Source organism: Galleria mellonella, unplaced genomic scaffold (assembly GCF_026898425.1).
Source record: "Galleria mellonella isolate WM207_F2 unplaced genomic scaffold, CSIRO_AGI_GalMel_v1 utg182, whole genome shotgun sequence".
Lineage (NCBI taxonomy): Eukaryota > Metazoa > Arthropoda > Insecta > Lepidoptera > Pyralidae > Galleria > Galleria mellonella.
In genome coordinates this window covers 1,468,849-1,613,027 of record NW_026442023.1, presented here as the reverse complement: position 1 = coordinate 1,613,027, position 144,179 = coordinate 1,468,849, and the positions used below count along the sequence as shown (strand labels likewise).

The window sequence follows — 144,179 nt, the reverse complement described above, 5'->3', positions numbered from 1 at the left end:
GGGACCAGAACGAAAATTAGCCTATGTTCTTCTCCATTCCATTAATAAATTATTTACCGGTTAACAACTTTTCACTCATGACTTTGTCTGCGTGACTACTTTGAATGACCAGAATAAAAAGTTTATAATGCCTTTCTCCATCTGAAATACTACATATATACCAAAAATCATTACAGGGGGAAAGGGATTGTTAGCAATGCGGACTATTAGTACCATTGCTAGTAATTTACCCTGCCAGGTCGACCACCGCGTGGTCCCCCTTGGAAACGATTACGATCTTTTTAATCCGTTTAGGTTCCATAAGATAACAAATGATTAAACAATCTTACTTTTATTTATAACATTACCAGCTTTTATTCGCGGCTTCTTCCACAGTGACTGGTATAATATCGATTGGCCGAAATAAATAATTACCTATGTCTCCCAATCCCATATAGTGTATACATGTGTATCAAATTTCATAACGATTGCAGTGCTAAGTTGTAACAAAGAAATAAACTCACTTTTACGTTTATAATAAGACTTTGCACAAAAGTCGATTGCCTGGGTACCTCTGTCCCATTCGTGTTTCTACCGTGAAGCAGTTGTGTTTGCATGGCTGTGTTTCGGTTTAAAGGGTGGGATATGGCGTGAATTTACTGGGTACGGAGGAATAACATCTGAGTCCTCAGGAATGGCAACGCATGGGGGGTATCATGGGCGAAACAGTATACTCTGTTATGTCCATGGTACTGCTTATGTCTATAGGCGACGGTTACCACTTTCCAACAGGTGGGCCGTCAGCTTGTTTGCCATTCTAAGTTGTATAAAAAAAAATTATATTAATAAGATTGTTTTCCACAAAAATAATTGCAGTTAAAACCAGGTATTTTAATTTCATAACTAAACTACTGAACCAATTTTAATAATGTACTTAAATTTTAGTACATGTATACATGTACTCCTGTTCCGGAGACTCTTCGCCTTCTACTTGCCATCTCGACTTATAAGTCGAGATGTAAAAATGCTCTTTAATACTTGGTTCTTTCTACCGACCCCACAAAGGACTTGGCGTTAATATAGGTAGTTGAATTAAGCGTAACTTTTGTAGGAGAATGTGACGTTGTCACTTATTTACCTCGAGTAGAATGCTTATTCGCTCGTCAGCTTCGCCTGGCAACACAGTTTTTTGTTGCGAACAAAAGACGGCGGAAGGGTTGGTGAAATCTCTACAAAGGTTGGTAGGAGCGGGCCGGCGCCGTCGCTGCAGGTACAATAAATTCTTATAATTAATTGCCCCAGCGATCTATGCATCCGAGATGGTATTGGATTTTCAAATCGTTGCTAGTCTTGCTTGTTGATGTCGGGAAGAAATTAATATTTTTTTATGACCCTTTAAATGGTATATTTGTTACTCCAAAAGTTCGTAAATTGTTAAATCTTAGGATTTACTATTATGCATTGATAAATATAAGGATTTTATAAAAAAGAAAATATTTTTCGGGGCTTTCACCAAACTAAACCTACCTTTCTGAAGAGAAGGGTAGATTTAGTTTGGTAAAACTGGAGTTTAGTTTGGTGAACTTGGGATCGGTAGTCTTAGTTTGTAACTACCACTTGCTATATATACCTCGGTTCGACCTCTACGTCGTTCCCCCTGGAAACTATCGCTATATATTCTTAATGAAATAGAGTCCCATTACTAATAATATATCCTATCAGATCGACATCCACGCGGTTACCCCAGGAAACAATTGTGGTTAATTTTTGTGGAATTCGTCACGATGAGCTAACTGACTTGCTTTCATTCTCACCTATTACATATCTCTCACTGATGCCTGGTCACCGTATACCAATAATGTAATCGGAGTAAACATCCTATTAACATCCATAAAAAATATTAATATACCAGTTGGATAATGAAAACTCGAAATAAACATTTCAAGTTTTCTTTCTTCTGTGTGATTTTTTTATTTCTCTTTGTGCTTTGTTCCTCTACTCGCTTTATGACAACATGAATTGAAGAGAGACAAACTTAATTGAAGAGAAATATTTACATGTTGTATTTTTATTAAAGCCTCTTTAAAAAAAAGGAATTTAAGATTTAAGTCACGAAATCCTACTCATAAATTATTTGTTCTTCAAATTCACAAAACCATAACTTTATACTATAAGCCACTTATTAGGATGTGTCGGGATTATAATGATCTTATGCTCAACCACAAATTCATTGATTTATTCAACATGAAGCTGTCATCATTAAGGGGGTGCGTGAGCCGTTTGGTATGAACTTGTAGTTTTACTAGTATTTAGTGATGTAGTTCATGTTTAGGATGGCTGGGCTGGTTTTCTTGTGTGGTGATAGTTTTATGGTATAAATTTCATTTAATGTAAATTATATATAATGTTATATAAAATACAGCTGTTTTCCACCTGTCGAAATTAAAATGTTATGTCTAAATATTAATCTTGCTGTGTACACATGTTTTTTAATTGTAACCTAGTATAGAAACCATAATAACTTATATATAAACCTAACATGGTTATAATTTGTTATGTATGCCTCATTAAAATAAATAAATAAAAAAATACTGTTTAAAATACTTAACTTCAAATAATAAAAACGTAAACAACGCCATACCGTGGCCGGTAGATGCATTTAGTGAGTAAAGTGGGCCAAATTGTGCTACGTGATGGGACGCACAGACACACTGGCTTGCGTAATTTATCTATAACACCGTTTCACTTACTAGTCCAGTACATCATGTTATATTCTTAATAAATATGCCGGAAATTCTCTCCGCATACGTGCAAATCGGTTGATACTTATAAACCGGTAATGGAGACTTTGAATGTTTTTCACTGTACATATCGGCAAATAATTTGAAGTTTTACTTAATTGTTGCCTGCAAATCAATACAAGAAATTGTGCATTCGACAATAACTATAGTCTGTTTAGATAGAATTTAATGGAAGTGTAAACAAATGAATAATTGATTCGTACAAAAGTCACAGTCTCTTAATATCCAATAGTTTTTTTTTTTTTTTGTTTAAGAGTTTCCTCTTTTCGGTGCAATTAGTTGATGCATCTTCTGCCAGCCAGCTCTATCCCAGGCCATATTCTTGACCTCCCTATATGACATGACACCTAGTGTTTTTTTATCTGTCCCATGTAGTTATTCCTCGGTCTTGCCCTTCCTATTTGTCTTTCTACTTACTATATTCTTTAAAAAACTGTCGTGTCATATAAGATGGCCCAGCATTTTGCCTCTATTGTTTTTTATTAATGTTATTTTCTCCTTTACACTTTTCAAGACTTTCTCATCCGTTACTTTTTCTGTCCAGCTTATCCTTTTCATTCTTCTCAATATTCAAATTTCGAATAAATAGTACAAATGAAAATTTAATTAATCGATTGAATGTTTCGATTAGTAATTTCATTCATATTTTAAGGATAATTTGGGCAAATCTTTATTGCTTTTCATTTTATTTTATTACAATGCATTCATGTACATAATATAGAGTTGTTACAATGTCCTTATGAAGAGTAAGTACATGAATCCTGTTTAGCTACAGCAAAATTTAATCGATAGGTAGCTAATATACATGCATTAATGTCAATTTAGATTATATTCAATTACTTTGACAAATAATTGCTTGTTTATATACAGAGTTGTGATGCAATAAGTTCGATTTATATTGAATAAATTAATAAAAATTAAGAATATCATATTAATCATGTAAAAATGAATTGAAATCAGTATGATTATTTAGGTATATAATATTTCTATTGATATGATTAATTACCTAATAATTTGAAAGCCATATGTGATTTACCATAATTGTGTTCTATTTAAATACACACATTTTTGTGTGTGTTTTCAATACTAAAATTGATATCAATAGTTATATTATTAATGAATTAAATATGATATTCGAAATTTTCATTCCTCTCATCGTGCAGATGTTCATGGGCAAAGATAGCCACTTTAAATCAGGTGGACCATCTACTCGTTTGCTTCTCTAACAATAAAATAAAATAAGAATATTTTACATGCCTAATTGTGAAGAAATCTGTAGACTTATATTTATTATATATAGATGTTAACAATAGATTGATACTTACTTGGTAAGTAAATAGATACTTATCACGTTTCTTGCATATAAATATTCATTCAATAGAAACTCGTTTCTCCTACTTATTACAAGTACATACGAATCGTCTCCATTCTAATTTCGTGCATATTAGTTATTGTTAAAAACATTAAATGATATAATATAATTAAAATGTTTTGAAATATCTTCAACAATCCACGTTGTTTTAGAGCCCTCCAGAATTTTACGACTTCGTTGTCTATTGAAATATAAGAGTACAACAGTTCACCGCAATGGTATAATTAAAGTCGGTCAATGTCTTGTCCCACTGTTGGGGAAAGAAGGATTTTTTAATTTATCTACAGATACAAATCTGTTTTAAGATAAGTTTTTATAACACAATCCGCCATCTTGTGTTAGCGGCCATTTTAAAAGGTGCTATTTATTTTATCGTTACTTAAGTTTTTTCATTAGATACTCATTTTAACAAGGTTGATAAAAATAGTGTATATTTTAATCGGTGTATACCAGTGGGGCACCGGTGAAGGGTGATAGGTGAGAATAACGTATAGTTATGTGGTATCAATGCCATCACCCTCAGTAATGGAAGCCAATAAGCACTTGCTATATAGATATACATCTAATTTTACTAAAAGCAGATAATTTAATTATATCATATACTCACAATCTGAAGCGTGCAGGATTTTTCTTAATGGATGATAATGGAATGGTAACTTCGCCTGCACTAACGGTATACGCTGGAGGTGCACCAGTGAGGGATGATAGGTGAGAATTAAAAAGCAGGTCTGTTAGCCTATTGTGATGAATACATCTGGAATTCAGTATGATAGTTTCCAGGGCAAACCACGTGGAGGTCGACCTGATAGGGTATATTGCTAGCAATGGGACTGGTAGTCCGCATTACTAACATACCCTTCTTCCCGAGAGAAAGAATGTGATATTAATTCTTACTAATATTATAAATATGAAAGTTTTTAATGACTTAACCAGTCACAATGGCTGGGGGGAGGGATTGTTAATAATGGAGAATAAAGGCCCCAATATACCCAACCAGGTCGATCTCCACATGCACTCCCATGAAAACCATCGTGTTGAATTCCTGGTGCATTCATCATGATAGGCTGATTTTTTTTCTCACCTTTTAATCGCTCATTGGTACCTCGCCAGTATATACCGATTACGTAGGGATTACTATTACATAATCACTCATTTAAAAAAAAACAATCACATTGAAATCCTTATTTTTATCATAAATGTGAAAGAGAGTTTGTTTCTTCTTTGTTACCTCTTTTTGTTTTAACTACACTCCATGAAATTTTGTATATACGTACTATATGGGACGGAGAAAGACATGCTTTTTATTCCGGACAGTAAACATATCCCGGTCATGCGGACGAAGTCGTTGGCAAAAGTTAGTAATTCAATAATTGTAAATCAACTAACATATCAAACCCCAGTCTCGGTTCAATGCTTTTGAAACTTATAGTAGAGTTTCTTGGAGGAAGTAATACGAAGTTTTTGTATGAAGTCTTACTGGATAGATTCTTAATAAATAGGGTTATTGTACGTTTACCTATTAAGCTATTTCCGTTACACTATCGAGTTATATTTAAATTGAGATAAAAGAAACGATATAATAATGTTTTATTAACATATTTTTTAATTACATTTAATCTTTAATTATTTCTATCCAAAGGTTGTCTGAAAGAGATTGCTTAGAAATAAGACTCCCTTTTGTACTACATTATACTTACTGTACGGGCACGGGATGGGCAGCAGCGTCCCTCTTTAAACATCTCTAAAAGTCTAATTGCGGTTGCCAACCCGCCTGCCAAGCATAGCAACTACTGACAACTACATTTCTTATAGTTAGTCGCCCGGTGACTTATTTGTTATTCTTTATTAATCCTCTGTCTACATAGTAACAGAGTATGTTTAATGGGTCATAATGGAATGGTAACCCCACCCACGCTATCGGTATACACTGGCGGGGCACCAGTGAAGGATGATGATGTGAGGATGAAGCAGGTCAGTTAGCCCATCATGACGAATTCAACAAGAATTGTTCACAATGGTTACCAAGGGGAACCACGTGGAGATAGTAACAGAGTACATATCATCAATAAATCATGTCTTCTTTTCAAGCTCCAATTACTGTAAGAGACAAATAAAAAAACACCGACGAAAGAGAAGGATAAGCTAATTATTACAATATAGTAAATTAGCAATCCGCCCAGACTTTGCACGAGTAGATAGATAGAAAGATAAATTTGTAGGTATTTTATATTAGCTTGATATTATATATATATATATATATATATATATATATATATATATATATATATATATATATATATATATATATATATATATAATATAATATTTGTAGAGATTTCCAAATTTTTTAAATAATATAACAGCCTATTTTATTAGCTAATAATGTAGCTTTCTATGGGTGAAAGAATTTTTAAAATCAGTTGAATAGTTTTTGAGTTTATTAATTACAAACAAACGTACAAAAATTCAAAACTTTCCTTTGTGTAATATTAGTATAGATCAATCCACTATACTGTCTACTACGGACCTGATAGTCAAATATCAAGAGTAAAGAAACCCAACCCAAAAAAAAAAAGGATAATATTCGAAAATCGCGACAAATCTTTTTCTTTTATGTGCTTCACACACAAAAACACATCCACAATTGATATTCGAACATTTTCTTACGAGAATTGGGCTACTCGTTCAGTTCTCAGTTTTCGTATGGAAATATACCCAAATATAGATTAAAGATTTTTACGATACAAAAGTAAGTCCCTGGCGAAAGGACGTCAAAGAGAGTCAAAAATTGCCAGCAAAAATAACTCTATTCGATACGCGGTATAATAAGTTCCGACGAGTTCCGCGTAATGCGTAGGCAGTAAAGGTACCTGCATAACAGTTTACTCTGAATTAATTTTATCGACCTTATTTATATTTCTGGACATTGAGGCCACTTTGAGGGCAGCCAATCCTCAACACTAATAAATAGTACTAGATAAAACTAGCTCTTTTTCGCGACTTTGCGCGCAATTATGATAAAAAAAATCCAATGTTGATGTCATTACAAAAACACTCATACTCTTTTAATGTGTTTACAAGAATAATTAGTGTATTTACTCGATCAAAGAATATTGGGATTGATATTAAGTTAATTACCTGCCAGCCCAAAACGTCCTTTTGTCGGTCGCCTCCAACTAAGTTCATTGATTCTACTCCTGCCCCCCTCGCTCCCATAACGGACCAATGTCAAGACCCCCGTAATACCCCACAGTGGTAGCACGTCGCCTTGTATCATATACAGCGGCAAGGAGGCGAGGGAGTTCAACAACTCTGGTCGTCCAATAACAACATGTGTTTGTGGCATTGGCCTTTCCATTCTGCTATTGGAATAACAACTTTGAATACACGCAATAAAACGCACTTTCACAAACATTCATACTCACCTCAGTTGAGGGAATCGCTGTGAAATTGATTATAGAAATGTATCCAACTTTTTACGAATAAGTACACACAATTATGAATAAAGGCAACTACAAATATATTTTTTTATAGATATTTAATTTACGAAACAGAAATTCGAAACATAATTACTGTTTATTGTTACAAGCTGTTAGATTTTTTAATACTTAAATAATGAAGAAACATGCGATAAAAATACCTTACGATACTTAAACGAAACTAATATAATAAAGAGGAAAGACGTGAATTTTTCTTGATAAACTCAAAAAATTCTTAACCGATTTAAAAAGATCTTTCACCTGCAGAAAGCATCATTATTGGACGTATTTTCCTTCAACTTGCTAAGAGTTTTGTCGGATTACCACTCAGTGTTTATGTTCAAATATTTATTTATTGTTTCTAAGGGAAGCTTACAGCTATAATAATTAAATATATATGACAACAATAAGCTAATTAAAAACTACCATATAGTTACTAGCATAATTATAGTTAACCAAAATTGAATTAGTTACAGTCTAGATAACCAATAAATGAGCAAACACAAGGTAAACATAATTAAAATCAATGAATAATTTGCGATTGTTTTTCTTATATAACTGCTGCTATTATTAAATACGTCCATTTCATTATCCCTACTATATACATTTAGAATTTGTTTTTAATACCACTGAGGTGGCAAACGAGCATACGGCCCGCCTGATGGTAAGCGGTCACCGTAGCCTATGAACGCCTGCAATACCAGAGATATTACGCGCGCCTTGCCGACCCTGAAGAAACCTCTTTACCCTCCTTTTGAAGAACCCCATGCTGTAGTCTCTTGGGAAAACCTCGGCAGGGAGCTCATTCCATAACCTGAGTGTTCGTGGGAGAAAACATCTCTGAAACCGCGTTGTACGCGACCATTTAGACTGTAAGGTATGAGGGTGAACTCCTTGTCGATGGCGAGCCGTACGATGATAGAAAGTGGCCGTAGGCCGTATATATATTATTTCAATTATTGTTATGCAGTTATATGATATTATAGTCTTATTGTTAATCATAGTTATAAAGTACATATATATTATTGTACTGATGCTTTCCTAGGTGAGCGTATTAGGAGAGTTGAAAAACTTCACTCATTTTTTCAAATAAATAAGTAATTATTAAATAAATTATCACTTAGAAGCATAGGCCGTATTTTATTAAAAAAAAATCCAAAGGCGGGGCATGTTGTTACTGGCCAAATAAAACAATAACCAACTAATGATAATACAAATTTTATTGAATATTATCAATAAATACAACACTGTCAGGCTGCAAATCGGCAACAAATTCATAAAATAAAAGATAAAATTATATATATATTATATTATATTACGTATTATAATAATTTGCAAGTATATGTGTGTGTGTGTGTGAAGAAATTATTTGATTGGGAGCTTTCACACTTTGGGTGGTTTACTTATTAGTTACAGGGGGTGGCCTCGTTTTTTGATCCTTGACGGTTCTTGAACCCCAATGTCAATGTTTCCTCCTTAGATGTGAGGTGAAGTAATAATAATTGTATGATGACAAATAAAACAGGCTTTTGCTTAAACAAAATAAGCAGTAACTAAAATTAATTCACGTTTGATACTCGTACCCAATCAAAAACATTCATACAAAATTATAGACGTATTTATATTAAATTTATTATTTGTAATCGAATCAAAATACAATGCAGTCGGGTCAGTAAGTTGTTGTATATTTTGAATTTAATTCTTCGAGAAAAAAAAAACATTTCAAAGTCAACAGTTTTAATTTTTTACTAATTCTATATTAAGTTTGATTATTATTCTTGCAGTCAATGGAATTAACTCCCGTACTAATTATTGTACCTGTATTAGACCTATATTCATCAGACCTAGATCATCATATATTCAGAAGAGGATTTTAACAGCTGATACGATGATGATGATGACTATTATTATTTATTAATTTTGTAACGAATGAAGTAGCTGTGTTTTTATGAACTAAAATCTTACATTACTTTATTTCAAAATCCAGGGTTATTAACTGCGTTTTTTTTTATTTTGCCCAAACATTAAGTATTTTTTTCTCAAAATTGATAAAATTTTTAGGAGTTTAATCCGATAATACTTGTAAACTTGTATTGTTTTTTTAGTTCTTTTTGCTATATATCACAATGAGAACGTAAAAAAAAACAACCTTCCTGTCATTTCTCCTTTTAGCTTACCTTATCCTCTTCTTCTTTTATTGTATTCTCTGTTTTTACTACTTTGATGCACATATTTTATTATATTTATATACTTCTATAGATACTGCAAATACCCAAATTTCTTCAAATGGCAGACTTAAATATGTTTTCCTCAAAACTTCATACAAAATATCGCGAAAATAAAAAAAACCCCAAAATTGCAAAATGCATAGCCAATCTGGTGACACGTTTGAATCTTTATCTGTTATTTTGGATATTCTACTTGCCAGCTTCTACTCGAGGTTCGCATCATTTGACTCCCTTATTTTCCACTTCCTTGGGTTGATTTAAAAATTAAGCTAGTAATATTGAAACACAAGTCTATAATCGAAAAATTTTACATTCGTATAAAAGAGTACAGAATTTAAAATAGTTTAATTTAAGTTCTATGACATGATACTCGTAAATTGTCATAAAAAAACTTAGTGCAGAGCATTGTCCCGTTTATTGCCGGATGTACGAGTATGTTATATTACTATCAAGGCAAAGGAATACATAATTTTTATAACAGGTAATAATGAGTAACACGCACAATTACATTATGTACTTCCTTACCTCATATCTGCTGTAAGGCCTAGCATAGATGATATAATAGTTACTAGATATTACAAGAGATGAATCACTTGTAAAATTTGTAAACCTCTATATCTTGGCGGCTGGTAACTAAAGCAATTTATTAAATGTTTCAGTTATATATGATTTTGTTTTGAAATTTTTAAATCTATCGCTAAATTTTAAAAAGGAGAATTTTGCCATTAGTTGCTACGCTTGGCAGATAGACTAATACCGTAGTTAGGCTTTGATCATGTTCTAAGAGAGACACTGCTGTCCATCTCTCGACCATTAAGTTCCCTTAGTCGTCTCTTACGACACCCGCGGAAATGGAAGGATAGGTATCTACAATGAAGCTATTCTTAAAGAGACATATATGATCGAACTAATAAATAGAGTATGGATTGTTACTAGAGGGAGTCTCTCAATCGCTAGCAATGTATATTGTCGGATCGATCTTGACGCAATTCTCCATGGTAACAATCGTGCTTGATTCCTATCGTATTCGCTACAAGGGCTAACTAACCTGACTTCATTTTCTTTCTTTCATTTTCTATTGGTATTCCGCCATTATATACCGTTAGCATAGGTGGACATACCATTCCATCTTCATCTATTAAAAAAAAAACACCAAAATAAACATAAAAAATCTGTTTGTTCCCCCTCGTTTACGTAAAAACTATACATGTAATTCCTTTCTTTACCGTTCCACCAACACTTTCAATAAAGAATTTTTTTAATTAGATCCGTTTTATGAATCTGTTCATATTTTTAAAAGTAAATTAACTCAAAAACTTGTATGTTAGAATTAAATCAGTGCTTCTTCTTTTTTTTTTCGTCATCTTTGATACTTATATATATATTATACCTTGGATTTTGTTGCTAAATTTCATGCGTGTTTCCATGGGACTTGATAAATAATTATCTCTATGTTTTAAAAATACTGTTATTGGCACTGTTAGGTCTGTTGTTCTAAAACTGTAATGTATATTGTTGTTAATTATTTTATAAATGACTGTTTGTTGTCATAAATAAATAAATAAAAAAATAAGATTAATTTTTGTTTAATAAATGCCCGTGTGCTCCCGGCATAGAATATGCCACCCCTTCCTTCCCCGTAGATGTCGTAAGAGCCGATTAAGGGAGGGCGAGGAATGGGCAGCAGCGTCCCTTCTAAAACATCTCTAAAGCTTGACTGCGGCTGCTAATCCGCCTGCCAAGCGTGGCAACTACTGGCAAAACTCCCTAAGGCGGCTACCCTAAGGGAGGCTCGTGTTCAGCAGTGAACATTTAAAGGCTTATGATGACGATGAGGACGAATGGCGCTACTGAGCTTATTTTGAGCATATTTTTTGAGCTTATCTTTTTAATCGTATACTTACTTCGTTAAATCTTTTGCCACAAACAGTACTGTAGGTAGATTTTTTCAACAAAGAAAGACCATGATATAAAACAGTAAAACCGATAAAGCCGATTACGAGAGCTCAGAACAAAGCGTAATATCGCTATATCATATAGATATATATGTAGTTAATATTTGTCGTTCACTATGTGTAATATATTTTCTTTTCTACCGATTTCTAAAAGAAGGTTTGCAATTCGATTGTATTTTTTATGTTTGTATAACTCCATCAATTGTAAACCGATTTAGAAAAAACTCTTTTTTTATCTTGCAGATTGGTTCTATGGAAATTTTATCAAAATCGGTTCAGTAATTTAGTTTCTAGATCAAAATTACTGATTTTGTCTCAATTTAAGTGTTTTTTTTTTGCAGAACAGTTTTTATTAAAAGACAATGCTTGTATTATATGGCATAATTATAATATACAATATTATTGTAATTTAAAATGATTTTTAATTTATAACATACAATAAGATTCTTATTAAACCACTAGATATTACACTTTGGAACTTAATAATAAATAGTAGATTTAGTTTCATAAAAAAAACGACGACCTCAATTGTAGCAAAACTGGTTATTTTGATTCGAAAACCAATCTATTAAACAGTTAATTTTTTAAATTGGCTTGTAATTGACGGAGTTATCAGGTAAGTAAACATAAAAAATAATACAATCGAATTTAAACCTCCTTATTTTGAAGCCGGATGAAAAGTACGTGAACGTAAATTTAAAAAGCAAAATGTTAAATTGGTAGTTAATAAAATTCTTAATAATAGATATACATATGTGCAAATTGGAATAATACCTAGAAAGTCTCTTTTTTTCGAAAAATGATACTAAAATTAGTTCAGTGTATTTGAAAATTTAAAAAATTTAAAATTTTGTTAACTATTGGAGTTAAATGTAAACTCAATACCCATAAAATACATATCATCCTAAACGTAGAAATTAAGAAATAATTTATTTTATAGAAGGTAGCTGATTTAATATTCTTATAAGTACCTATTTACCTATTAGCAATAATAACCAATCAGTCATTGTTAAACAGTGAAGCAATTTTGTTGAAATAACTTCTTCCATTCTTTGATGTGGAAACGGAATTCATTTAGGTGTGAGTTGTCTCGACTTGTGTGTGTGCGTAATATAGTTTTTACCATGTTACCTTTTTGAATAACTTCAGATTATTGTATAGTATCCAATGCAGAATTAGAGCTTTCTCTAAATCGCTCCCTTCATTGAGAACAAGCGATGGTGTTGGAATAAAACGTCCGGTCGTTTGATATAACAAGTTGTGACGACGCGGTAACCAGCTGTGCGGTCGCGTTGATAGTCGTGTTCTGTTTTATTTTGCTTCCATCATGAGCTTGTCGTGCGCCAGTTTTTATACGTCACGTCCATTGTTTGAACCAATATTCGATAATAACCCGCTAAATTTCAAAGTGTTCTCACTCCTGTAGAATTCATAAAAATTAGGGGTGTTCTAAATTTGTACTGTTTGCCTAATGTCACGAACTTACGACTACATAATATGCCGTTCCATTCGGCGAGCAGGTAGCGCCCTAAACATATCACTATTGGTAATAAAAATTGTTGATTTGAGTTGTTGATGCCTTTGGTACAATAGAATAGAATAGAATAGAAATCATTTATTCAAATAAACTTACATTGAAGCACTTTTGAAAAGTCATTACATTTTTTTTTAATTTACCGCTCGTTCGGAAAGCTGTCTCATCACAAGAAGAACGAGCAAGAAACTTGCGTGATGCTCTTTTAAATAATTTTATTATTATTTTACATTTTTAAGTTTAATTGTGTGAATACAAACCACCAATTAGCACTAATTCAATTAAATACTCAAAAAGAAAAAAAAAATTGAATACATAACCAACTGGTTAAACAATTAATAAGAGGAAATCAGTCATAGTGATTAGAGCAGACCAGTCCCTACAAGCAGCACCCGTTCACGAGTATGACGGATGAGCCAGCCATCACTGCGCTCGACCATATTTTAGGGAGCCCAATGACCCGGCCCACCACGCCGCCACAAGTCTGGACATTTTAGTGAGCATGACTACTCAAAACACTAGACCACGTCAAAGCTACTCACAATTGCCATCTGATAGTTATAGTATTCACATTTTACATAAGAATGCATGCGGTAATTAATACAAAAAACCGCTACGCTTTCATATTTCTAAAATTAATCAATTAAATCAAGAAAGCAATGAGAAAATAAAATTATAACGTTGTATGCTAATAAACTAATTATTTACTTGATATGTTGTCATCTATGAATTCGTCTATCCTGTAATAGGCTTTCTTACATAAAAATTGTTTAATATAAGATTTGAATTGCCTCTCTGTCAGATTTAATGCAGATTCCGGCAGTTTATTATAAAATCTTATGCAATTACCATAGAATGAATTACTGATTTTGTGCAGACGGCATTTAGGTAAAATAAGCTTATTTATATTGCGTAAGTTTCTACTTGTACAGTCTTTGAGTTTTTTAAAACTCGCTAAGTTCTTCCGTGTATACATAATATTTTCATAAATGTATTGTGAAGTAACTGTGAGGATATTTGAGTCTTTAAAGCACTGACGTAATGACTCTCTTGAACCCATACCATAAATAGAACGTATGGCTCTCTTTTGTAAAACAAATATAGTATTTATATCGGCTGCTTTACCCCACAGCAGTATGCCATAAGACATTATGCTATGAAAATAACTAAAATATACAAGTTTAGCCGTCGCCACGTCAGTTAATTGCCTAATTCTTCTAATTGCATATGCAGCAGAACTGAGTCTACTGGCCAATTTTGAAATATGGGGCCCCCATTGTAATTTCGAGTCCACTGTTATACCTAAAAAAACTGTATCATTAACAAAATTTACTATTTCGTCATTAAGCAATAACTGTGTATTTATTAGTCTTACATTAGGAAGTGTAAATTTTATACACTTTGTTTTGCTGGAATTTAATAATAGGTTATTACATGTAAACCAATTTAATATTGCAGACATAGCACAATTTACATCGTCTAATTGATTACTTTGACGTCCAATTTTAAACACTAACGAAGTATCATCCGCAAACAGCACTATATCTGCAATTTTCTCTACCATAAAGGGAAGGTCATTTATGTAGATTAAAAAGAGAAAGGGGCCTAAGATTGACCCTTGTGGAACGCCCATCTTAATATTAGCTCCCTTAGATTTTACACCGTCAATATCTACAGTTTGAACCCTATCCTCTAAATAAGTTCTCATTAATTTTAGATCATTATCTCTTATACCATAATGTTCGAGCTTGTACAAAAGCGTTTTATGATCCACACAATCAAATGCCTTTGATAGGTCACAAAAAACTCCGAGTGCATCCTGTGACCTCTCCCAAGATTCGAAAATATGTGTCATTAGCGCAACACCTGCGTCAGTGGTAGACTTGCCGGCGGTGAAACCATATTGCTGACTGTGAAGCAGTCCGTTAACCCTGAAGTGATGTAACATTTGATTTAACATTATCTTTTCAAACACCTTACTTAGAACTGGCAAAATAGATATAGGTCTATAGTTCCCTGGCTCAAATTTATCTCCTGATTTAAATAGTGGGATTAATTTGCTAAATTTCATTAAATGTGGAAAAACGCCATTATCAATACATTTATTAAAAATAGTGGCTAGATATGGAGCAACAATATCTATGAAAGAACTAACTACTTTTACAGACATGCCCCAAAGGTCTTCCGTATTTTTTAAATTTAGCTGTTTGAATATTTTTATGATATGAAAGGGGCTAACATGTGAAAATTTAAATCTTAAAGAACAACAACCGATATTAGTCTCTAGTAATTTTTTTGCTCGAGATTGAGATGAGTCCAGAGAAGATGTAATATCAATCGGAATATTAGCAAAAAAATCTTCAAAAATATTAACTACATCTTTTGTTGTTGTTATTAATTTATTATCATAATTTAATGTAAATTGATTACAGGCTATTTTAGATCTTCCAGTTTCTTTATTTATAATGCTCCAGATGGTTTTAATTTTGTCAGAAGACTGCTTAATTTGTTTATTAAAATAATTAGACTTAGCCATAATACAAACTTTTTTAAAAATTTTAGAATAATTTTTTACATAAGTGGTGAATTTGTCATCAAATCGATATTTTTTTTGATCGTATAAATCAAACAAAATATTTCTACTTTTAAGTATTCCTACTGTTGCCCATTCCGTGAATTTAGATTTAACATGAACTTCTTTTTTCTTGAAAAATTGTTCATATTCTCCGGATAAAATATTAATTAGCTTGGTGTAAAGATAATCAGGATTATTACTAGATTGTAACAGCAAATCCAATTTATTTTTAATCGCGCTTTTGTATTTATTAATATTGTAAACTTTTATTTGTCTTTTTGATTTTTTATTATTGTTGACTTTATTGATTTGACTGCTAAACTTAACAACTTGACCACAGTGATCTGAAGGAAGTTTATTTATTATGAATTTTTCTGTATACTCGCAGTTACAAAAAACATTGTCAAGACAAGTAGCAGACGTGGCAGTTACACGAGTGGGTTCATGAAAGACATGACATAAATCAAATGACTGAAATAAACTAATAATTTTTGTACATGTGGGTGTGTTACAAAGAATATCAACGTTAAAATCTCCACATACAATAATTTTTTTAATACTATTAAATACTTTTTTTAAAATATCCTCCATCACCCCTTCAAAAACATTGTAATCACTATTAGGAGGCCTGTACACACATATAAGGATATAATTTTCTAGTTCTATACAAGATAATTCTATACAACACTCAATAGAAAGTCTAACAATGTCAGCACGTTCCTTTACTTTAATATTATTTCTTGCAATTATCATAGACCCGCCTCTGTTAACTGACTTTCTATTGAAGCAGCTGACAACGTTATAATTATTTAAATTGAACATCATATTGCTTTCTTTAAGCCAATGTTCTGTGAAACAGACAATATCAATATTATACTTTTCTATCTATTGACAAGCACACTTTTTTGATTCGTTTCGTCAGAGATTAACGCTTTTGGGCAGGTAGATTGAATACTCTACTTACCTTTTGGGTAGGTAGAATACACCCATTATCTACCCAAAAGTAAAAAAAAAAAATCATAAAGCATAACTAAAAACAAAAACAATACAATTCTGTCTTAACTAAGAGCGAGCTTGAGTTTAGTTTAGTTTTATGTTTTTTAAGAAAACATTTTGTCTTTCATATTTACATGTTTAAAAGAATTCATCATTATCATCACCATATCAGCCTTTAACTGTCCACTGCTGAACATTAGCCTCCTCCTTCGAGGGATTTGCCAGTAATTGCCATGCTTGGCAGGCGGATTTGCGGCCGCAGTTAGGCTTTGGAGATGTTTTAAAAGGGACGCTGCTGGCCATCTTTCGCCCTCCCTCAATCGCCTCTTATGTCATCCACAGGAAAGGAAGGGGTGGCCTATTCTATACCGGGACTACACGAAGATCACAAATTTAAAAGAATTAATTATTACTTATTAGCTTTTACTAGAGTCTTTGTCCTCGTGACCAAGATATATTCCCGGATCGGAGATAACAAGCTGTATTTTTCTCCATGTCGTAAAGTACGAATACCTATACCAAATTTCATTATGATTAAACCGTTAAAACTCTAGCAGTAGATAGCTAGCAGGTAACAAAAAGAGCAAACAAACTCAATTTCACATTTATAATACTAGTAAGTATTACCTACTGTCGTTACCATCCGTTGTATACAGGCGGAATTACGGTAGTCACTTTTTGGACCATGCATAACTGACCTTATCTGGTGCCCACGCTAGAATCCAAATAAATCTTTCAGCTACGCACGTAAAGATGTTATAACAAATGCCTAAAGAAAAAAATCACTTAATAATTGATCTGGACAATTCCAAATTTAAGTAAATAAATTCAGTAACAAGGTAGTAAATAAATTAGACAGAAACTTACTGCCTTATTCATAAAAATTAAGACCTTCTATTACTATTTCAACTATTATATTGTTTTGTCACTCTCTTTCAAATTAGGAATTTAGTGTAAAAGAAAGCGATAAAACAGTTCAATAACTAAAATAGGTTTATAAGAGGTTTAACGTTATTATGAATAAGGGTTTATTTTTTTTTTTTTAAAAAGAGGTTTTCAAGTGTTTGTCGCTATTATTTATGCAACGACCTTCTAGTCTGCTCAAATATTTACAATGTTTAGTCTTTATACAAATATTTTGCCAAACACAAACCAACTTTTTAACCATGTGTATGTAAATAGGGTTACCAAGGGGGAAGGGATTGTTAGCAATGGAGACTAAGGGCCCCCTAGCAAGCAATATACCCAACCATGTCAACCATGGTCACCTCCAGTAATCATCGTGCTGATTTCTTAGTGTATTTATCACGATGGGCTAACTGATCTGACTTTTCATCCTCACCTATCATCCTTCAGTGATGCCCCGCTAACGTATACCGTTAACGCAGGCTGGGCTACCATTCAATTATCACCCGTTAAACAAAAATAAGGTTTTTTTTATTTATACAACTTAGAGTGGTAAACAAGCTGACGGCCCACCTGATGGAAAGTGGTAACCGTGGTAACCTATAGACATGAGCAGTATCATGGACATAACAGAGTATACTGTTTCGCCCATGATACCCCCCATGCGTTGCTATTCCTGAGGACTCAGGTGTTATTCCTCTGTGCCCAGTAAATTCACGCCACCACGTTACCATAATGTGTATTTATTATTTAGTATAGGTATGGGAGAAATTATATTGTAAGGTTACATTGAAAAATAAAAACAATATGTATTTCTTACAATACATATACTTATATATGTATTTGTTAGAATACATTCGAAAAAACAAGATGAACAGTGCATATGATATAGAGAAAAGATAGTGCATATTTCATGCGCCTGTTTTTATGGGGCATATTATTATTTATTGATAGTGTATTACATATTGAAGGGAGTCGTTCTAACAATCATAAATCATCATAAATTAAGTTTTTTTTTTTTTATAAAAAAGAAATAAATAATAAACTACTAAATTGATTTTAACAAAATTTCTATGAGACTTATTTGAAAGTAGGTATCCTTTCAGATAAAATAAGAATATTCTAAATTTGGTAAATAAATGACGGAGTTATGAATAACACACATACAACCTAATTGAGAATTCTCCTTTTTTGAATTCGGTTAATCTAAGTCAACGATATGAGTTAATTTACTCGTAAAAGATATCACGCACACTTGATTTCACTTTCCCAATAATACTTAATAAAGACAGCTATAATTTTATCATTATTTCCAATACGAATGGAAAATGCCTATATAAAACACCTACAGTCTATTCAAAAGATAAAAATACTTTGATATATAAATACTTACATTGTATAAACATCTTATGTATTGTGTATTCAGTTTGCAAACCCACGCGGCGTAATAATTCCATAATATTGAACGATAAAAGCAGGGAATGTATGAATTGAAACATAAATTGAAGGTATTATGATAAGTTGCAAAGTTATTTGCACATTGAAGCCGAAATAGGTGTATTAAATTTATATTTAACCTTATTAGAGCGATAGAGGGCGGTAGGGTCGCCAGTTGACACGTTTCGTTCGAATATGTTTGGAGAAATATAAATACAATCGTCATTAGGAACGTAGGTCTCCCCCATAAGGGGGGCTTTGCCAATAGTTGCGACGCTTGGCTACCGGTTTGGCAAAGGCAGTTAAGCTTTTGGTGATGTATTAAAAATGCCGCTGCTGTCCATCCCTCGACATTTAAGTTTCCTTGTTCGCCTCTTACGACACCCATGGGATAAGATGGGACTAAATACAATATTAGGTAAAATTTTAAGTTAAACCCAATGACGACAGTTGGTGAAAATTCTTCACTACCGGAATTACAGTAATATTTAAGTATACTAGTTTTTACATGTGACATTGTCCGTGTGACCGGGATATATTGATTGACCAGCGAGAATATCCTTCTACATTCCAAATTCTGCGTGTATTCTAAATTTTATGACGACTGTATAAAATACCATATAAAATAATAATAATTATTAATAATTATACCAATAATAATTATACATTCTTTGAGCGTGTATTACAAATATGTTTTGTATGAAAATAACCCTCATGCTCAATCATCTTAAGCAATTGAGGTGCTAAGAGACAAAAAAGTCAATTATTAGTAAAGAATATTATAGTTACCATGTGGTCCCTGCATAGAATAGGCCATCCCTACTTTTCGTGGGTGTCGTGAGAGGTGACTAAGGGAACTTAATAATCAAGGGTTGGGCGTCCTTCTTAGAACACCACCAAAGCCCAACTGCGGTTACCAATCAGTTTACCAACCGTGGCAGCTACTAGCAAAACTCCCCCTTTTGGGGGAGGCTTGTGTTCAGCAGTGGACAGTAAACGGCTGATATGATGATATAATTATATTGTATACGTATATAATAAGGTTGTATAATATTGTATGACGTAGCTTATGTCACTTCTGTACAACTTCTGTACATCTAATTAATTTACATAATTAAAATAGATTTTTTTTTTATTTATGACCCTCGCTTACAATCTTCGTGCAAAGATTTTTCGATATTAAAATAGTAGATACGTACTTAGTCATTTTAAATGATTCAAACATATGTTTTTTATTTTTTGATTGTCGTGTAAATGTTTTATGAAAAATGATGAAATATGATGAATGAATTTTGAACAGTTAATGTACAAGCATTACTTCTTAGGAAAATACCTCATAAGTTTTTTTATACAATATTTTGCTATTAGTATTAACGTGAAATATTAATGTTTATAGCAAAAAAATTCACGTTATTTCATATGATATCATAGTTTATTCGTAGGTTGTAAAAAAATGAGCCATCAAATACAAGAATGTAAAACATAAAGGTACATGAATTACTTACTACAAATCTCGTAAGTCGTCAAGTCAATGCATGTGGCACATTTAAAAAATGTCCCCCGCCCTTATATTTAACAATAAACAGATTACTATATAGAACGAGGAGAGAATCTCAAAGGGAAGGGCGCGAAGGGTCTGAGTTAATATAAATATTCAACAGAGGTTAACAGCGTCGAGCGAGGTGAACCACCCTTGATAAAAAGTTAAAATAGTCTTACACAGACAGGCAGTTCGAAGCATTTCCGTAGCTCCAGTTAGTCAAATAATATAATTTTTTTTTCAAATTCTATTCACGGTATTGACCACAAAATACTGGCTAGAAAGGAGTGACAAAAAAAAATTTGTTTAAGACTAATTTAATATTTAGATTATAAAGTGTACGTTGTACTAAGTCTATGATTAAGAAATTAAGTGCTTTATTTTAATACTAGCTGTATTTCGCTATTCACCTACCTGTCTATGTACCAAGTTTTATTCAAATCTATTCAATACCTTTTGCGTGAAAGAAAAACATACATCCATCTACATAAATATCCTCAGAAACCTTTACAAATATAATAGTAATACCAGTATGGCTTAAATAAAGCTACATATCTACTTATATATATATATATATATATATATATATATATATATATATATATATATATATATATATATATATATATATATATATATATATATATATATATATATATATATATATATATATATATATATATATATAATTCTTATTAAATTACCCGTAAAAAAAAACTTATAATTGATCTGAGCATTTTCAAAGTTAAGTAGGTAAATCAAGTAATTAGACAGTAATAAAATAAGATATAATATTATGACTACTGAAGAATGTACATTAAAAATATTGTTGTATCTGAAATACTGTGTACAACTTTATTATCATCTTAAAGGAAGTCCTGTTTTGCAATTTTATTTATTTACAACATATACAAATGTTGATAGTGGGGAGAAGAAATTGACATTAATGGCGTCTAACAACCCCATTGCTAACAATATACTCAACCAGGTCGACCTCAACGCAGTCACCTGGAAACTATCCTAGAATTTTTTTGTTGAATTTTTTACGATGAGCTAACTGGCCTGTTTCATCTTCACCTGCCATCTCTCACTGGTGCCTGTCAGCATATACTGATAATGCAGGAAAGGTTACCATTCCATTTCATCAATAACAAAAAAAAAATGTTAATAGCAGTTTTACATATCTTTTTTTTACTACTTAGAATAGCAAACAAGCTGACGGCCCACCTGATGAAAAGTGGTGACCGTCGCCTATAGACATGAGCAGTACCATGGACATAACAGAGTATACTGTTTCGCCCATGACAGCCCCCATGCGTTGCTATTCCTGAGGACTCAGGTGTTATTCCTCTGTGCCCAGTAAATTCACGCCATATCCCACCCTTCAAACCGAAACATGCAAACATAACTGCTTCACGGTAGAAACACGAATGGGACAGAGGTATCCAAGTAATCGACTTTTGTACAAAGTCTCCCTCTGGACATCGCCATACATCAATAAGCTTTGGTTTCATATATTAAAAAAATTTTAGTATCTTCTGCATATTGACAACGACTGATCTGCAACGTATAAACGCTCTTATAATTCTATAAAACTCCCGTTGCCATTCCTGAGGACTCAGGTGTTATTCCTCTGTACCCAGTAAATTCACGCCATATCGACACGACGACAACACGACAGAGGTACCCAAGCATACGACTTTTGTACAAAGTCTCCCTCTGGTAGATAACTACTGTAGGTATTACATATCTAATGTATGTACATATATAACTATATTGACAGTATAATATAATAATATATTAAATTTATTTAAATAGTTTGTAAATTTAACTTTGTTTAGGTTATAAATACGTTTGTAGCTTGAGAATTGGCACTACGCTTATATTAACGAAATTAGAAAATGAATCTATAGAATCGCATATAAATATGAATATAATAAAATAATTGAATATTCATAGTGCAGTACTTTTTATAATATGCTTATATCCAAAATATGAATATTGATCAGGTGACATAAAAAGGCCTAGCTACTCGTATTTTATAGTATATTTTTTTTTTAATTGAATGAACTGGTTGTCATATGGTTTAGACGCGGGTCTAACTCCGATTAGAGATACTAAAACTGTAGTTAACAATGAAATTTGGTAAGAAATTTTATTTTACAATGTTATAAGCTAGCAAAAAGAGCTTTATGTAGGGAGGTTGATATTCTTTGTATAAAAGAAGTAAAATATGGAATAAAATAGTATATTTTCCTTTCGGCAAGTCAAGTTCTAGACTTTGAAATTAGTCTTTAAGTTGCTCAATTATAAAGGAAAAAAAGGAAAGGTAGGTATAAAGGAAAAACCTAATTATATTTTTTTGAGACTACCTTTATAAACTGAGTGTAGTGAGATACGTACAAATTAAAATATACGAAAGTTTTTAAAAGATTTACCAGACGTTATAAACATTTCTCATTCATGTTACTTTGATTTATCCATTTATTTATTTAAGAATAAATTGATTACTTCACTTCTTGTTTTCCAAAATATGTAGTGAGATAATAATAATAATAATACATCGTAATTTTGCAAACTTAAAAATTTTATACTTAATTAAGAAAATCTAATTTGTCATTAAAATATTATTATCTGGCTGCTGAGCAAACAGAGAATTGAGCAAACAAATAGCCTGATAAGAGGGAGCAAACTGAGCAGTAAAGTTACTTAATAATTAATATTATAGACTTGTACCTAATTTTTTTTTATTAAATATAAATATAATTATGGAATACTTGACTAGCGGCTTTTCCTGCGAGAATCAGTATATGAAGTATCCTATGCATTAAATAGTTTTTATCCTAAAACAACCTATCTGTGTACCAAATTTAATTTAAGTCCATTCAGTCGTTTAAACTTGTTTGAGTAGCCAATATCCAAACATAATGGAGACTGAGAATCCCATTGCTAGCAATATACCCAACCAGGTCGACCTCCTCGCGGTTCCCCCTGGAAACTATCATGGTTAATTCCTGATGAATTCATCATGATGGGCTAACTGGCCTGTTTTCATTCTCATCTATCACCCTTCACTGGTGCTCCGCCAGCATATCCCGTTAGCGCAGGCGGGGTTACCATTCCATTTTCACCCAACAAAAAAAAAACATCTTTACAAACTTTCATTTTTATAAAATTACTAGGATATTATGTTATTTATTATTATTTATTTATTTTGTTTCAATAAATTAATATTATAATTTTATTTATTACAATTTTAGGTGTGATTGTTTATTTCAAAGGTGTAGGGTGACGTATTAACGTCACATGTAATATGTTCAGACTACTAATTTGATCAAAATTAATATCTTTTTAGAGAAAATGTAAAAAATAATAAAGCTATTAGGTAGTAAATTAATTAATTTACAATCGACTTTTCAATAACTTTCAATGTTATTAGTTATGTTTATTGGCAGTTTAGTATTGTGTTTGAAAGAATACGATTGTCAAATTTGCGAGACAAAAATAAAAGAAAAAGCTAAATAAAAAAAAAAAAAAACTACTCAATATTCAAACTCAAAATTACCGACGCGGTGAGGTCGTTTCTGAGGCGCTATTTTTCTGTATTGATTGCTAAAATTAAAGTTACAATTCGAAATCACAACGAAATAAACATTTCGTTTATTGTAAAAACCAAAATGAACTAATTCTAAAATTCTAACAGATTAAGTCAAAATTATTATAATTTCAGTTTATGATAGGCCATAAAACGATAATTTAATGAAATTATCAAAATAAAATAATTAGATTTAGAGATTGGTATAGAGAAATGACGTCTCACTGTCGGCCCCCTTATAATAATGACTATTAATAACTAATAACTACACTGTTTTACGTAATTAATCACACTGTGATATTATTTGTCACATATTATAATATCGTTCACTATGTGATTAATAAAATTGAAGGCATAAAGTTGTATGGAGTGATACCTTTCACCAATAACAGTTCACAATCATAAAGATAACAAAAACGCATACCTGCTGGGTCCGATGTATTTACAAGTATACGAGAGTAAAGCTATGGCCCACCATAAGAAGGTCTCCGCATCCTTTGAAAATGTGAGTAAACACAGCTCTATTTGAATAATAAAATGGTCATACCTTTTACTGGGCCTTGAATGGATTGATTCACCTCGCTCGTGGGAGTTGGAGGCCATTATTTGTCAGTTTACGAGTAAATTGATGGATAATTTTGTATGTATTTAAAAATATAGTTCCAAACTGCTTTAATTTTTTTTTTCTATTCTTAATATCCTATTAGTCATTATCACATCAGCTTTTAATTGTCCACTGCTGAACATACATCCCCCCCTTGGGGGGTTTTGCCACTAGTTGCCATGCTTGGCAAGTGGATTAGCAACAGTTAAGCTTCAGAGATGTTTTAAGAGGGACGCTGCTATTTATTCCTCGTCCTCTCTTAGTCGTCTCTTATGACACCCACGGGAAAGGAAGGGGTGGCCTATTTTATGCCGGGACCGCACGGCTATGACCACGACCTTGGATATTCTGCATCAATTCAATCGATATTAATATTCTGAAGAACGTTACATTTTTTATTTTTTTATTTTTATGTAACATTACGGAATAAAAAACTACACAGATGTTCTTTATTGTTTCCTCTGAAAGATTACATTAGTAAACTTAATTACAAGAAAAAAATACACCGATAAAACAATGGGCAGCCTTATCGCTGAGAGCGATCTCTTCCAGGGAATCTTTGGATAGAGAAGTAATATAAAAGATATGTATATCGATAAGTTTGAATTTTTTTCGTCTACTTCCCTTAGTAATAAATAAACCCAGCGATACCCAAGGGAACGAACACATGCCTGCTCTATGTACTTGTACAGTTGCAAGACGCCAGTGATGGATGGTAGATTATTTTCTATGGATGAAGATGATATAATGCACCCGTCTATGCTAACGGTGTATAATGGTGGGGCACCAGTGGAGGATCATATGATGAGAATGGAGGCAGGTCAGTTAATCGTGGTAAATTTACTACAAATTAACCACGATGCTTTCTAGTGGGAACTGCGTAGAGGTCGACTTGACAAAGTAAAGTCTTTATCCCGTGATCTTTTTTTTTATACAACTTAGAATGGCAAACGAGCTGACGGCCCACCTGATGGAAAGTGGTAACCGTCGCCTATAGACATAAACAGTACCATGGACATAACAGAGTATACTGTTTTGCCCATGATACCCTCCATGCGTTGCCATTCCTGAGGACTCAGGTGTTATTCCTCTGTACCCAGTAAATTCACGCAATATCCCACCCTTCAAACCGAAACACAGCCATGCAAACACAACTGCTTCACGGTTGAAACACGAATGGGACAGAGGTGCCCGTGATCGTGGTATAAATAAAGATAAATAAAAAAAAAATGTTAAAAATCACAAGTAATCTTTGCCTATATTAAGATATTGTAATTGAACCAAGTCAGTGAATAAATAACATAGGGTACATTACAGTATTAGATTTTTTTAGAATTCATCCATAAATTGAACATTCAAATAATGAATAATTCAAAAGAATGTTATAGGAATTTTAAAAATAGTTATATTATTTATGGTATGATAATTCCCGCACAGAAATATAAATACTATTTTCGTTTCTGGAACATATATTTGCATGTTCTAATATGATTATGTATAACAGGAACTGTATTAACTTCCTACGTTTGTCGTTTCCGACAATTGTTTCGATTTCGTCTAGAAATCTTTTTACGTCTTACGACGATTTCACGTCACACTGAGGAGTGCGAAGATTAGAATCTCTTTCTTAGAAGTCGGTTAAAGGCTATCGGTAATCTAATATTATAAAGAAGAAAACATTTTTTGTATGTAATGGATTAACTCAAATATACTTAACCAATTTTAAAAATTATTTCCTTTATAGAAAGCTATATTATCAGTAGGTATGGGTAGTATGGATACTCTGATATCTATGTATTGGGAGGAAGGGGATTGTTAGTAATGGAGACTGAGAATCCCATTGCTAATAATATACCCAACCAGGTCGACCTTCTCGCGATTCCCTCTGGAAACTATGATGGTTAATTCCTGATGAATTCATCATGATGGGCTAACTGGCCTGTTTTCATTCTCATCTATCACCCTTCACTGGTGCTCCGCCAGCGTATCCCATTAGCGCAGGCGGAGTTACCATACCATTTTCATCCATCAAAAAAAACAAAGATATCTATGTACTGGGTTCCTCTGGACATTGACAGCGGAAAAAAGTTGATCACCCATTTCGATATCGCCCAAATCGATCGAATATCTATTTTTGAAAATGTTAAAAGTCTGTTATCCAATATTATTTTTTGATTAACAGACTTATAATATATTCGTTATTGGATCAGTATATAGATATTGTAACTAAAATATTGCCTATATATTTTATCAGCGAGTAACAGGGGTTGTGTCGCCGTGTGGCCCGGCATAGAATGGACGACCCCTTCCTTTCTAGTAGGTGTCGTAAGAGGCAACTAAGTGAACTTAAATTCGAGCGATGGGCAGCAGCGTCCCTCTTAAAACATCCCAAAGCCTAACTGCGGCTCCCAACCCGCCTGCCAAGTGTGGCAACTAATGTCAAAACTCCCCTTATGGGGAAGGCTTATGTCCAACTGTTGACAATTAACGGCGGAAATGATAAAAAATATTTTTCTTAAAAAAAAGTTGCAGTACATTCATTATTTATACTCGTACGAAGCCAGGGCGGATTGCTAGTCTTAGATACTTGTAAGAAAACTGCTACTGGCATCTTGGATAATGAAAGGAGGTCTTGCATTAAAGCGAAGTGTGTATTAACCAAAATTATTATACTCTCCGTCCACGGTACAGAAATGTAAATGCAGAGTGCAAATACATTATTCTTCGTCATATGGAGATTTCTTTTGAAACAATTTTTATTAATATAATACGTAGCCTTCTCAAGCATAGCAATTTTAAATGTATTCAGAGAAAATGTCCTTTTTGTTTAGAATTTTTGTGTTTGATGTTCTTGGCTCCTTTTTACCGAACATGAAGTATCCAATTATAAAAATTACCTTTTGTCCGCAACTCTGTACCTGTGGATATATATTATATTATATTTTGAGTTGGTAACCACTTATAGATCAAGTATTAGGTTAAATTATAAACCAGTTTTGAAGTTAGACCTTCAGGAATACAATTGTGAAATTTGCATTCAATTTAGTGCATTAGTTTTTGTGAGATGTTGAAACAAACATACAGAGAGAGATAGACAAAAATACTAAAAATAATTGTTTCGACTTCTGTTGCTCTTATTAAGACCCCTAGTAGCGTTTGTTTATTAAATACCTTCTATGTACAGACATTATCTAGTTAAAATTGTATTATATTAGTAAAATAAGATATAATATATACTTGGAACAATGGTCATGGTCTGAGGAAAATGTTGTTTATTCATTTAAAACTCAGACGGAACTAAGTTCTTAGTAAAGGTGTTTTCCTTATTTTGGTATTAACATTAGCGGAAAATAAAACAAACTTTAAAGAAACATTCATCGAGAAACTACGTCCATCGAATAAGAACTTATGAAAAAAAAAACTACGTTTGAAACTTCGATTACAGAATTTCATAAGGAAAGGTATTCAGACTACCGTTGCTTAAAATTATTCTTTCATAGCGCCAAAAAAAAATCTGTAGCTGCAACGCATGGAAAGTTTTCTAACTACGTACATTACTATGAAATCTTTTTTTATGATATTTAAGAATGGTTAAATAGCAGACGGCCCACTTAATGGAAAGCGGTAACAGTCGCCTATCTGAGGGATGGGATAAACTCATCTTCAGTGGAGGCAAACAACAGGTAAAATTCATAATAGTGCTTTAACTGGATACATGTCAATAAGGCATATGTTATACAAGATGAGACTGTCTTCGGGCATACTGCGGAGATTGTGCAATGGGAAATCGGAATCCATGGAACACCTGATATGCAATTGTGATTTCTTGACAAATAAGCATATGAGTCTACTGGGAATGGCTTATCCAGACCCAGGAAACTGTAGATATCTTAAACCGCGGATATTGCAAAGGTAATACATAGATAGCAGATCTATAAAATGATAGTATAACATAGCATAGGGAAAACATATTAGATCCCAATGGATAGACGTGGGGGGAAAGCGATTGTTAGTAATGGAGACTGAGAATCCTATTGCTAGCAATATACCCAACCAGGTCGACCTCCTCGCGGTTCTCCCTGGAAACTATCATGGTTAATTCCTGATGAATTCATCATGATGGACTAACTGGCTTGTTTTCATTCTCATCTATCACCCTCCACTGGTGCTGCGCCAGCGTGTCCCGTTAGCGCAGGCGTGGTTACCATACCATTTTCACCCATCAAAAAAAAATGGATAGACGTGCAACGGTTTTGCTAACTCCGTACGCAAATAAAAAATTAGATAACCGTTGCCTAAAGGCATGAACAGCAACATACACAACAGAGTCATACCATGATGATCATTAAACTTACATACATTTCCATTTCTTGAGGACGACGCTGTTATGCCCCAGTATTTTGCAATTTTACTGCCTTTCAAATCGAGACACAGCCATGCGTACCAGCATGCTATTTGAGTTATTTCGTAGCAAAAACACGAGTAGAACAGAGGTTTCCAAGCAGACGACCTTTGTATAATATCTCTCTCTGTTAACCTATAAGATCGTCATCATCACTTCAGACATAAATTGTCCATTCTATAAATTGCATTAAGAAACGATTCCAAGTCTCTTGCTTATATTACTCACTTTAATACGAGTTTATATTAAGATAAACTTATTCATTCTTTAAAGCGTGCGAATTATTGCCATTATATAAATTCATATGCACGAGTCCTATATTATAGTCAAGGTTAAAGAACAAGATTATCTAAAACGGCTTAAGGTTCCTTTCACAAAGTACTTAGTCGTCTGCTGACCGCAGTCGCTCGATAATTCGTGAGGTGTTTATACGTCTGTAAGATGTCGGAATCCGGACCTTGCTAATACTATTTGAGTTAAACTAGGTATATTGGAAGGGGGGGAATTGTTAGTAATGGGGATTTGTATCTCATTGCTAGTAATATACTTTGTGAAGTCGACCTCCAGGCGGTCCTGGAAACTGAAAAATGGATTGGTAACCCCGCCAGCGTTATCGGTATATGCCGGCGGGCACCAGTGACGAATGATAGGTGAGGATGAAAACAGATCAATTGACTTAATGTAAAGAATTCAGATGGGATCGACACGGGAATAAACTCTATTGATTTCAAAACCTTACATAACCAAAATGGTGTCAAATTGAGAAACTCCTTTGTAAATTCACTGTAAAATAAAGTACCATAAAAATAATCAATTGTATATAGTGGAAAGTGAAAAATCTTACGATCTAAGTACGTCTTTCTACTTTCCACAATATAGTTTGTTTTAACCTAACATATTACTAGTCAATGGATCTGTAAAACTGAGAGACAAAAAACGTTTTCAGTTACACTTTCTATTCAGTGCCAAATTTTAATAAACATAAATATATTAAATACATTATTAACAGCACAAAATATAGATAAATATGCAATAAGATATATATATATATATATATATCTAATATGAAAACTTTTCGATGAAGTTTCGATAGGACCACTTTATAATCGGTATTGTTCAAGGATGAGAACACAAATGGATATAAGATATCGCAATAGTCGTTGAGAATCAGCCTACAGAAATACAGTTCTACAAATTGGAATTTGTCTTAGACATACTAACAAAAGGCATTTTGAATTCCCACGGGAATGGGAGAAAATGGGTTCCGCACGGACAGAGCTGCAGTCTTTCCTTCTTTTGTTAAATTAAATTACGATTTTATTGCAAATCCATTGAAATCGATATTTTGCACTGACATCCGTCATATGACATAAAATTTTACATATATGTATATAATATTATAAAAAAATACTAATAAATAAAAATACAAATTATCTACTAGCTGAATGCCGACTACTTCATACACGTGGATTTTAGAAGTTGGAAATACAATGAATTAAGCAAACTCTAGATATCGTATCGAAATGAAAAATACATAAGATTTTGTTATAAGTTAGATCTAAATTTGATGTGATGCAATAGTTTACACAAAATCCCGAAATAAACATACAGACTGACATATATAATTTGTAAAAAATATTATTCTAGCTTTTATTGGCCATATTAAGACCCTTCATATATTTTTTTTAAATATCTTCCCTCAGATTATATAAATAGAGTGTCTTCAAGCAAAACGGGTCAACTTTTTCATACAATTTTGCGTGATAAATAGTTATAAATTATTCCTTTATAATTTCTGTATTTTTTTTTGTCTTATAAATTCTGCATCTATTTAATGCATAAACACTCATTTTATTTATTAAATAATATGTCAATATATATATATATATATATATATATATATATATATATATACTGTTTATATTTTATAAATATTGCTTTATTTTTCCACTATTCAAATGTACATAGAATTTTACTGTGCATTAAAGTTTTAAATAAATAAAAAAATACTGATAAAAAAAAGAGAGTCAGCTAATTAATTTGGCAATTAGCTGACAAAAAGTTGACCCGTTTTTAAGGCTCGATGCTCTATCTAAATAATTTAAGTATCTCCTATCTCTAGTTAATCTAGTAGACGACCTTGGTGGTACAGCGGTTTAGCATACTGGTTCTACTTCCGATTGTCGCGGATTCGATCCTCGTAGATTACAAAGATTTGTATTCATGAGAATATATGTTTGTTTGAGATTCTTTGTGTTAGTCTGAGTTTTTTATGTATAATATACATATTTATACATATATAAATGCTTATAATATTATTAATGTGAAAGTGAGTTTTTTTATTTTCTTATAGTGCTTTGATGACTTTCCTTATAGTGATTGTTTGGTTAAATCACTGTGAAATTTGGTATACAACTAACACATGACAGATTGGGATCATCATTCATCATCATTTCAGGCATTTTTTTTAATGGGTGATAATGGAATGGTTACCCTGCTTATGCTATCGGTATACGCTGGCGGAGCACCAGTGAGGGATGATAGGTGAGGATGAAAAGGCAGGTCAGTTAGTCCATCGTGACGAATTGCACTAGAATTAACCACGATGGTTTCCAGGGAGAACCGCGTGGAGGTCGACCTATAGGATAGGGTGTATTGCTGGCAATGGGTCACCTAGACTCTATTACTAACAATTCCTTTCCCCCTACCATTTTAGGCGTTAACTGTCCACTGCTGAACATAAGCCTTCCCCATAAGGGAAGTTTTACCAATAATTGCCACGCTTGGAAGACTTGGCGTGAATTAGGGTACAGGCTACTTTTTATCTTGATCAATGCACATATCTCGGTCACGTGAACTATGTCGCAGGTAAAAACTAGTATTAATGTAAATTGTACAGCCCAGTATTATATTAGGAAAACAATAAAAAATGTGAAGCACAAAAAACCGGACATCAATTGTGACAAATTCAGTTATTTATATTTAAGAAGTATTTAAAAACTATAATTACTGTATCAGTTTTGATAAAATTACTATGTGATCAATCTGTAAGTACATACTTTATTTTATTTTTAATTTATTCATTAGTACAAATATGTGTACATGACGGACTTAATGCTAAAAGCATTCTCTCCCAGTCAACAACAGGGAAGTGTCAGAATACTCGAATGCGGTACTACTAATTATTGATATACATACATACTAAAACTACATATATAAACGAATAAATATATACAACAAATATACTTACACATATATGATATATACTATATTATACACGAAATTGAGAATAATATAAAGCACTATATAAATATATATACTATACTTCAGATAAAAAGGAACTTTCTAAATTGTTTTAGAACTGACGCAGTTTTGGGATAACAAACATAAAAAAAAATTGAGAATGGTTCTCAATTCTCTTTATTGTTGAATCTTGAAAAATTGGACATTTACCTGTTTTCTCCTTTTTTTTGGTCCAGCCATTCTTAAATATTGTTTTTAATAACATATTTAACGCTTTGTAAAGCTCTTCTTTTTTGCAGTCGGTTAAATATGATTTGATGCTTTACGATTTGTATTAAATTACAATAAATTAATACCACTGGAAAAAGATGTCTTATCTACAGATTTGGATCTTCTCTGAGGATAATTGGAAAAAATCAGTTGATATATACTTTTTCCCTTATACGAGTGTAATGTAGTAGGGGAGAAAGGTTATGGATGGGTTCTAACAGCCCCATTGCTAGCAATATATCTTAACAGGTCGACCTCCACGCGGATCCTCCTGGAAATTATCGTGGTTAACACTTGCTGCATTGTTCACGATGAGACGACTGATTTGCCTTTATCCTCACCTATCATCTATCACTGGTGCCCCGCCATCGTATACCGATAGCGTAAGTGGAGTTACCATTCCATTTTTACACATTAAAAAATAGTATAATGTAGTAAACAATGAAACACCAAAATAATAATAATGTGACCAGCACGACTCGATCTAACGTTGCCAAGCGCAGTGCGAGCGATTTGAAGCCACAACTTCATTTATTACAGTACAGTGACAATTTTAAAATAATTGTACTTTGTATATTGTATTTTATAAAATTGTATAAAATATATAGTTTAGGTACTTAGATTATATAGATAGTGTCCATACAAATTACCATCTCCATGCCAGGCGTGACAGATATGTATGTATGTCAGCCATTATCTGTCCACTGTTGAACATAGGCCTCCCCTTTGGGGGGGTTTAATTTTTGATGGCCAGCAGTTTTATAGTCTAAATACTTAGATTATTATTTATTATTATTGAGAGAAGGACTTTTGTCAGGCAGAAAAACCTATGGCACTGCGACCTTTCCATGTTCTTTTGTGCTCTAAGTTCGCTGCTAATTCCTATCTATTTAGTTTTTTTTTTATACAACTTAGAATGGCAAACAAGCTGACGGTCCACCTGATGGAAAGTGTTAACCGTCGCCTATAGACATGAGCAGTACCATGTACATAGCAGAGTATACTCTTTCGCCCATGATACCTCCCATGCATGACCATTCCTAAAGACTCAGGTGTTATTCCTCTGTACCCAGTAAATTTACGCCATATCCCACTCTTCAAACCGAAACACAGCCATGCAAACACAACTGCTTCACGGTTGAAACACGCATGGGACAGAGGTACCCAAGCAATCGACTTTTGTACAAAGTCTCCCTCTGGTAGATTATACTATATATAGAGTGTTTCCATACAAATGCATTGCTAAACTAGATATTTTTTTATCTATTATATATGTGCCTAAATAGGGTTACCAATATGTCTAGTTAATATTAAGTAAAAATAAAGTAAAAAAAAGCCTTTATTAACAAACACAGGGTTGTAATGTTACATATTATATTTGTTGCCGTAGCTTACAAATTAGGGTAACCTGTGTCTTGTAAGCCAGTAATAAGTGTCCGGGAGAAATTTATATTACATATATATAAACGATATAAAATTCTTATGATATATATCACAGAATATGATATATAGTGCATAATGATTTGTAATTATGCATATATTTACTGAATACCTTGATTTATATCTGAGTAACTGCACACATAAGATATATTTTCATTTTTAAATAATAAAAATAGTAGTCATTTTATTTAATACATGTATATTAATTTATAAGCAACACGTATAAATATATATATATATATATATATATTTATATATATGTACATACATATATATATATATATTTATATTACATCAAAAGAATATTTCCAATTTCAAATATATATAAAATTTATTCGATCTGGGTTATTTTTAATCCAATTACTTGCAACACTGAAATAAAAAGCGCGATTTATTTTGATTAAAAAAAAAATTGTCAGCCAAATGTTAAATTCGATGACAAAATTTTTACATGTTGTTGATACTCAATGCTCTATTTATATATTTAAAATTTAGATGTTATATTTATATATGTCCTACAGTGTCCAACAAAATACTAAGAATTGGTCCAACTTTTAGAATTCTAGCCTGAGGGAATCGTGTTTTGCACTACAGGGACGCGACACAGAAACTAAATTCAGAAACAGAGGCTTTAATATTAGAATTTGTTATAATTATTATATAATTGTACATTAGAATAAAAACATAATTGTATCCAAAATTACATATAACTATATATCCTTTTTTTTTTATTGGATGAAAATGCAGTGGTGATCCCGCCTGCGCTAATGGGATACGCTGGCGGGGCACCAGTGAAGGGTGATCGATGAGAATGAAAACAGGCCAGTTAGCCCATCATGATGAATTCATCAGGAATTAATCATGATAGTTTCCAGGGGGAACCGCGAGGAGGTCGACCTGGTTGGATATATTGCTAGCAATGGGATTCTTAGTCTCCATTACTAACAATCCCTTTTCCCTCCCAACTATATATCTAGATTAAATAACTTTTCCTTAAAGTAAAAAAAAAATATTATTTTACAAAAATTTATTAACTGTTACTAGACATCGGAGGGGTGGGGGGAGGGTGTTAGTAATGCGGACTACCAGTCCCATTACTAGCAATATACTCTGTCAGGTCGACCTCCACGTGATCCCACTTGGAAAACCATCGTGCTGAATTCCGGGTGTATTCATTACGATGGGCTAAGAGACCTACCTTTTCATCCTCACCTATTATCCCTCACTGGTGTCCCGCCAGCGTATACCGTTAGCGCGGACGGGGTTGTCATTACATTATCATCCATTAAAAACAAAACAAAAAAGACAAAAGACCTACCATTATTGCATTCAACTATATTCGTAGGGAATTCAAAGATTTGGAAGACTACATGTCCTGTACACTGACTGCTTGTTACCAGACATCCCTGTTTGAAACCAAATTGTGTAGGCGTATTTATTTTTAAACAATAATTCCCACCGGGATAGTTAGGATTAATTTATCGACTGTTGTCATTGTGATAAATGTCACGTGGTTTCTCACATTTCGGTGCCCATAAATTTGTTACAATTACTAAATGAAATAGTGACCCTGCCTGTGTTATCGGTATACACTAGTGTGAGAGATGACGACAGATGGGGATAAAATAAACGAATTCCACAAGAATTAACCTATATAGTTTTCATAGGCAGCCGCGTGGAGGTCGACCTTATAGAGTATGTTTCTAGCAATAGAGCTTTTAGATCCCATTATTCACTATTCCCTTTCTACCCACCAATGAATGTAACGAGCATAGGTTTTTCGAATTGTGGGTGAAAATGAAATTGTAACCCCGCCTGTGCTATTGGTATATGCTGGCGGGTCATCAGCGAGAGGTGCAACCAGGTGAGTTAGCTCATTGTGACGGATTCAACAAGAATTAATCACGATAGTTTCCAGGGGTAACCGCGTGGAGGTCGATCTGATAGAAAATATTACTAGCAATGGGAATAACGCCCCCAGTACAAACAATCCCTCTATTCCAGACCTTTTAACTTAGGATAATACTACATTTTTTACTACTAGAATGTTCCGTTTTTAATCTCAATTTCACACGATGGGGAAGATAAAACTTGGGGGCCATAAATAGTATATTCCCTTTACATTGGAATAGTCTTGATATATGAGTCTGAAAATAAGAGAGTACAGAGAGTAATAAGGAGCGCCTTGGATGGGTGCAAGAGGAAAGAAACGCGTTTCGAGCGAATATTGACAGCATAAGGGTGAAAATCTTTTGCTCGCCTAGTAGTTCAATGCTGAGATAAAGAAAATAGGTCAAGTTGTTTTATTTTTAAAATATCTAATAAAGTTAATGATAAATGTAGGTAATTTGTATCGTCATTGGAATAAAACTATTACTACTGCATTATTGCGTTTGCTTTCTAGTATATCGTGGCAGAAAAGAAATTAAAACTATATAAAAAAAAAATTTGCCTATTAAAGTTATAAATGTGAAAGATTGTATAGCTATTTGTATGTTTATTACTTTAATCAATGTAATAGAAAATGTCATATAAAAGGGATACAGATAAACCAAATCTTGAAATTGCTATTTTTTTTATTACGAGGTTTGTCCGGAAAGTACGTATAAAAGTTTTTTAAAAATTTTATTTTACAATTATTCAGGTAAATCAATTTTATCCCCTTCAAAGTACTCCCCCTGTGACATAATGCACTTGTGCCAACGCCGTTTCCACTGTGAGAAGGCTCCTTGAAAGTCCTCTGGTTGTAGGTTTCTCAGCTGCCCCGTCGTAGCTTTTTTTATCTCATTTATGTCCCCCAAATGCCGCCCCCGAAGTACCAATTTGGTTTTTGGGAACAAGAAGAAGTCACACGGGGCCAAATCCGGCGAATAGGGGGGGTGTTCGGTCACCGTAATGGAATTTTTACTCAAAAACTCACGGACAACAAGAGAGGTGTGGGCAGGGGCATTGTCGTGGTGAAGAATCCAACGCCCCTCTCGCGCCAATTCTGGACGAACTCGTGCCACACGAGCTTTGAGGCGTCTGAGCACATCGACGTAGAATTTTCCATCAACTGTCTGGCCTGGAGGGACGAATTCTTGATGGACAATCCCCCGAACATCGAAAAAAACAATCAACATTGTCTTGACATTTGAGCGGGATTTTCTTGATTTTTTTGTTCGTGGTTCCCCGGATGTCTTCCACTCTTTGCTTTCACGGCCATTCTTGCCGAGTTTCGAGAGAAACTTGATTACGACGCGCTGCTCTTCAACGGAAGCGGGCTCCATGCCGACGGGGTTTCGTTAAGAGGTAACTTCACAGATGGCGTGACAAGCCAGTTCGCACCGCACGGCGGTCAGACCAGAACTGAAGCATTGTTAGGGACATAAGGAAGGGGTCCTGCGCTTACCTGGCCTCCCCACTCCTCTTTCTCGCATTCCAGAACACTTTTATACGAACTTTCCGGACAGACCTCGTATACAAAGGCAAACGAGCACGTAGCTCACCTGATGGTAAGTGACCACTCCTGCTCATGATCACCCGCAATCAGAGGCATTGCAGGTGTGTTACCGGCCTTTGAAAAAGGAATGTTCTCTTTTTTTGAAGGTTATGATGTCGTATCGATTCAAAAATACTGTTGATTCCAAAGCGTGGTTGTGCGTGGAAGATATAGGATACATTTTATTCTAATACACAGACAAAGCTGCAGGCTACAACTAGTTATTTTAATATTCGGTAAATTTATAATGGCAAATTTTTATGTTATATAGATAGACTGTCTCCATAGAAATGCTTTCAGAAAAACAAGTAAACCTTTTCATACAATTTTGCGTGATAAATAGTTATGAGTGATTCCTTTATAACTTTATTTTGTTTTTTTTTTATTAATTTATTAAATAATACTTACATTAAGATACATTTTATGCGTAAGTATATGTACTAATAAAAAAAAAAACGAGTCGGCTAATTTGACAATTAGCTGACAAAAAGTTGACCCGTTTTTGAGGCTCGATGCTCTATCTATATAATCTAAGGGCAAAGTAAAGTAAATAAAAAATCAACATAAATATACAGTTACACGAATAACGATGATGTAATACAAGTACAAATAGATATTTATTAAATGTGTTGCCATGTAGTTTCTTGGTATTATATTTAACAACAGATTTGTATGTGTTTTAACATTGAAACGGCCGAGGTTTAAACGTAGGCAAGCTTTTGTCGATTAAGTCAAGGTTTAAATCACTTTCGATACCTTATGTAAGGTCTGTCTTTAACGAAATCAATACATAAATGACATAGTTTATTTGCAAATCATGATTGTTATAATTGCGTAATTATCATAAGATGACGGAAAATTCGATTCAATAGTCTAGGTGTAAATTAGTTAGGTATTTAGGGCATCAAACTCATTGTACAATGACCTCGTCGGGCGGTGTGTTCGCGCCAACCTTGCGCGCGATCGCCATCATGGCGGACGGTCGCGTTCGAAATTTAAACTTCTACGACAGAATATGACTCCACTTAACTGATGAGCGATCCTGGATTATTTTCGTATTTAAACAAATGGGTTTATACACTTATTTCAGCCTAATATTTTGCTTCAAATTTAATGTCAAATATCAATTTTGTTTACCTACATAATTATAACTGATATGGCCTGTTTAACTACACACGAAAGAGAGTGAAAGATATTGTTAGTAATGAGAACTATAACACTTTAATGTTAGTTATATACATACCCTATTGGATCGATATCCACACGGTCACCGAATCATAGTTAATTCCTAATGAATTCCATAGCATCCTGAATTAGTACGCCGCCATTGTATACATAGTCTTACATAGCATAGGCGAGTGTACTATTCCAACTTTAAACGCAAAAAAAACTACACAATAGTCTATCAGAATGTAGTGATTACCCGCTCATTGTAACAGTGTGGACCGTTATGCATAGATAATCTAGACTCGAGTAGTTGTTGATAAAAAAAAACCCACAGAAAAAAATGTTTTTAAATCTGTACCATTTGCATTTACGTACGAAAGAGCCGTAGATAATTTTACATTCCGAGCACAACTTTGTCAGAAAATTACGAGCCAAAGCCGCGAGCGATACATTTTATGTACTTACAATTATATTTTTCTGTATGGGAGTAGTGTCACGCTTTTTCATTCCCAAGATGTCGTGAGAGGCAACCTAAAGAAACAAAGCAAATAAGTGAAACTCGAAATAAAACTCTATGCCAAGACATTTAGCCACTGTGGTAATAATAGGCTAGTATCAAGTTCGAGCCTAGCAGTGGGATTAAAGGACAATTATAGATAATCTATAATGTAAGTACCATACAATTGTACCGATCTCCTGTTCGTTAAGCTCGGATACTCTTAGTGTGAGGAACCAGGCAACGAATATTCGTTGATCCGACTAGAAAGTTCATTTTGCGAATTGGTTCGATAGAAAATCGAACTCAGGACCTCATTACACAGGGGGGAAGGGATTATTAACAATGGAGTTTGACAGCCCCATTGCTAGCAAAATGCCTTATTAGGTCGACCTCCACGTGGTTCCCTCTGGAAACCATCGTGAGCAATTCTTGTTGAATTCGTCACGATGGGCTAACTGACCACTTCATTATCATCCATTAAAAAAACCTCATTGCACAAAACAAAGTGTCTACCAATACTCTTCAGAGGTTGTCAGAAGTACTTTACTAGATCAAGTACAGACATAAAAGATTGAGAATGAGATTCGTTGCTGCAAACAAAAGTTAAAAGCAAACTTCAGAAAGAAATGGGATTCTTAATTTGGCTGTATTTTTTTTATGTTTGTTACCTCATAACTCCGTCAGTTGTAAACCAATTTGGAAAATTCTTTGTTTTTTATTTGAAATACCAGATATGCTTACAGATAGACTGCATAGCAATATTATCCAAATCGGTTTAGTAGTTTAGTTTTTAGATCAAAATTACTGGTTTTCTCACAATTGAAACCAGTTTCCTTTTTATGGCACACAATTTTTAAAAATCTGGAGAAAGGTATTGCGTAAACTATTATGATAAGTTTTTACTCATACAGCAATCAAACCAACAACATAACATTAAATTTACTAGAGAGCGATTTTACACACAATCGTTTGTATCTGGGATTATAATTATTGAGTAATGTGTATTATGATATGATATCAGAATTGGCAACGTGTGAATGATACCTGTAGTGTTGTAACAACACATGATCTTTGAATATTGTTCATCATAAAAAGGGTTGCAGGTTTAAACGCCCTGTTACCCTTGTTGTATAAAAAAAAAACAGTTTTTCTTCTAAAAAAAAAATACCCACGCCTGTACATAAAATATGGCGGAACGTTGACCCCTCCTCCTCCGCAACGTTTCCCCAAGATTACTTGTTTCGTACTAAATTTTTCAAGCACAAATATTTAATTACCGCGCGAACTTCAATTTTCCTCGTTTTTCCCAATACGCTACGACAAGTTGCAAACAACTGACAAATAATTTATGGAAATAAAAGAAAAATAAAATAAAACTTTTTTTTCAAACGTTTCGTTAGTCTGCCAGTATTTTTTTTGCAGTTCCAAACAGTTTGTACGTTATTATTGGTTGTAATTATAATTTTTGAAAGCCCTTTGTATTTATGTAGATATTTACTAGTTTTTTCCAGTGGTTTTATCTACATTAGTTTGATTTTTGATTGAAAAGTAATTTATGCCCGTCTCCTTATACGGCATACGACATGATTGGTTTAGTAAAAGGTTTTACTTTTGTTTCCTTTCATTTATGTACTTGATTGTTGAGGTCAAAAATTCCAGAACGGAAGCGTTTAGACCAAAACTGTATTCAGTGTTCATTTGCAACAATATCTACACCATACACGTCGTTGAACTGCTATGCCACCTGTGCAAAATTGATGCCACTATAGATCTCATAACACCACAGTACACTATTCGATATATAGGCTCTTAGTTGGAATGATTTATCAATTTATGAAGCTATTGTTAAACTTGTATAGATTAGGAATAATCTAGAGAAATCATGCCAGTCATGCAAGTAATACATGGATGTTTTACTTTATTCGAAAACTAGCTTTTTGCCCGCTACTTCGTACGCGTGGTTTCAGAAGTAAAAAGTCATAATTTTAACCAATTACAGATTATGTATCAAGTTAGACCTTCAGGAACGTAACTGTAAAACCGCCTAATTTAGTCCAGTAATTTTTGTGTAATGCCGGAACAAACATACAGATAAACAGATACACAACATTTCTAAAAAAAATTGTTTTGGTATTGGTTGGTCTTATTAATACCCTAATTTTTTTTTAAATATGGACAGAAACTTCATCACGACCTTGTATTTATATAGCTATTTATAAGAAAAAAAAGAAAAATTGAGGCGGGAAAGTGTAGGTACAACTGATTTTTTTAAAAGCGGTATTATTTTTCCAATGAATGGATCTTGATGAGTAAATTGAATGAATTAAATTATCACTCCTATTCAATTCATAAAATGGGTTCAACGTTGAGATACTTATAAATGGAGCTTAATATTACTCAAAAAAAACGGCAGCCATTTTGATTTTTGTTTTAACTAATCACTGCCTGTTACTTTTAATATTGTGAATTATAATTATTATATTTTACTACATTTCTTCATTTTGGTATTATACGGACAAATTGCGTAAATTTACATGTGCTATATCTAAATTCGCTTACACAAAAATAAAATGCTATTTTCAGTGATGCGTTTATATCTCTATCTGGAATATTTAAACTAGTCTATGGTTATTTTTAATGAAATGGATAAAAATGTAATGATAACCCCGCCTGCGCTATGGGTATATGTTGAAGGGACACCAGTGAGTGATAACAAGTGAGAATAAAAGCAGGTCAGTTGTGATGAATTCAACAAGAATTAACTATGATTCTAAAAGGAACCGCGTGGAGGTCGACCTAACCTATAATCTAATATAGTATAATACCGCATTCGTAGCAATATATAGTAGCAATATATCCTATATTGCTAGGAATGCGGAATTTAGATCCCATTACTAATCCTTTAACAACCTGTTCCAGTCGTTTCTCTTTCTCATTTAGTATTACGCTTGCCACAACATTAATATTTGAGTATTTTTTATTTCACATAGTGTTAAAGCGAATTTAAAAGTTTTCTACATCTATTGTAGCTACATGTCATATTGTGTATTGCAGTCACAACTGCTTATTACCATATCTGAGACAACACCTGCCGCGGACGTTGTGTGAACGCTGATCTTATACCAACTTTAATACTGTACTCAATATTTTTTTTTTAAATAGGTCAGTAAAATAAGATTTAAAACTGTCACGTAAACATTTACTGTCTTAATACAAAAAAAAAAAAAAATATTTACTACACTATTTTATCTAAAGAACCTTTAAAATAACTTTGCTTAAGTGATTTTTTTTATCTGTTTGAGATATTTTTTTTCTTAATTTCTCTTAAATTTTTCTTAAATATTTTTTCTATGTACAGACATCGTCTTGTTACAATTTTAATATATTAGTAAGTTAAGATTAGATTATCCTTAATTTCTGAAATGAATAATTTTTTTAACTGATTTATTTTGAAAGCAACAGTTTTTTTTATCAGTACTTCTTAGTTTAAGTTACATAGTTTGCTGTACCTAGTATATAGGATTCAGAAAATGAAGTCCAAAAGTCATAGAAGACATCCTTATGTTTCAAACTTATGTTAAGGGGATTTACCCCTTTAATTATTTAGTTAAAGGGGTAAATCCCCTTAAAATTAACTTATTTAAAATCCAACAGAATAAATTTTTATTCTAATAGCAACATTGCTTTCTGAAAGATTCGTCCATTTGCTATTACTACAAAAATTAATTCATACAGTAGTTTTAAGATACCCTAAGGTATGATGGGGTTGACTTATCCTTATGGGATAAAACTCTCTAAATAAAAAAAGATAAAAAAAAAGATACAGTTATTTCCACTAGAGTAGATTTCCGCATAATTTATTTATGCAATCATTATAACAGAAGCGGTTTAGTCATTTATAATACATTATTACTCTTATTTATTAGTAGATATCATTCCGTTTTTATTTTATTTACTTACATTTCAAACTCAGAGAGTAAGAACGCAACTTTCTTTCCTAGGATTTTTTATTTACAATGACATTTATACCGCGTTCGTGTTTCACTGTTCCTTCTAAAGGTTGATTGGAAGAAAATGCTACTAACATTAAATCCGTCTTTTGTATCATATTTTCTTTTGGTCAAAGTTATTTAAATAAATAAACATTTGAAAAATATGTTTTTATACAAATAGGATTTTTGTTCAATAATAAATAATAAATCGTGTATTAAGATTTCTTCAAAGTCGGCCCTGCGCATGTGATACCTTTAGCATGTCATTGCAGGCGTCCATAGGCTACAGTGACCGTTTACTAAATGACGGGCTGTATGCTTGTTAGCCATCTTCGTGCTATAAAAAAAAATTAATTATGTACTTTTAATTCATTTAATTAATATATAAAGTTTCGCTTGATTATGAACTATCAGATTTGAATTCCTTACTTGTTACTTACTATTAAAGATAAACATTTATATATTCTAAAAGAAAGCATTGAATTATTGTTTGTTATCGAGATCATGAAGTTATTTAGTAAAAAAATACACATTGCAGATGGAAATTGTAGATAATATCACTTATTTGAATAATACGTTAATTTAGTTGACTCAACAATACCATGAAATGTCTGCCTTGTAATTTGTCATGATAAATGACTTTATTAAAGCTGTTAAATGTTTTTTGTAAAACTGTGCACCTTATAAATAAATAAATAAATGAATGAATGAATGAAAGTATGAATGAATGAACGAACGAACGAATAATAGAATATATAAGTGTCATCCATAATAAATGGTACACAATCGTACCAGTCATCTGGGAATCAAGTTAGAACACTTTGAGCTATGAAAAATAGGCAACAAATAATAAAATAATAACGAATTTAATAGCATTAACAGCCTTTGTAATTCTAACAGCACGCGGCTACCCCAATCTCTTCTGGTCTTCGACAGAGGAAGTGTTGTTGTATCTGTTGATAGTACGATATACGAACATACGACTGATACCAAGCTTTTGAAGTGTCTGGAGTATGACCGATGGCTCCATACCCATTTTGTGCAAGGCGATCACTGTAATCCTATTTTCTTTAACACCCCGTTCCATATTGTAATTTGATAATGAACACGAAAATATGTGAAATGGCGCGAAATCGAAAGAAGTTTTTAAAATAATAAACGTATTCCAAATTCAAAATAATTAAAAAGTTGAAAAAAAAAGAAATGTTTTATGGAAAAGTATTTACGGCCAGACTAGTTATACATATACATATATATAATATATATAGAAATTTTTAATCTAATTACTTGCAACACTGAAAAATGGCCAAATTTCAATTTAGATAACTGTTGACATGTTTTTGACACTCGATGCTCTATCTATATAAATTAAAGAACCAAAGGTATTATTATTAACCTGCTCGATGTGTTTCAAACGAAGCTTAATTAAACAAAGTCATTCGCCTTTTGTCGCCCTACTTACTTAATGTAAATTAACGACGTATTAATTATAGCAAAGCTGTAGTAGTGTCAGATAAAGAAGCAGAGGTGATTTGTGGTCAATTCAAAGAGAAAATGCGTGGGTTTGTTCAATGGGTGTTTCATTTTTCTCATTTGTTTACTCAAAGAATGCTTTGGTTAATCCGAGTGATGATTAATAAGAAGTTACTACTGTTGCTAGCGAAGTTAACTCCTACATTTGTGATGATAAAATAAGAATATAATTTGTCACCAATGTTTATTTTAAAAAATATACAATATAGCCGTACTAATGTTATAAATGTGAAAGTGTCTCTTTGTTTATTATTACTTGGCACTTTAATGTTTCAATTAGACACCACAAAATTTGGTGTACATTTACTATTTGACAAGGAGAAGGACATATTTTTTTTATTTATGCAAATTAGAATGGCAAACAAGCTGACGGCCCACCTGATGGAAAGTGGTAACCGTCGCCTATAGACATGAGCAGTACCATAGACATAAGAGACTATACTGAGAACTCAGGTCTTATTCCTCTGTGCCCCGTAAATTCACTGCCATATCCCGTTCATCATACCGAAATACAGCTATGCAAACACAACTGCTTAACGGTAGAAACACAAATGGGACAGAGGTGCCAAAAGAAACGACTTTTGTACAAAGTCTCCCTCTGGTCTGCTAATATTTTTTGGCTTATGTTAGTCTCTATTCGGAGTCGCGGGTAAAAGTTAATACAATAATAAATGTTACAATTTAAGAGAAAAAAAATATCTAGGGAATACCTAGTAGTTCTCAAATCTTCATTTTATGGCAATAGATACATATGATGTTATTTGCCATGAAAAAAATTATGTTATAGAATGATTATTTCCCAACAACCAATGATATATTTTGAAAATGCTCAACCGTAGTTATAAAAACCAAAAATAATACAGTACGTACCTAACAAGTATATTGTATTTACCTAATTATATATTTACATCTTCATTTTTACTTTTACTTGATATTTTTTGCATCAAAAGTTTAAAAAAAGAAATAAAATGCTCGAGTTTTGTGTGACATGCTGAACCGTCATAATAAAGTTTATATTATATTTTTTACGGAATCGTAATCAATATCGAAAAAGCAATTCGTATAAGTAAAAAGCCCTAAAAAATTCATAAACTAATTATCATATTACAGTAAAATATTAAGTATGCGAAATCTCTTTCTTACTTAGTCGGAGAAAATTTAATTCGGTTTAGGAGAAATACTTATTAAGTCCTTCTCTTAGGACGGTTTAACGTAGGCAGCTGTGTTTTTAGAACGAACTAAAAAAGCAAAGTTATTAATAATTTCACTATATCATTTATTTATATAAATAATTAGAACTTCAATTTACATGTTTGTATTTTATCATATTACGTATTTACAACGTAACTTTTTAGACTAAAATGCAATCTTAACTGTATTTCTCCTAATAGTGAGATATGATTCTGTCCATAGTGTAAAAAAGCTAGTGCAATTATTGACACAAAAGGTACGTTGGTGAATATACTATAAGAACTGCCAACGTGCAATGACCAATTTGAACCTTATTTTTAACAACTTAAAGATTGTTTTAATCATAATTCTATTACATTGAACGATGCAATTCAGACGTTACTCGATCAAACTAAACCTTAATATGTTGATATAAAGTTTGAAATTATTAAATATAATACGAATCCTAATAATGCATTATAAGTCAAGCTCTGAGCTACATTCAAAATAATACGTCTGCGATTTGAGGCGGAAAACAAAATCATGTTGGACAAGGTCTTTGTTGCTTATTAGGTTATAGGTTTTTCTGCATATTTGTTATCGTAGACTGTTTAGAATACTGAGCACACAACCAATGAATTATACTCGTAATAAAACTCATTGTATGTAATAAAGTGGCTAACGGATTATAAATTTGATGTCACATTAGATATTCCATCCATCCAATCATCAACAGTTAAATTACGTTACTGAAATCCATCAATCACCAATCATTTGTAATTTATCTATATATTTTTCTATATACGTTAAAACGGTATCTTCGTCAGTTTAGAACAATTTTTTGTAAAGCTAATTTTTTTTTACAATCAATAAGGCAAACTTTTATATTGCTGCTATAATACCCTGTAATATAATAATAAATTGATTAGGGCAAAAGTTATTCTCGTCTGAAAGGCTTACATTATACAAGTTGTTGATGTTTATAAGGCTTGTGTAATCTAATGATAAACTATATACACAAAGCCTTTATAACATTATAATACCTAAAAAGTATAATACAAATGTGTCTATTTGTATTATACTTGTTTATGTTAATGTTACAAATCCATATGAGAGTAATGTAACAAATTAATTATAAAACATCTCAATATATCAACCAATAAAAATTAAAATTACATTATTATCTTTAGAATTGTGATACGTTGCAGATAATGTTCGTCATGCAAATGTAGATCCAGTAGCAGCTGTTACGATGTTGTGAAAGTGTCACGTACGCTGGTGCCTCGCCGCCAAACGATAGCGACTTGCGATCACGTAACCATAAAAACCGATCAGAAAACAACCAATTGGTTGAAACAATATCGAACTAACACAATCCAGACATTTCCATCGATCATCTAACAAGCAAAGATATAGCCACATTAAATATTACATACAATGAATGACATAGCAACAGTGGCAGGCAGGCTGCCTGCGAGACATAATCAGTAGCTCAGATAGCTGCCACATCATTGACGTTCACACGGGGTTCATTCCACAGTAACGTCACAACGATTTGAGGGCAAGACGCTGCGTTTACGGCTGGCGTGCGAGAAAGAGAGAGTGCAGGGCACACAGGTGTGCGCCGAGGCAGCCGGCCGTGCGGGTCATCAGCTGTTCGGCGCGCTCGCTCGTGCCCGTTGCTCGAATGCCGCTTGCATTGCGGGCAGGCTGATCACTGAACCCAGTCTTCGTCGATAGCTGCCCGCGGCCAGACGCACAATCCCCCGTTTGCACGCCACTTCACGATCGTTTCCCGCTACCCGCGTACACTACCGTGACCGCGGATGTGTCAGTGTGTGCATGTTTGTGTATCGTGTTGTCGCTGAGCGATAGCGAGCTCTTTGTCTAATTAGCAGGTAGGCAACTCTTCACTAAACTTTTTGTTGCCGGACTTAATCCAGTTTACTATTGTTTCGGTAACTTTTTTCTCGTAATTGATTTTATATCACTCTACACAGTATGAATTGTTTAAAAAATGGACGATTGGATGCGTTGTTAGGTTTGTTTTTTTTTTCAGTATATGTAAGTCTTTATTTTAATTCCTATTTGGGAATAATAAACTTTAAGCCAAGATGTTGCTATAAATTAGAAACAAAGGTAACGCTCAAACGCCTCGTTGAAAAGAACCGAAACAGGTTTTCTGTGGAAAGGCATCTGGCACGCACTAATTGAAATAGCATCCACTGACGTTCATAAATTGATTCTTATGGTAGAGATCTGAATTTTTAATATAGAATGATAGAATGTCACATGTACATTCACATGTCTTACCGTGCACACTGCAGGCGAAGTGAAATGAATAATTGATTGATTAATGATAATTTATTTAAAATTATTATTAAAATAGTCCTACAAATAAACATTATTATCAATACTGTACCTACACATAGCTATCTACATACTTACAAATATATGTAACAGTTTGACAGTATTCAATACTTGCCCTTTAGTTTTGGCATTTTTATGCACATAGGTACCGATTTAAGTATGGCTACCAGAAAACTAGCTGACCTCGTTGGAATATTCAACACGTATCAATCTATATTACATACTTATCATTTGCTAAGTAATATAGTAGTTGTTGAAGGATATTGTACAGCGACAGTAGATGTTAATAATCGGCCAAAGTGATTGATAAGAGAGCGTAGCGGGGGGTCGACGAAGGAGGGGAGGTTCGGGAGAATCATGACGTAACTTAATGGTATGCGATAGATGAACAAAGAAGTTTACTTATACTTATTTAAGGATTTAAAATTGACTATTGTTTTTTAATTGAAAGACAAAAGTATCCATGAATTATCTAATAAGATAACAATTTTGTGTGCGGGGAAGTACATATAAATATACGAAAAGACTCACAGTTATTTACAATTTATGTGAAATAAGTAAGTATGTGCAATATAAAAGAAATATTTTTTGGTACTGAAAAAAATAACCACTCTTTGCCAAATTGATCAAATTACTTTTCTTTATACAACTTAGAATGGCAAACAAGCTGACGGCCCACCTGATGGAAAGTAGTAACTGTCGCCTATAGACATGAGCAGTACTATGGACATAACAGAGTATACTGTTTCGCCCATGATACCCTCCATGCGTTGCTATTCCTGAGGACTCAGGTATTTTGTAGTTATTTAATTTATAATAAGTTTACTATTGTAATTTATTGGAAGAAACAATAAAGAGTATCTATCTATTTTGTTACTTCTTGTATTAATACCCCAAAAAAAGAACACGACATTTGGTAGTTTGAACTCTATGACCCTAGGTTCAGGTGTGGCCGGGAAGGGCTGGGGTCAATATTTATAAAAAAAAAAAAATATTAAAAACTTACACTAAAACGTTAGCAGTTTAAAGAAAGAACAACCGATTTATAATGAATGATCATTTAGGTTTATTATGCATTAACAAATCGTAAGTTTTGGTGGCATGTTCGTGCGTTCTTCACTAAGAACTTTATTGAATTCGCTCGTTCGGCAATAGTTGGCACATACTTTCCATTCGGTCCGACTGAATTGAGGTTTAATGTGTCGCATCGTAAGCCCTACTCCAAACAAATTTGATTGGCCAGATATTTAGCGTTATACCAAGTAAGTGAAGTGCGACCGAGTTTTTTTTGAGATTCGAATAATCGGATCAGTTATTTTGGAAAAGGATTCCTGATTCAGCGACTAACAACTTAGGTTACATGTTTGTTTTTATTATTTACTTCATTTTCTTGCACTGTAAAATTATGTTAAAGTGAAATGCTGTGAATACCTATAATAGGCATGTGCATTAATATTGTATTATATTTAATGTTTGTTATACCTATATGTTCTAATGCAATATGCTGTTGGTGTTCCTTAAATAAATAAAATAAATAAATAAACAAGCGAATTTGGCAATAAATGAAAATACTCCAAAAAATGCTAATTATAATATTTTTAAAACTAATCATAGTAATAAATAAATTACATATGTAACAATGTTAAATAATATTTAAATGTTTCTTACACAATTGTACTCACATGACGGAATGTATTTTAAAGAAATTGGATGGACTAATGTTTATATAATCCTACATTTATATATAGGATAATCATGAGCCTAATTTACACGAATAAAGTCGCAGGATATGTAGATATTTGTCACATTAGGTACATAAATCAATGACAAGAATTTCAAGACTTGATAACAAATAGTTCATTATAGTAGCACGTTATCTTATACCAGCATTTATACAGTTCCACGCATAAGTTCATGGCTAGTATTATCAGTTATTACTATTATCTTAGTTACTGTTGGACAAGATACATACCTGAATCAGCCAAAAAGGGAGATGAAAAATCACATTTCCTAAACGGATCAATTTGAAATTTTTAAGCTAATTTACTTAATTTTTTTTACACTCTAGCTAAGTTTGTATATTGTTTTATGTTCATTAATAAGTTTGTGATTTTTTTTATTGATGAGTGAAAATGGTTATGGTAACCCTGCCTGCGCTAACGGGATACGCTGCCGGAGCGCCAGTGAAGGGTGATAGATGAGAATGAAAACAGGCCAATTAGCCCATCATGATGAATTCATCAGGAATTAACCATGATAGTTTTCAGGGAGAACCGCGAGGAGGTCGACCTGATAGGGTATATTAATAGCAATGGGATTCTCAGTCTCCATTACTAACAATCCCTTTCCCCCCAATAAGTTTGTGATTACACCAATGCAAAGGATTTTATTTTAAATAAGACTTTGTTTTTATAAAATTTAATATGTCTTGTAAATAATACCGTGTAAGGTTAAATTGTTTGACATTGTCCTCTTAAATAATATCTTCAAAGGTGAATATAGAATTGGAATAATTTTATACATACATACTTATTTATTCAACTGAACTTATTTCTCTCAACTCGGCGGCATATTTATTGAAATGTAGCAAAATATAATGGTATTAGGCATACGTAACGTCCTTGGGTCGTTCCAGGCATCGAACTAGGGTCGACTGGGTCGTAACCTGAATACGTCTGCAAAACTACTTGCTCCAACTATTTTTGGAACTAATTAAAATGACATTTCTAATCATGAATATTTAAAATATTAATTTATTGACAAATTTTAACCAGTTATAATATTATAAATTAATAGAGTAATTAAATACGTGAGTGTAATGGTATTTGCAGTAAATTAACAATAACAATAGCTACCTATAACCCTGTTATCCGATAAGTATATATCTTGGAACTAATAGTTTATTAATATCAATGTCAGGTTAAAGATGTTTTCCGCAACGCAAAAATCCATCAAAACAAACAAGCAAAACATCTTAAGCCATTAGTTGGGTGCCAAACAAAGCACGCTCCCGTTTTGTTAGAAAAACTGGGGATATTTACTAACAATACCTGTGGAGAATATTCGTTTACATATCAGGATGTTGATCTATGGTTTTAATTAATGTTTTGTCGGTTCGTAGTTATATTTTAAACTATATTTTCGTTTATATTTTCGTTTTATTATTAAATTTACTTTTTTTTTAATCAACTTAGAATGGCAAGCAAGCTGACGGCCCACCTGATGGAAAGTGGTAACCGTCGCCTATAGACATGAGCAGTACCAAGGACATAACAGAGTATACTGTTTCGCCCATGATACCCCCATGCGTTGTCATTCCTGAGGACTCAGGTGTTATTCCTCTGTACCTAGTAAATTCACGCCATATCCTATCCTTCAAACCGAAACACAGCCATGTAAACACAACCGATTCACGGTTGAAACACGAATAGGACACAGGTACCCAAAGCAATTGACTTCTGTACAAAGTCTCCCTCTGGTGAACTGTAGATATAGGGCGCGGAATGGTTTTTTTAATGGATGATAATAGAATAGCAACTTTGTCTGCGCTAACGATATATAGTGGCAGGGCACCAATAAAGGATGATAGGTGAGAATGAAAAGGCAGGTCTGTTAGCCCATTGTGATGAATACACTTGAAATTCAATACGATGGTTTCGAAGATAGAGGTTGACCTATTAAGGTATATTGCTAGCAATGGGACTATTAGTTTGCATTACTAACAATCCCTTCCACCCCAGCCACGGGATAGAAGGTATACAATTGTTAAAAGATGATTTAATTTCACATATTATTGTCATCGATGGAAAATTTAAAGTTAAACTTCATACAATTGCATACAGTTTTCTATTTCATCGTGACATACGCACAATTTCTAGCATTTTCGCTACTAATAATCCTCTCTCTTTCCCTCCGTCCTCAATGGAAAGTTACGTTATACGTTGATACGTTTCTCTTGTAGCATCTAAACATAGATTTTAAATTTTTATTTTTAAATACTTCTATAAAAGATGTGCTTCAAATTTCAGTTATAAACAAATGTAACCTTCAGTTTGAAATAATAATGACAATCTTGTCCGTTTTGTCCTTTTGGTCCTATCATAACTGCGTCAAGGAAATTATAACACATTTATAACCTTGCTACACGATTAAGCGTATCTTCTAAAGCCACTGAGGTCACTGGCTGAAACAAGAAACGGGCAATGTATTAATTCAATTAACGTATTATTTTAGCTGTGTTTTATAAAATCAGCCAACCGCATCAATTATAAGTTTACAACGTTTATAACTTCAACTGATCGACGTGAAGTAGATATAAAAACAGAACAACAATCGCGCAGTGGAGCGCGTTCGCGTTGCTCTCTTCCCGCGCGTGTATTTCCCGTAGACGGTAGCCGCGCTCGCGAATCCCGCACGTTTCCCGTCGCCGATCGCCACACGCGGGCATACTTGTACGTTATTATTTTTAGCGTATTTCTTGGGTTAATCATCAGTCACAAATGAGATTAAACTACGCGGTAACCTATATTGCCGTGTTTTGTACCGCGGGCAACTAGATCATATTGTATCAACATTACACAAATAGACAAACATTATATGATGGATCTGTGGATTTTTAATCTGTGCATGCATTATACAAAATTGTATCCCGGTCATTAATTAGGAATCTTTTTATCGTAGTAAAAGAAAAGTAATCTAAAAATCTGTTTGAGGGATACCTATGGGTACATTCTGGTAAATAACTAGAAAACAGTTTTTATACCACATGACATGCACATTAAAAATTTTACATACAAAAACATCTATTACGCAGCAAGCGCCATTGTCTATTTGTTTTATACAAGTTGTTTGTCGAGAATTAAAAAAAAAAGGATAATAGGATTTTTTAAATTACATATAATTTCCTATACATATATATGTATGGTGTAACAGCTATAACGTAGGAGCTTATTTAAATTAATATAACAATTTACTACGATGTACTTTCATTATTAGTAAAATGTATTACAATAATTTTTAATAAATAATTTAAAATTTGAGATCACTTTTGTTTTAATAATTTACCAAATTTGTAGTAAATATAATGTCTTCTTATTCTATTTTTGTGAGTGATCTCTTTATAATATAAAAATATTCATGAGTATATCTCATACATAATAATAGATCCATACAATCTCCTCGTTCGCCTGATCCTCTAGGATACCCATGTTTTGATGAATGAACATTCTCTTTAGTTTTATGGATTCATGGATCATATTATACCTGAGTTGGCTCAGGATAGTGTGGCCACATGCCGAGTATATATATATAAACAAATTTTACAATTAGATTTCCAAAATATAAAAAAAAATATACATATTAGGCTAAGATTTACAGTAATGAAATCTCAGAATCTCCGAAAATGTTCACAAACTCCTTGACAATCTGTACCATAGAACAAAGTGTGCAAGGTTTGTGTTTGTCGTAGCTTGGTACCAGGGGCGATGAAGTAAAAGTTTTGATGACCTACTATTAAATCCACCATAATCAACGAATCAGGTTTCATCGAGCCGCAGCACTCTTGCTTGTCGACAGTCACTGTAGTATGACGACACAAACCGAACTGAAGCGATTTCTACCTCTTGTCTGTTCATATTTTAGTACCTTTCTATACGCTTTACATTCATTGTTTATTATACACAGATTGTTTGTAATTAAACAGGTAAATAGCGTTCAATGGTTATTGTAAAAAATAAAGTTTCCGATCTTAGATGAAAAGATCGATTTGTAATTATAATCGATTCAAATTCAGAATATTGGGAAATATGAGTTGAAAAACGACATTCAAAATAGCTATCTTAAGAAAATCTTTTGACCTTTTCATCTTTATTTATCACATTATACACAGGAAAATAACAATTTATGAAAAAAAATCTATTTTACGAATGATAATCTATAAAATGAACGAATTGTTTACATGTCTGTTGAATAATTCGATCTTAATCTATTTATTGATTATTAATAATCGAGTTAACTTTAAAACGGTTAATTCAAAAAAATCTAAAATAGATCCTAAAGTAATTAATCGATCTTCAATTAAATCGAATTGAATTGAATCGAGATCGAATACCTTAGTACAATCTACAGCGATTTCGGTCGCGAGCTATTGCGCGGTGACCTTGCCCTCTTCAATTCTTGTGTGTTTTAAACAGCTGCTTCGCTATTCTGTGATGATAATTGAAACATATGTGTATAATATACTAATATATTTGAAACAGAGGGAGAATTTACATAAAAGTCGTTTGCTATATCAGGTGGGTCGTCAGCTTGTTTGCTATTCTAAGTTGCATAAAAATAAATACTACCTTAATTTTAGTTATTATATTTCATAACCCAATACTAAAAATCTTTGTATCTCATTTGCATATTGAAAATCGTACCAACTAGTTGATTATTTCAAAAAAAGTTTAAACATTTTTGAAAATATTAAGATGAAAAATGTTCGATTGTTTTTAAAGCTTGTTTTATTTTTTAATAGAACAATATGAAAATAAATTACTTATTAAACTTAAGCGATCATTTCGTATACCAAAACTTTTTATATCTAGAGTTATCACTACAAGGTTATCATATCATGTCAAAAAGAAAAACCGTAAATAAATATTTAAGTTAATTTGTTGAACTGTTTAGTTGAACGATTTGATCGATTTGGATAAAAATAAAAAAAAAATAGGCAAATGGATAGTTATAAAGTATGTGATGGCATATCAAAAATCACATATTCTAATTTAAGGTCAGTGTCGAACTGTTATAAAACTGTATCAGTGTCAAGGTCATTTATGAAGAAAATAGGGCAAACCTTTTTTCAACAGTACATAATAAATAGGTAGAAATAATGATGATGAAGGCCAATTGTAACTCACTAACGCACAGCGTAAAACAAGGAGTAAATTCATAAAATTGCCTCTAAATTTAGAAATTTGAAGAAGCCCGATTCTTCATTATTAAGTGTTAATATAATCATAAAATACACAGTAATTTTTATTATGTTTATATTATTTTTACAATACACAATACAATAAATTTCAACATCTTTAATTGTGATAAAATAATAATGACCTCAAGAACAACATAGGAGAACCCTATTGATTGTAAAATGAGTTTAACAAAACTATTGAAATAATTAACAAATAAGCAAAGAATATAGTAAAATTAAAACAATAAATTTTATAAATATTTTTTTTATTATTCGATTTAAAAAAAATATTTACTATATTGACATAGATATCGCGTAATACATATAAGAATATACAGTTATTTAATGTATAAAGATTATTTCAAATAACTGACAACTGAACATCTGATAAACTGCATGTGTATAAAATTATCATAATGTGAATTAATTTTACATAACTTCACTCGTTGAAAAGATTTCGCCAGTGAATACGGACTGATTCCTCTATTACATTTCGTATTCATCTGCCGTATCAATTAATGGATCAAAAATTTTATGTGCACTGCAGTTCTTTTACTGCAGTATCGAGCAAGCAGACTTATTTATACCTAAAGAGTAAGTTATCACTATGTTTATATATTAGCGAGTAATCACTGTGTTTATATATTTACAAAACTGAAAATTAAATTTATGTAACCATCTAGAAGTATCGACACAAAATAAATGAGTACGATACCGATAAATACTTGTATTACACTACTTTCTAGTGTACAATTTTCTAATTAAATGAAATGGTTGCATAGATTTCATACTAATATTTTTTGTTCGAAGTAACGCAGTCCTACCTATCTAGGTTTTCAATATATTTTAAAAATATATTAGATCCTAAGCATAATTTCTTTAATTTGATGTCAACTGATGAATAGACGCCTTCGCCATAGACTACTATTAGGAACGGTTCTAAGCCTTGTCTATAGGAGTCTCTCGCAACACATTTTCAAGTTTTTTTTTTTTTACCTTTCAACATATAGATATGAAAGTTTAAGTTTTACGATTTAAAAAGTTTAAAACTCTATGTTTATTCAAATTATTCCATTTTTAAATTTATTACACATACTTGTAATACACACTATAATTTGAATAAAATTTTGAATTTAAGAAAAATAGTGTTGGGCAGACTTAAAAACGTTTTTAATTTGGAAAACACAAATTTGCTTGTAGGAATCGATGCGAAATATAATTTCATATCATAATTCATTGAAAGAGATCAACGCGTGAAACATTTAACCTCTTTTCTTAAAGGTTAAAAATCGTCACTTTAAATATAGGTAGTTGATATAGGTACTTTGTAAATAGCTTATAAATTTTTGCAAACGCATTTTAGGTGATTATTGTGCTTTATTCGATTATTTCGTGTTTGCTACGGTAGGAAACTGCGTGCGTCGCCGGCTCGACCTCCGTCCGTGGCGTCATTGGAGGCCACGCCGCTCTCTCTTACCGCTGCCGGCTTGGATGCAGGAGGACGCTAAATGCACGAATACATCTCAATAATAGTGAAGTCGAAATAATCTTTTTGAGCGTGTGTGCAAACAGAGAAACTGATTTGTTTTTTTCAAAAAACTTGCTAAACATTGCGGCGCCGTTTTATTGCATATAAATAATATTAAGCAATGTATTTTATTATAAGACGACTCAAATCATCTCATTATATTCATTAGAAAAATATTTTATTCTCTATATAAGTACTACAGGTTTGGAGATGTTAATAATGACATACAAGCTACGTAAAAATATCACGGAATGCTTTATAGTTTTATAAACATTTTTTTAAAAATTCTTTATTGATTGAATAAAAAAAAAACCTAAAATGCAAAGGCCTTAATACATGCATTTGCATATTTTTAATTTTTACACATTCTAGCTTTAGTAATAAATAACCAATATTTATACACATTGCAAACATTCTGGTAAGTATTTTAATTAATATAAAAAATCAATATTATTACATGTTTGTGTAATCGGACAGACTTTACTATTAACTTGGATGATTTACAGCTCTGAATATTAAACTGTTGTTGCTATCCCTCTTTGATTATCCGTACCAAATTGAAAATAGAATTACACCAACACTAAGTGTACAAGGAATTTTGACCTTTATTAATATGTCGTGTGAGTTTATTTTCTAATGAAAACCAACATGTGATACCCTTTGTATTTATTTTAGTTCGTTTTTAATTATCGAAGTGTGGGCGAAAATGGACATAGCTGTTCTTATTCTTAAATCTATTCCAATTCCAAAATAATTAAACGTTCAATATAATATTTAATAAGTGAATATCTAATTACGTGATTTTACGTTATACGTATATGTCAATAAATAAATATGTTTTTCTTAGAAGAGATAATCGAAAAATACTGAGAAAAGAAATGCATACCTACCTATTAAACTAAGTACTATTAAGTAAAACCATGTAATATCTATATTCCATATTTAAATATAAACAAATAGGTACCTATTGTAAATATAGTACGTCAGTAAAGTTATAAACTATATTAATAGCTAATAAAATGTTTTTTTTTATTTTTAACTGCTATGTAAATTACATTTGGAAGATATGAAATAACTAAATTTAATACACAATTAAGGAATATGTACCTATATTTTTTATGCAATGTTATGGCAAAAAATCATATGGGCCGTCTGATGGTGAATTCGCCATCACCAGAACCTATAAGAATATAATATATAGATAATAGAATATAACACATAGAACCGTAACATAACTTATGCTTGTATATTAGTTTTACATGATATTTGTATTAAAAATATTTCTGGAACTGATAAATTATATAAGATTAGAAAAAACACCTTTCAAGAAGTGTGCAATCCACAGACTCTATACATACATGTAATATTAAGCCCAATTTTCACGATTTATATGAGTTTAATTCATGAAAATTGCCTCAGAAGTAGCACCACAATAGAATTAGTACCACAGAGTAAATGTATAGAGTGGTACAACATCTTGAATTATTATAGGTAGAACCACAGAGGATATTTACGCAGTAGTACAACGTTTAAGTGGGTAATAGTGATCGCTGTAACTAAGCAGGTATCTTTCGAGTTCTACACACAATATTTGTTTCGTATTAACCACTTTATTTCCATAACATTATTACAGCGCGGCCGCTTGTGAACTAGCTCAAGTGGCATTATTTATTCACGATACAACTCTACGTTATGTATTCTTCGATTTATTCCATGTTCCCTCAACACGCGATCCCGGTTTTTACTTCCAAAGGTATGGCTTTTGTGTTTATCTTATGAATAAATAAATATGCTCACGTAACTATAAATGGGGTGATCAGAGGCATTAGTTCACTTTTGCCACCTTTCCTCTATAAAATCGACTCGTAATATCCGTTATAAACTTTTCGAAATTTGAAATACTGTTCGAGTCAAGATTGGAAACCTAATTCATTCAGTAGGTGTTTCATGTATTAAGTAGTTAGATAAAAAGGTAATTCAGTTACATTTATGTTCACTTACATTTATGTACATATTCTAAAATTAAAAATCAAATTTCGAACATTCGAATTTTGTTCGGAATTTATTTATTCCATTCGGATTGAATCGTGGAGCCCTAATCCAAGTTCATAACATTCATATAAGACATAATACATGTAGGTACTTACATCTCTTACATAAATACCCTGGAAAGATATATTGTGAGCAAAATATACGTTGATTCTGAATGGAAAGCGTTACCAAATTCACATTGCGTAATTGGGTTTGGACTGCTGCATTGTTAGCTTAGGTACCTTCTGTATTTTTAGAAGCTCCTTTTTTGTATATTAATACGTATCATGATTTGAATGTAACTGATATTTTCGAGCGATTTCAACAAGATGTATATACTGTATTCAACAGTATATTTTTTGCGTATGTTATGCCAAATCTTGATAATTCTGAACCGTTTCTGTTTATTTTTACAATGCAAATGTTAGACCATTTACTACATATGTAATATCGTCGAGTCGCTCTCGGCATAGTATGGGCCACCTCTTCATCCCGTGGGTGTCAAAGGAAGTGATTAAGGGAGTTTATGGTACAAAGATGGGCAGCAACGTCCCTTTTAAAACACTACCAAATCCAAACTACCGTTACCAACCTACCTTCCAAGTATGGCAACTACAAGCAAACCCCCTTTATGGAGGAGGCTATGTTCAGTGGATAGTTACCGATTGACACAACAATATTGGCGTAATAAATAAATAAATATACCTTTGGTCTTTGCCTCACCTCTATTGTTTTTTTTTATGTCCATAAGTAGCTTTTGCTTCACAATAAGCGGTTTTATGCTCTGGAAATAAGATTGTTAACTTCTATCATCACTAAATTAGGACAGGAGTGTAGACTTATTGACAAAAAGATGTACCAAAATCGGTTTAGAATTGATAACGTAACAGAACTCTAAAATATACAAACGTATTACTAAATTTCTTTTTTTTTTTTGTAAAATGCAAGTTAAGTAGTTTTCAGGTACTTCGTTATACCTATTATTATTAGAGGTAAAAATTGATAGTAGTATAGCTTATTAGGTCGACCTCCACACGGTTTCTCCTGAAAACTATCGTGGTTAATTCTTGTTGAATATTCGCGATGAGCCAACTGAGTACTTTCAAACTCATCTATCATCATTCACTGGTACCTCAGCGTATACGGATAGCGCAGGCGGAGTTGCCATTCCATTTCCATACATTAAAAAAAAAAGCCTATTATCATGTATTTTGAAAGAGGTTCGCAATATCCACGTACAACGGCGTGCAACAATTATGTTGATAAAGGCGGCAAGGCCAGCTGTTATATAGTGATAACATATTGCTATTCGCAATACAATAATTTTCTAGTCGTGGGAAAATAATTCATGTTTACAAAAACACTAGCCTGTCCCGTGGCCTTGTCTACATGAAGCAGTATAAAATTTATCATCGTATCATATCAGCTTTTAACTGTCCACAGCTGAACATAAGCCTTCCCCTTTCTGTAGTTGCCACACTAGCGAATTGGCAACCGCAATTAGGCTTTGGAGATATTTTAAAAAAAACTTGACCGCCCATCTCTCGCCCCCTCTTAGTCGCCTCTTACGACACTGACAGGAAAGGAAGCCTATTTTATACTGGGACCATAGGACAAATAATTCGATAATCCATTTATACAGAGTAAGTCATTGTATCGGGGAGCTGGTCTGATTCCCAGACGCCTAATGTTCCTCCCAACACTCAATCTAGCTTTATGTGTGTTCATAAATTAAAAATAAAACTTATTTTGTGTATTAATAAAGACTATAATCTATTTGAGCGATAAATTTTATTCAAACCCATCAAGTACCTAAACATCTTGACAAAGTTTCTTGATTATAATGGGTAGGATACTTGTTATTTTAATTTCCACGAGCAAAACCATTGGATGGAGCCAGTTATAAGGTTACCCACTCAAATATGTAATAGTAATCCCATAATATGTCACTGCTGAATACATGTCTCAATAGAATAAAGGAGGACTAGTATCTTAATAGTATATACTGTTATCGCACTAATCAGGCGGCTTAGTGTAGCGTTTTATTTGTAATAGTAGCCTAATGTAATTTCTACCGTGAAGCAGTTGTGTTTGCATGGCTGTGTTTCGGTTTGAAGGGTGGGATATGGCGTGAATTTACAGGGTACAGAGGAATAACACTTGAGTCCTCAGGAATGGCAACGCATGGGGAGTATCATGGGCGTAACAGTATACTCTGTTATGTCCATGGTACTGCTCATGTCTATAGGCGACGGTTACCACTTTCCATCAGGTGGGCTGTCTGCTTGCTTGCTATTTTAAGTTGTATAAAAAAATGTAATGCTTTGTTCTTTGTATACATATCACTTAGTATAATTCCATCCAATTATGGTAATATTATAAATGTGAAAATTTTTTATGAGAGATGGATGTACGAGTATCTTATTCTTTCATGGAAATCCTACTGAACGGATTTAAATGGTATATGAGTAGGTTATATCCTAACTTATTATATAGGATATTTTATTTATTCTTTAGTACATATATGTGTACATGACGGACTTAATGCTAAAAGCATTCTCTCCCAGTCAACCATAGGGAATTGTCAGAATACTCGAATGCGATTCTAGTAATAATTGATATCAATAACAAATATATTTACACATATATAAAATATACTATATTATACACGAAATTGAGAATAATATAAAGTACTTATGTACTGATTTATATAGGAATATAGCTGGTTATAAATACGACATTGCTGAGTTGTTATATCAAATAAATTTTTCTTATAAAAATATTTTTAAATTGTCTCGATTCCCTATTTATAGAAGTTTAAATCCTATTTATAAAAAAAAGTTTAGAGAACAACCCTTTGGCTGAATTATATTTCTATTAATGGTATCGTTTAAAAAAAAAAAGAGAAATATCTACATGGAAATGACAGAATGACATGATCAATATAAACAAACTATCGAAGCTAACTTCGACATAATATATTCATTTCCATAATAGTTGTATTTTTCTTTTAGATATCATTACTAGATACTTATTAATGTACTGAAATGGAATGTGATGGGCAGCAGCGTCCCTCTTAGAACATCTCCAAAGCCCAATTGCGGTTGCCAATCCGCCTGCCAAACATGGCAACTACTGGCAAAATCCCCCTAGGAGGAGGCTTATGTCCAACAGTGGACAGTTAAAGGCTGGCATGATGATGATGATGAATGTGCTAAAATGTATGACAGAAGCACTATGACTGTATACAAGTATGTAAGTTATTATTTTGCAATATCACCATTAATTTCTTGTGGGTTTTTCTAACAAATAAAAAGATCTCAAATCCAGTAAAAGAATTGGAAAATTATTCTATGACATCCGTAGTACTGTTTGTATTTTTTTTATGCAATTTAGAATGGCAAACAAGCTGACGGCCCACCTAATGGAAAGTGGTAACCGTCGCCTATAGACATGAGCAGTATCATGAACATAATAGAGTATACTGTTTCGCCCATGATACCTCCCATGCGTTGCCATTTCTGAGGACTCAGGTGTTATTCCTCTGTACCCTGTAAATTATATCTATAAGCTATGGTTACTACTTTCAATCAATCGCTCAGCTTATTTCCTATTCCTTGTTGTATACAAAAACATCGCTACAACTAGTTACAAATATAACAAAATTTCATATTAATAAACTCTACTCTTCATTTGTATGACATTATACATTGTAATTAAGAGTGTGCGTTAATGACACATTATTTCTTCACGTACCGGCCTTGCATGCACCGAGCCACTGTACTTACGTACCTACGCCCATTGACTGTTCTATTTGCATCGCTCCACACCACGATCGTTTCGAACCGTATCAAATTCATTGCCTCCCAAATTACAACTGCGTAGTGAGTAGGAAATGGAAAACGCGACATGAATAATGTTCGCGTTGAATAGTACTGTAGGATTGTGCGTGCGACCACGAATGCGATAAATGACCTACAAAATACTCACTTCAAAAGTGGGTCGGCCTCCGACGACAATCGGAATTGGTGGCTGATGAATTTTTGTATTGTTGTTTTTATTTTATTGTTTGTAATGTGTTTTTCTTTAATTAGTTGCTCGCGTACTATTATAATTATGATTTATGATTCCGCATAATTAATTTTTATTTAAATTATTATTTAGGTAAGTTTTTAGAGATGTTTTAATAGGGACGCTGTTGCCCATCCCTCGCTCTCCTTTAGTCGCTTCTCACGACACCCACGGGAAAGGAAGGTGTGACCCATTCTATGTCGGGACACACACGGCGGGCCTAATTAATACATAATGATTTGAAGTATTGTAAAAGATGACTAAAGGAACTTAATGGTCAAGAAATGGGCAGCAGCGTCCCTCTTAAACATTACCAAGAGCCTAACTGCGGTTGTCAACTTGCCTGCCTACTACTGGCAACTTCCCCCCCCCCCACACCCCCCCTATGCGAGAGACCTATGTACAGCAGTGGACAGTTAACACCTGATCTGCTGATAATGACGATGATATTCTTTGTTAATGTTAATTGTATGTTAATATTCAATGTTTGGAATGATTATATTTACTCGCCTTATGTTTCATTCCTTTGTTCGTATTCTGTAAAATTCCTTCCTTTGTTTGTATAGGATGATGTAAATTCTAAAATTAAAATCATATTTCACTAACTTATTAAACTTACCCTATCACAGATATTGTCTTTAAAACTTACTACTTCATTCTATCAGGTAAGTTACAATTTTTTGTTTGTAGATAAATAATGAATAGGCACTTTGAGGGGGGAAAGGGATTGTTAGCAATGGAGTTTGATAGCCTCATTGCTAGCAATATACCCAACCAGGTCGACCTCCTCGTGGTTCTCCCTGGAAACTATCATGGTTAATTCCTGATGAATTCATCATGATGGGCTAACTGGCCTGTTTTCATTCTCATCTATCACCCTTCACTGGTACTCCGCCAGCGTATCCCATTAGCGCAGGCGGGGTTACCATTCCATTTTCTCCACCAAAAAAAAAAAATAATAAAAATAGGCACTTTGATCATTATATAGATTTTTTGATAACAAATCAACGATTTTCGGTCGTGTATTGTTATTGTAATAATAAATTAATTAAACAAGATTAATCAGTGTGGTCCCGGCATAGAATAGGCCACCCCTTCCTTTCCAGTAATTGTCGTAAGAGGCGACTAAGGGAGGGCGAGGGATGAGCAGCAGCGTCCTTCTAAACATCTCCAAAACCTAACTGCGGTTGCCAGGGAGGAAAAGGATTATTAGTAATGGAGACTGAGAATTCCATTGCTAGCAATATATTCAAGCAGGTCGACCTCCTCGCGGTTCTCCCTGGTTCTATCATGGTTAATTCCTGATGAATTCATCACGATGGGCTAACTGACCTGTTTTCATTCTCATCTATCATCTTTCACTGGTGCTCCGCCAGCGTATCCCGTTAGCGCAGGCGGGGTTACCATTTTCACCCATAAAAAAAACTGCGGTTGCCAATTCGCCTGCCAAATATGGCAACTACTGGCAAAACCTTCTGAGGGAGAGGCTAATGTTCAGCAGTTGATAGTTAAAGGATGAATTAGTAAACATTTATATAATAACACATGTAAGTACCTTAGAATGGAATGTTTATTACATTTTAAGTGAGTTCATAAAGACTAAAATTAATACAAGGTCAATACAAGGTCATGTTCATCTTTTATGAAGTTAGAGCATTCAGTGGTATGAATCCCGCCAGCGTGAACTAATAGCGCAAGCGGGGTTCATTCAATTTTTTTTTTGATGGGTGAAAATGGTTATGGTAACCCCGCCTGCGCTAACGGGATACGCTGGCGGAGCACCAGTGAAGGGTGATAGATGAGAATGGAAACAGGTCAGTTAGCCCATCATGATGAATTCATCAGGAATTAACCATGATAGTTTCCAGGGGGAACCGCGAGGAGGTCGACCTGGCTATATTGCTAGCAATGGGATTCTCAGTCTCCATTACTAACAATCCCTTCCCCCGGGTTCACTCAATTGTCATTTCTAAATAATTTAAGATTAAAAACGACTTTAATTATGACAATACCAGTTATTTCGATCTCTAAATGATAGATAGATAGATAATTTTATTTGCACTACTTACAGCACACAAATTACAACATACATACACAAAAAAAAGCGAAATAACATAAATGACGAAAAAAAATACACAAAACCAAATGCAACTTTCGTTTGTGAGTGTGCCATAGCAATACAAAATGGCCACAACTCAGTTTATTGCTATGATATTAGTAATAAATCGAAAGATCTGATCAATTAATCGATTTTTAATTTGTACCTTCTTACCTTAATAGCAAAAAAAATGTGCCCTCAAACATTTAAAAGGCCGGCAACACATAAGCAACTCCTCTCCTATTGCAAGATGTTCACAAACGACGGTAGCTGCTTTCGATCAAGTGGGCCGACTGCTCCTTTGCCTCCTTAACAATAAAAAAATTGCCTTATGACCGGATAAATTATTCGTTTGTTTATATTTTCATTAAGTTTCGTTGAAATAAGCTATACCTGTTGGTAGATACCCGCGGCATATTTGCGAGATCGACAGACCACGTGGTAACGTTTCAGTGATATTTGCGAGCGGCGGGGGAGGGGCGCGGGCAAAAGAGGGTCGCTATCCGATCGCCCCGCACGGCTTCTCAATATTGCGGCATGTCGGGTAACCATGCGCACAGAAAGTTATGGACAAAATGGGTTATTTGGATTAGGATTAGCTAATAACGTAACCTATTTAAGCTCAACAATATATTATATGTACAATATATTGTAGCGCCGCATGTAGCTATTCGAAATTTGTGGGAAATATGTAGCGTTATAAAGTATTTATGTATTATAACTGCTTGTGTAAATAGACTTTATTGTTCTAATGAACTGAACCATAGACAAATACAAAGTCCGATGTATAAAGATCAAAGTTTATGGGATAACGACTACATATTGTTATTATTATTCTTTTGTCTCTTTTTTTTGTATGTATCTATGTTGTTGTTTGTGTGTTGTATGTAATTTGTATATTTAACTGTTATATAGGTATCTATTTATATGAAAGCATAAACTTTAACGTAAATTTTTCCAAAAAAAAAAACATTACTAATGTATATTTAAATATATAAGGATATGTATATTACAAAAATTACTGCTCCGGCTTTGCATGTGTGTTAGTATGAAAAAAATGAAACCCCTTCCCTCTCACTCACTCGTTCATTTTATGTGTAGATTTTTTTTAACAGAAATGTTTCACTCTGCTGCATGTTTTTTAATCATTTTACTTTATACCTTGTCCTTATAATTAAAAATACAAGAAGAAAAAAATAGCTAAAAAGGTAACCATCCTGAAATGATGCATTTGCATTTATTTGGCAATTGACTTTTTATTTATATAGATTAGAAAATATTGTATAATTCTAAATACTGTGTCAAGTTAAATATATAGAGACTAGAGGGAGACTTTGTACAAAAGTCGTTTGCTTGGGAACCTCTGCCCCATTCGTGTTTCTACCAGAAAGCAGTTGTGTTTGCATGGCTGTGTTTCGGTTTGAAGGATGGGATATGGCGTGAATTTACAGGGTACAGAGGAATAACACCTGAGTCCTCAGAAATGGCAACGCATTTGGGGTATCATGGGCGAAATAGTATACTCTGTTATGTCCACGGTACTGCTCACATCTATAGGCGATGGTTACCACTTTCCATCAGGTGGGCCGTTAGCTTGTTTGCTATTCCAAGTGGTATAAAAAAATATACGGTACCTAAAAAAATTATAAATACGTGTTATTAAAATGAGTGTAATTTATTCATTAATTAGCTATCATAATAATACGGTTGCGAAACAAGAGTCAAACGAACATTCTCATACGTGCTTTGACGAGTAAAAAAGGACAGTCGATGTTGTAATATGCACCTGTACTGCAATTGCAGTTACATTACGATATAATTTATCAATTAAAAACAAAATCTTTGTCAACGTCGTTGTATACGATTTAGTTTCACTAATAGAACAGGGGGCCTGCCATGAAATGAAATTTCGAAGTTTCGAACTCCATTTCGTGTTTTTGTTCACACGTAAATCGGGCCAGTAAATAGAGCTTAATATTTCGTTCGTCATAAATCCTACCATAAAAGTCCCAAGGAATAATATTTTCATATTTTTAATGTTTTTAAACGGTAAGTATTATGTAATTTTAACATTAAATTTGTGTTTCGTTCGGCTCCGAAATTTCGGAAAACATTTCATGGTAGGCTCTCAGATTTGTAGTTTGTCTGTTAAGATAATCTCGGAAATTCCCGGTTCTATCTTGACAGATCGATAACGCAGTGATCAATATTAGCAATAATATATATTATTATAATTCTGAGAGTTTGTAGTAATGTTTGAAATTTGTTACTCAATCATGCTTAAATAATTGGCAGATTTTAAATCAAATTTGATAAACATATTAATCATAATGTCACAGATTACCGCACATAGGATAATTTATTTATACCGTTTAAATATTTATTAATTGTAGAAACAATCTTTCATTTTAATTTATATAAATAAAGATAAATAAGTACTAAAACTAAGTAGTAATTAGTACTTATTTTCATTTATACAAGTGAATTTCTACTGACACTTGCAAAAATAATATAACAATACAATTTTATATATTTGTTACTTATATAAAATAATACATATGTATTGGTTGATGTTTTAAAATACATAATCTATTTAGGAATGTTTTTTTTTAATATGTTATCAGATATTTACAAACATTAAAATTACGTTTTACAATTAGGGATTTCGCCGTATTCATAATTCTCGGAAAACATATTCCGTCAGATGATTGACATTTTCCAACATACCATTTGAATATATTACTAACATTTATTTGATCTTAATTGCCTATACTTACATGAGTAGGTTTATGTAATAATATTTTGTTGTGGGCGTGGCGTATAGAGACGTGTACGAGAACACTTAAGATTTGGTGAATCTACTCTGGGGAGGCTCACCCTACACCTCCGCGCACCAAATGAATAACAAAATCAAAAGCAAATAGGCTTTCCCGACTAGTCTAAAAGGTGTTTCTACATGTATTTCGTTACAAATAGATTAAGTTGACTCTGGATACTAAGTAAATTGTATTATATTGACGTCCTTCACGGTACGGTAATTTTACTTGTCGCATTGTTAAGATAAAACCTCGAATTATCTATCTTTGATTCTTAGAGACGATTGGTATTTCGGAGATTCATAAATGGATGCTAAAATGACTAATACTTTTATTCGTTTACATTTTATTTAATTAATAGTTTTCTATATTTTTTAATTTGTAAGCTAGACATGTTTCGCTTGTTTATGCTTTTTTTTTATTTCGTTGCTAACACATTTTTATCATTGTGATAAGGCACTTCTAGCAATCTCATAAACTTCAAATTTTGAATTTTAGTTTAACATTTAGCCTATAAAGGAAGAAAAGTAATCAATCTCGATATTTCGTTAATTTATTAATTTTTTATATGTCTATGACATTAGATACTTTTATATTCTCTATGGTTTGTAAATGTGACATTACAGAAATATGTTCGATTTAAATTCGATAACTAAATTGTTATATTATTTCGAGATGATTTTTTTTATATATAATAGAAATGGCTAATACACAGATAAAGAGGGAAAGGGATTGTTAGTAATTACATTTAATAGCCCCATTACAACACACACAAGCTAATAATATACCCTATTAAGACCTCTACGCTGTTCCACCTGGAAACTATAGTGGTTAATTCTTGTTCAATTGGTCACTACAGGCCTACTGACCTGCCTTCATCCTCACCTGTCATCCTTCACTGGTACTTGCCAGCGTATACGTAACAGATAGCGCAGGCGGGGTTACCATTCTATCTTCACCCATTAAAATCAAATAAACAGATGGCAGTACCATGGACATAAATACTTATAAATCGACAAAAAAGAATATAATATAATACAATACATAATCTACAAGTAATATTACGTAACAATTTGTTAAACCATTAAAGCGTCAAGAGATAATAAACAAACACACTTTCACACTATTGATAAAGACATAACACTTATTATTCTGTAATAAAAATTCTGTAATAAAACTAGTGAATTTACAGAGTACAGAGGAATAACACCTGAGTCCTCAGGAATGGTAACGCACGGGGGGTATCATGGGCGAAACAGTATACTCTGTTATGTCCATGGTACTACTCATGTCTATAGGCGACGGTTACTACTTTCCATCGGGTGGGCCGTCAGCTTGTTTGCCATTCTAAGTTGCATAAAAAAAATCTTAACAATGGTCGAAATTATCTAATAAACAGTATTATTTAAGTAAACACAAACATATTATCAAGAACATAAAGATATACACAGTGAAATATTAATTGTCTTATCGAAATCAAGAGATTTGTTCACAGTCAGTAATCAAGTACATAAAGATTCAGTTTATTAGTATAGGTGCGTAATTTTCTTGTATAATTTATTGAGTCACATACATAAAGGAGACTATATGATCCCTGCAGAGAATAGGCCACCTCTTCCTTTCCCGTGGGTGTTGTAAGAGGCACTAAAGGAGGGCGATTGATTGGCAGTGCCGTCGCTCACTAACTGCGGTTGCTAATGCGCCTGCCTAACTTGGTAACAACTGGTAAAAACCCCCCAAGGGGAGGTTTATGTTCAGCAGTGGACAGTGAAAGGCTGTTATGATGGTGATGATGATACATATAGGATTGTATAAATGATTCCAATGTAAATATACATCGGGATCAATCCTGATGTTAAATTCTTCTAGGCCCTAACTAGAATTAAATCTTTACTCTCAAAACCAGTATAAATTAGATTTTAAATATATATAATAAAGTATGGTAACCCCACCTACGCTATCGGTATACACTGACGGAGCACCAGTGAGGGATGATAGGTGACGATAAAAAGCAGGGCAGTTAGCCCATCGTGACGAATTCAACTAGAAATAACCACAATGGTTTCTAAGGGGAACCACGTAAAGGACAACCTGATAGGGTGTATTGCTAGCAATGAGTCAGTTAGATCTCATTACTAACAATCCCTTTCCTCCCATTTCTAATATATTTAAGTTAAAATTAATATAAATTTTGTAAATTATGAAACTATCAAATTAAAATATTTGGTTTAGAGAAAAGTCTCGAGAAATTACGCCTCAGAATCGAATCCACTATTTAAAATAAAATACGTAAACTTTGCATTCGGAATTCCATATGATAAATTAAAAAATGCCACGTGTAATAACGATTGAAAAAGTCGTTGGGAAGTTTTCCAGCTGATAGTATTCCTTCCATGGTGTATGTGGGAATACACTCAATCCGAATAGCTGAAAGACGCGTGTTTTTTTCTGTTTAATTATTTAAACTAGTGCATAGTGTAAATGTATGTGTATGTACATTTCGCGGACTTTTTTTTTATTGGATGAAAATGGAGTGGTAACCCCGCCTGCGCTAATGGGATACGATGGCGGGGCACTAGTGAAGGGTGATCGATGAGGATGAAAACAGGCCAGTTAGCCCATCATGACGAATTCATTAGCAATTAATCATGATAGTTTCCAGGGGGAACCGCGAGGAAGTCGACCTGGTTGGATATATTGCTAGCAATGGGAATCTTAGTCTCCATTACTAACAATCCCTTTTCTCCCCATTTCGCGGACTTATCATCGGATGGTTTTCTCTACTGGTCAACCGTCGAGCAAACAGAGAAATATGTAGGCGATGCATTCATGAATTGAGGAAACATAAAATACTTTGTTTACTGTCGTTATATTTTTTACTACAACCTTTTCGCCATGTTATTGTTCTGTGTAATTTTGCTCAGTGAATTTCTATTTTCAACCGTCTGCATAAAGAAAGAAGTTCCCAATTCGGTTGTTTATTTTAAGTTTGTTACCTCATAATTCCATTAGTAATAAACCAATTCGGAAAACTCTTTTTTATCTGAAAGGATATACTTACAGGGTGGTTTCACAGAAATTTTATCAATATCGGTTTGGTCGTTTAATTTTGAAGTCGCAATAATTGGCCTTGCCACAATTGAAGTCGATCTTTTTTTAGAACACAACCTTATGTTTATTTTTTTTATAATAAAAAAAATATTGTGTATTAACTATTCAATAATTATTTATTAGGAAAAAAAATCAGCCAGGGTATATATTCAAGTCAGTCTAGTATAGAAAAACCATTATCCTCACCCATTGTAGGGACAATAGCTCTTCAGAGATGCGTGTTTGAATCATGGATTGAAATGTCAGAAGGTAAAATTTTTAACGTATTATTTATTCTACTATTAAATATATAGGGATATAAAAGCTTGAAAGTAGCATTGGTAACTGATAAGGTTTTTTTCCATGTGTCATATATTATTTGTGTTTTGTATATTGGCAACACTGTAACATAGTAATAGATTGTTTGTGACTGTAGAACACCAACATGTCGATTCGATTGATTGATTAAAATAAATGGTTTACTCTTTATATTGGACTTGTAGTTGATTTAATAAACTCTTGAATTCATATATATATATATATATATATATATATATATATATTTGAAAGATACAATATTAATACTAATATTATTGTTTGCAACCTCAGTGGTATAAAAAAAACTTATATGAATATAAACCTACATAAATAAGAATATATATACATATACATATGTTAAATACAACATATAAATATCAAATACAAGAGAATACAATGATGATAGTCTTCTAATATTTTTTTATATTTAAACAAAATTGGAAAGATAGAATGATTTTAATCTTTTTTTAATGTATTTCATCTCATATGTTAATATATTAACTAGTTAGGGATATCTTATGACAGGGAATGATAATTATGAAGCCAAAAGAATATAGATTGATATGAAATTTGCAAAATACGAGTAACTCAAGTATATATATATATATATATATATATATATATATATATATATATATATATATATATATATATATATATACTAGATTAACACAGGAAGATTTTTTTATTTAAATTCGAGGAAAAGCTTCGAGCGATATAACAGTGAGTGCTTTTCCAATGAAACTGGATATTATCACCAAAGAAAAATTAATCAAAAAACGACAATTTTTTTTGTTGTTTTTGTGTTTTTGATTCATGAAATTTCTCTCTAATATTTTTTTTTTATATTTTATTATTTATTATTATTATATAAAAAGTTAAGTGTACACTGCTAAACATACGCCTCTACCTTGGGGGTTTTGCCAGTAGTTACCATGGTTGGCACTTGGGTCGGAAACTGTAGTTTTTTTTTTAAAGGATGATAATGGAATGGTGACCTCGCCTGCGCTAATGGTATACGCTGGCGGCGCACTATTGAGGGATAATAGGTAAAATGAAAGGGGAGGTCAGTTAACCTACCATGATGAATACCCCTGGAATTCAGCACGATGGTTTCCGGGGGAGACCACGTGGAGGTCGACCTGATAGGGTATATTGCTAGCAATGGGACTGATAGTCCGCATTACTAAGAATCCCTTTCCCTCCTATCTTGTTATGTTCTTAATCATGGGTACATTCCACATTCTAAATTATTTTCTAATATTAATACAATAAATATCACAAAATTCCACTAATCGGCTGTTCTTCAAGTTATGATACCCTCTGTCTTATATATTTCTAACAATTTCGACTTCAGCTTGCATATTGCGTCATCGTGATCGATTTAATATGAAAGGTTCAAAAAAGTTTCACAATTCGACCTATTTTCCTCGGTTATTGTCCAGTTTTATCGAAGGATTGGTTTCTGTTTCTTTTTACTTCGCATCATTTAGTAAACAGTCTTGGCATATCTGTTTATAAAAATAACAGTGCATGAGTAAATGGCTAGTGTAGGATAGTTTTTATGTAAATTTATTATTAATTACTGTAAATTATTTAGAACAGCCAAGTCTCAGTTTTTAATTATTATTTTTAATATTTTTATTTTAAATTATCTATTAGAATTATTATTATTAGATACCGTCTACCGTGAAGCAGTTGTGTTTGCATGACTGTGTTTCGGTTTGAAGGGTGGGATTTGGCGTGAATTTACAGGGTACAGAGGAATAACACCTGAGTCCTTAGGAATGGCAACGTACGGGGGATATCATGGGCGAAACAGTATACTCTGTTATGTCCATGGTACTGTTCATGTTTATAGGCAACGGTTACCACTTTCCATCAGGTGGGCCGTCAGCTTGTTTGCCATTTTAAGTTGTATAAAAAAAAAGACTTTATATGTGTAAATTTCAAAAATATGGCCTAGTGAAATAAACCTAGATGGCATATGAAGATAAAAACTATCAGATTGTATGATAGACCTTTAGGAAAACGATTACATACCTCATCTAAATTAGATAAAGGACTTAGACTGGCAAACAAACTGATGGCCACCTGATAGAAAGTGCCAACCGTCTCCTATAGCGGTGAGCAGTACCATGGACATAACAGAGTATACTGTTTCGCCCAAGAAACCCCCATGCGTTGCCATTCCTGAGGAGTCAAGTATTATTCCTCTGTACCCTGTAAATTCACTGCTATATCTCACCCTTCAAATCAAAATACAGCTATTCAAACATACTCGTATTGCTTCACGGTAGAAACACGGATGGGACAGAGGTGCCAAGTAAACGACTTTTGTACAAAGTCTCCATAGTGCAGTAGTTTAAACGTGATGTCGGAACAAACATACGGACTTTTTGTTTAGTAACTATAAGTAAGAAAAGACAGACCTTGATAAAAATTTCGGTATTCACGATATAAAGAGAAATAAGTATTCTCTAAAATGGATTTTTACAAGGAGTTCCCACAGGAACGCGATTCAGAACTCAGGAAAGTAGGGTTCTGTCTGTCTAACAATACTGTCTAGTCTCCTATTAGGTATATTTGTCTAGAATCATTCAATATTTTATACACAAGAATTCTCTTTGTTGTTGTACATTTTCTAGGCTTGAGTAGATTGATAAATTGTCCAGATAGATGCTAATACTTCAAATTATATTATTTTATGAGTACCAGAGGGAGACTTTGTACAAAAGTCGATTGCTTGGGTACCTCTGTCTCATTCGTGTTTCTACCGTGAAGCAGCTGTGTTTGCATGGCTGTGTTTCGGTTTGAAGTGTGAGATATGGCGTGAATTTACTGGGTACAGAGGAATAACACCTGAGTCCTCAGGAATGGCAACGCATGGGGGGTATCATGGGCGAAACAGTATATGTTATGTCCATGATACTGCTCATGTCTATAGGTGACGGTTACCACTTTCCATCAGGTGGGCCATCAGCTTGTTTGCCATTCTAAGTTGTATAAAAAAAAACTTAACAGCAGTTATGAAATTTATTTGTCGTCCTCGTAAATGATTTATGAGTGATATTAAAAAAGCTTTTATTCTTTAATTAGGATTATATTAATGACGTAACGACAAAAGTAATTTCTTTTTAAAATTTAGTTTGTAATTTATAAGCTTATACAATACAATAATTTAAAAAAAAAATACAAACTTTATAATCATTATAGAAATAAAGATATCTAATACTGATAACGTCACTATGAATGTTAATAGATAATTGATTAAACAACAATTTACTAGTATAACAAAGTTGAATAGATGTTTCCATAAAAACTGCCGTGTTTTTTTTTAATATGTGAAAATGAAATAGTGACTCCGTCTGCGCTATCGGTATACATTGGCGGGGTACCAGAGAGAGATGATAGCTGAGGATGAAAGCAAGTCAGTTAGCACACTGTAACGATTCTACAAGAATTAACCACGATAGTTTCCAGAGGGAACCGTGTGAAGGTCGACATGTTAGGGTATATTGCTAGCAATAGGACAGTTAGGGTCTAACTGTTTTATTTTTGTTCATTACTAACAATCCCTTACTCCCAACACTGCCATTTGGTCCCGGCATAAAATAGGCTACCCTTTCCTTTCTCGTGGGTGACGTAAGAGGCGATTAAGGGAGTGCGAGAGATGGGTAGCAGCGCCTCTCTTAAAACATCTCTAAAGCTTAACTGCGGTTGCCAATCCGCATGCCAAGCGTGGCAACTACTAGCAAAACTCCCCAAGGGGAGGCCTATATTCAGCAGTAAATAACCAACTTAGTTTGACATGAGAACTCACAATTTTTTATAGTGGAAAAATTGCGTGGCAATTTTTTACATTTTATGTTTTTGATGGATTTACTTATTAGTTTATTCGACTTAATGTATAATGCTCGTTCCTTTAGACGCGTCATCTTTGGGTTGTTTTGCTAGGTGAAAATGGTATGGTAACCTCGCCTGCGCTAATGGGATACGCAGGCGGAGCACCAGTGAAGGGTAATAGATGAGAATGAAAACAGGTCAGTTAGCCCATCGTGATGAATTCATCAGGCATTAACCATGATAGTTTCCAGGGGGAACCGCGAGGAGGTCGACCTGGTTGGGTATATTGCTAGCAATAGGATTCTCAGTCTCCAATACTAACAATCCCTTTCCCCCCGTCATCTTTGGGTTGAAAACAGTGATTGCTTAGTGCCTTGATAATTTAAACAGTAGTAAAATGAACGAAGTCCAGATTGATCCTGTGGATTGAATAACAGATTATGGAGTACACTCGATCTCAATTTCGTAACAGCATCGTTTACGTAAACAAGTCTATTCAGCAAACTTCGGTATTGCGCGACTTTTAACTTGTGCCAACTTTGTTTTATAGGTGTTTTTTTTTTCGTTTATTAATTAATTACTTCGTGAATTTAATTTTGTATATATTGAAACGACTGTTCGATAATTGAATAGGTACTTGTGACAGTTTTTAAGTAATTAACAGCTACGTACTTTACACAATTTCAAGAGATGTCATAGACATTTTTTCTATATTGGACTAATTGATAATTATTGTATTCAATTATTTAATCTCTAATTAGACATGTATTTAATTTATGTATTTAATTCTTTTTTAGTGAAAGTAATTTGTGTAATAATGTTATTATTTTTTTTTTCATAAAGATTATGTTCTTTTTGCAAAATACATTATGGAATGAAATTTATCTATACTAGCTTTATCTCGCGACTCCGCCCGCACAAATCAGTGCATAAATTATTCTATGTACTAAGTTAGATTATAACCTATCCGTGTACCAAATTTTATTTAAATCCGTTCAGTAGTTTTTGTGTAGAAGAGTAGCAAACATCTATCCATCGTTACAAACTTGAATTTAATACATTACAATAGAATTACCCACTAGTGTACATTACTTTTTAACGGTTTAACTAATAATTATGAAGTTTAGTATATACTTACGTAATATGTAAATGGAAAGAACATAGTTTACTTTATCCTGGTCAGTGAACATATCCCGGTCACGCAGACGAAGTCACGGGCAAAAGCTAGTCGTTTATAAATGATGATGAACTTGTGAGTAATCAGAATAAACTTGCGACCTTCTTCTATAACAGTACCATAATCGATTAAGGCATATAATAACATCTCAGTACCATTATTGTCGGCAATAATAACCTTGGTAAAATGGCTATCCATTACATTAACGTATAAACAGGGCCGGATTAGGTTATGTACAGGCGGTAGGCAATGCAAATCTCGGGGCGACCCTTTTTTGGTAGGTAGATAATTTTCTACAGATAGGTTATTTAAAAAACGAACACTCCAATTGTGTTAAATTAATATTGACCAGCACTCTTTCTATTCTTATTTTAAAACTGACTTTTGTCCGTTATTTCTTATGCGTGGATTTTAGAAGTAGGAAAACCAATAAAATAGAGCACTTGTGGGGAGAAAAGGGATTGTAGGTAATGGAGTTTGACAGCCCCATTGCTAGCAATATGCCTTTTTAGATCGACCTCCATGCGGTTACCCCAGGAAACCATCGTGAACAATTCCTGTTGAATTCGTCACATGGGCTAACTGACCTACTTTATCCTCACCTATCATCTCTCACTGGTGCCCCGCCGGTGTATACCGATAGCGCGGGTGGGGTTACCATTCCATTATCACTCATTAAAAAATAGAGCACTTATAGATGGCATTATCAAGATAAAAAATATACCAAATTTTATGTTAGACCTTCAGGATTGAAACTGTGAAAATTGCATACAATTTGTTACAGTAGTTTTTGCGTGATATCGAAACATACATACAATCCACGCGTATTTACAAAGCAGCGAACAAAAGGCTAGTTTCAAATGTTTGAATTTAGAAAGCGAAATTTTGAGACTATAAGTAAATTTTGCTCTGTAAACCTTTAACAGTTACAAAATAGTGGAACCAATATAAGTGTTACATCTATTGATTCGAAAACTAATTATCAAAACCGGTTCAGATTTGCTGAATATATTGCGAAACATACACCCTTTTGGGTGTGACTTAGAAATGAGATTAAAATGATTTATAAACCTAGTTTAACATAAAAAGTATTGTAATTGGATTGTTTTTTATACTTTATGTATTATTGTATCAATTGTTTGTACTATAATAGTAAACAATATGTACATAATATGTTAAGTATAAAAAAATAAGATTAAACATGCCGTATTTTGAATAATCCGGTACTGTATGATCAATTATTGACGTCACACTTACGATATCGTGTAGTAATATATTAAATTACTAATCATTGTAATCAACAAGCGATTGAATGTTATCTAAAGACTGATAATGCTTTTTGTTTGTTTTCAGTTCTGGACTCGAAGTTGCCTCTACTGAAAAGTTTCTATGTTGTTTAAATATGTAAGTATCTACTTATTAATATACTTAGAGAAATAGATTTATTAGTAATATAGTATAACAGCCTTATCGCTGGTAACATTAGGTCGACCTCCATGCGGTTTCCTTTGAAAATCATCGTGTTTGATTATTGTTGAATCCGGCACGAGGGACCAACTGACTTGCTTCATCCTCGTTTATCATCCCTCATTGATGCCTCGCTAGTGTATATCGATAGCGCAGACGAGATTAGTATTTCATTTTCATACATTAAAAATAAAAAAAGACAATGTACCTTTTTGTAGATGAAAGAATTTTTAAAATTTTATTATGTATTTTTTGAGTTTTCTCATTACAAACAAAAAATAAAGTTTTTACTCTTTACTTTTTTATAGTAGTATATATAATGTCATTTTTGTTAAGTCTAGACTTTCGTGCTGCATGTATTATGGTTTCTAAGAAACGGGAATTAATGCTATCATTTAGATAAACCATAATAATTTACCTCAATTATCTCAACGTATCGACCATGTTACACTGACCGCGGTCACGTGTAGACTGATGTACGTTGTTATATCTCCGGTTCTGAGGAAAAAGAATTTTCTTCTACCCACACATTGTCCCACTTCACACAAATTGGCCACGGCCGCTGTAACTCGATCGAAACATCAAGATTATTCAGATAAAATAACATACTTTGGTCCGTGCATTTGGTCATGTGGTCCGGGCATAGAACAGGTTACCCTTTCCTTTCCCGTGGGTGTCGCAAGAAGCAATTAAGGGAGGGCGAGAGATGGGAAGCTGTGTCCCTCTTAAACCATCTCTAAAGCCTAACTGCGGTGTCCAATCCGCCTGCCAAGCGTGGCAACTATTGGCAAAACCCCCCAAGGGGAGCCTTATATTTAGCAGTGGACAGTTAAAAGCTGATATGATGATGATGATGATGATCATAGTTTGATATCACCCGTTAAATGTCCACTACTAAACATAGGCTTACCGCAATAAGGGGGATTCTGCTAGTAGTTGCTAGTAGTTTTCATGTTTGGAAGCCGCGATGACAATCGCAGTTATTCTTTGGTGATGTTTTAAAAGAAACGCTACTGTCTATCCCTCAACCATTAAGCTCCCTTAGTTGCCTCTTAAGACACCCACGGGAAAGTAAGCGGTGGCCTATTTTATGCCTGGATCACACAGCGATATTGTTTACTTAAACATTTTTTATGTTTCACAGATACAATTTATTACACGTTTATGTACTAGTATAGTATTATCTATGGTATAGATAAGAGGGAATAAATGTAATCGATAGCCGCAATAGCTTAATTGTGATAAGATTCAATAGCGGGATTTCATTACCGATTGAATAAATTTCGGAATTAAATACTTATTTAACAACAACAATAAAACTATCTAGCAAGTAACTTCTTCTTAATAATACAAGTTCATTGACTAATACATTAGTTATTTATTAAACTTTTATACATACATACATAAACTTGATGGTACAACGTGATGTACAATATTAAATTAAAACAGTAATTTAAGAATAACATATATACATAGTATTATATAACACTCATACTTCACATGTTATATATATATATATATATATATATATATATATACACATACATACATATATATATATATATATATATCATATGAGTATTATATAATACTATATATGTATGTTATTTTTGGCAAACAAGCTGACGGCCCATTTGGTGGAAAGTGGTTACCGTCGCCTATATACATAAGCAGTACCATGAATGAATACTTAAATAGATGAATTTTTATTGAACATAACAGAGTATACTGTTTCGCCACTGATACCTCCCATGCATTACCATTCCTGAGAACTCAAGTGTTATTTCTCTATACTCTGTAAATTCTCTGCCATATATGTGTTTTTAAATTGGTATAATGGTTGATCATAGAGGAATTATCTTTTTTTAGCGTAAATTGTTATTTATCTATATATCACAAAATATATAATTGAAATGAAATTTAGTTTTATATGGGATAGAGAAGGACAGACTACTATTTCTAGGTCAATCAACATATTCCGTTTACGCATACTAAGTTCTGAGTAAAAACTAGTTATTAAATAACTTTAAAATATTTTATTAAGATATGATCCGTTATATATTTTTTTTTTATCTAAACATACAATGAATATATAATATAAATAAGTAGAAATAAATGATCAGCAGTGCTATCGGTTAGGTTTATTTAACGGCGGGGAGCTCTCGTTATCTTATCGTTGGAGATAACAGCTGAAAAATGAATAGATACAACTCTCCTGACCAACGTTATATCTTTAAACTTTCAACATATTTATATATGTATAATCTTATTGTAACATTGGTGTGAACTCTTATTTTATTTATTAAACATTCAACAATTTCAAATTTCAATAAATCACTCTACACAAATATTACATATAATTTTTTTTTTACTGATTGTTTGTAATGGATAAACTGAAAAATTACTTAACAGATTTTAAAAATTCTCTCATATTTAGTAAAGCTATATTATCAGCGAGTAACATAGATGATGATTATGGTTAAAAATAAACTTTTTTTTTATACCACTAAGGTGGCAAACAAGCATACGGCCTGATGGTAAGTGGTTATCATAGCCTATGAACTTCTGCAATACCAGAGGTATTACGCGCGCGTTGCCGACCTTGAAGAAACCTCTTTAACCCCCTTTTGAAGAATCCCATGCTGTAGTCTCTTGGTAAAACCTCCGCAGGGAGCTCATTCCACAACCTGAGTGTTCGTGGGAGGAAACATCTCTGAAACCGCGCAGTACGCGACCACTGAGGCTGTAGGACATGAGGATGAACTCGCTGTCGAACTAAACTGTGAAACTAAAAATTAATTTATGATTACAAGCTTATTTGGTCAAATACAACATCTATTTAATTTAAATGAGATCAGTAATTATGTTAAAAATATTATAAATCCATAGAGTCAGGATTATAAATGTTATATAAGACTAACTTTTACCCGCAACTTCGCGTGACCGGGATATGTTCACTGACCGGAATAAAAAGTAGTCAATATCCTTCGCCATCCCATATACTACATGTATATAAAATATCATAGCAAATAGTTAAATCGTTAAGACACTATAAGGTAACAAACTCACTTACATTTATAATATTAGTAAGAGAATAAGCATTTTACTTTGCAGAAAACCACAACTTCTTTGCATTTGACAGGGTTTACTCCCATGCTTATTCTAATACAAGTACTACGAAAGCAAACATTATTGATTGGCACCTTTTTTATAACGATATCTTACGCCTTATGCCTTAGCTAAGGTGTTCATACAATTATTAATCGATTTCAAATAGAAAAAACTTGAATTCATTTTTTCCTTTTCAACCGACTTTAAACCGATTTGGAAAGTTCTGTTTTTATCTGAAAGGATACACTTGAAGATTGATCCCATAGAAATTTTATCAAAATCGGTTCAGCAGTTTAGTCCTTAAATGAAAATAACTAGTTTTGTCACATTTAAAATCGGTGTTTTTACAAACATAATTTTAAATAATTGACGGGTCTCTTCTCGAGTTTTTCTTCTCTCACACTGTTTTATTTTGTTTTGTTACATAACTTACCTTTTACAAATTTCTGGGTAGAAAAGTAGTTAGCAGTGATGATTTGCATCATTTCTCCGTCACCATACGAAAGCTGTCTGACGAGCCCTGAAACGTCATACTGCAAATAAATATTATAAAGGTCATTAATCATCATCTATTATAAGAAGTTATCACGTCTTGGTAAGTATAAAGGTCGAAAGTGCGTTCGGCCGGAAAAGGGTCGCATCACGGGCATCAGTAGCTGGGAATTAACGTGGGTGGACTGTGGAGTTGCTTACTGGAATATACATAGCTATAATTGTAGTAGAATAAGAATAAATATGCGGGTAGAAGCGACATTGCAAACTCCTAATAAGCACGTTGGGTCCGCGACCTATTAAAGCCGGGTCCACACTATAGTGCCAGTACAACAATATAAACAACATGTTTAACAATCCACTTCCATTTCAATCAACTTCGAACTGTTTGCGCCAAAAACAACACTGCTATATGGTTCCGAGTTTACGCCTTTATTCATAAAAACATCAAACCTCTCATAAATCTATTTTAGCTATTGAACTGTTTTGTCTCTTTCTTTTATGCTTAATTCCCAATTTGTAAGAAAGTGACAAAGCAGTGTAATAGTTAAAATAAGTTTGTAAAACGTTTTAGTTCTTATAAATACGAGGGTAGGAGTTAAATCAGTCACGGCTTGCAATTTACAGGTACCGCAATGAGAACATGCGTCTTACTCGCTAAGACGTGAGACGCGTCATGTTTTAAAATTATTTGTTGTATTTGGGACATCCCTCCGAACCTATGCGGAGTCTAAAGGAAATAAGCGTGTGTTTAGATAGAATTGTGGCATTCACAAAGGAAAGTGTATTAATGCCACTTCTACCCAGTCTTCTTTATTCTTATGGTTGTAGTTTAAAGCAATTTATTCCTTTAAGGTTCAGTTAAATATAAATACTGTAAGGTCAGTTTGTTTGAGTATATACATTTATTAGGTCAAGCTTTTAAAATCAATACAGTATGTTCGTATTATATAGACATTTATTATCTATATAGCCAAAACTCGAGCATTTTCCCATGGGATTATACGATTCATCGATGTAACAAATTCCATATAAATCAGTTTAGCTGTTTATATTTAAATATCCATATATGGTATCTTTACATATTTTCGGATTTTTAATATATTCGAATAGATAAGAAAATTATTTCTTTAAAAAAATACTGTCCCTTAATAATACATATTATATTTCCTATGGAAAGAGAAACAGTCTTAGAGATTCAAACCTTAAAGATGAAACTACCGCAACAAATACTAGCCGTAGGGGGGAAAGGGATTGTTAGTAATGGAAACTGAGAATCCCATTGCTAGCTATATACCCAACCAGGTCGACCTTATCGCGGTTTCTCCTGGAAACTATCATGGTTAATTTCTGATGAATTCATCATGATGGGCTAACTGGCCTGTTTTCATTCTCATCTATCACCCTTCACTGGTGCTCCGCCAGCGTATCCCGTTAGCGCAGGCGGGGCTACCATACCATTTTCACCCATCAAAAAAAAAATACTAGCCGTATTCGGCTTCTTTGTCTGCGTGAGAAATTATCTTATATTTTTCCATCTGTGTAACAAACGTCATTTAAATCATTTCAAATCCACTCAGCAGTTTTGGCTTGACTGAGTAACAGATAGCCAAAGTTTTCACAAATATTCATGTAACATTACCCATTATATGAGCCGTTAACTGTCCACAGCTGAACATACGCATCACCCATTAGAAGGGATTTGCTAATAGTTGCCACGCTTGGCAACCACAGTTAGGATTTGATGATGTTTTTCAGATGGACGCTGCAGCCCCTCCTTTGACCCTTATTTGCCTCTTATGACATCGACGGGAAAGAAAAGGGTGGCTCATTCTATACCGGGATAATACCGGATTAGTAGAATACGGTAATAATATCGTCATAGTCGTAGAACACTGACGGATCTTTATATGTAATATTCGTCAAATCCGTCAATATTTTACGACTATGACGATATAAGTAGAATAATATAAAATGTTAAACCGTCTATAAGCAAAAAAAAAAAACCGGGCAGCATTTTGATCGTGTTCCCATAGCGCTATCTTAAATATCTCGAATTCCGTTATCTAATCGAACAGCGAAACATGTTGAGATTGTTGATGTTCTATGTGGTACGTACGAGGCAGTAATTCCCATTGGGGTACTGTAACGCGTACTACGAGTATGATTCGATACTGGTATTTTTTTTTAATTTTTTTTTTTTAAATAGCCGGTGACCAGTGGGTTATGATAGGTGAGGATGAAAGCAGATCAGTTAGCCCATCGTGAAGAATTCCACGAGATGTAACCATGATGGTTTCCAGGAGGAACCAGGTGGAGATTATCCTGATCGGTAACATTGCTAATAATGGGGCTGTTTGTCCCCATTTATCTATCTATTTATTTTCATTAAAAATTGATTACCCCTTCTGTGATGTTACTGGGAGGAATACTTGGTCCAGATCACGGAAAGATATTGGAAAGTATATCCCATTGAGCGGTTAAAAGGTAAATTTTTAGATATATACTAGCTGTTGCCGGCGATTTCGTCCGGTTTTCCGTCGTTTTTCGTAAAATAAGTAGTCTATGTCCTTCCTTACAGTTCAGTGGTTTTGATGTAACAGACACATTTCCCTTCACTGCTCTGCTCCTATTGATCGTAGCGTGATGAAAAGTATACTATAACCTGCCCAGGAGTATGAAGAATAATTATACCAAAGTTTGTTAAAATCCGTCGAGTAGTTTTTGTTTCTATAACGAACATACAGACAGACAGACAAAAATTTTACTGATTGCATTTTTGGCGTCAGTATCGATCACTAATCACCCCTTGATAATTATTTTGGAAATATATTTCATGTACAGAATTGATCTCTCTACAGATTTATTATAAGTATAGATTATTATATAGATTAATTTTTAGATATTATATACATATATCATTTATTTAAAAATATTACTATTTTTTTTCGAAAACAATAAAGGTCTTGATTTCATAAAAAAAAAAACATTATATCCTCCTAAAGCTTTTAGCTAGACCCGAAGCAAATCGAGCAATCTCGAAGAAAATGTATATGTTCGATTTAAACTTAACACTTCAAAAATATACGTAAATGAAACGGATTATTATATTTGCAACAAAATAGACTTTAGTATCTATCTGTTTAAATATACATATATATATTTCTGTATATCTGTGCGTCCTAATCCTATTAATATCTTTAATGTCTATGTAAAGTGGATCTCAAACATTCAGATCCCATTTCGTAAGAAGATTAATTAGTGGACGTTTTAACCCGGCGGACATTGAGAGCAGTCAAAGCCAAATATGTTTATAAGCCGTACTTGAGAGAATTCTCAGCAATTCACTGTAATATATCCTTTTCTATAATATTATAAACTAACTGTATCCCGCTGCATCACCTATGTGAAGAAGTATATAAAGTATCCTTAGATTATATAGATAGAGTGTCTCCATACAAATGCTTCGAGAAAAGCGGGTCAATTTTGTCATACAATTTTACGTGATAAATATGTAGTCATGAGTAATTTCTTCGTAACTTCTATAATTATTTTGTCTTATAAATTCTGCACCTTTTTACTGTGTAAAAACTATTTTTATCTATTAAATAATTAAATATAATTATGTACATCAAGATACATTGTTTGCGTGAGTATATAGAAACTTAATAAAAAAAAACAAGTCAGCTATTTGTCGAAAGTTGACCCGTTTTTGAAATTCGATGCTTTGAATATATCCCGGTCACGCGGACGGAGTTGCAGGGAAAAGTTAGTTATACCTTAATGTTATAATAAATTTGTTTGTTTATTGTTTTCATACTTCTCTTAGCGCTTTAATAACTGAAAAAATAGAAATTTTTTGCCTTGAGGAAGAATGTAGTTTATTTAATATCTCAATCAATTAATATGTTCCAGTTATGAGAACCAAGCCGCGGGCGAATCAAGTATACAAATGAATGAATGAGTATACTTTATTTGCGTTATACAATATAGGAAATAAACAAGACAATTAAATTAATAAATATAACGACACAGTTGTATAAGTACAGTAAGATGGTTGTATTGCTGAGAGCAATCTTTTCAAGACAACCTTAGGGCAATGGACTAAATTAATATGTTCTATCTAAATAGATTTCATCAATGTTATACGTATTTAATATAAACTTGATTTTAGGCGCGTGTTAACAGATTAATAGAAATACTTCGAAGTAGTTTCTTAACAATCACAATTAATTTCAATACAGTACTGTCTTCAGAACCAAAGATACTTGTAAAATTACATGGACGGGTAACATGAAGAGGTCGATAAATTTGTCACTCATAGTACAGTGTTTGAATAAGACTATAGAATATATCAGTAGACACGATTTCCTTAGCCTGCAGCATTAGAAAAAGAAGACATTAGGCGTTGCCCTATTATTTTTACATAACTTACCAAAAATATAAATTTCGTAAGCATATATTATATTTTTTGTAATAACTATCGGTTTAACTTACGTGTAATTAGACCGAGAAAGCTTGACTAGTTTCGTGATCAATTCGTGACCCTTAGTCATGAGCGACTGTGACTGTAAGTTAAACCGGTAGTTATTACATTAAAATATAATATTTTCAGAGTTTCATGCATGTATTTATGTAAGTTATTTTATTCCAGTATAACTAGTAAATTACTGAACATTCTCATTTAGTGTTTATTAGTTGGCAGTAAAAATGTGTTTTTTAATCTGTAGAGCAAAATATACATATATCTAGAAAGTCGTAAAATAGGGCATCCCTTTAATTCCCGTGGGTGTCGTAAGAAGCGACTAAGCGACTTAATAGTAGAGCTATAGGCAGCAGCGTCCCTCTTAAAACAACGCTAAAAGCCTAGCTGCGGTTGCCAACCCGCCTGCCAAGTGTGGCAATTACTGGCAAAATTCCCCTTATGGAGTAGGCTTATATACAGTAGTGGATAGTTAACGGCTGACATGACGATGATGATGATGATAGATTTGCTTAGGCACCTCTGTCATATTCGTGTTTCTACCGTGAAGCAGTTGTGTTTGCATGGCTGTGTTTCGGTTTGAAGGGTGGGATATGGCGCGAATTTACAGGGTATATAGGAGTCCGGAGATACTGAGTTCTCAGGAATGACAACGAATGGGGGGTGTCATGGACAAAACAGTATACTCTGTTATGTCCATAGGTGATGGTTACCATTTTCCATCTGGTCGGTCATTAGCTTATTTGGCATTCTAAGTTGCATATAAAAAACAAATTCTTACGTCAAGAAACAGTTAACATTTGTTAGATTTGCGTTTAATGAAATCGCTTACGTCATAATGTGATTTGTATTGTTTCAGAGCGTCCATTAACGCTAGTGTCTTGTTTATATTCATTTATGCGGAGTGATCTTGACCTGCTGTACTATATAATGACGTTTATTTATAATAACCAAAATTAAGATTTCGATCAACAAAAAACAGTGAATGTATGTTTGTTACTCAATCACAACTGAACGGATTTAAATGGAATTTGGTACACAGGTACATTGTAATCTAACAAATAGAACACTTTATACACTAGCCGTATGGTTCTGGTATAAAATATGCCATGGCTTCCTTTCCCGTGGGTGACGTAAGAGCCGACTAACGGATGACCAGGGATGGGCAACGTCCTAAAACATCTCGAAAGCCTAACTGCGGTTGCCAAACCAATGCCAAGTGTGGCAACTACTGCCAAATTCCCCCAAGGGGAAGGATTATGTTCAACAGTGATGATGATACACTGATACACACGGGCGTAACTGCAGAAAACTAAGTGTCTACCGTGAAATGAAATCCTGAATTTTCGGACTCAATTTCGTGTTTCCGTTCGTACCAAAATCAGCTCAGTAGATGAATGATGAATAGATGGCACAATCCTACTATAAAAGTCCAAAGGAACGATATTTTAACATTTTTTTATGTTTTTAAACAGTATTTATTATGTTATTTTAACATCAAATTTGTGTTTCGTTCGACTTCTAATTTTCAACTAGCGATACTATTTTAAGTGACGTCAAAACTGTCCAATCCTATCATCATTCAGATATTAAATTCACGCGAGAAAAGCGTAGGTTATAGCTACCTTCAAATATTTCCTGAGAGATCATTTATATAGTGGATTATTATTGCTTTACGGAGCATTAATCATACAACAAGTTTGGCTCCTGGCTGATCTCTTTTGAAGTCACTAAATATTTTTGCCTTAAAGTCCTATATTTTATTGACGGATTAATCAAAATATAACTGGCCATTTATCGTGTTATAATATAGGTAAACATAGCCGAAACATGTTTCTAAATAAATAGGTATTAATTCTAGTTTTACTCGTACGTCTGTAGAAATTAATATCTATTTATTATAGATTTTTTTATGAAACCTGCAATAGCAAACAAGCTGACGACCCACTTGTTGGGAAATAGTAATCGTCATCCTATGAATATTACAGAATATACTGTGATACTCATGGTATCCCTCATGCGTCGCTATTTCTGAAGACAAGGATGTAATGACTCCGTAATTTGTAAAATAGTAAATTCAATTTTCAAAGTTGTATATGAATATTCCACCGTGTGGTCCCGGCATGGAATGCGCCATCCCTTCCTTTCCTGTGAATGTCGTACGACGCAACTAAGGGAACTTAAGGGTCAAAGGTAAGGGAACATAAGGGTCAACGATGTGACAACTATTGACAACTCGGAGGGGGTTGCCAATAGTTGCTACTTGGCAGGCAGGTTGGCAACCTCATAAATTGCCCCCCCCCCCCAAATTAATGGGGGAGGTCTAAGTTCAGCAGTGGATACAACAGCTAATATGATGATATGAATATTTAATAGGTTACTAACACATGTCATTAATCAAGCATACGGCTCGCCTCATAGCAAATTTCACGGTAGCGGTTACGTAACATCTAAGCTAAACAGAATGGTAAATTTATGCCACGATAATTCCATTGAACCATAGAGACTTAATTACAGCGAATGGAAAATAATATAAAATTGAAAGGAGACCATAATACGATAGTCATAAAGTTCGAAATCAAATAAGAGGGTAGAGCTATATAAATAATATCTGACAAACGTGGGGTGTTACTGTCGATGGATGGGGCAAATCACGGTCTGAATCAAAATAGAAATTGAACATTTGTGAAGTGAGCCTTCGCACAAGTAGAATAAACTTCAGTATCGTATAGTAAAACGAAATGTGAATAGTTAATATTTATCAGTTTAAGAAATTTTATTATTTGCAAATAAATTAAAATTTATTTGTTAAATACGTTATAATTTTTCACATCTAGTTATTGTGACTATATGTATAGGCATTTAAAACTTACAACAAATATTTATTAGGAGATTTCAAAAACTTTTTTTCCTTTTTGTTATTATTATCCCTCTGTTGATGTCATAATAAATGAAATAAGAAAAAAATATATCTTTGTTTTTTTTTTTTTAAAATCTATAATACTAATACATAAAGCAGAAGAGTTTTTTTTTGTTTGTTTGAACGCAATACTCTTTTGTAACTACCAGTCCGATTTCAAAAATTATTTTTGCATTTAATAAATCATTCCTTAAGGAAGGGCATACGCTATTCAACGTCATGATACGATTACGGATAAAGTTGCGGGATACGACTAGTCTTATATAAATTATTCGCTAATTTTGAATCCATTTTTTATCATTGATAAAATTTCCTTTAAGAATACAATATAATTATTATAATAGGAATTTCTTAATCTTGTAAATAGAGCCGTAATGTTATTATTTTAGAAATATCTAAATATACTCGTGACTGTTAGTAGTAATAAAAGATAATGCATCTATCGGTATCAAAGTAAATGTAATTATTATTTTTACGCATTAATTATAGTAAATAAATCGATAATCTAGCTGATGAAATGTGATAACAATCATTACAGTATACACGTGCGCCATATTGTCGGTATCACAGTACAGTAGAATACTGTACAGCCTTTATCTACGACAGTAGGTAACTTAGTAATTATTTTTATAAAAAAAAAATCACAAAGTATACAAAACTATTTATCTATAACAACATACATACAGCTTTAGTGATACTTCAAGTACTGCTCGCCAGATATTTCCTTATGCTAGCGAGTTTGCAAAGCCGATTTTTTTTCCATTTTGTTACCGTTGGATCGCAATTTAAAAGTGTTACAGAGCCTTTAAATTTAACTGTACATCGATTGAGTTAGTCGGCAACTATACGGTTTCGAAATAATACAACTGTTGTTAAAAGTTGTGTGACATCTGCTTTTTAATTCTACTATCGATTTTCTTAATATATCAGAAATCACGTGTTCTCGATCAGGTTCAAACGATTTTAATTATATTTTGTTAATGTATTATTTACTTCAACTTAAAAGATAGGATAGATTACGACGACGAAAGGTCTTATGAACCGTCCTAAGAGTTAGGTGGGGGCCTCGGGGCAGAACTCTTTGCGCCGGCATCATCTCTAGGAGTGACTAACCCAGGTCACTGGGTTTGAAACTCTACGCTTGTTAATGTGGCGTGGTCTTCTCCTTCTTTTCTTGTCTTTGTTGGTGGATGTGGTGTGGAGCTTCGATAGGATAGGTTTTATATTGTTAAGTAAACATTGAGTCGGTAGGTGGCGCTAGGGAGTACGACAACGTCTGCTGGGTCAGGTAGTTCCACTGTATACAGCTGGTTATAGTATTTACGGACACAATAGACAATGAACACTGTCATTCCGTGTTTAAAATTTTAAATAAACGCAGTTTGCAGACTATGGGTTTTTAATTGTTTATTCCATATACGTATAACGTAAGCTAATAGTTAAATATAGCCGACAGGTTTCTAATATTAACCATCGGTATCTTTACCCCTTCCTTTTCAGTGGATGTCGTAAGAGGCGACTAAAGAAATTTAATAAACTTAGAGGAATGGGCACCATCTTAAAACATCTGTAAAAGCGTGACTCCGATTGCCAACCCGCCTGCCAAGCATGGCAACTACTGGCAAAACTGGGAAGGCTTATGTTTAACAGAGGTCAGTTAATGAATGAAATGATTAAATGATAATCATCTTCAGAAGAAAAAAATGTAATTCTTTTATTGATATTGCGTATTTGGTCAGTAGGTGTCACGCTTGGCGGCTGGATTGGCAATCGCAGTTAGGCTTTGGTGATGTTTAAAGAGGGATGCTACTGCCTGTATATCCGCCTATTAATTTCGCTTAGTCGCTTCTTACGACATCCACAGGAAAGGAAGGGGTGGCCGCAGTGAGATCCAAGCGTTGGCTTATAGATTTATAAGATATAACATCTTTCAATTTATTACTAATTCAATTTATTTAAAAGTTAATGCATTGCTCAATATCTGTAGATAGAATTATTCCTCATAAGTTATAGTGAATGACTGAAATGATAATAATGATGAACTATATCAACTTTCTCATCATATTTTTATATATTACATAAATTTCAATACGGAGGACTTTTTCGTTTTTTTTTTTTCTTTATACATTTTCAACAATTACGAACTGATGTTGATATGTTCTTAAATTATGATAAAAGTTGCATTCCCTTGCATAAATAAATATAATAATTTATATATTCAATATAATTTAAAAAACCCCTTGTATTTCTATATAATATAAATAACTTGATTATAAAGTAATTTGTTGCTTAGTAATTTTTATTTGTACATACATACATATTTGTCACGCCTGCCTCCAATTATGGTAGACAGAAACAATGGAACGCCAAACGCTTCGATTCAAACAAACCTCTTTCGCTTCTTCCACATTCATTAATCTTTTCATGCACGCTCGCCGGTTACGGGTACTTTTAATTTGGCCCTTCTTCAACACGTCGCCTATTTAGTCAACATACGTCCATCTAGGGCGGCCCCTACCGACATCTCCATTAATTCTTGCTCGATAAATCTCTTTCGTAATTCTTCTTTCATCCATCCTCTCCAAATGACCAAACCAACGCAACATTCCTTTTTCGATTTTTGTCACTACATCGTCTTTCAGTCCACACTTCTCTCTAATCTCTATAATTTTTATTTGTCTGCATGATTTTACAGAATGGCCAATATACTTCGTATAGTATGGTTGTAATTTCATTGAGATCATACAATTAGAGAAGTTGCCAACTCACGATGAAAATTAGAAATCAGACTTACGATTCCACATATGAGAATTAGACTAAAAAGTGCCACTGAAAATATAACGCATTCAACTAATCTATGCACGCATTTCTAATGTCTGTTATGTTTATATACAGCCAAACATTTCGATATTATTTAAAACTGTATGACACTACTCATGAGAACTACTTTTTTTTTATTTTATTCAAGACTATTTTAAATGTAAATTTTGTATGAGAAATGTTAATCTCGAGTTTCTTTGTAGACATATGTATATCAATCGATGTCCGCAGTGTAATCTAAATACATATATATATGTAGACACACCATAAATTTTTCCACTGTGGTTTTGATATGGAGGAGCGAAATTCCCGCTCGCATAATACACACACCACCACACATTACCAAGTCATTAAACTTGGTAGATATGGCCGTGTAACGGTCCGGGCACACTCGCGCTCGCCTGCGCCTGCGCCGCGGCCGCACACCAGTATTTTAATCTGACAAGTGCCGACTCACCCGTGAAACACTTAACATGTGGTGATACTCCGGTACCTATATTGCTTATTTCATTAAATTTTTCTCTGCAAAAAAAAAAATAAATAAATGGACTGAAATGTTTCGTAAATTGAAGATATTTAAATTTAGAACGTAGACTTGTTTCTATAAATAGATTTTGCTTTACAGTTTTAAGCTCAGCAAAAAATAGCTTCGATCGTCACATAATCAATGTGGAAACAACACATTTGCAAAAAGATTCATCAAAATTGGTTTAAAGTTGGCAATGTAATCGTATAGATGAATTAAGAACCTCGTAAGTATTATCGTTTATATCCCAATTTAGATTCAATATTCATTGGCCTGATAGGATATTGATTATTTCTGCAATTTAATTAAATTGATTATCAAGGGCAAGATCCCAGAAAGGCGATACCATATCGTATTTCATGGAAGGGTAGGTTTATCAAATGGCTGATCCAGTAAACGTCGATTTACCGCTAACCGCCATTTATGGAATTCATTATTTTTATTTATCCTATATCTTGAAGCATTCAGTTGCAGCAAACAAACATAATAATTGCATTAACATCAATAGACCGATTGTTATACTGCTCCTGGCCTTAGTGGGTGATTCTAGCTGATATATTCAATTCTTCTAAACCATAATATTTTAATGCCGTGTGATCCCAGCATAGAATGAACCATCCTTTCCTTTCCCGTAGGTGTCGTACGAGGCGAATAAGGGAGCTTAATGAGCGAGGGATGGGCAGCAGTGTCTCTCTTAAAATAGGGCCAAAAGCCTAACTGCTGTCAACCCGTCTCAAACGTGGACAACCACTGGCAATACCTCCCAATAGGAGAGGCCTATGTTCATCAGTGGACAGTTAACGGTGGATGTAATGATGATGTTACCATTCTAATGTATAGAAACATTAAACGTACCTACTTGTAACAGTTAAGCGTTTACTTACCTTTTGTACTACTAGTACTTTCTTTTTCTCCCAATATTCTTTTATACGTAGGTTGTCTAAAAAAGGTTAGCTATAAGTGTTATACATTATAGATAGATAGATAATTTATTTACATTACTTACAGCACACATTTTTTTTTAAATAAAAAAGAAACATACACAGTAAAGAGACAAAATAATTTATACAAAAAAAAACAATATACATATATAAAGTACTCGTAACAATTTTTTTTTCTTTCTTGCGTGCCATAAGGGTTACAACTCAGTTTGTTGAACCATTTTTTTTATTAAATTACAATTGTAGGGTAGTGTACGATAACATATTATATATGTATATACATATATATTATACTGCCTTTTATTACTTAGGTTATCAAAATATCCCATTAAAGATCCCACTAGTGGGCGTGGATAGCTATGTGTAGGGCTTTATTTAGATTTTCCCTTCTTTTTCTTATTGGTTTATTGTTATGAAATATTTATTTTTAGCCCATCATTACAAGGAGTATTTTCTATTATTATGTCTAATTTATTTTATGTAACTCTTATGTTATGTATATCTAATATTACAATGATGAAAGATTTGATTGACTGCTTATAATAGATAAACTCAAAATTTAAAGGAGTCTTTGAATTGTAAGAATGTATTATTTAAGTTGAAAACATTTTATATTATATATATATATATATGTGTACATATTTGTAATTATGTATAAATAGCAGATTGGAGAAGCCATTCATAATAAATGTACGTAATTTTGTGAATATAGCATTTTTATATATATACTACGAAGGTGGCGAACAAGCATACAGCTCGACTGATGGTAAATGGTTACTATAACCTATAGACGCTTGCAATACTAGGGCTGTCACAAGCGCATTGCCAACTCTGAAGAAACCTTAATATAATACCCTTTTTTGATGAACTCCATACTGTAGTCTCTAGGAAAAACCTCGCTTATAAGTTAATTTGTAATAGATTGTTTTGTCTGATAAAAATAATAAAGATAATGATTCAAATTTTTAATATTCATTTATGGAGAGCTAACTTATCAGCGAATAATATAAACTATATGTATAATATATTGAAAAATTCTATATATCCGTGCGAAGTCGGGTTTGGATCACTAGTGTTATTATAAAATGATAGGTGTTTCGGCGGATATTATTAGTATATGTATTTCGTCACGAGTATTATATGGCCGTGTTATTTTTGGAACAATATCTTGGCATTTGCCTATGGCGGTAATGTTACTTCATCTATATTTCAGCGATCCCCTAAACAAATTTGGACTTTTGAATACCCAAAACCCGCGTCACGTTACCCGTTTTCGCGTGAGCGTAATGCTTCAGTGGTTTGAGTTCGTTTCACTGGAATTTCAGACTTCTCCTTAGCTACAGATAAATCGATAGCTTCGTTCATTATGTACCAAGCCTTCGGTTATTCTATTACAAATTACGTTCTGTGTTATTTCGATATCCAATTTACGGGTTTATTTTAATACAAGTTTTCTAACCGATTTACAAAAAAGGAGATGTATTTATGATGTTGTTTTAGTATTAATTAAGAATGATTCTTATTACGTTACATACACAAGAAATATTATTACTTGTTACATAATAATTTATGGGGAAAGGTTTACGGAAATTAGTCTTTCGTATCTTATTCGTATGTTCCAATTCCAGGAAAAGTGGAGGAATATAACAATTCTTCGAAAAAACATAATGAAATCAAAATTGTTAGCACCATTCAAAAGGAGTGTCTTCCTATTAAACCAAATATTATCACCGATGAAGAACTAGTCGAAAAATGACAAAAAATTTAGAGCCTCCCCATTCTAACAAGGAGTGTTTAGCTGTTATTATATTTTTGTTGGTTTTGTATATTCGATTCATGAAATTTCTTTCTATTTATTTTTATATCTTTTTTATTTATTATTATTATATCAGCTGTTAATTGTCCACTGCTGAACATAGACCTTCCCCAGAAAGGGAACTTTGCCAGTAGTTGCCACGATTGACAAGCGGAATGGCAACCTTTAGTGATGTTTTACACGTTCCTTTAGTTACCTCTTATAACGCCTACGAGAAAGCATATTTAGCTTAACGCTCAATACTGCTTATATTGCTTAGCTCTTTTATTAATATATGCTAGTATATTAGACCTTAATAATGTATAAAAGAATTCTTTTATACATTAATAAGGTCGCCTTTATACATTACTTTCAAAAAGAAATATATTTTATAACCTTATTTATGTATATACAATAAAGATTTAGTTAAACATTTTAGACATAAATGTGTTGACGTAAATTTAAACAATGTAATTTGATACAAATAAATAATAGCAGAAATATATTTACTAGTATAATGTTTAATCAATATGGACACGTCTGTAACTGTTTATCTACAATAATCTGTTTATTTTAAATTTTTTACCGCAAAATTACACTTCTGTTTTGCTAAAAGTTGACTGGGAGAGAATGCTATAATATAGGTAGAATTAAGTCCGTTTTTGTATAATTTTATGTGCTCAATAAAGAACAATTAAAAAATTGTTTATGGACAATTATATTAGATAGTTAATGTTTTTATAATAATATTCTGTATGTACAGAATCCGAGTTTCGGCTCACACTTGACCAGTTTTTATGCTCTTATACGTATAGGGGAGCTTGGTGTTACTGGGTGAATGTCCGTTTGTGTCACCCCTCGCATGCCGTCGGTTTAGCGCCCCTTTATCGTTCATACAATACACACAATATCTGTCTAGTGGATAAACTAAAAAAAGTTTTAATACGTTTAATTCGAATTTACTATAACAGGTAGCAAAATCTCTGAACTTTAATTTATATAGATGGAGCATCGCGTGTCAAAAACAGATCAACATTTACTCAAATCAACTGACTCGATTTCTTTTTTACTGCATTTTATAAAATCAAGAACTTAATTTTTCTATTTTTCAGCGTTGCAAGTTTTCGAAAGAAGTCCTAATAATGGAATATAAATTCCCCTAGTAAGGTTTTTTTTTATGAATTGATTTATATTACGTTTAATACAATAATAAAAGAATAATAATTAATGCTCCTTTCCACACAGGGTTTACTGGAAGAAAACTTTTTTTAGAATTAACTTCACTTGTTGTACATCTTTTAAAATAATTTGTAACAATGTAATCTATCTGTGCAATTAAGTATAAATAATGAAATATATAACTAAACTTAAATATTATATAAATAATAATAATGATTTATGTAATCTTTACCGATTTACCTTAAGTAGAAGTAATTATTTATAAACTGGTATCTCAATTCATGGATAAGTTGGCCAAATTTTGACGAAGCGTTTGTTTGGAGATACTTTATCTATTTAATCTAAGCACTGAACATTATCAGATTTGAAATAAGAACTCGCGATTAATCGTTCAAATCATTATCTCTTTACCTTTGTTCCATTATTATTTGATGTCAACGGAGCGACTTAAAAATGTAGGAAGTTCTCAATTCAACGGTATTTTCTTCAATTTATTTATTTATTTATTTATTAAATACAAAAAAAAAATTACAACAGCGAGTACATTGGACCCCGCACTAGGAGAACCTGTATCGCGGGAGTCCATATGAGATTACCAAGACACGGTGATTTACAAATATAAATTAAATTAAAATACTAAGCCAGTTTTACGAAAGCAACAAGTTAAAATGAAGTGCTTCGTGAAGACATGCGCATAAAACAGAAAATTATGTAAATACTCTAATATTACATAAATAAATACATACAATTAAATATACTAAAGACATACACTACTATATACGAATATCAATAAATGGTATATAATATTAATTCTGTGGCATCGTAATCAAGATTTTGTAAATATCCTTGTATCCTATGTTTAGCTTCCGCATTGTTAAGACCATCCAGTTTGCAGAGATTATTAAGTTTTTTATATATAAATGGGCACGAATAATAACTAAAGCGCTTTGCAAATGCAGTATTAATGCGAGGGATGATTATTTTGCGCCTTCTCTGGTCCGAAGGTTTTTGCGGGAGGAGAGGAGATTTGTGGTGCATCATTACTACTTTAAGTATATAAAGTTGACGCACTGTCAGAACAGCAGCCTCCTGATACAAAAGATAGGTGGGAAAACGAATTCTGAGCCGATTTTGATAATTACTTTTACAATCATTAGGATATCATATTAATTACGTATATTGTGATTAAAATAGTTAACCATTTTTACTGATTCCAACTAGCTATCATGTTTAAGCTTTTTCACTGTTTTACACGTTATTATTCCTTTTTTTTTACATATTATTATGTATTCGTATTTATTTACTTAAGGGTACTACTACCTTTAAGAGGTAACTTATCTTTGAAGTCTCGAATTTGGTCCTAACATAATTTTTATTTCTTCTATTTACTTAGGCAACAGCAATTATTCATCTGCTGTTTGTTTGTTTGTAAGACTTTATTGTACAGTAAAATTTTAAATTTCATACAAGTCTTAAATTCAAAGTAAATTTAAGAAAACAAATGTAAGCATAGAATGTAGTTAAGAACGTACCAAAACTGTATGTTCCGTTTGTGAAAATTCTTGTTACATTGTTGTTTTTGGAAAATGTTGAATACAAAATATGTTGTTGTGAAAGAAAAATAATTCGTAGAAATTTTATCTTCTTGGAATTATTTTCATCAGTCGAGAAAAATAGACCTCGGTGGGATAGCGGTTTAAGATACTGACTCACTTCCCGATGGTCGTGGGCTCGATATGCAATATTGATCTTGATGTATTTTTTATACATGTCTACCAGAGGGAGACTTTGTACAAAAGTCGATTGCTTGGGTATCTCAGTCCCATTTGTGTTTCAACCGTAAAGCAGTTGTGTTTGCATGGCTGTGTTTCAGTTTGAAGGGTGGAATATGGCGTGAATTTACTGGGTACGGAGAAATAACACCTGAGTCTTCAGGAATGGCAACGCATGAGGAGTATCATGGGCGAAACAGTATACTCTGTTATGTCCATGGTACTGCTCATGTCTATAGGCGACGGTTACCACTTTCCGTCAGGTGAGCCGTCAGTTTGTTTGCTATTCTAAGTTGTATAAAAAAAAAAAGAAAATATAGATTTTCTCTAGATACTACAGTATGGGATTCTTCAAAATGGGTACATTAAGCTTTCTTCAGGATCGGCAACGCGCACGTGAAACTTCTAGTGTCGCAGGCGTCTGTAGGCTACAGTGACCGTTTATCGAATGACGGGCTTGCTTGTTTGCCACCTTTGTAGCATATAAAAATTATGTACCTATATTTTAAAAAAAAGTAAGAATATCTCTCTGGTGTCTAGTACCCTTAGTAGAAGCTCTGCTTAGATTGGAACTAGATGGTATATATTTATTACTTTATATTTATAGTTATTACAGAAATATTAATTTCATTCAATTTATTATTAATGTAAACGGGTGAGGGAGTGAGAATAGAATTTGTCGAAGTCATTATTGTCCCCAAGATTTCGTAAGGGCCGCACTAAGGGAACAAAGTACAATACATCAATGAAAGATAAGGAAAACTCGAAATAAAACCCTATATCAACATACCTGAGACGCGCTCTAGTAGCAGTCTATGTCCTTCTTTATGGAGTGAGATCTATGCCCCACAGTGGAACTTCGTAATGTTTGGATTTTGGAACATTCATTTATTATCTCGGATCTGGATATTTTGAGTTATGGGATTAGGCTAAAACAGATTTCTATCTGTCTAACAAATTTCACTTGAATCCATTTAGCTGTTAAAGCATTATTGAGTACCTAACAAGCATCTGAACATCTTCATAAATTATTATTTTTTAAATATTAATTGAATAATTTAAGGATTATTAAAAATCTTTTTATATATTTAACTGTATATCTATGCCACAAGGAATAAAAACGCTGTGTCTATGCTTTCCCAAATAAAAAAAAATTAAAATAAACAGGATACTAATATTAATAATTTATTCTACGTGAGTCGCATCTTAATCAGAGTCCTTTAAATGAGTCCAATATGTCACGCTGTCACAGTGGCTCTGTTCCCTAATTGAAGCTATACATGCCCCAGTCGGTCACCGCATCGATTTTAAAAATAGAATGCTCGGTGCGTTTTCGATGTACCCACGACGCGATAAACATGTTCCTCATAACAATTCCGCGCATTCCACAAACGGTTCTATTGCCAAAGTAAAACAGTTTAATATCGTGTGAATGCGGCGCGGTTGAATGGAATTTCGTATGATATGTTCTCCAGCGTTGAAACTCGAGTTCAAACAAATAGAATGCTCGATTTACTTGCGAGATATCATGAATCTGATATTACAGTTGAATACATTCGATGTTAGGTTTTAATTGAAATGTACACATAAGTATAGGTAGTGGAAAATTGTCGTGTCATTATTCTTAATGTTTATTTGTGTCCGTGTGAAGAATACTTTAATATGGCAGTATTCTATGCACTTATTAATCTTGCTGTGCACTATATTTAATTATTCAGCAGCTTTTTTATATTACTATGATGGTATTATTTTTATACTCATAGTATATAGTTCATAGGCTACGGTAACCACTTACCATCAGGTGGGCCGTATGCTTGTTTGCCACCTGTGGTATAAAAAAAAAACTCCAAGCCGACGGCCCGTTTAATAGTAAACGGGGTTACCGTAGTCTATGGACGTCTGTAAAACCAGGGATGTCACGCGCGCGTTGCCGACCCTTAAGAAATGTTATAATGCCTTTTTTGAAGAACCCCATGCTGCAATCTCTTGGGAAAACCGCGGCAAGAAGATCATTCCACAACTTGAGCGTTCTCGGGAGGAAGCGCACTGTGCGTGACCAATTTGGTTCTTGAGTGTGAGGATGGATTCTCTGCCGATGGTGAACGCTGCAATGATAAACGATGGCTGTAAGCATCATATTTAACTGCGATTCAATTGGATTGAGCATCTAATCATCCAAAATATTCAAGTTAAAACAACATTTTGATATTATATACAAGCTGTATCTTAAAGCTTTGTTTTTCGAATTAAAAAAAAATGTTAATACCCTATAAACGTTTTATTACAGTGTCTTGTCTCTTCCTTTAAGAAGAATATATAGCCTTCTTTAGATATCTTTCAAGATGCTTTCTCTTGTATATTATGTATTAGATCTGTTTTCTGATTGTCACCTCTTACGATGTTGTGGGCTTGAAAAGATCTGGTGACACATAGTAGCTATTGTTACTCTGTCACCACATAGATAAAAAAAAAATTCGTTTAATGGATAGGTTTTACGCAACTTTGTCACGTCGTTATATCTATGGTTACGTTCATTTTTTTATGAACACAAATTGGCTAGGATTTTGATATTATAGCATTATAAAATAATAAAAAAAAAACACAATTCTAATTTCAAATAGCGGAGTTAAAGGCTATGTTGTTTTTGTTATTCATTTATTTACTGGAAATATTTTACATGTAATATTAGTACATAGTTCTACATATTCGGTTTTACGTAAATCCATGCAAATTGTTTTAATTAAAATTTATCGATAGAATAATACTGTTCATTGCTAAATACAGGTCTTTCCTTATTGTGAGGGTTGCCAGTAAAAGTAAAGATAAAATAATATTTTAAAAATAAAATAGTATAATTGTATAAACGAACGTGACTTTATTTGACTCTACCATGCTCTAGTTTATTTAGTTGAGCGGACACAATTTCCATACAGACATGAGATTATTGATATCTTTACGCCATATCCTGAACCAGGCACAAAGACACCACAGAGATTATTACATTTCTTTAATATTCATCTATTCGTTTCAGTTCAGTTCGTTAAGTATCCACTACTGAACTTGGCCTCCCACATAAGGGGGGTTTTATCAGTAGGTGACACGCTTGGCAGGCGAGTTAGCAACTACAGTTAGGCAATTTTTAATATTTTTTTTTCAAATATATGTTATTGCATTTTATATATAAAATAATTTGTTACAGATGCACATTTTGAAGAAAAAAGGCTAAATAAAGTAAGTTACATTTAATTTTTGTTACTACTTCTCATCATCATCATCATCATCATATCAGCCGTTAACTGTCAACATACACAGGCCTCCCTCATAAAGAGAGCTTTGCCTGTAGTTTCCACGCTTGGCAGGCAGGTTGGCAACTACAATTAGACTTTGGTCATGTTTTAGGAGGGACGATGCTGCCCATCCCTCTACTATAACCCTTAATCATCTCTTATTACACCCAAAAGGAAGAAGTGGCCCATTCGATACCGGCATTTATACTTGTACTAATATTAAATAATAAATTATTTGAGTAAAAACATAAAATATGTTTTCGTTTTTAAATAGATAATTAATAATGATTGTCATTTTAATTAATACATGTGTATTATAATATCTGGTATACTTTTAAGGTAATTACTTGCAACACTGAAAGAAAAAGCATTTGTTTTGATTAAAAAAAAACATGTGTCAGTCAATTTGACGTTTGGTTTTTTGACACATTTTTTGACACTCAATACTCTACAACGATGTTGGAATTCAGAATACAATTTCAAACCTGCCAATTCCAAAAATCAATACAATAATATTTTCTTGATCTAATATCTATAAGGGTTGTTTAACTAAACCGGCTAACTTGAAGGGTTACGGTTTCCATATAAATTCTCATCCTCAATTATAGACCCTGGGAAACTTAGACAAAAGCCAAAGACAATAATGCCAGATCAATTTTAACAAGCCGAACATTAGATATATTATGTTTCATGAATGAAATATGATTTTCGTCATCGCATTTGTATTATTACATTCATAATAATGTATTATTAATTATTCATAAATTTATTGTTTGTGTACCATATATCGCGCTATATATTTTTAGATTAGTTTATAGTTTTTGCTTCAATATAATTTAATAAATCTCATTTGACACTAATAGTTATTTAGATGACTAGAAACAAAAATTCGTATAAATAAAGAAAGCAGACCAATTATATATAACGAGTAGTTTGAACTCTAGGACATACTTATCGTTGCAATACAACTCTCTGTCTACGCATACTTGCATTGCTTATAAAAAAAATGACAAGGCAAAGGCATCGTCCAATACATCCACCAAACGATGCGTTCCGATTCACAGGTGCGCTTTACACGCGGAACGATCCGCATGCGATATTGATGTAATCGTGATGTTGTTACGTTCGAAAAAACTCACTAGAGCGGGGAAAGTGACGCGCTGCGCCTCAAGATCGTGAAAGGTACTTACTCGATCACTGGCTTACGCTGATCTGTTACGTCCCTCCCTGTGCGTACAAAAATATCCAATATAGTTGTTGCTAGCTAATTTGTCGAGGCTCTAGTGTCTATGGTCGGGTAAACTTACGACACCGCAAAGCGTTCGGAATTCGAACTACTTTCGCGTAATCTGTCCGTATAGAATATGGCGTCCTACTTAATTACATTTTCGGGGAAATGATGACTTTTAATTATAGATAATTAGTTTTGCCGAACATAAATACAAATAAAAATCTATCTACCCACACGCTAGGTCTATTACAAATAAAAACTCGATCGGAAAGTCTTTTAACATTGTTTGAAGAGGTCTTATAGTCGTTACCGATTTTACTTTTATCGTAAAGGAAAATTAGGAATGAAGTAATTAACAGTATATATACATATCCAGTTTATTTAATGATACAGCAATCGTAATTTATACATTGAAGTATAAAATGTGATTAACAAATGAGTATCAAAACCAAATATATGAAAATCTATAACATTAATTTACCATATCAAACTACAAATATATTTACAGACATACAAACCCAAAAAAGAAAAGGCAAATTTATGTACGTGTATATACATCCAAGTAACAAAGTCATTAATTAATTAATAATAAACAAATAATTGTATTAATCTTTGCCCCTTTAAGTACTTAAATATCTACATTACTTTGAATTTACTTTGCCACTGTTAATATATCATAATTTTATTTATTTATTTATTTGACTTCGTGTAGATAACAAAGGTACACATGGCGGACATAACACTTAAAGACACGTTATTTTATTAATATTTAATTAGGTATTAACTTTTAATGAGTACTATTCAAAACGTATTCGTTTACGAATGTTAATGTGAAAAGGACCGCTCCGGTAAACAGGTCCACGAACATTTAAGGCAATAATCGTAAAAACTTTTATAATAATACTGGTACACAATTCTGAATTTGATTAAACAGCTTTCATTAGGTGGCGAATTAATACATCAGATCTTCAATTGAATCCCTTTTCCTGTGAAATAAACGCACCTGCCTCTCACCCCGCGGCCCCCAATCCTGGCCGCCTGGCACGAGCGTCTTTGAAGCTCCATAACTCGGTATACTCTGTGCCGGACCGATCCACAGATGTCACTCTCGGAGCGTGCAACTCATCGCTCGACTAGTCAACATACCGCACTACGGACAAAGGAAACAAATTGAAATCGTCCCACGCGTCCGCGACAAAATCGAGCGACTAATCGCGAGCTCGACTAGTCTACACACGAGTCGGCAGACCGGTCCGCTCGTCTTTTGTATCTATATAGCAGTTTAATTTACGGTGTTGAAGTGAAGATAATAGGTGCTGTTAAATTTGCTAAAATACCTTCTTTTTGGTACTTTTTTAGTTCGTCGTGACTTGTCTTCGCCTTATTGATGCGAAGGTCAATTAATTAATTGTATATAAATTATTGATTAAGTATTTACGATCTGTATCTATTTATTGAAAACTATTGATATTACAGCATGAATGAGTGATATTATATCTATTAAATATTTATAACTTATCTATTGTATTACACAATATAATTTTTTTAACTAATTAACGCACAGTGGAAGCAAGTACATAGGTTTATCTAGGAACATAATAATTATAACGCAACTGATTCATACTATTTCCTCCGACAAAATTATGAAATACGACTAGTTATTAAAGATTTTTATACGATTTAAGTTATTAAAAAAAAAAAGTTTGTGCGGAATTGCAAAAAGAAATGTAATGGCGTCATATCAATATAAAATAACGTTCATTCCCTATTAAAGGTATAAATATAAAAATCTTATAATAGGTATACATAAATGTTTATTTCTTTGAGGTTTTATACCAACATAAATAAAAATGGAAAACTATTTGTTGGTATTTTTTCTTTTAAATTTTCGTAACAGCAAAAAAAATCTTTAAATCAAGGTACCTCGGATTTTTAATTAAGGAAACTTAATTGCATTAACGTTTTAGGCAACATATTTATCTAGGTATTTGCAATATACTATAGTGCATATAAAAATACCATAAACGTTTATATACTAAAAGAATACGGTGTCGAGTTTCCGTTCTGTGGCAAACTGATGTAATCAGTTTGTCTCTGCTATCATATAATTTTATTATCTTATCATTTTATCATTAATGTGATTTAGAGTATCTTAGAAAAGATATTAGGTTAGGTTTTCACATTTATTTGACTGAAATTCGTGTGAATTCTATGCCAAATTACGTAATCAGTGTCATATTTATAAAATAACTGAATATAATAAAGTTACCATTTTAAATTAAATCAATAAATATACTAAATAAGTCTATAAATAATAATAATAAATATAATAAGAAATAGGTATATTTTTTTTTAAATGAGCAATCATTTGTTGTTATATTAAATTGAATAAAATACTTGTATAAGTATAGCATATTTGTATAATTAAATAATAAATGCATCTATAAGGTACATTTTGAAAGACTAATATTAGTTTTATATGTCCTTGTAATTTATTTATTATTATAAATATTTATGTTACTTTTTTTACTTGCTAACTAAGGAAAATATAATGTTAATTACAGTTTTTGTTTTATGTCATATGTTTATTTTATTTATTTTTTTTATTAACAAATAAGTATTATTTAATTGATAGGAATAATGTAAAATATGAGTTTATATTATACTTGAAATGAATTATTTTATTTTCATTTTAATTTTATATTATTACAATGTACGTTTTAATAATTCTATTTTAATTATCTCTATTGGAGATGGGGCAGATTGAAAAATAATGCGGGTGAGCGATCGTGCCGCTATTGTGAAGTGCAGTGAACCCTCGCTACGCGCCAGACTACCAGAATTTGTCTGGGTCTAGCCCGAGACTCCAGACGTCCCTACGCAAATTATTTGTCTAAGTTTTTCAGTGACGTCCCTGGATTTTCGTTGACATGTTCGACTCATAATTAAGAGTAGCAATTTGTAGATTACATTTTTGGCGTTTTATTCACAATTTCGTCTGTATATAAAGATACTAAGCTGATAGTGTAGCGGTTAAATACACTACTTCGTTTTCTAATGGTCCCGAGTTCGATGCTCGTATAATATAAAATATATTCATTAAATTATTTTTTATTTATTTATTTATTCGTTAGTACAGATATGTGTACATGGCGGAATTAATGCTAAAAGTATTCTCTCCCAGTCAACCATAGGAAAGTGTTAGAATACTCGAATGCGGTACTACTAATTATTGATATACATACATACTAAAAATACATATATAAACGAATAAATATATATGAATAACAAATATACTTACACATATATGACATATACTATATTATACACGAAATTGAGAATAATATTTTATATCAGTCTATAATACTTAACTTATTCAATGTATATTTAATATAAACGTATTTTTTTTTTTTTATTATAGCCCTATACATATGTGACCGCTTCATCCTGAGTGAACACAGCGACAATATGATTCATGAATGCGATCAACCGAAAAGAGCTTAAAAAATGTATTTACAAAAAGTAATATTTAGTGATTTATGTTAGTTGCTACATATGTACTTAATAAATAGTATAACTATATAGTTATTTATAATGCTCTACAAGTTTGGAATTAAATAGTAGTTTAAACAAACTTTATATAAAAAAGACAATATATCATTTCTTGTTTATAATGAACAAACTTAAAAAAAACTTAAACAATTTTAAAAATAGTTTCATTTATAGAACGCTACATTATCAGCGAGTAACATGGGCGTAACATGGCAGAAAGGTTCTTGAGTGGCGACCCCGTACGGGCAAATGCAGTGTAGGACGACCGGCCGACCGGTAGACTGGCTGAGGTCATCACTCCATTAAATGGGGTTAATGGAGTGATGACCTCAGCCAGTCTGCAGGGAGTGGATGAAGGTGGCTCAGGACCATTGCTTATGGTAACCAACTCGTATGGGGGAGGCCTACTTTCATCAGAGGACGGATAATGATGTTGAACATGGGTTTATTTTATTAAAAAAACCGTGTGAAACCGGAGCGAGTTGCTAATGTGTATCACAATATAAAATATGAAAAAGTTTTTTATACTATGGTTAATATATCCAAATGTATTTATTTTATTTATCTAAGGTTTTGTTTTTTTCTTTTTGTCTTAAGGAATGCCGTTTATCTAAATGCTAGAAGCGAGTTACTACACTACGCTAACGGTATACCGAGCGTAATGGTAAATTGTTCGGTTTATTTAATTGGTTTGATTTTTAAGTTTTTCTGCTTTTATTTGAAATGTTACAATACAACTTTATAATATTATCATTTATGATTATATTGTATCGTATTGTAAAATCTTTATTGTACATAATTTACATTAAACACATTAAGAGATTTAATATGCAATGGCGGATTTATCCTATAGAGGGACCTATTGGGACAGTCAACCTTTGATATGCTGAAAGAAATCTAAAGAATGTTCAAAAATAAAAACTGTACAGCTGAAGATAAAATCAAAAATACCTAGTTAAAATTGAACATATAATAGAATAAAAAATAACTGTACACATTTACATATGTAAATAATAATAATACATAAATAATAATAAACCTACACACACATACATGTGTGTGTGTGAGAGAGAGAGAGGGTTTATGTGTGTGTTGAGTATGTGTGTGTGTGTGTGTGCGTGTGCGTGTGCGTGCGTGTGTGTGAGTGTGTATGTATGTGTAATATACATACAATTATATGTGGGATGAATTATATTATTTACTTTGTACATAATATATAGGATTTAATCTAACGCGATATCTAAGGTCTAGGATCTAGCTAGTGATATTATACATCTATAAATTTTATCTAATAAGCCCTCCGCGTCTGTCTACTTGATGAATCTTATTGCGGTTTTCTCCACCGTTGAGATAAATACTCGAGGAGTGTTAGAACATTCGCACACATCTGCAAGATATAATACATTTAATTAAAACAGAATTAATTGCTAATTTATTTTTTCAAATCGAAAGAATTGTATTTCAAGCGCATAATATCCATTTATATATCAAAGGAAGCTTGCAGTTATAATATATTATTACTTATGTTATTTTTATTTATATACTAAATTACAGGCTATAATATATTTACGATGAAACCTCCCAGAAGGATTGATTTTTACTAACGTCTTCAACGATTATAGTTATATTTCGGAATATACATCTATATATATATATATATATATATATATATATATATATATATATATACCTTTTTCATTTACCATTCTGTTAGTAAATGAAAATCTCATGAAATTTAGGACTTTATATTATAACACGTAGTGATACTGTATGTTATAGTATACATATACTATGTATGTTGTTGTACATATTCGGCTCATGGACGAATGTATTCAGCGGAATCGCGAAGTTTCTGACAAATTAAGTTGGGAAAAGTTAAGAAAAATCTTGTTCATTTATTAGCAAAGATACTGAGCACTTCGATAACTGAATATGTTCAAGGAAATTGACTGACTGATGTAGATTGACTTTAGAGCTTTGATGATTTTATTAGATGTAATTAACTATGCCACTATAAATTGTAATCATGACACATGAGTATGTGGAGTATCACGGGTGACACAGTATACTCTTTTATATCAATGGTATATGGTCATTTCTATAGGCGACGGTTACCACTTCCAATCAGGCGCGCCGTCAGCTCGTTTGCCATTCTAAGTTGCATAAAAAAAGAACAAAAAGTTTTTGAATTTCAACTTACCCGAATAATTGTCTGACAATTCGGGACGCGTTGCTCTGTCTAGACATATACATTTCACAACTGGTAAGAAAGAGTTTTAAATGTATAACTCTAGGCTATTCATTAGAAAATACAGAGTTATAAAAGTACATGTTGATAACGTAGTACATATTTATTATCTATGATTATTAATGATTACAATAAAAAACTTGATAATCTATGGCACAGTACTGTAAATGTTTTTTTTTTGTACAACTTAGAATAGCAAACAAGCTGACGGCCCACCTGACGGAAAGTGGTAGCCGTCGCCTGTAGACATGAACAGTACCATGGACATAACAGAGTATATTGTTTCGCCCATGATACCCCCCATGCGTTGCCATTCCTAAGGACTCAGGTGTTATTCCTCTGTACCCTATAAATTCACGCCATATCCCACCCTTCAAACCTAAACACAGCCATGCAAACACAACTGCTTCACGGTTGAAACACAATGGGACAGAGGTACCCAAGCAATCGACTTTTGTACAAAGTCTCCCTCTGGTAAAGTGTTTCCATAGACTATAATATGTTTTTATAATAGACAATAGATGCACAGTTAAAGAACGTGGCAGTGATATTGTGTAAAATATGATGTAAAATACTTAGATATTCATAATATTCATATACTCTTATCTTTATTCGACTAAATACATAGGCAGGTCACATACGTGACACAAAAGGAAAGTGAAACAAAGCAGTGACAGAAACATACTTTTTTCCGTATCCATTGGCCGAAGATGTCGGGGATAAAGTAGCTCACGAGATGGAACGAGAAATAAAGACAGTAGATCCAAACTAGAGAGGGGTTATTTGCGAATTGCGATAGAATATTATGGAAATTGTGAAGGAGAAATGTATGAATGCGAAACGGCTCATCCATTTATCGTTCTGTTTTGTTTCACATACAACTTCGGAACGGAGATTGATGAAAATTGACAGACCGTCTGAAGCTCATGAATGGGAAAGAAGTACGTGATGCCATCGTAAGATCTGCAACGAATTCACGGATAATTATATTCGTCTGATTATAACTTACGAGTATAATTATGGAATGCAATAATAAATAAATAAATAAATAATTCTCTTTGATTCTATGTGCACAAAATTATCATATATATTATATCTATTTATCAATCTTTTTTTTTATACTTGATGTATTTAGTAAGGCACTTAGAGTGTTTTAGCATCTCTTTGTAATTAAACAAGCGCCTAAAGTAAAGAATGCCTACAATAAAAAGATTTTTATGTTAATTGATTGCTTATTTTCAACCGACTTCAAAAAAGGAGAAAATTCTCAATTCGTATGTTTTTCCTTTATACTAAAATCCTATTAATTCCATTAATGTTATAAATACGAAAGTTTGTAAAGATGGATGTTTGTTACCTTTTCACATAAAAACTACTAAACGGATTTGAATTAAATTTAGTTAAGTTATATCCTAACTTAGCATATAAGATAGCTTAGCATATATACTGGTTTACGTGGATGAAGCAGCTAGTGGAAAATAAAAATGTTATGTATGAAAGTAACTAAACAATAATGTTTAAAATTAAATCCTCCAAAAGGTTAAACAATGTAATACGAGTAAAGGTATACAGAATTGAGATTATTTATTATAATAATAACATGTAGCTAATGTTATTACAAACCATGGCTGTATTGCCTTTCATTGCCAAATTTGACTCTTGTATACCTCGCTCGTTTGAATAGCCGACCCTTATAGTTTGTGTAAACAGTGAGTTTTATGTGTAAACTGATAAAGTAAACTTAAAACGTAAAATACGTATATATGCTACGTTCCCGGTTATTTTAGTTTCAATTTTCTATTTGGTATTAAATTTTGATATTATTACTTTCTAATATTTTTTTTATTTTTTTTTTATTTTAATTTAATGTACTATAGACATGATCTAGTTACACTTTTATTATATAAGTAAAATAATTATATATATACAAGAGGGGGGACTTTGTAAAACCTCTGTCCCATTCGTGTTTCTACCGTGAAGCAGTTGTTTGCATGGCTGTGTTTCAGTTTGAAGGGTGGGATATGGCAGTCAGTTTACAGCGTATAGAGGAATACCACCTGAGTCCTTAAGAATGGCAACGCATGGGGATATCATGGGCGAAACAGTATACTTTGTTGTCCATGGTACCGCTCATGTCTATAGGCGACGGTTACCACTTTCCATCAGATGGGCCGTCAGCTTGTTTGCCATTCTAAGATGCATAATATATATATATATATATATATATATATATATATATATATATATATATATATATATATATATATATATATACATACCTATATATATATATATATATATATATATATATATATATATATATATAGGTATGTATGTATTTTATGTATAGTAGTGTAATTATATGTTTATAATTTATGTTATATGTTAAATAGTAGTTTACGTTTCCTTAATTATTCAATTTCCTTAATAATGCACTTCTTACTTTCTCTATTTACCTTATGGTCGCCTGGTAGAGAATGCTATCCGGCGTTAAGTCCTCCGAACTGTGCTAGTTTAAATAAATAAAAAAATCTAATAATTATGTGAAAGTATTTTAGTATTCGTTGGCCATAGAATAAGCTCTGATTATATTAACATAGATGATGTTATATCCAGTGATTATACTTACGAGTAATCATTATCATCACATCAGCGGTAAAATTTTAACAATAATTGTTTTTTTTTCTAAATTGTATAGCAAAATATCAAATACACATTTATTATGTTATTATATCAGCCGTTAACTGCCCACTGCTGAACATAAGCCTCCCCCATAGAATAGAATAGAATAGAATAGAATAGAATTTTATTGCTAACTGTGTACATACATATAGCAGTAACCATTGCTATGGATTTGACATCAGTATCAACAGTTATACCCTATCGGGTATACAACAATTTAAGAACAGCAAATATATAAGAGAGATAATAACCAACTAACCAAGATATAATATAAGAGAGATAAAAACCCATAAGAGAGGTTTTGCAGTAGTTGTCACTTTTGGCAGGCAGGTTAACAACAGCAGTTACTCTTTGGTGATGTTTATGAGGGACGCTGCTGCCCATCCTTCGACTATTAACATCCCTTAGTCGCCTCATACAAAATCCACAAGAAAGAAAGGGGTGACCCATTCTATGCCGGGACCACACGGCCGTGTGGCTTAATTCAGGTTATTTATTACACCACTTACGAGTAATAAATAACCTAAATGAAGTCACATTCCTATGTGAATTAATTATCAAATTTCACAACAATCACATAGCGAGCGTTATTCATGATAACTAAATACTGTTAAATATTAATGTTTAAATAATTAAATATTAATTATATGGCCGGATTTGATACGTCATTAGTCATAGTGTCCGGGCATTGTGAATTATGCTCTTATTAATTACTTAGTAATATTGCTCAGTCCTCAACTTACAGGGCGAAATCGAATTTGACAGCATCTTTTTAAGGTAGTGTTTTAGTTTCGACTTATTTCTACGTTTATGACGAATATGTACTATTCTAATCTGAGCCTTAAAGAATGGCAACGCATGGGTGGTATCATGGGCGAAATGGTATACTCTGTTATGTCCATGGTACTGCTCATGTCTGTAGGCGACGGTTACCACTTGCCATCAGATGGGCCGTCAGCTTGTTTGCCATTCTATGTGACATAAAAAAGAATTTTGAATTCTATTTACATACATACAATTTAAAATTTACAATTTGAATAATAATATGAATAAATTGATTTACATCGGTGCGTTTAGTGGTCTCACACGCAACATACCCGATAAATGCGAAGAGGGGAGCGATTACGGACTAATACAGGGGTGAAATATCTGATACCGTGGCTGTTCCATACTTCATTACTTTGTATTAACGATATAAAAGTAGGTAATACAAGGGAAATATGATTAGATTGAATATTAAAACTGTTTCTTCATTTCATCATGGGATGTAACAATTACAGGTCGAACTTCCGTGCTTTTTCGTACTTGGTAAATAAATGTACAATAAAAATCACATACTTTTGTAGTTTTTATTAATGGGTGATAATGGAATGGTAATCCCACCTGCGCTATCGGTATACGCTGGTGGGGCACCAGTAAAAAATTACAGGTGAGGATGAAAGCAGGTCAGTTAGCCCATCCTGACGAATTCAACTAGAATTAATCACGATGATTTCCAGGGGAAACCAAGTGGAGGTTGACCTCACAGGGAAGCGCTAGTAATGAGGTTATTTGACCCCATTAATAACAATACCTTTCTCCCCATACTTTTATGTATGTGTTCTCTGATTAGTATTTAATATAAATTTTTAAGCGATTTAAAAATGAAAAAAACATTTTAAAGAAGAAGAGGGAACAGAGAAATAATTACATCGGACAGATAATGGAAACACTAAGTGTCATATTGTATAGGGAGGTCAAAGGTATGACGTGGAATAGAGCTGGCTGGAATTCTATACATGAATTAAACAAAAAAAGTGACTTATTATGTTTTACAATTATACCTACCATAGGTATTATATTTTATATTTCTCGTACAAAAATAGATAACACTAGGTTTTATACGCGACTTCGTCTTCGTGACTGGGCTACGTTTACTGACCGGAATAAAAATAGCAGATAGGTTCTTCATACCATAGGGTACGTGTATATACCAAATTTCATAGTAATTGATTAAGCTGTTAAGACGCTATAAAACAACAAACAAACTTTCACATTTATAATATTACTAAGGATGAACTAGAAGAAAGATTGTAATCTATAAAAACGCGAACGTGTTCTGTATAAAGAATAAAGACTCATTTTCGGTTTTTTATTTACCAGCACACAGTTAGATAGTGTTGGGAGGAACATTAGGCGTCTAGTAATGAAACTAGCTCCTCGATTCACTAGCTTTCTATATAAAAAGAGATCACTCTAAGCTCGCCAATAGTTATTTCTTAAGTAAAATATTTCATTATTACAACTTAATTCCGTTACTGTTTTTGGTCCCTCTTCCATAATAGTCTTTTTTTTTGTAAACTCAACTTGAAATAAAACAATTGAGTTTATTGCCCATTCTTCTTAACGGATATTCTATTCCGTACTGGGTGGTAGATTTATAAAAAAAAAATACTATCCGCAAAGTTTGAGTATTTTTTTTCTTTAGTTTACATTAATTTCCTTGAATAAACTTATTTTACTTGAATTTACATTAGTTTTCTTAAATAAATATTATATTACTTTAGTTTAATTTAGTTTTCTTGAGCAAAAATTATTTTACTTTACTTTAGTTTTCTTGAATAAGGATTCTTTTTTTTAATATTTACACCGGTTATGAATGAATGTAATGATTAACAAAGTCAGTGACACTTTTGGCAATACTACACAAAGTGACATTGGCGTCTATAAATAATCGCCCAATGTTCTCATGATCCAAAAGTATATACTCGTAACATCTATGCTGTAAACTTTACGTCACACTAAACACTAATTATTTTTGTCTGTGAACTAAACGATTGCTTCTGAAGTTTCCGAACAAAAGGTGAACGCCCTTTGTGTACGATTTACTTTTACCTGAGGATCGAGAGCACGTTTTTGGCTTAGATAATACTTACATATGGACGGACTAGTATGATTTTTTTATAATATTACAAGCGTTTACCCGCGACTTCATTCATTAATCTGAGTATTTTGAGTGATCGAGATAAATAGAAGCTTATATTTTTCTGCATTTCATTTAGTACGTGTATACTAAATTTCATGACAATTGGTTGAGCCGTTCAAATACCAAGGGGTAACAAACAAATAAACAAACTCACTTTTATAATAATTCTCAGAATTTATCCAAAACTACATCAAATTTGATTTTTTGTGTCCACAATACAAAAATTCAATAAACAATCAGATCATTGTTTCAGACATAGAATGAAGAATCAAACGACGAAATTAATGTAGTTTATTATAATAAATGTCATTTATCAATATAGGAGTACATAATATTATAAATAGCAGTCGACCTATCTACGTGACATTTGCATAATTGTAAAAAAAAAAACTATGGTTAATTGTGATAGTAATAGATAATATAGTAAATAGATAAAAAGGCAACCGTACAATGGCCATACAGCCTAATCTTCCGTAAAATGGGTGATAAACAAATAAATAATAAAAAAATATTGTCCTGCTATTTTTTAAATAGCTGAATTGTGGCACACGCGTTTATATCATACTGCCGTATCGGTGCCACGACCCGCCTCACGACGCATCGTCGGTCGACTATTTTCGTATCAACATCGGCCGATATCGGCTCTGGTGCTAGCTACCTTGTAGCGCTCAATCTTTTGTTCTTGTTTGACAACATTTGTGTTGGTAGGTAATTGTTGTTTCATCTCGATTAGTAAACGCTCCAAATATTATGTAAAGTATCTATAAAGTTGTATTTCTTTACTAAACTTAATTCTAGTTATATGTATTTCATTAAAGATTTAATGGAGTATCAATGGACGATTGTACATACCTACTTATAAAAGTATTTATATATACATTACATTTTATCAAAATTGAAGTATTTGTTACTATCAAATTTAAAACCCCGTCGCATATTGATGATTGTATTTGGCAGCGCGTTTACTGCGTAATTACTTAAAATTATTCGTTTATTGAATATTTATTGATAAAGGATCGTGACCTAGAATTTGTCTGTACATTATTTACAATTTACAAACAGCACTTTATGAAAATCGTCATTGTTCAATGCATAGACAAAAGAAACCATAGATTAACTCATAGTCTATAATTATTACTACTCATCAAAATACAAAATGATTTTTTAAAACATTCGAATACACAATAATAGTTTTTTTTTTTTTTGTATTAATGTATTTTCAATTAAGCATATTTATTTTTAAGAATGTAACAGACCTATAAATAAATTATATTTAAAATCCTCGACCTATTTACGAGTATATCTAAATAAAATACTTAAAAACACTGAAGTCGCCAATATTCTGTAGTTTTGTCTAAATTAAAACAAATTGTGGTTACATAAACATCTATACGATATGAACCGAGTGAAAGTTAAGGTAGTGTACTAAATAATAACTTTCTAAAAAAACTACAGAATTTACGCTACTCTATATTGGATGTTATTCATACAATTTTTAGGGTTACGCACTTATATAAAGATAAAAATGTAACCCTTAGTAGATAGAGTACTTTGAAATTTCTCAGGCGAATCAATATCATGATAAGAAAGTTTTTTTTTGTTTTGAATCAGTCTGAAAAATTATTTTGAATTAGAAGTAACTAGATATAATGCAAAACATTATCAATACTTGAATTATATAATAGTAGTACATAATAATTTTTCGCACTAATTAATTATTGTAAAATAACTTAAAAAAAGGACTTTACCGGTTTCAACTTACGATATTAAAATTAACGCAACATTTAATAAAAAAAATACATTAATTAATTTATGAGAACAAGAAATTTTCAACCGAAATAAATAATTTAACCCAGAATTATATTTAAAATAAGAGAAATTACATACATTAAATTGGTAAGCAAACTCAAGTTATAATATTAAATACTTATAAAAAAATGTATAAAACATAAAAATCTAAAAAAGAATCAGTAAAATAACTTAAAAAAAAAAATAGAAAAAAAAAGGTTATCGTAAAACACATAAGGATAGTAAACAAAGTGCAAATAATAAAATAAATAAATAAATAAAATAAGTCTTTGCAACAACATTTTTTTTTAATAGTACGGAATTCTCACTACCCGAATCAACTTACAATCCAGTATTTAATCTGTGCTTGTAACGAGCGAAGCAATTAATCGTCGCTGTGCCTCACTTAGGTACCTATTATTATTGAATTGAAACCGCTGTGATTGAAACAGAAAGTGAGTTGATAACGTTCCATCGACAGTTTACTGCGGCCACATTACTTACTTTATACTCGTATTTTAATTGCACTTTGATAAGATTTCTGTGGGATTAATCTATTACTATATCAAAAAAAAAAATTCAAATCAATTTATCACAGAGTTATGAAGTAACATAAAAAACAAACATAAAAAAAAACCAACCGAATTGAAAACCTCCTTTTTTTAAATACGGTTCAAAATTACATTATTGGAAATAACAAGTTTTTACCCGCAACTTCGCCCACGTGACCATGTTGTATTGATTAACAGGGATAACAAGTATCGTATCCCCTTCTTTATCCTAAGTAGATAAATTTTATTCATAAAAACTAAAACCTCCCATAGACTTATTTCAACTAACTTTATTTTTATTTTTTGTCAAGTTGAGAATTTAGCACTAAAATAAAAACATTTTTAATACTTAAAATAGGTTTTCAAAGATTTTGATGAATAAGGGCATATGCCAATTTTAAAACTATTAGTCGATTTATATGATAGTCGAGTCGTTTATTGACCAAAATGTAACAAACAAAATCACTTTCGTATTTATAAATATTAGGATTGTAAACAAATATTTAAACGACACGAAACGGCGAACTTAATTCTTTAAGAGTTACTATCTAACAAATGCAGTATTTATTGTCACTATTTATGTATGTGCATTATTCTCCATTAGACGGAGGATAAATACAGTGTGTCACTACTTGGTCACAACTCCTTTTCATTCATGGAATGTCGTAAAAGGGTCTCTAGAGGAACAAAGCATAACATACTAGTGCAGAAGAAGTGAAAGATAATAAAATAGAACATATAAAAAAAAAATTAAAAAAGCTTTGGCGTTTTTTGACAAATAAATATAAAGACTAAAAGAGCCCTTAGAATAGATAGGTTTTCATCATCACAATACGATTGTATCTAATTTTCAGTACCAGAAAAATGGTATTAACTTTATAAAAAGTTATCTAGGTTCCAATTTTGTATTTTAAACTTATAAAGGATGGCTCATGTGATTATATATTTTACTCGATTCTTATAATATTCTTGTGGTAAAACTTTAATTCTGCTAAAATTCCATAACAAAAACAAATAATCAAATAGATTGGCATAGAGGTAAAATAATGAGCAAAAATACGTAAAGACAGCTATTAGGATGACATTGTCCAATATTAGAGAATAATAAGAAAAAATAACAATAACAGCAATGAAATGACATTAAGATAGAAATTTGAAACCCAAATGTTAATGAAACTAATTAATAAAATCTATTATTAAAATTATTCTATTCACAATTTGTAATCCATTCGATAGTGAATCATTTGCTACTTGTAATTATAAAATTGGTGTCATGTGGTGATCATGTGGATAGATTTGGTATTATCACTACTACTACACTTGCAAAAAAACGTTTGTAAAAATTTAAATTTGTAAAATTACATAATAAATAATTGTTTGAAGATTCAAACTTTAGTCATAAAATACACGAACGTTGAGACATCTGTCAGAACCACAATGTAATGTCGATAGCTCTTATTAAATTTTATGTCACAATAACCATTCACTTTCATGTAAGTAGGTACTTATTTATAATTGAACGATTCCTCTACGTCGCAGCTCTGCGCCGGGCAGTGTTGAAAAACATCGTAAGATCAACGCATAGTTGTTTGTGTTGTGGAAAATTCCAAACAAAACATAAGGTACTTATCTGACTTCATTAACATCGCCGTGCCATTTTAGTCAATAAGAGGCAGAGCATCCCGTTCGGCAATTAACATTTCATACAAATCATTATCATCAATAATTACATACAGTTGATAACATTTTAAAACACAAGTTCAATATGTTACATATTTATTTCTCAGTACTATCGTATTGTCTTTATTGTTTTATCAACGTACTTGCTTTATCATTATCTAATAAAAATTCTTTGTAGCTATCCACTACATAGAGTGAGTTTTAAACGTAACGTTTATCATTAACGTCATAATAAATAACAATATATTTTAGCGATAACGGATTAAAACCCGAACGAAACTATGTACGTCTTTTGTGATCCCGACCTCGAAAATTTATCGGTCGTTGTCTTTTGTTTGTGGAGGTTTTCAGACGAATTTTAACTGTAATACTTGTATTGAATGACTAATAAAGACATTGTTATAATATCATTATAATATTAGTAAGGAATGCAAGACTTGGCATAATTTCCTTTGATAAGAGTTTCATGTTAAACTTCCGAGAATATATCATTATAAGTACATTAATATTTGCCAAATGTTTTCACTGGACAAAATTTTGCTTGTATTCTCAATTTCAATTAGCGTAACCCGCGCTATCCTTCATTATCCCTAAATAATACAGCATGGTTTTAATAATAAGTAATAGTAGTAGATATTGTGATATTTAATACTTTAACCTGATAATTCCATAATTCCACGTGACTTTACATTTTGCACGTGTCTAAGTTCCCGTTTATTTAAATATAATGGAGTCTTGAGCCATCATCTCTATTAAAAGCATCGATTTAACGAGCGGAATGGGATGGTACACTCCGTGTATACAGTAAATATGGGTCGGTGGCAGCCGTACTCGGCCCGTGGGTAAACTTAAAGCGTAGTCTCAGAGAGTAACCGCTTACTATTGCATGCATCCTGGTGTACAAAAATTTAAAATTAGAATAGAAACCATTTTTTTTAATAGTACATTGAAGTATTTTTTTAATTGGTGAAAACGGAATAGTGATCCTATATTCACTGGTGTGTCACCACTGAGAGATGATAGGTAAGGATGAAAGCTGACTAGAAACTGACCTTGTTGGCCCAATGTGACGAATTCAACAACAATAAACTATGATGGTTTTCAGGGGGAACTGCATAGGAGTCGACCTGATATGGTGTAATGCTGACAATGGAAGCTGTTAGACCCCATTACTAACAATTCCTTTCCCCCGATGCATTAAGGTATTGGCATCTAAATTACACTTCCACCAGTACTATATACTCGTAAAGGAAGCGAATGAAAAGAATCAACTGGAACAGTTTAAAACCAGCGTTATCAACTATGAAATGACAGTCGAAGTGAAGACGGTATAAATATCATAGAATTTGATTACAGAAATAATTTATCTACACACGTTCTAAACCTACGCCACAGTACGTAAAAAGCGAATCTAAATGTAATGTCACGTTTTGCTCATAATGTTAATACCTATTTTAGATGTTATCAGATACTGAACTGCATAACAGATATAAAAGAGAATTTGTTTGAACATCCGTGTCAACGCTGCACATATTGTGCTCGAAACAGCTGACATGCATTTTATCATATTTATTCTCCTTCATTATCAGTAGCGTCCTACATACGTACATAGTGGACAACGAGCATTTCCTTAAGTGTTGCGTAACGTGGAACGATTGGACCGTTATTTTGACTGAGGCCATTGCACTGGTACCGGTGCCGCTTTCCGAAATTCGTATTGCAAAAGCGAGAGACGATCACGAACCGTGGCCCCGTAGCTGTCGCGAGCCGCGGTGCTCGGCACGAGCTCCAGCGGGCGGAAGTTACGGTGAACGGTGCCTCGGTGGCCTTGGCGCCGCCGGCCGCGCGCCGAAGGTGAAAGTCTTGACGGCCCGCAATTATTGAACCTCGACCCGGCATCCTCGTATATTCGGGTTAGCGCAGTTCGCGAGTACCAATGACGTACGCGTAGTTGTACGCATCGCACTTCATGCAACACAGCACCGCTATACCCGAGGCTTCCGCATTCTGCGCTCGGTGTAAACGTTGACCTTATACGATCACAATAAATTTTCCTCGCAACTCGAGCTAATTCCGTAGAATATAAACAACATTTCAACAAGTGTATCTATGACAATACAAAGAGACGAGACAGTAATCCGTCTCAGGAAATTTATTTGTAATATAACTAAATGCAGTCGATACCTTCACGGATCATCGAATTCGGTTGTTTGAGGGTCGATATAGCAGCTGCGAACTTGTCGACGTTTGGCACGTATTCAAATATAATATTATTCATTAAAGATTTCGTCACAAAACAAACTTATAATGATGATAATTAAATTACAATAAATACAATTTAAGTTTACATCTAGAGCGTAAATCAAGTAAATAAAACTTCAGAATTATTATTTATTAAATAGCTCTTCAACGAACCAGCGACTCAAAACTTGAGTAATAGGCACACACTGGCTGGATCGATTACATTACATAGTAAATGGAATTAAAAGTCAAGCATGTTATTAGCCGTGCAAATATATTAGTATTACAGTAAAGCTATTTGCATTAGACAATAATTTCCATAGATTACTTAATATTCATGTAATTGCAAAACAGTGTTACAAACTTAGTTTAACAGAAATTTGCAGTCACATACATTTTAACATTGACATTCAATAGGCTTCTACTTGATGTCTATTATAAAGGTAATATATAACAATATCTACATATAATAGTAGCAATATCTGTGCATATATTGTGCCAATAACAGTTATATTAAATATAGGTTATCTAATATGCGATACTCAAATTAAGAACCTATTAATAATGAATACAGATATTCAACTGGTATGAGCGATATCATCAATATCCAGAAGAAGCCAATATATAAATATCAGATATTACTCATCCCTAGTATATTATATTTTACCTATTAGATAATATTAAGTATGAAAATACTCCTTCTCTATCGAACTCTATATTATTCCAATGCTGTATTATTTTAATAGCTCGTTATCCCGAAATTTTACTCTGTGTTGTAAAATTGTCTAGAAAATAGAGAGATTTTATCTAAGTTGACTAAAAGAATTTATGAACTATTTTATGAGTTTCTTACCCGTTGTAGTCTTGAGGTTTCTGAAGTGTCATTCTGAGATTTATTTATCGAGCAATTCTTTAAGTAATTAATCTGATATATAAAGAGATAGAGGGGTCGTTTCCGAGATCTTTTTTCTTTTATCCTATATTTAAAATTTCAATTTGATATTACAGCGAAATCTTTATTTTAAAAACCAATTTTAACTAATTTTCTAATGGATTAAAGTAAAATTATTATAATGTTAGTTTATGTTGGACCATAAAACAGTATTTTTTATTTTAATTATCAAATTTAAATATTAGATTAAGAGATAAGTAATTGACACCTCTTAATCGGCCCCAATACATGTCTACTGGCATCTTAGGAATACTGTCTCATCGTATTCTATTTTTTAATTCTTTTTCTCATTAATTTTTTTTTTTCATTTAATTAAGGATTTATTAAATACGAAAATTGTCTAACAGCACCGCTTTTTTGTTTCATATTAAAATTTGATATCACAGTAAAATCATAATTACCAGCAGAAATTGGGATTGACGTAAACTGCTTTAGTTTAATGTATGTTCCAAAGGCAACTTCAGACAATATCCAGTTTCAACCTCTTTGTTTTCAAAGTCTTTAATCTTTATCATAATTTATATTGTTAACGCATTCATGGAATTTCATATTAATTTTATACATTATATTCATTTCATTTCACAATTATCATTGAACTTGTAATCAGGAAATGATTTTCAATTTTGAATCAATCTTCGATCCTATAATCTGCTGGGTAGGTATTTCTACTAAAATGGCACTTTCTTTGTATCGATTCCATGTTAACCAAATGGAATTACTTCGTAACACAATCATTTAAAGCCTCAAATCGATTAAATCAGAAATTAAATTTACGAACATTACTTACTTGTTATTAACTTATAATTAGTACATACTTTTGATAAGTTAAATTATCAGGAAAATAAAGGTATTCTGATTTTATTTACTTCGTAATATTAATAGAAATAATATGGTATTTATTAAAAATATTTAACTATTTAATATAAATTTAGTAACTAAAATAAAATGTATATTGTAGTCAGTAGTTTGGACAATTATGGTCATAATTGCATATTTAAACAAGACATGAGATTTGTCACTTTGGAAACGACTTTCGAAAAGGTTATATCAAGTGTCACCCTATAAATAAAAATTATCAAAAAGGCACACGGATTACAGTGAGGATAATGAGGTATCCTTCGCAAGGAAGGGGAGCTCCTACGGCAGGGTCGCGTTGCCCGCCTGCGCCCTCTGTAAATCACCACAACTTATGTATGGGATAGCAAAGCAAGGCAGTTTGGCGCGCGAAGCCGATACTTGCACACGTACTGTTGTCTGTCGCTTTCGCTTTAGTTATGTAGCGTTCGGCTGTTTGAACAAGTGCTAAGTTGATCGTTTCATGTGATACAGCTCGTTGAGGTTGGCATTATGTTTTTAAATTAACCGTTCGATCTTTAAACAGTTTATTGTGTTTTGTTTTTAATTTGTTTCGTCTATGACTGTCTATGAACCGCTCGTGTCACTGTTGATTTGGAGTGTATCTTTTTAATAAGGTAAGTTTAAAAAAGTATAATTAGACTTTTTTTTAACTTTTTTCGTTACGATTGTTTTTTAGTAAATTTATGGTAATTAATTTTTTTTTTAATAAGTAACAGAGACAATTAATGCAATATTAAGAAGTAAAACTTTGTACTTACGCCTTTCTCTGCTTACATCACCATAGTTAATGTTAGGTTTGACATCCGTTTGGATAGCTGTTAAATAGTGTTTCGAATGTTAACTTAATCATTAATTAGTAATAATCGTTTATTGGTAGTTCCTCTAGATGTTATCTAGCAATGTAAGTTTAACATTATTATAAATTTAACTATTAAAATGTTTACAGTAAAATATAAAATTCAATATTTAACTGTATATAAGTATCTTCTTACATAAGATTGGGTAAACGTAATAATTTTGTAAGCAGGTCTGAGCAGTTATGAAAACTGAGAATTTATTCTTAGATATTTCTTAAAGACCTTCAATAAATTTATCGATAAAACTAGAATAATAGAATAAAATAAGTTTTGATGTACTAGCTTTAATTTAGATACCTATTCTACAAGGTTTACAATTTTGATTAGGTATAAACGCTAATTAGCCATTCCGTTAGTTGACTAATTAGCGTACAGCTTTTTGGATTTTAGTTAAGTATTGATTACTGAATAGTATAAGTTTTTAATGTATGCATTTTTGTAATCTAGCTCAAAAGTTATTTTATAATGTAGGTATTTGGGATTTACGAAAATTAATAACAATATTTATGATAATTTTGAATACTATATTTAAATAATGAATAATATTTTATTTTCTTTTATTATTTATATTAAAATAGATGACATAGTTAAGTCGTCACGTGCCAACAGCGTATTAGAAAATTTTCTCTATGGATATTTTCAATCTCTTTTTAGGGAGGTACCTGACCAGTCCTTTTGTTCAGTGCGCTGTGTTGCTGTCTCGCTCATACTTATTGAGTCGACATGAGAGGAACAATATCGGTTTCTGAGATTATTTCTCTTATCTAACATAAAGGTTTCGGAAACCATTATGTGTTTATTGAATTGTTTAACAAGAAATGACATTGTCACGTCCACAATTCATTGATAGGTATTACTTATTGTTAACTAATTAAAGTTGGTAGGTAATTGTAAAATATGTTCATGACTGCCGTTCAAGTGGGGTAGACAGAATAATAGTTCAACTGTTTTCGTTATAGGTACGAACGTGATGTAATTAAAATAAAATATCAACCACAATGCCACAGCTTATGTTGATGATGCTTATCTATAGAGGTGAGCTTACTGCGGTTTTTAACCGACTTCAAAAAGAAGGCATCCGGTTTGACGATACTTTTTTATGTTACATGTTAAATGTATCTTTGCCGAATCGATTTTGATAAGTCTCCTTTCAACTTCTCTAGTTTATCGCGTTTTAACTTTATTATAATTAAATAGGCAGGTGGTTCAGGACCGTACCTTATGGCAGTGGAGCTATGAGGGAGGCAGTAAACAGATAACGGCTGACATGATGACGATGATGATTAAATAATTTAATCTGTTTGTCATTTTTAGTACAATAGAATCCAATCGTATAATTTGTACCTGATTTTATTTTTTATTTCGATAAATTGAGAACCTTTCCCATTTTGTATTTATTTATTCAAATAACTTTATTGATCAAAAGACAATATCGGTCTAAAAGGTGGACTGAAGATGATTAATAAACTTGTTAGAAGTCAAAGCAAGTAATTTAGTAGTAATACACTTAGTCTTCGCATATGTTGAAGCAGGCACTTGCGTCATCTACGTCTATTATGTCTGTGAACGGAATTATACGTGTACAGAGTCAATTAATTTTTTCATCTCTCTTTTCTTATTCTAGCATACTTTGAGGGCTCTAGTAGTAAAAGTAGTATGTGCCTCTGTACATCTATTGTCTCGTTCATTGTACTTAATGACTAACTTCAATGCAGTTAAAGACAAATAGTGAATCAGCCTTGTATATTGAACCTCGAAAGATAAAATCGTAACAAGTCATTTGCCAAATGTCCACTAAATAAATAGGCACCTATAATTTTTAGAGCAAATAATAAAATAAGTATGTCATAAACATGTTTTTATTGTTTCGTATTTTAATCTATTACAGTTATATTGTTAGATAAATCAATAGTTAATTTAACCTTTTCACTTTCACGCTGCATGTTTTATGATTTATAAGAAACGGGAATAAATGAATAAATTTAAAAATTAATTTTAACTAATTAACTATTAATGACTTTAATTATTAAACAGTCTAATATGGTCCTGGTCGAAACATTCGTCTTTTGTACGAAACATTAGAAATCCATACGTACGAAGTGGTGGGCAAAAAATTGGTATGTTCTAAACTTTACTGCTATGGAAGCGTGCCAATATGGCAATACGATAGTCGCTTCAGTTACGGAGAAAAGGATTGGGTTTAATAAAGTTTATGTATAACTAATGGAAACATTTTTAAATGATTACCAAAAGAAGATTGTCAATTCGTCTGTATTTTTGTACATATACTACGTAACCAATTCTGAACTGGTTTCGATGATTCTTATTGCAGTCGATACAGATTAGTCTCTTATTAATTGTATTTTTTTAGCGGAGCAATATCTTGTTTGCCGTGAAGCAAAATCTAATGTGTGGTATTTTAAATGTACGTAATTTAAATAAGATAGGTTTTAATAGTTTAACGACTCGTTATACTTCGTTGGTCGAACCACTCCAAAACGACTTGAACGATTTTTATGATTTTTTTTGTATATTTGGTAGGTATGAGAATAGGTTATGACCTATATATTTCATACCGCTAGATGATAAGGGTGTTTCCATCCCGAAAAAAATTATATGGCAGAACAACGTTTGCCGGGTCAGCTTGTTTTTTTATGTAGTTTAACTTTTTTACAGAGTTTGCTCTGTAAAATCTATTTGTTGGAAGAAAATATAGGAAACTATGAATTTAACGAACAGACATATTAGTAGCTTGTCTATGGATAATTATAATATACATTATAATAATAAAATGGACTCATAAAAATGCTAGTACGTAGGTGTCTTTAATCTTACTAAGTAGATACTGAAACCTATTCTACAGTGATTAATTATGATAAATTAAATACATCTCGGTCAAAAATTATATTACCATGGCTTTACCTGTGTGGATTAGAACAAAGATTAGCCACCTTTAAAAATAAAAGAAAAAAACTTTCTTACAACTTATTTTATCTGTTAAAGAAATATCTCTGTCGAAAATGTTATTGCCAACTTTATCCATCAAAAAAATTTGCACATATGATGGGAAAGTCCTTGTCACCCCATTGTCAAACTTGTAATACCATCGATGATGTGCATCATATTCTATTAGAGTGTCGTATTAACACGAAGGAAAGAGAAGAATTCATGCGCCACTTTAACTTAAATAAATTGAATGTTGGTCTTATTCAAACTATGTTAGCTGAACTTAAACCAGAAATTTTTGAACATCTGTGTAAATTATTGATGCCCATTAATTCTTCTCTTTCCGCGTCTAGGGAAGGTAGATAAAGTTTTGTTGGAGAAATCAGTTCAGGGTACAATAGGACAGGGTACAATTTTACCTGAAGAAGGTAAAAGCCCTTAAAATATTAAAAAAAAAAAACTAGCAATTTGTGGCTTTATCTGTGTAGTCTAAGATAAAGAATAAATCTCCTATTCATAATAATTACACTTCCTTCAAACCTATTTTAACTATAGAAGAAATATCTTTGTCAAAAGGTTTTATTGCGAACTAGCTGTATAATGTGACATTACCTGAAACGAATAAGATAAACAATAGATTATTCATAACAACAAAAATTTCCTTCGAACCCTTTTTATCTACGAGTATTAAAGTGTTTTATTACTTTCTTTCAAATTGGGAATTCAGGTAAAAAAAAGACAAAACACCTCAATAACTAAAATAGGTTTATGAGACGTTTAATGTTTTTATGAAAAAGGGTGTACCTGTGACTTTTTTTCTTTACGGAAAAAGTGTAGATAAAACTTTTTGTTTTATACAACTTACAAAGGTAAACAAGCTGACGGCCCACCCAATGGAAAGTGGTCATCGTCGCCTATAGACATACACATTATCATGGATATGACAGAGTATACTGTGCCACTTGTACGTTGCTATTCCTGAGGACTAAGGTGTTATGATTTGACCTATCTACTTCAAAGGGGGTACCTGTGACTTTTTTCCTTGTGGGTAAAATGTAGATAAAACCTTTTGTTTTATACAACTTACAAAGGTAAACAAGCTGACGGCCCACCTAATGGAAAGTGGTCATCGTCGCCTATAGACCAACATTATCATGGATATAACAGAGTATACTGTGCCACTTGTACGTTGCTATTCCTGAGGACTAAGGTGTTATGATTTGACCTATCTTCTTCAATTAGGTTATTAATTATAAAAAAAAAGTTAAGGCATATGCTAATTAACTTAAAAATTTAAAGGTCCTGAATTTATTTTGACAAATTAAGTGAACGTGTGTTAAAAATATAAAGGAAAAACGTCGCGCCATTACGCGTGATTTATTTACGCGCGCCGTCCATTGTCTGGCCTGAACACCACTACATATAGCGGCGAATAGCTCTACTGATATATACCACGCAGTGTATATTGTATGTTAATTTTGATCAAAGCCCTCGTAATAAATTACATTTGGCGTTTATAACTGCGGTGGACAATCTCCAGTTATAATTTAACGGTTATGTTCTGGCTGTTGAGATAGCTGCTAAAAATGGTCTCTTTAAATGGTCATCGCGAATGGCAAATGGCTACGAATGAGTAGATTTTGCTCTACAATCGACTTCAATTATAAAAAAAAAAAACTAGCTTTTACCTACGTCTTTGTTCGCGTGATCTGTATATGTCCACTGACCAGGATAAAAAGAAGCCTATGTTTTAAACACTAAGAGGTAACAAACAAACTTACTTTCACGTTCATTGACTAGTAATCAATAAATAAAGAAGTATTTTTATATAAATTAAACTCACCAATGTTATATAAGATATTTCAAGATTTAAAATATAAAGTCTAGAAATTGAATTTAATCCTCAAAGAAAAACTGCCGCTTTATTCTGATATAATTAATAAAATTGCGTAAAATATACGTAAAAACATTACGAGCGAATTGCTAATCTTCTCTTTTTGAAAATCTTTTCTCCTTTTTTTATTGCTTAAAATATTTAACATATAGTCTTATTATATATTTACTGTCACATCTTATAATCGTAGTTAACAAACAATTTAAATGAAACCAGTTAAATGAATATTATCAGCAGATTATTGAGATACTAGAGAAAATATTTATATGACAGTTTACTGCACGAATATGATTAATAAAAGATATTATTTCCTGATATCGAAGATTGTATGGATGTAGTGAGCTGTATTTACTCACTGGTCAGGGAGTAATGTCTTTTCTGTATGCACTTACTAGAATAAATGTAACTGTATCGTGCTACATCGTAGAAGATATTGATTTATGAAAAATAGCAAAATGGCTGATAAAATATATCAATTCCTAAAATAAAAAGTGTATAAATAAATATAGTTCCGCTAACTATATTTACACACTTGTCAATTATACGCATGGACGAGAATAAAGCTAAATTCTGTGTTATTTCGCAATGGGATATTGGACTGTGAAATATATTATAAGATATAGTAAAGTAACTGACTAAAAAATATCATTCCATGATATTTAAGAGTATATATAGTTGCTGTGTTTGTACAGTTGTCATAGAATGACATCTTTGTCACATACACGGTCGAGAGTAAAGTTATGAACTCCGAGTTGTTTTACAATGAGATATTGGACTATGAAATATATAGAATCATAGCAAAAAATCTGATTAGTAGAAGATACCATTCCTTGACATTGAAGATAGTGTAAATATAGTGAGCTGTGTTTACACACTTGTCAAGGAGTGATATCTGTGTGCACCTACGGGAATAAATTTGAAAATTTCGTGCTATTTCGCTATGAGCTGTGAAATGTATAGACTCGTAGAGAAATGGCTCATTTATTAAATATTATTCCCTAATGATGGAAAATGTATAAATATAATTTCTATGTCTACACACTTGTTAATTATGACATATCAATGGGATATTGTGCTGTTAAATATATTATAGAATAACAGCGAAATGACCGATTAGTAAAAAAGTCATTCTCTGATAGAGAAGAGAGTATATAGTGGCTGTTGTTATAAAACTGTCAAAAAAATGGCATCTTTCTTATAGGCGCGATAGAAAGAAAATATTGGACTGTAAAATATATTAAAGGATAAGAGCGAAATGGCTGATTAGTAAAAAATATCATTTCTTGACATCGCAAAGTATGTGTAATAGATGTGTTTACACAGTTGTCAGAGAATGACATCTTTGTTTTATGCATGGTCGTGGTTAAAGTTATAAGCATCGCGTTGCTTTACAGTGGAATATTGGACTATGAAATATACAAAATTTTAGCATAACGGCTGATTAGTAAGTTATACTATTCCCTAATATTGAAAGTGTGCTAATATAGTTAGCTGTTTTTACACACTCGTGAAATAAATTTATGAATTTTGCGTCGCTCTATGTTTGATAATATACATAGAAAATAAGGCGAGATATTAAAAGTGGAACATCAATTTATAAATTGATGATACTCTTTAAGAATATACTATTATACTTTACTTCTCACTATAAGAAGTAAAAATAAGATAAAAAAAATATTTACAATAAAATTTACAGTTTATTTTATTTTATTTTAGACGAACAAAATGTTAGTAGTCTTTCTTTTCTTCGTTTTTAATCTATTTAGATTTACAAAACTACTTTCTTCAGATCTGATTCTTTATCTTCGTACTGGACACTTGTGTCACTTATAGGTCCCATACAAAAGAAGAACATTAGTACTCATATGTAATTTAAAGCAATAATTGAAGACACGAATTCCAGGTATTTTAATGGTACCTCAACACATTACATTAATTTAATGTATCAATTAACTAAGGTATAGATAAGATATTACAAAACGCAATTATAGATTAATTATCAATGGTTTTATAATTGAAGAAACAAAAAGAAATTCTTTTAACATTATCACCATTAGCTAAGTATGTAATTTAATGTCATTTTGAAATTGCAACAGATATTGCAGTCATTAGTTGATTAATATTTAATCACCACGTGGTGCAGCATTTCAACACATTGACTCACCTTCCAATGGTGTGGTATATCTGATCTAATTAATATAATATAATTGTAACTTCACAATATCCGTACATGTGAGATATTTTGACATGATGAACTTGACATGAGGGGTCTTAATTAGAACAATAGAAATCAATACAATCATTTTTAGAAATTTTTTCTACCGTCTATCTGTTTGTTGTGATATCACACAAAAACTACTACACCAAATCGGATGCTGATTTTACAGTTGTATTTCAGAAGGTCTAACTTAAGATCTAGTGTATGTTTTATCTTGATACGCTATCTAGAAGTAGTTTATTTTATTGATTTTCCTACTCCTAAAATCCATGTGTGCAAAGCAACGAGCAAATTTTAAAAATAGAATTCTAAAATTCCAATTTGATATTATAATAATGTGACATTTGTTACTCTGATTGACAATTGATTAGGAATATTTGCGTATTGGCCTACTAATAGAATTTACCATATATATATTGCTAATACATTTGCTAATATGAGCAAAAGACCCGTTTTATGGAATCATAGAAAGTGATTAGGTGTATTGCGAATATGAATCGCTTTTGGAATTCATTGTGAAACACCCAAAGTGGCTATTTATCAAGAGGGCTGGGTCTTATTGTTTTCCTGCGTATTTATATGTGATACTCTTTACTACTGCATACATCCAAACCACTGGATGTATTTGAATCATGGCATCATCGTATTTGTCATTAGTGTTATGGAATAGTCAATTAACATTGTTTTTAATGTTTCACAATGATCTAGTTGTACTTGTTTTTAAGTATTCAGCAATTATAAATAAGTCTACAAAAGTCGTTAACATTTTTAAGTACCTCTGTTCCACTGATGTTGACCAGCGACTATCCATCTGTATTTTTATAGTTGTTTTAGACCGACTAGTAGAATATGGCAAATAGAAATTTAGAGTACGGTTTTTAAATATCTCAGATATCAAGAATAGTATGTATACGTGGTCATTCCTGATGACTAAATTGTAGATAATGATGTCTGTGGTATATAGGTGGTATTTACTTTCAGTGACCACTTAGTAACTAAGAAAAAAACCTATTCTATTTTGCTTTTAATGTATCTCAAATATTTATAATTATAATTTATAGTCAAGTAAGTACAAAAAAATTAAAATATAGTAAGTAAATATAGTAGTACCATATATAGAGAATAGTAACGAAAAATAATCTATCTAAATTGTTTCTAGACTACACAAGATATTACAAAACATTTTACGAGTTAATATTAAAAGTGCATCTCTACCTTATTAAATAGATAAAGTGATTTAGAATCCTATAATTTGATAATGTAATAAATCCTTATTACAAATATGAATCCTGCAGTGGTAAACTAAGATAGTAAATGTCGGATCGACCTCATTTCGTTTCGACTATAGTGCGAGGCGGCCGGCGACGTGGCCGCGTGCCGCGACCGGTGTAACGGACCTTGGTCTGGGAACCGTGGATTCGTGGGTGATACTTATTTATGGCTAAATTTCTTGCGCAAATTCATGACTTTAAGCCCAAATGGGGTAGTTACACATTGTTACCACTGTTATATCTGTTATTTTTTTTTATTTATGTAGAGAATATTTAGTTTTACCCATATCTATACTACTTAATGTTATTAATACAATAAATACGAAAGTTTATAACGATGGATGGTTAGATGTTTGTTACTTTTTATGCAAAAACTACTGAACGGAATTTAATGAAATCTGGTACAAGGGTAGGTTATATCCGAACTTAGCACATAGGATACTTTATGTACAGTTTCACGTAGATAAAGCCATGGAAAATAACTAGTAATATTATTATATAAAGACAATTTTTTTTTGTAATATATAACCATTATACTCAAAAAGTACGGATTTTTTACGTTTGTTAAATTAATATATATACTTGTCGACTGTAATAAAATTCATACGTAAGATTATTTGAATCTATCGCAGTATGCCCGAACCCGCCGTGTTGTGGCTTAACCTAACTTCTAATCTATGCGTTTAAATATTTGTTGATGTTGAGGACTGACCTAGAAAAGCAATAGTAATCGTACCGGAACAACGAGAAATTACATAAAATACGGGTCGGTCAGACAATGTTATTATAAATTTCTTTATCATAATTTCTTTGCCAAATAAAATAATATATATTTATATATATAATTATATTATAAAACTTTTTGAAGTCGTTCAAAAAGAGTACCTTCAAATAATATTTGTAATGTTATTTTTATCAATATTTTTTAAATTAAAATAATTAAATAATAGATTTCACCAATTCTGAACGTCAAAAAAATTATCGTTTTGTAAATTAGAAAAATTTAATAATGCAATTTCACACTTAAGTTATATTACACAGAAGGACTTCGTATGACATAGTCGTCCGATAGTAAAGGATCTATGAAAATTCCCACAGGAAATAAACTGGCATAGAACGTTGTTTACTTTTAGTCAATTATATAATAATCCCTACATAATATACTACAAGTTTAATTACTATGGCGGCGGAAATAATACGAAATATTTGACGCAGTGATGAAACTGAACGAAGCGTAGTGACGTCATGATGTACCTACTTCGTTACGTTCACTACGCCAGCAACCAGCTGTGGTTATTAACTAGGTTACATAATAATAAATCAATAATTACTTCTGTAAATTTTCTTACTGTATGTACGAACTTAGGCGAATCTTTTAATATGTTATATTCCTTTGTAACTTAATAAAAAATCATTATTATGGCGACATTATTATAACAATCAGTAAAAATGATTAAGTAGTTAATTATTTTTTTAAGGGGTGAAAAAGAATGGTATCCCCACCTGCGCTATCGGTATACGCTGGCGAGGTACCAGTGAGAGATGATAGGTGAGAGATGAAAGCAGGTCAGTTACGATGCAGCATGGCCCATCGTGACGAATTCAAGAATTAATTATAATGGTTTCCGGGTAAAGGGGGGGGGGGGGGACGTGAAGTTCGAACTGATCTGAGTGAGGCTGTTAAATATCCATTACTAACAATCCCTTCCACCCTCCAGTTAGTTATGTTATTAAACCTATATAAATTTTTATAACATATTTCGGCATTTTACAAAGTACATAAGACTTTTAGGTATTCTATAGCTTTAGCTAAGTCTATTGCGTTAATGTAACCGTACCTACTTCTTGTAAAAAAAAATGTTTATGTACACTGTTCGTTGGAAACACTGGACAAGACCCATAAAGCCAACAATAACTCTAAATGAACACATGAGAGTGTATAAAACGAATATTGTGGTAACTACCTATCATTTTATTGCTTCGAGAAATTATGGTAGCTACAATGAAATTTAGAAAGTCAGATACTGTGACTTAGAAAATGGTCAAAGAAAACTCACTGTTTGTTTGCAACTTGACAAAGTTAATTATTAAAAATATTAAGTCTAATATTTATCAGAACATCTTTTTTATAGAGTCCATCGTGTACTTAGGCATTTATAGGACCTAGTGTTACTAGTAGATTTATGACGAATCGAATATCAATTCATTTATCCAAAAAATTCTATAATTTGGGTAAATATAGTCACTCATATATAAACACGCAGAAATGATTATGCTTCAGGCAAAAATAATATGAAGTCAGTTTAATAACAAATAGCAGTTTAAATGATAAAAGGAAGATCAATGTAAAATAAGTGACACGTGGTAAAAAACATATGTAATATACTAGAAACAGAGAATCAGGAAATGTTGGAGATACCTTTGTTACAAGACATGTACAACCATTGCTGACTAACATATTAGGGATATATCCATGTATACGATAATAAAAAAAGATGTTATTGTTATTTATATTATTAACCCAAATATTACACACAAGTCTTGATACAAATCTACTTAACACGTTAATGAGTTAAGAAACATATCTCAACGAGGGCGTTGTGAGCATAAACGTTTTTGTTGCAACAAAAATTGTCCCTCATTTCGGTAGCATTTAAGCATCAGTGGATTCATAGCCGCACGCTGCTCGTGTGAGACAGAGAAAAGAAAGTGCAGGTAGTAGGTAGCCTCGAGCCGAGCAAGATTTATTAGATCGTAACGTGGGCCGGCACACCCGGCGCACTGTCGTCGCGCATTCGCCGCGAAAAAAATAACAACTCGACCCCGACTCGAGTTCATGATATTTTTTTAAACATTATTGCCCATATCGATTTATGCAACACTTTTAGTTGTGTTGCTTATTTTTAAAGTTTAATTTTTATACATCACAAGCACTAATAAATTGTCGTATTGCATCAATAACAGTGTAATGAATTCCCTTGTAACTTGCAACAATATAGAGTCTGTGAAGTATACAAAAAGGTTATTTATACTTTTTTAAAGTACTTTTCCCATTTGTAGATTTTAAGCCTCGAATTTTCAGAATTGAATAAAATTATTATCATTATTCTTAAACTCTTTTTTAACATTCTTAATATTATGATGTTGATTTTTTTTTATTAAGCGTTCAATTATTTAAATTATAATAAAAGATAATTATCATTAATAGTATAAATAATGAATAAAAATCATTGTATGATATGTTAACAATGACATTACAGATCAGATTTCCTCTTCAACCGATTATATTATTTGTTAAAAGTTCCTAAATACAGTAAAGGCAACCAATGAAATCAATTTTGGAGTAATTAATAGCGTTTGGACACCGAGAACATTTTCCAATTTGCGTAGCGTATACAATAACGATACATGAAATCCAATGGCTTGTTTTACATAGCAATCTGATTGATAGCAGCTTATATGTAGCGTTTGGAGAGTAAAGAGTCATATCAAAGGCCAGTCATAAATTTTATTGCGTTTAAAATATAAAAAGTTATATAAGCTTACAGAATTTAATTGCAATGTATGTACTTAGCGTATGATGCATTCATTAGAATATAAAATATTTAAAAAAGGCCATTTTTCAACTTTCATAATATTATTATGGCAATAAATTAATTTTTATATGTAGCGTTTTGATTTGTTAGAGTTATTATGTCAGAACTGTAAAATTCGGGTTGTTTTGTGAGTCATCTGTGTAGAATGTGTAGCTCCTTTATCTGTGATATATGAGTAATGGAATATTACCGACTAGATGATACCCGTGATCGTATTCGGAAAAAGTTATTGTTGAGGTCCCATAACTTAACAAGGTACAATCTTCTGCGTTCTAAATACCCTTTTGTTTATTAACATTTAATTTGACACAAGACAGCAACATTTCCTTTGCTATATACAAATTTGGTCCTTTTTTAATAATTGTTTCAGAATAATGAAGGAAGTTTAAAAGACGAATCTCAAAAATTATTCTTAAAAAATTTGCATTACGAATTGCAACTCTAAAGTATATGAGTTTATAAGTTTAACAATATTATTAAAGTTAAATAGTAACTATTCTAAAATAAAAACACGTAGACCGAAACGCTATTTCGATAATAAGATTGTAAAGAAACGTGTTCTAGCCAGACTGAACCGTACTTTCATACGTACTAAGAAAGTGTCAATCTTAAAAAAGTTTTTAATCAATTTCTATACAATTTTGTAAGATATTAAAATTATAATAAGTTTTTAATTACTCTGATCCTCCAGAATCTATTATATTTATCACGACAAAAACTAAGATCACTCTATTAAACTTTAAATTCTCTTAATAAGCATTTTTTTTTTCTTTTTGTAAAAATCTAAATATTTTATTTACTGAATTTGTAATTGAATTTTGAATTAGAGAATCAATATGTTACCAAATTTTAATTTGACTACTTGTGAGAGGAGTAAAGACGTACTTGCGGCTGTTACTGTAGCTACAGTTGGTAATTTTAATTATCTACACAATAAGTAGACAGCATACGTTTTTGTGTGAACAGGAAAATGTAAACACTATCCTTGTAATTAGAGATCTTACTGTAAATGTAACAATTTGTCATTTCCATATACGTACCTACTTTCTGTACTTATATTTGTAAAGGATACATCAAATGTAATTAATCATAGACCAATTTCTTCAGCATACAAAATTCATACAGAATTACACATAGATAATACACGTTTTCCAAATTTATGGTGCTTTACAAAGAAATTAATATTAGACCTTGCTAATATCTTTTGCAGTACGATAAAACTGAAGTTAAAAATATTTTTTTAAATTTAAAATATTGTTGTATTAAAATTTATGTTTTAAGTTTATATTAAATTATAGGACATTATCAGAATTGAATCGCTTTCTTTTTGTATCATATTCTTCACTTGTTAGTTTGTGATGCCGCAAACAATATACTAACTGCGACATGGCTTTATCCTATAAACAAAATAGTGTCGTGACTGGTCAACAATAGCTCCTAAACTGACAGACTGACGACTTCGGCTACGTCACCCGTTTCCTCTCTACACGTACGTAGCCGTACTCGAATGACGCAATTGGCTTTTTCAATGTCTTATCTACAGTGAGGTATGTTGTCATTCGTCGAGTGATCGTCGCGCTGCGCACACGCCGCCCGTGAAACGCGCCGTTTCTGTTTCACTTGTTCCTACACACTTCTTGTAGACGAGGACGCAGTGACTAATTGTGCATTCGTTGTTTTTCATCAGTGTTTTGAACTTTGTGATATTGAAGTGGCCATTTTATTGCAAAAATAAGTTATTTATAAATATTTAATATGTTTATGTCCGGATGGTACATTATTTCCCCTGAAGTGTCCTCCAGGTGCGTCTAAATTTATAAAATGATAAGAATAGTATACTTAAATTTATTATTTACTTTCAAATCAGCTTTTCAGTTGTGATCATTATTCTGTATTAGCAATTGCAAAGAGAATAACGGATGGTAACTTGTGAACTTGATTAGCCTGTTCAAGCGTATAAGCATTGTTCTCTGATTGACCTAGTACTGGCAATTGTATAATAATTAGTTTCACTTTGTCTTGATTATTTATAACATGTGTTATTTTTTTTTTTGTTTTTTTTTTTAATAGGTATTATTTATTGTGTATATTGTCCAAGCATATATTTACTTCAATTTGAATCCGTAATTGTGCGTGATACTTTACTTTTAAATAAAACTAATGTTCAAGTAACTAATATTTACATTTCAATATGATTATTAATCTAAATTTATCCAAAGTATTTATGTTAAAATTATTTTAATTTTTAGAACTAGTACTTGGAGCTGTAAACAAGAAGTTGCTAATATTTTTGTTTATTTGTTACAGAATGACGCCGCAGGAGGAGCGAGAAAGCGCAGGGGGAGCGGAGATTGCTGATGCCTTCGAGGACGACATGTTCGGCCCACCACGCACCGAACCAGCCGCCGCCCGGCCTAAGCTTTCCATGATCTCAGCACGCCTCCGCGCTAATGAGGAGCGTAAACGGGTCATAGAGATTTGTTCGCAAAAACTCGAAAATATTGAAGATCCAGCTCGTGATCTACGCCGTTCCGTATGCATCAACAACACTTATTGTCGGCTTAGCGAAGAGGTGCGCAGAGAGAAGGAGGCCAGGCGGAGGCGCGCGAGAGAGGAATGCGACGACTCCTGGATTGGCAAAAAGAGTAGGCGCGCTGTTGAGGATGAATGCCTCGCGCTACTCGATGCTATACCGGAGTTAGGTGACGCCAATCTCGGGTGTGCGCAGCTAGCCAGACAGATGCCCAGACAAGACGTACCTCTGTTGCCGAGCAGCCTACTCACAGTTCTGGACTCATGACCGCGCCGTGCCGCGCATTTACATACTCCACTGTGATGGGAGCACGTTGAGTGAAGCTCTTGGGAGTTCCGAAGCGCTCGTGTCGCTGACCGCGCGCAGGCACTGCGTCACGACCACAGCGTACATCGCGCTTGGAAATGTGCTCCAATTTCGTCGCAGGATCGAGACTATGGTCGTCTCGGATACCGGTCGGGTGTTTTAATTTACGTTACCCAAAACGGACAGACTTTAGCCAATTCATTGTTGTTTTAGAAGTGTACTTACTTTGTTAGTGTTTTTTTTTTATTATTTAGTGAAAGTTGCTCAGGCGCTGCCGACGGGCGCGGTCCAATTAGTGTTCAACGATTAATTTAACTATCGAACCGAGGACTTATGTGCGTTTTGTTTAGCACGCAGCATCGCCTCGCTGTTCGTGCTGTAACAGATACCTTTATGGATGTTTATGGTTTTTATTGATGATATAGTTTTAAGGCATAATTATTATGTTATAATATTGTACGATATATAAATAGCGAGTTAAGAGATAGTGCAAAACGACTGGGAACGGTTGCGTATACTCCATCACGATTCTTGTCAAACATTTACTCTTTGTTTTTATGTGAATAATATTGTTTTGTATAGCCTTTTGTAAGATTGGGTCGCTACTGTAAACCGGTTTTGTGAGTAGACGCCGATGTCACTGATGTAGCATAAGTAGGTGTTTGAAAATGAAACGACAACCGTAGTGAAACATTTTACATTGAACCTACATTACATTTCGAATTTGGAAAGGAGAATGCCCATTTTTGTATTGACCTTTATCCTCTTACAAAGATTTTTATAATTTTACAATAAAAATGGGTATATTAAATAGATTTTCTATGTGCTGACATAGCTTAATTAGTAAATAAATCAGGATCTATGTTTTTAATGTCGTACTCATACGTAATTTAAAAGGTGGGCATATTTGGGCATTGTCCTTATTTTATTAATTTATTTTTTGCTAAGTTATTTCGCGGCTGGATTTTAGCCACAACAGAATATCAGTTTTGCCCTTTTGGGAAGAAAGCAATAAACCAATAAACTGAGTTGTAAATATTTTGTGTTACTATAGCACACGCACAAAAGGAAAAATTATGTTACTTTATTTATACATGTTCTTTTTTTCTGTCTCTTTTTATCTGTCTCTTTTTTTCTTCATCTATGTCTGCTCTTATTTGTGTGCTATAAGTAATGCAAATAAATTATGTACCTATTAGGCAAGTATATGTATATGGGAAGTATGGCACTAATTTGCAAATGTTTGACACAAATGTTGCATTTTTATTAAGCCTGAGTATTAAATGGAATATGTGGGGATATTATTTTAATAGTTTTTATTTAATTTGTTTTTAAAAGTTACCTTCAGACGTCATTTTAACCTTCAGTTAATGTGAATGTATTGAAATAACATGTCGCTATTTATTTTATATCATGAATTTTATATAATTTATACCATTTGTTACCAACTGTTTGCCAAATATTATTGGCGTTTGAGATCAAATGTTCAGTGTGCAATGACTGTAATCAATATTGTGCAATTGGAACGAATAGCGCCAAGTTCCTTTTCTTTTGAAATCTTAATTGTCGCAAAATATATTGGTAGTAGCCCGTTGCGCCCCCTCTGAATAGTAAATAGGTAAGAGGAAGAGAGCGGGGAATCGGCGGGGTTAGGGGCGGTGGAAGGGCAGGGGGGGCAGATGGCGGCGACGGGCGCGAGTGGGGTATGGGACTCCGCGCCGTTCCCAGCACTCCTGTGATATTAGCCTAGCCTGTGTGTCGTATTTGTGCTAGTTTCCCCAACCTTGTTTGGATCGCTATGTATTTAAAAAAAGAAGCTCCGAAAAATAAATTTTCCTTTACTATTGGCCATTTTATACGGATTAACCGGTTTTTATAGTCGTACCAACGGCTGTAGATTGCATTTAGAAATTACTCTAACAGTCCGTAGACGGTTATTGTTTTTATATTATTTGCGTTTGTATGTAATGTTGATTAAATCATTATATTGTAAATTTACGAGTAAAATTAAGCGCTTGTACACTCAGCCGGCCACCCTTATTTGGGGGCTGTGGATTCACATCAAGAAACTTAGTTGATTCGAACATATTGCATGAAGACGCGCCATGCTAAATTTTCAGTACTGAGGGCCTTTGCAGATGGCGCTTTTTATACGCACGGATGACACACTTAAATGAGATTCATTGACAACCAACCATTTTTACACCTTCACCAATTATAAATGCGTGTTTTTATCGATAAAAACGCACGTAAAGCGCGATATAAACATGCTATATTCGCTCGTATGTATACAGAAACCTCAATACCGACAGGCTTCGAACACGCTTCCTGCGCTCATTTATATCACTTTGTACGCGCGTTTGTATCGATACAAATGCAACGACTCCTTATTTGGACCTCTACGACGCTATGTACTCGCATTGGTGAAACGCGCAACCACATTCAAAATACGCCCTCTGCAATCAGCCCCATGATTACGATCTGTACGAAATGTATTTTACAAATTTATTACGTAAAGACGCACATATGTATTCTGTAAGTCATTTAATTCATTGTACCATAATTATTTTAAGCCACGTTGAAGTTGTAACATAATAGGTTGTTTTGTATAAAGCGTATGAGTGACCAAAACATTATCATCGCAAATATTTTAATTATATAAACGTGGCTTCCATATTTTCCCTATGTGTGGGGATGTGAGATTTTTTAGAAAATAAATAATTTGAGACCGAACCTCTAGTTTTAGTTATTGCATTACACTTAGCCTCCTACATACTCAACACATTATAATAGATTATAGAATTGTGCTTCCCAAAAAACCGACTTCAATTGTGGCAAAACCAAAAATTTTGCTTTAAAAACTAAATTACTGAACCGATTTTGATAAAATATCTGTAAGAACAATCTGTAAGTATATCCCTTCAGATAAAAAAGAATTTTTCAAATAAGTTCACATTTGACAAAGTTATGAGGTAAGAAACATAAAAAAAAAATACATTCAAATTGAAAACCTTTGTTTTTGAAGTGGATTTTAAAAGAAAAAACACTTGATAAAAGATATCGGATACTGGAAAGTCAATTAGGTACATACTTGTTATAGTACTAAAGATAAATATGAATCAATTATAAATCTTATTACTTATAATAATAAAAGTCAATTTCCTACAATTCGTGTCGATAGTTGATTACTTAAGACAAAAGGAAAACCATTATCAGATTATTGGATCTGCATATGAACTCTTTCATTTCTGTAGCAATAAATATAACTACAATAATAGTTAAACATTAATGAATAAGGATTGAACCAGTTTTAAAAGTTTTCTTTGTACTTTATCCTTTACCAGAGGGAGACTTTGTACAAAAGTCGTTTGCTTGGGTACCTCTATCCCATTCGTCTTTCTACCGTGAAACAGTTGTTTGCATGGCTGTGTTTCAATTTGAAGGGTGAGATATGGCAGTCAATTTACAGCGTACAGACAAATAACACCTGAGTCCTCAGGAATGGTAACGCATGGGGGATATCATGGGCGAAACAGTATACTCTGTTATAGCCATGGTACTGCTCATGTCTATAGATTACGGTTACTACTTTCCTATAAAGTCCTTTAACGTTTACAATAAAAGAAATAACACCCACAAAGCTTGAGTTACGTTTAAGCAAACATCATTAATAGATTGTCTACGAACGAAAACTCAACAAAAATGTTTTTCGAATAAGACCTTTATGGACGCTAATGACAAGTCAGTTTATTTGTTCGTCGAAAGTAATCTGAGCCGAGAACTGCACGTTGTTTTCAAGCGTCACAACTTTTTACTTATTAAAAACGAATAGAATCAAAAATATAAAAAAAAAAAAAATATTTTAATATCTATTAATTGTAAAACAATTTTTTTTTATACAACTTAGAATGGCAAACAAGCTGACGGCCCACCTGATAGAAAGTGGTAACCGTCGCTTATAGACATGAGCAGTACCATGGACATAACAGAGTATACTGTTTCGCCCATGACACCCACCCATGCGTTGCCATTCCTGAGGACTCAGATGTTATTCCTCTGTACCCTGTAAATTCACGCCATATCCCACCCTTCAAACCGAAACACAGCCATGCAAACACAACTGCTTCACGGTTGAAACACGAATGGGACAGAGGTACCCAAGCAATTGGCTTTTGTACAAAGTCTCCCAATTATTATGAATACTCAAAATTATTCATATATACTTTATTCGTGATACAAATAATACATAAAGAAACAGTGGAAGACAAAATGTACAAAGGCACGCTTAACTACATTCAGCAAACCCAAAGTGGAATTACAAAGCAAAATACCTACTTATAGAATGTGAAATAAAAATTTTTAGTATCCTTTTAAAGTATGAATTCTAATAATAAACTGTACATTTTTTCCATACAAATATAAATGAAAAAAAAAAAAACAAAAACTGTCTCCCATACTGACTTGACATGTAAGTAAAGGAGGCTTTGACTACCTACCTCCCATTCCAGAAAGTAGTTTCAGTCGAAAAAAATCGACTATTTTTATTTTAATGATTAAATGATTAAGGATTTCATTTAGATCATCATCATCATCATATCAGCCTTTAACTGTCCACTGCTGAACATAAGCCTCCCCCTTGGGAGGTTTTGCCAGTAGTTGCCACGCTTGGCAAGCGAATTGGCAACCGCAGTCAGGCTTTAGAGATGTTTTAAGAGGGACGCTGCTGCCTATTCCTCGCCTATATTTATCTGAATACAAATTATCAAATAAAATGAATATATTGAAAAATCAAGTTAATTAAAATACAATTTGTTAACAAAGTAAACAGAAACTGGTCTGCTTTTGTTGGTACTACGATTTGCAAAGCAAATGAGTTTATAAGTAAATATAAAAACATTAAATATTAAAGTATTAAGTTGGTTTAAGTAATGGTTAACTACAATAACCAAACTCTAGTTGGTTATTGTCATGATTTTCGAAATTAAAATTGTAAATGTTAGGGGAAAATTAGTCATAAAACCAATGTGAATGAAACTTGCGTAATATATGTTCATTGGTAGGTAATAGTGATTCATGTCAATACATGAAATGTTCATTATCAATTGATGGTTATTTGCCCACAATTGCAATACTCCCAAGTATTTTACCAGAGGGAGACTTTGTACAAAAGTCGATTGCTTGGGTACCTCTGTCCCATTCGTGTTTCAACCGTGAAGCAGTTGTGTTTGCATGGCTGTGTTTCGGTTTGAAGGGTGGGATATGGCGTGAATTTACTGGGTACAGAGGAATAACACCTAAGTCCTCAGGAATGGCAACGCATGGGGGATATCATGGGTGAAACAGTATACTCTGTTATGTCCATGGTACTGCTCATGTCTATAGGCGACGGTTACCACTTTACATCAGGTCGGCCGTCAGCTTGTTTGCCATTCTAAGTTGTATAAAAAAAAATTATACTTACCTACGAGTATACTTCGTACGTTATAGCATGGTACGAGTGATAAGTCACTAATTTGAAAACAGCCATTTGGAAATTTTTAACCATTTTCAAAAATAAGAAGATTCTCAATTTGATTATATTTTTCTTTATGTTTATTACCTCTCCGTTAGTTATAAATCGATTAGAAAAACTATTCTTTTATCTGAAAGTATATACTTGCAGATCGATCCTATAGAAATTTGATAAAAATCTCTTCATTAGTTTAGTTTTGAAATCAAAATAATTGGTTTTACAACAACTTTTGTCGGTTTTTTTATAACACAATGTTTGTAGAAAACAATCTATACTCTGTAAAGAAGTCAATTCTGTACATGAAATATATTTCCAAAATAACTATCAGCGGGTGATTAGTGATCGATACTGATGCCAAAAATGCAATCAGTAAAATTTTTGTCTGTCTGTCTGTATGTTCGTTATAGAAACATAAAACTACTCGACGGATTCTAATGAAACTTGGTACAATTATTCTTCATACTCCTGGGCAGGTTATAGTATATTTTTCATCACGCTACGAGTACAATCAATAGGAGCAGACCAGTGATGGGAAATGTTGGGAAAACGAGAGGAGTTACTCCATTTTTAAACTTCCATCGGGTGTGTAGCCTTAATGGCCACTTTTTAATGTAAAAATGTCCACCCGTGCAAAGCCGGGACGGGCCGCTAGTTTTAAATATTAAAATAAGAGGAATATGGAGTATTGTTTAATTGATAGCCAATACACGTACATACACTTCAACTAGGGTTGCCAACTTGTTGTTTTTCACTATATTATAATTTTTACTGTTGAACAAAAATACTGTATTCAAAATGTTGTGTAATAAGTACTTAACTTAGACGCTCACATATTTTTTTGTATTCAGTCAGAGGGCGCTCAGTGCAAATTGAATTAATAAACAATAAGCTCCTCGTTTATTTTAATTTTAGTAATAACTCTGGTGAGGTATATGAAGTTTTTAAAAAAGACTGTAAATTAATAATTTATACGAGAAGTTCTAAAAATATGTATTTAAAACATTAAG

At 32.6% G+C, this 144,179-nt stretch overlaps 1 protein-coding gene across 4 annotated transcripts; it reads left to right on the top strand.

Moving 5' to 3' along the window:
- The first annotated feature begins 47,915 nt into the window (after positions 1-47,915).
- LOC113512883 (uncharacterized) lies at positions 47,916-140,393 on the top strand. Of its 4 annotated transcripts, XM_026896839.3 has the most exons (4): positions 47,916-48,096; positions 77,852-77,902; positions 101,204-101,235; positions 137,129-140,393. In XM_026896839.3, the coding sequence occupies exon 4, from the start codon at positions 137,130-137,132 to the stop codon at positions 137,619-137,621; it is 492 nt and encodes a 163-aa protein (XP_026752640.1). In that variant the 5' UTR covers positions 47,916-48,096; positions 77,852-77,902; positions 101,204-101,235; position 137,129; the 3' UTR covers positions 137,622-140,393. The 4 variants fall into 4 exon arrangements, with proteins under 4 accessions (XP_026752640.1, XP_031766799.1, XP_026752641.1 ...); XM_031910939.2 differs by lacking the exon at positions 101,204-101,235; XM_026896840.3 differs by lacking the exons at positions 47,916-48,096; positions 77,852-77,902; positions 101,204-101,235 and adding an exon at positions 122,386-122,653.
- Positions 140,394-144,179: the final 3,786 nt, after the last annotated feature.

Coding starts and splice junctions, on each gene's coding strand:
- LOC113512883 (XM_026896838.3), top strand. CDS start 136,577: ATGTTTATGTCCGGATGGTACATTATTTCCCCTGAAGTGTCCTCCAG. Junction 136,624..137,128: donor TCCCCTGAAGTGTCCTCCAG/GTGCGTCTAAAT, acceptor TATTTGTTACAG/AATGACGCCGCAGGAGGAGC.